Source organism: Phaethon aethereus (genome assembly GCF_964289735.1).
Source record: "Phaethon aethereus genome assembly, chromosome: 18".
NCBI lineage: Eukaryota > Metazoa > Chordata > Aves > Phaethontiformes > Phaethontidae > Phaethon > Phaethon aethereus.
The window spans coordinates 9,784,747-9,907,617 of NC_138594.1; the positions used below are offsets into that span (position 1 = coordinate 9,784,747).

Below are 122,871 nucleotides of genomic sequence, written 5' to 3' on the forward strand. Positions count from 1 at the left end.
ATCTTACCAAACTCACCTCTCCCCTGTGTATAACACAGTACAAGCATTCACAAGTTCTCTTTGGAATGCCAGATCACAGTTCCAGGCAAAGATATGATATAGACCCCATATATTCTCCTTCAGAGACTAGGAAAAAACAGAAGGAAGCCTCAGCAAGCAGACGGAGTACAGAGAGAAGGGGAGGAAGCTGTGGTCTCACATATCCAATCTAAAAGCTGCAAACATCCCTGCTTCCTATAACATCCTCTGTACTGCCACAGCCCAGAAAAGCCCACAATCTGGGTGCTTTTACACAAGCTCGTTTAGAGAGGACATCTTTCAATTAGCATCTGGTGGTCAAAGTGTAGATGCAGGTAGATACAGCCAGAGAATGGGCCATCTAGTTTGACCATCCCCATTTGGCTCCAGGCTCTTCAAAATCTTATTTTCTCAATCTAGCAAAGTTCAGACAGATACATCAAAAGCAGAGTTCTTCCAGAGCTCTCAGCCCTGGCAGCATTCCTAGTTGCAGATGCATTGTGCTGGATTTACAGCAAGTAGTGCCACAAGCCTCAGGAATATAATAGTTTATGTCTGTTAATGATCTAACTCAGTTTATTACACAGACCCTGACATTTTAAATTAAATTACACTCATAAAGTAAAGAAGCATACAAGAAACCCTGACGAACCATAACTTTAAGTGAGACCAATCAAAGTAATCCTTGTACCAAGCAGTAACACTGTCATTTGACTGCATGTTCACTGACTAGTATAATTTATTCTCCAAGTCAGGATTTCTGTTCAATCCTTGCAATGAGCTCAGTAGGTCAAAACTGGAAAATACTACATTGCATTTGAAGAGCTGAGTGCTGCTTCTGTGCTTGAGAGTTAAAGCAATGTTGAGACGTTCATACTTTATAATCTAATATTCCCATTTGTCTCTACTTGAACGACACTGGAAATACAGGCTCTGCACATCACTAGTGGCAAGACGCATACACCCACTTGTATGTCATTCTCGGCTTCCCACTAATGTTTACTGGAGAATATTTTGATTTATTTAAATAGATGCCCTACAAAACACCCACCTCACCAGAACAGAGATGATACTGTGGCAGGCTTTGACTTTGCACATCTTTATCAGTTACCCCCAAAGCCTGCGTTATCTTAATTTTGGAAAGCTACTCTGCTTGTTGCTTCTTCATTTGAACTGTATTTAATAACAACATACATTTTGACCTTCTATAGCATACACTGCCCACGAGTGAAAATCAGGTCTCACACAACTCTTCCGAGATGGAGATCTTTTCAGGATTCCAGTGAAAAGAGTCCACAGAAATGAAAAGATACGTCCTATATGCACAAAGCTACGTGGCATAATGAGGAACTGATCAGAGAACAACTAATTCTCCTGCTTTAAACTTAATCCTAAGTATCCATTTCAAGGCAGCAAATGTTCTCCCGTCACAAGCGGACAAGGAACAGAAAGCGTCTGATAGCAATCCTTCTCAAGCTTTGAAGCAGCCCATGGAACTGCAAACAAGGCAAGAAATCCCTTCTTAAAGAGTTTTCTTAAATGGCTTCTGAGATCAGGTCATCTGATCTACCCTGACGTGGGCTCCTCTCCACTTCCTCCTTGCTGGCTTACATTCTGCTTTGCATTCTTGCATCTACACTGTCCCAAACTTACCTCACCAGCTAAATTCTGCATTTCTTAAGAAGCACAGAAACTTTCAACAGACCAGTCTGAGATCAAGGGACCAGGGAATCCTTCCATGATATGCTGAAATCACAGAGGTTAATGTCAAATTGTAACCTTAGCTAAGCATGAGGAACAGATGCGACAAAGCCTTCTCTCCCAAGGAAACTTGCTTTCCATCCAACAAAACAGGAGAAACACACTCTGCACTGTTGTACATCTGGAAATCCATTTCTGGCATGACTATTTCAATCAGCTTCAGTACGCGTGGTATGATGCATATGGCAGAGAGATTTCCCCTATCAAAGAAGCATCCTAGCAGCCCAATGTAAATGATACTAAGGAGATTAAAACAGAAATATATCTACAGACTATTTCTTACTTGAAACAGTTAACCAATGTATCTGAGAAACTTGCAAGCTCCATTTTTCTTTTGAAACGCTAATAAAACCATCTCTCACACTTTACAGATTACACCCCATTTGTCCTCACTACTCCAAATTACATTGTCAGATTTCAGTTAAATTTAGGCAGAGACAGGATGCCAACACCATATTATGTGTGCCACCAAACATGCTGTAAGCACACAAACACCTACCTGTAAACAAGCACATGATTTCTATAAACATACATACACATACAAATTCACTTTATAAACAGAGGCAGACTACACCTCAATCTTTCAGTGTGCATAGAGGTCCAACACTTACACCACTGGCAATTTCTAGATATGCTCAAACTTGAAGTCAATCTTGGGCATGCTTTGACCCCTGAATTTTTGGGCCTAAGACAGATCTGAACTTGCACAGAAAGGTTTCACAGATATCTCCTCAGTCTCCAAATCAGACCTTATATTTGAAAGAACCAGTTTATCAACAGTAGCCAGCAAAATAATTACAGCACTTTTATATAAACACAAATTACAAGCCTTTGGAACAAAATTGTTTGCTATTCATTATTTTTGTAAGTGAATTTAATAATACCAAAAATCAGGAGAGACCTACCATAGCTAATAAAAATCAGTCTAAGGAGACAATATAAAATTCATTAGGTCTTTGTCTCCACCTACTGTATGGAGGAATAATACTCATAACTCCTTGAGGGATACAGAAAAAGATACTGAATACCCTTCTCGTTATAAAAACCCAACATCTATTCCATATAGATCACAGTACTTCAGCCTTTACCAATTAAAACAACTGCTGTTAAAAACCTAACCCTGAGAGACAATCACAATGGCTTCTAGAATAGAAGAGATCATTAGCCCATAATTATTGCAAAGTGGCAACTGTTATGGTTTTATGGTACACTCTTCCTTTATAATAAAAAGGTTTTGAAATACATAAATTATTTTCAACAGTTTCTTGTAAGTGTAACAGATGATTTGGAAGCTTCCTGAACAGGAATGAAAATTAAAAGACTTCATGATATTTACCTCAATTTTTTTTAATGACCAACAATTATAGTAAAAAAAAAAAAAAACCAAACAAAACAGTAGGATTGCAATCTAAACCTGCATAGGCCTGTGAACACTCTCAGGTGTAAAGGCAAAAAGAATTAAACAAAACACTCTTAATTAAAAGTGTCAAATCTGTCAAAAGAAAATTATAGAGAAGTCTGATCTATGGTTGCTATACTTTGCACTTTCTAATTTCACAAAACAAAATGCAAGTTATGAGTTTTTCCTAAACATAGCCTTTTCCTGCTATTTTAGCACATCTGACCAGTTTATTTCTTTCCTACCTGTCACTAAACTAAATTTCTCTACAATCAGAAGGTAAAATAAAGCTTTTCATTGCTATGGACTTGGGAAACTGGTGCCAAACTCTGCTTGAACAGAAACCAGGGGAGCCCCAGGAGTCCATTATAAACTTGATTGAAATTGTCAGGCTGATGGCAGAGAAGCAGCCAACCTGCACAGCAAGGGGGCACAGATGTACCCCAGGCAATTTGATGTTTTTATTTATTCAAACTACATGATGTTTCCAATCCTCAGAATGTGTTCAGGCAGCAGATTCAAAAGTGCCAGAAAACGGAACTTTGAAACACACTAGCATTGGCAAACAAGCTCTTCCAGAAATGTGCCGTGGATGTACCCAAACATGTACTTGTAAAGGTGCATAGAGGAATCATTTTGTTCTCACAAAGAACTATCTTGACTGTATGTTGCAGATCTGTGAGGGCTTTCAGCTATTTTCAAAACTGTTTGTAGGATTTAAATAACCAGTTCCCTGTATATTTAGTATGAAAAAGAGGATATGGATAGTGTGGCAGTTTCAAATTTTAATCCCTTTCTTCTTTGTGTACAAAATTATATTGATTGTTCTTACTCCAACTCAAGAGCATGCAAAGGGGATAAAGGTTCTTACAGAGCAGATGTACCTAAGGATATCAAAGGCTTAAAAGAACCATCTTCCATTCAGCTTCTCATAAATATCAGGAAGGTTGGTATAGTAACCACCTATACATTTCATCTGAAATAAACAAGTAGTTTCATGTCAGGGGTAGGAGATTTTATATACATACCCAAGCTGCAACAAAAGTCAGAGTCAGTATTACCTCATCACTTGTTTTTCATCTTCACTTCAGGAAGCCTTCAGGAACTTCTAGAGCCAGCACAAATCAATGATGGATCTGGCCAGGAGTGGCACATCAGAGACCCACACCCTCCTCCTCTGTGGATGCAGCAGGCTGAAAGGCATCATTGCACATCATTGCACACCCCTCCAGCAGGACCAGCCTAGCCCACATCAGACAGGATAGTGAGGAGGGGAATAGGGAATCATATCACCAGGAATGCCATGGCTTGGCCAGATGTGCAACTCACAACTAACAACTGAATGCCTTCACGTATCCTGTCAGATTGTTTTCCTGAAGGAAAAAGCTTTGCAGCTCTAAAGCAAACAGGCTTCATTCAGCAAATACTTTCCCTCTGTTAGTTATTTACACAGACACAAATGTACATGTTAAAAATAGTTTTAAACTGTACGCAGAAGTTCTGCATTGGATGAAAAAAGGTTTGATAATATGCAGAAAATATATGGCCACAAGAAAATAGTCATCTTTGCATAATAACTCTAGAGGGCACGATAGGAAATGCCTAAACACACATTCTTTTTGTGCTCAATATAAAGGGAACAATCCCCAACAAAAGTAAGCAGTGTCAGAAGCACTTGATCTTTGACTTTTGCTGGGCAGATGTGCTGGTGGTGCAGGCCAGATGCAAAAATCCCTTGGTTTTATTTCCTCTGCTTCACTCTGTGTTGTTTTTATAACCTTGCTAATATTATAATTTATTGAGCTCAGTAAGGGAAGCTGCATAGGAATTGTCTAGCAGGATCTCACCACGGGGCTTATGTCCACCCCTTCACATTACAAGTAACACGTTGTATTTTCCAACAGACTCATGAGCATTTTGCAGCAATCAGCCGCCACGGCAATGGTGGCAGCACCTGCAGCTTCAGAGACAATGAGCGCTAATGGAACAATAATGGCATATCTTGACCATAAAAGTCATTCCTCCTTAAGCTTTTCATTTCCTAGTCAAGGCGTACTTGCCAGCAGAAATATTCAGAAGTGCAAGACCAACTTCAAGAACAAGTGGGCATAAGCCACTCATACAAACACAAGCGTGTGACTACGCATTCTCTTAATAGCACACATGAGACCCACAGTAGTATCTGTTAGAGCTCTACCCACATTCAGTGCATCACTGTGAATCATCCTTGTCCTCCCAGCCAAGGGATGGTCACCTCTGTCCTATAGTACAGAAATGAAGAATATGATTTAATAAGATTTAATTCAAAGACGTTGTGAAATAAAAGCATGTGTTTTGGAAACAGCTATATTTCCAGCTTTTCCAATTCCTCATGGCAACAAGTTTCACCAACTAATGCATGCAAATTAAAAGCACTTTTGGAAGTTCTATTTGATTATACTGAAAGAATGGGAAAAAAGGAATTCTTTGAAGTGAAATGCACTGCAGTCTTGGAACTAAGGAAGCTTTGGTAACCATAGCAACATTGTAATTTTCATTATAAATTTTAATAGATATTTAATTTGGCAAATCACAGACTGGCATTCAAGCCATTTTTTTCCAGCAGACCCATGCTTTTTAATACATGAAGCTCTTCATGTTTACTAGCAGTGGCCTCTGAAGCGCTCTACGACATAGCTACCTTCCAAATATAATTTTCATATCAGCCTTGACAAAGAAAATTTGCTAAGTGGTTTCTACTTCTGCTGTTATTGTCCTTGACAACTTTTTTTAACCCAAGTGTTTGCAAATGTTCATTTTTTTAGAAGACAGAACAGGCAATGTTCTTGTAGTGACTAACTCACAAGTTGTTAAGGGTAGCTGAAATACTTTGTCTTCCAAATCCTGTTCAATATACAAGTTATTTTAAAAGTATGTAGCTGTATGGATAGAAGATTAATGAATAAAGCTGGCCCTGAGCTATGGTAGAATGTTATATCAGAATTAAATCCACCTGCAAAAGGCTTTCTGAAATTCTCTGCTGAAGATAAGACTGCTAAGCAAGAAAAAACATGCTATTTATTACAAGGAATTTGATGAAGCACTTCAGTAGTAGAGTAAGTTTCCACACCTAAGAATAAACTGCATTCCTCTGCTGTATACTGAAGACTGTAAAAAGCTTGAAAATAAGCAACTATTTCACAAATCCAGAACTTTCTCATAATTACGACAACTCTTAAACATGACAGACTCTTCATTAAAAAACACATCTCTGTTAGATCTTAAGTGTGTAATAACTTAAAAATCCAGAGTCAAAAATATCAGCAGTGAAAATATAAAGTCAGAAGGAATTTGCAATATGTCACATTATCACAGTTCTGGACTATCAAGGTATGCCAACACTGTCATGATTCATAGGATTTTGTTGTAGAGTACTGATTTTCTAGTAGAGTACTAGTTCAGGCTACCCTGCTTCTGGGTGGGACCATGGAGATGAGAGGTCTGGCACACACATATATCATGTCCTCTCATTCAGTATGCCCTCTATGGACCACCTGAAGTACAAGTTAAATCACATGCAGTCTTGCTCAACAGAAAAAAAAAAAAAAGGATACCATTTAACACTAGTGCAAATACCATATTTCGCCAGATAATATCAGAGAGCCCTCCTGTAAAATTCGACAATTGCTACAGTATCAGTTTTGTGCTAGTAAACAGGCAACAAAAAGGATGAGAAAATATGGGAGGGAATCTCTTAAACAGTAGCATTAAAAACACAGTCAATGAAAGTGTTAATGAAAACAGAAATTAGTCTAATTAAGTCATCCCTACAGCATCTGATGGCAAAGCACATTGGTATACTTGTCATTTTACCAAACCAACAAGATAGTTAAAACTACTGAGCTCTTAAAAAAAAAAAACTCTAAATGTCATCCTAGATGTAATGACAGAATAAAGATAAAATGAATGCTAAATCTTCAATCATACTTATTTTTTTAAAGCAAAGAATCTATCTAGCCACAAGTACCTATTCCTAGATTGCAGTCCCTACGAAGAGATGCAATGAGATCCCTTGGGTGGAAATTTGGAATAGCCATGAATAAAGAAACTTCTTTGTTATTATTAGAACATGGAGGATATTTGATAAGACATAGAGAAAACAGCTGTTGCCTACATCATTAAAATAGCATTGAACAGTCAAACAGAACCTGCATGGATTAATCATGGGAAGAAGTGCTAAAAATAAATATCCCTCTCACATCAGTGTCATGTTTAAGGTAACATAGCAAGTAGAGCAAAAAAAGGGTGCAAGGTACTCTAAACTAGAGAAGGGAAAGCTCTCAGCTGAATTCGGTGAGGCTTCAATTAAAAAGGAAGTAATCAAGTCAAACTTTAAGCACGCTCAGTTGTAAAAATGAGCACAGTTACTGCACACTCTGTGTTCTCCCATATTTACCTCATTTCAGCCTCCTCTCACTCTCACTGTTGATATAATCCTCAAGTCGTTACACAAGGTGGATGCTGCCACAACAGAGAACATATTTCATCTTTTCTTTAAGCTAGCACCCATTGCTGGGTCTTTGTACTATAGGTGGAAACAAAAACTAAATTTAACTCCAGGCAGAAGCAGCCACTAAGTACAAAAAAAGACAACAAAGGAAAAGAATCCTTTCAAAATGGAAAGTTCAAGCATAAAATTAAACACAAACCATAGAGATAAGTCCTGAAACCAGAAAAATCCTATTGCCAAGCCTTGACAATGGAATTATGGTGGAAAGGTAGCATTAAAGACTTGGCAATATCCAATACCAAGGTAAGTTGAAAAGGAATAACTAAGCCAAACTTGAAAGGATACGTAGCAAAAGAGATTGTTTCCCAAGTACCTGGAATCTCAATTATGGAACAGTTAAGTCCATTAGCAGGACACTGAACTTAGCCCTTTTGTTTACAGGCAGTCAGGATCACATGGGCTGGGTGTTACGAATTTCCCCTGTCCTAGAATACCGAACAGCCACACCGCTACATGCTGGCAAAACGTCCACACCTACCCCCTTTTCAGATGGAACCTAATTAAATGACAGTAACATAACCTGTAAGTGACGAAGATGTGGCTAATTAAGAAGTCGATACATCCGTTAATCAGAGTTACACATTGTGGAGGGATGGAAGGTGCCTTGTGCAGCCAGCATACAGGAGAAGGGCTTCCCCTCACTGCAGTGTTAGATGCCACTTTTAGGCAGTCACCCCTTTGCACAACAGAAGCCCTTCTGCAGTTAACGGGATAGATGATGAAACTCCTCGTTCTTTTGTCTGAGAATTTTCCTCTGTACGTAATTAGAAGCACGATCAAAGTTAGCATTCAAAATTGCAGGCAGGAACCAGACACACAAAGTATTCCTATAGGGCTACAATGCACTTTGTAGACCACATAAAAAAGCCTGTCCTTAAACCAAATCCCAGATCTGTCTGAAGAACAGTTTGCCCACTTCTCTCCAACAGACCAAATTAAATCTAATCCACCTACTAACACAAGTGCAGATAACAGAACTAAATGTAGTTCTTATCTAGTAGACAGGCAGTCTCTGCCTGAGAAACATTTCTCTAAGTGGCTTTATCTATAATGTCTGACCAACCCCACTGAAAAGACCAGACTTCTGGCAAACTACAAGCTGCAGAGTTAGAGGCCCAATCAAACAAATCAAGTACGAATGATGCAGAAATGCTAGAACTAACCAAAACAGAAGGCAAAAGGTTTTTTTTCTTTCTTTTGGTCTTTTCTTTCAGACCAAGAAAACAATGGCCTGTTTGGAGAATATGGAACTGAAGGTATTGATAAACCTAACACTGAGAACAAGGGTGATCTGGTATTCTAGCAAATCCAGTAGTGACAGCAGACAGGAAAATGATGATGGCATCTCAATTAGCACTGTGGCTATTTACAGGCTCCACCTTTGTGAAATCTTAATTTCAGATTAACACTTGTCCTGCTTCAGGTTGTGATATAACAAGCTAACCATAGTTGAAACAAAATTTGCAGACTTCCCTTAAATGTTCTTCTCCTGTACTAAGGAGAATGCAGCAACTGAGATTCCTGTACCAGACCTGTTGCCCCCTATGGCTTGCATACAGGGACAAGGGCTTGTTCCAGCAGATCAACATTCTGGGTACTATTTTGTACAACATTCCATGTGTTTATACTTAATTACTAAACCTGTATTTATAGCTTTAATTCGTCTGTGAAGTAAGAGCTTACAACATGTGTTAAACCAACACAGGAGAAGCATTTCTTCTGCCACAAGAATTCCTTGGCTGTCTGCTGGAGGACGGAGGGTTATGCTATATGACCAAAGTGATCCCTATCTATGACACATAGCCATTAAAAGTTTAAAATAGTAACTATATTAATTTCCCCCTACACCCTTCCCCTTCTCCCTAGGGAAGCTTAAGAGGGGTTCCAGATTGCAATGGAGTATCAGATAGTTTTTCTATCAGACCCAGTATCTTTTGGTAAAATGCAGTAAATACTGCAGCTGGAACCAAGCAGAAGAATCTAACAGGCCTGCACAGCATAAAATCTAGACATTCCTTGTTATCCTTCTCTACAGATACTTTATTTTCACAAAAGATGTTATTTGGAGCAGATGCAGTTCCTAAGATTTCTAATATTGTCCACTTAAAGGTATATCAAATCCAGACCAAAACACATAACATACTTCTCTCCTGACAAAAAGGGTGCTTTTGGAGCCACTCAGTTCATTCCTATCCCCAGAAGTCCCCAATTCCTCGCACAGAATCCACCTGAGACACCACCAGCTCAGTATTCATTCATGCAAAACACTTCAATACGAATTGGCTTCAAACTGCACTGGCTTTTAGCGGCTGCGTATCTGGGATAGAAATTAATTCAGATCTAGCACTGAACAAGGTTCTAGTCTGTCACTACTCCCCCTAAGAGTTACTAAGACAATCTCTAACATATTATTTTGATTTTTTGCCTATGCTTCTGTTGGAACTACCAGCTGTTCCTCTGGCCTCGCTATTCCAATTCTATCACACTGCTGTCACCAACACTGTGAAGACCTGCTCAGCTAAAATACTTTTTCTTACTATCTGGAACTCCAGTTACGTAAGAGGAGGTTGTACTCTCTGCTGAGGCATGTAGGTCCTGTTTAATCACACTGTCACACCTATTTACTTCCCCAGAAGCATTTGAGCATGTAACGTGTACAGCAGGAGACAGTTACACAATTTCCAGCCAAATGTAGCCAGCCAGTTCCATACTATAATGGTGCACATTTACTCGCAAACCCATGAGGTGTCTGGACAAAGACTACAGATTAAATGATACTTTTTCTGTGATCAAATGATTTAAAAAGGACAAAATATTTTTCTAGTAACTGAAGGAACTCCTCAGAGAGACTGCGGAAGTTCTGGAGTATTCCTGAGGTAGACATAGAAATACTAAATAACTTGCTTAATGTTGGAACAAGAGTGTGCAATATCTACACTGATTAAAATTGCAAAGCAGCCCAATGAGAACTTGGTGTTCTCTGGTACTCTAGGTCTCACAGAAAACATGTTGCTCAATGTAAATTTTACTAAGGACCAATAGTTCAAAAAGAACTGAGCAGAATTAACTGGTATTTCCCTTTGAGATAAATAAATAAACTGAGACCTCAGGCTCATAAACAAATGCAAACAACTTGTATATACAACTCAGTCTTATAATCCTGCATCATACAATGAAAATTTTTTCCAGGTTTAAATGCAGAAATTACAGGCAGATCAGAAAAGGCTTGATTAAAGTAATTCAGGCCAGAGTATCAAGACTTGCTGAATTATAAAAAATTATCTTTCCTAGGCTGATTTCAGCTACATGTCCTGAAACTAGCTATCCTCAAGGAGGGGAGGGGACATGGCACGATGATGGTGGGGACGACGGACACCAAACCAAACCCAAAAAAACCTGCAAAGAAACAACTATAAACATTGACACACATTCATGTTTTTCGCTCCGTGAAGGTCAATGGAGTTACAATGAATGTAAAGAAAGGCCATTATATTAATAACTAAAATCTACAGCAATAATGAAATACTGAACGTGAGCTTTAGCTCAGAGGTGACACAGGCATTGCATAGGGAGATATACAGAGACAGAGCTTCTACTCAGGTAATGAGCTGCAACAGCTTAATACCAGCTGAGGATCTATTCCAAATGCTTAAAGGAAGCTGCTTCCATCACGAAAACCAATTATTAGGGTTGTGTGCTCTGCAGCTTTTTTTTAGTAGGTTACAGTTTCTTCTGCCAAGCTAGGAAGCTATGCTATGAGCAGCTGGTACTCCCAGGACTAACAGCTCCACCACAATTTTATCCTCTGATAGTCAAGCCTCTGATGCCTACGTTTGCAATACAGAACCACAGAGGGTAAGTATGGCAAGTTTCTTCCCCGTGCCTACAGAGACTTACCCACTAGCTTCACCAAATGACCTTTGTTACAATGGGATTTACACTGGTGTCCTTGGAAGCAGCAGATGGTCAGGATGAGCTGCTGCCATCAGCATTTTTCCTTTAGTCTGTGAAATTATTCACAGCCCCCCTCAACAGTGGAGGCGTTTTCTCAGCTTAAGAGCAAAAGCACACTAGTTAAAAGATGGGGCAAAACAACAAGTCAAGAAGTAGTGTCTTTAAAAGACACTAAAATGGGTTGGATTTTGTGGTTATATAAGAGTAAAAACCACTCTCTCAATCTGATGTATGAATTAAATGCTGTACCTTATCATCAGGAAATATGAACACACTTCCTTCAGTTATTTCCTCTTGCAAATCATTCCCTGTAGGTCTCAAAGGAAACAACAGATGAACCCAAAACAAGTTTTTATTTCTTTGCTGGCCTGTTCAAAGAAAATGCAACACTCTGGTTTGTTTTTATAAAACACCTCACTGTTTTGACAAAATTTCTTGCTCAGAGCATTTGAAGTACTTTACAAACAGGCTGGTATCATTATCTCTACCTGTAGAATGAGGAAATGAGAAGAAAAGCAAGGGCATCTTCAGAGTTGTACCCAGGTCTCCTTCTGAGTCATTGTATTATGCCACACTGCTAAGCCTCCCCCACAATATAAACCCAGCAAGCATATTAACCTGTGGTAGAGCCTTCTGTCCATTGAGTGGTATCTTATACTGTAGGTATAGAGGGAGAAAAACTTGTTAGAGATGTATGCGTATTCAACTGAGAAGTCTTTGACACTTCTGATAAATTTTCCAACTGATTTATGTACTGCCAATGTGTTTCTCATATGTGTAAAATATTTACAATCTTGGTCCTGTAATGGGACTCTTTTCCCTCCAATAATTTGAGCGGGCTGAAGGGTTGACACTCTTGGCTTGAATTGTTGGCTCATGTGTTACTTATGTTGTTTTTAATTGCAACATATTCTTGCCTGGAATGACATGCTTGTGTCAACACAAAACAGGCTCAGTGCAAGATTCACAATGGAATTTGAAACACTCTGTAGTGCAGAAACATTGGAATCCATGAGCTTGGTTTCAAATCCTTCCAGAGAGATGCTTTCTGAGAAGTCTGCATCTGGTTTTCTAATCCCACTCAAGTTTGAGAGTATTCAGATCAAGCTTTACATTAAGCCCCTTCCCTAACAAGCAGGGCCAAGACAAACGAAGTTACATTTGCCAACATATCCCTAGAGAGCACAATGTATCTCTGCTGTAAAATCCTCCTGCCATTTTTTGCAAAGCTGGTAGGGATGGTGTCAGTTTTAACCTTAAAGGGAAACTGAAAACAAATCTTTTAAGTTTACAACCATTTAAAATACAAACAGCTTGGCAAGGCAGCCATTCAAGACAATTTCTCCTCAAATAACAAGACAGTCAAGGCTGACTGCAATTAAAGGTACAGGCTGAAAAAATAAATTTGATTTACAGAGTGCATAGAAAATGGCTTGAAGACTTTGGTACTGAGGGAATTTTGGAACCATACAAGAAGAAAACCATCCTAAACTATGTTATAAAGACTTCTTGGTTATCCTTTTAAAACAATTCTAAAAAAAGGTGGGTTTGCTTCCACAGAATTCTGTTAGTTTCATCTTTATTAAATACAGTGGGACATCTCCCATAAGCATAGTAAAAAACTATATTAAGCCCGAAGTCAAGTGATGTTCTTTTCTCAGCCATGGGAGAAATTTTTCAGTCCAGTAAGTGCAACTTCAGAGTGAAATAAAAAAAAAAAAATTAGAAACTAATCAAGGCCATGAATCAGTCTCACTGGGGAACAACAGGGTTATGCAGAACACGGATCTAAATTGCTGTCAACGTTAGAAATCCAGCCCGGGGATCTGACACTTGCTGATGAAAGTTGGTGCCAGACGAGAACAGGCTGCGCAGGGTACACAATTGTTTGCTGCCCTCTGCAGGGTCGCATTCAGCATTGCCATCCACAGCTGAAGCCTGGGAAGTGATAAATAGGCTCACAAAATAGTTTGTGCTTTTTCAGAGGAACTTTTACAATTTCCTGGGGTATTGTTACTTCAACAGTAATCTGTATTCCATTTATATTTATTAATATTGCGTTTATAAATGCAAATCAACAATGTTACTCCAGTTGATGAGTCAGTTATAGTTACTGCTCATAGTTTCATTCCTGTTTTCTCAGTCAGAGAAAGAAGCCACTTACATATCCAAAACTGATAAGCTGGACATAGTCAGTTCTCACTTCTATTCCACAGAATCAAATACATGTTCTAACTAATGCAGGACTCGGAGCAGCACTTTCTCTCTGATACACAGCAGTCCAGAGAACAAAAAAAGCACCCCAATGCCTTAGAGAGCACAGCTAGGGCTTTCTTGCCGTGCTGGGAAGGGAGTCTGTTAGACTGTGTATGTATGCGTTCTGGCAGCATGCCAAAGTTAAGTTTTGATGGAAATACTAATCCCTAGATCACTCTATCACATAGAAATAAAAGAACAGGCCCTCTTTCTTGCAACCTCACCACCAGGTTTCTACTCTTACTTCGATTGCTTGCTAGGTACCGAGATGTAACCAGGAACCGAAAGGTACCATTAGAAGAGACTCTTGTCCTCCTCTGCTCTCAAGGAAAAGATTAAGCAAGTATCACAGTGTCATGCGCTTCCTCCTTCCAGACTACTGCGTAAATTATTTCAGTTTCATACAGTGGATGATTAAAAAAAAGTCTTCCAGTAGTAACTGTTAACTCCTTGCCTGAAAATACACAAACATGGGTACTGTGCTCCAGTATCACTCAGTCAAAGTGTGACACAGACATCAAAAAGTTCTTGAGAAATGAGTGATTAATGAGTGTTAGTAGATTATTTTTACTCAAGGGACCAGAGGATTCGATCCACTTATATACTTCGTTAGAGAACATTTCCTTTGACTCCAAAGCAAAGATAAGGATATGGTTCTTGTTCCAGCTATTCTCTTAGAGATTTTACAGAGGTGTTTTGTGTTCCCATTTCATTTGCCACAACACAAACTACAATAAAACAAACCTACCAGCAGTATCAGGAACCTTAATTCACTACTGTTTGCAGGACACACAAATTATATAGTACAAGACACTATATAAGCATAGATATTTTCTTCATCATTACACATCTGGTGTCACATGAGAATGTTATAAAGACAACTGTGAGACTGGGGGATAATATGCCCATATACAAGAAGGTCTGATGTGGAGAAACCTTTGCTGGGAGGCAGTCTTAAGCACCCAGCATTCCTACTAGATGCAGGAGGCCCTAGTATATGTCCACATGTGAATTTGCAAAATGTGTATCACATTTATAATTCCTTCATACTGAAACACATAAAAATAAAACCAAAATGACTCATTCTCTATTTGTCATGGCTGCTTTTGTCAAACACCAGCATTAGATATGGAATCACAAACTGCAACATAGTAATACAACAGAGAAGTTGTTGGAAGGAGGAAGAGTTTTTAAAGCTATCCGAACCAATTTGACAATATCAAATGAAGAGGAAAGAAAACTACAAGTTACATCGACACACAAGGATCAGCCTGTCAAAACTGGCAAAGCTTGGCAAACAAGCTGAAGTTTATAAATTAAACACTTCCTCTCAAGCAATTCATTAGCAACACAACATAGGTCTATATAATACAAACAAAGAGTCCAGAAATGCACTGACACCTTAGAGCTAGCACCTGCACTCTTGTTTCCAGAGGTCAAGCATGGTCCATTTATAAACAGCTCAGAAGGAGCCTAAGCAAAACTTCGGAGATGGTGCAGCATTCCAGCCTTATGCAGAACTCTGCAAGCAAGCCAAAGGGCTTGACATGACTCAATCGGTGAAGAACATAATCCAACTCAGAAACCAAACTTAGTTCTGACCAGGGTCAACCTCATTCATCAGCGTCATCAAACTGGCCAGTCTCAGTCATTCTAACGGGTGGCGTAAAAGCAAGGCAAGCTGCATGGTGACAGCCTGGGTTGTAAAACGAATCCTCTCGCCACGAGTATGAGGCCAAAAGATTATTTTCCTGAAAGCTTCCACAGTGGAAATCACCAGCATCTAAAGAAGATCAAAGAAAATATTTAAACCATCTGAGATACTTAGAAAAACTAGTGGTATAATGTAGATTATTTTGCAGGTCTACAGCATCTTCCAGTTAAGTATTTCAATTTGATCTGCCAGCACTCATGAATTAGACCGACAAACAAAGAAAACAGAAAGCTGAATTTGGCAACATCTTCATTTTAAAGGAGGTTCTTGCCACCAAGACAAAACAGTTTTCCAAAACCCTCAATGATATACCTGGGTTCAGAACATCTGACACCAGTCTTACAATGCATGCAGTTCTTCTACATTCTCTCTAGGCATAAAAGGCTCATGAAACCATCACTTTTATTTCCCCTCCCCCTCCCCACTGCCTCCATAACCACATCCCAATTAGGCACCCTCCAAACCCTTTAAGAACTGGGTCACTGGACAGAATGGAAAGGTAGGGTCCTGTAAAAGCTAGCTCTGAACATTTCTACTAGGCTAGAATTAAGCCTAATAAGCCTGTTATTTAACCAATCTAGCACAAAAATAGGGCAAAGTCCTTTAACAGAAGCAAAAGATTGCTAGCCAGCAGACACTGAAAGGACTGAGCAAATTAAAAGCCCAGAGTACAGGGCAGCAGAGAACCCCAACACAGTGCATCCACATGTCAGCCTTGCTGTAGCACTGCCAAACAAGCCTTCAAAGCAAGCATTTTTAAAACATTTTTTAAAAGCCATAAAATGACCGACCAAGCATGTTTTTTTATCTGTAGCAGTTAACTCAGACACTTGTACTCAATATCCTTCACAAGCACCTGAATCCCATAACAACAGCTTCCTTAGTTTGTGGGGATTTGAAGAGCATAAGCTACAGATAGGAATGAGTTAGTTAAATAAAGGAAAAGAACTTGTGACAGTGCCATTAAAAAAAAAAAAAATGCAAAACACTCCATAATGAGCAGATGAGAAATTAAAAGGAAAGCCCAGGATGGAAGAGAGGGAAACATCTAAAAAGGAAACAATCTTTTTCTCAGATTACCCAGTGTGAAAAGCCACTACAGTATTTCCTTTTTAAAATCAGAATTATTTTATAGGAAGTCTGCAAAAACTTTCCAACTTCCTTCTGTTATCAAACAATGGAACTTGAATATAACAGCCATTTATGGAAGTAAAGTAAACAGAGAATTGATATTTTCTAAGCCAAGAAAGGAGTGTTTGTATTAATAACAAAAGATACACATTAATGAGATGAAAATGGCAATGGTACTATTCTGTGTCAACAAAGACACAGCAGGTCACCACTGCTGGCTAAACTCCATTCACTTGTTCTATCCGAACACACAGCCAGGGAAATGGAAGATTGAGACTCTCGGTTCAACACATGAGTTACCATAAACCAGTTTAAAAACTGGAGAATTAATACAATGCTAAGGACATGCATGAAACTGCTTGTATCCACTACCACCTTTGTCCATGGGACTGATCATACGCACAACCATTTAAGAGGATCAAGCTTCAAAAAGCCAACCAACCAACAAAAAAACCCACAACCAAAAACCCTTACCCCAGACACACCAAAAAAACCTCTACAGAAAAAGCAAAAACCAACCATATTCAGGACAGAGACTGAGCGCTTGTACTGCTCCCCTCCAAAGAACTCCATGCTCTAGAGGGACATTACAATGTACAGTCTGGATGAATTTTCTTGGAGAAAAAGAGGAACTCCATTTTCACAAAAAAGTTATATTTCTGCTGTCGAGAATAACAAAGATACACTACCGAGTCCTAGTTTCTGCAGAGAAACTTAATACACGCATTCAATTCCTCTCCCCACTATTCCACTCTCTAAGAATTGAAGTGCTTAAGCAAGAGTTTCGTGTGAACTTCACAACACTGCCTTTAAATCCTACATTTGACAACAAAATTATGCATTACAAATCCATGAAGTCAACCTACAACAACAAAAATTGCTTCCCAAAATAGAACATGGAGTTATTTAAACACATTCTCATGCAAAGCACCTACCTCCAATCACATACTATCGAAAAGTCAAATGAAGCAGAAGTAAATCTGTACTCACCATAAGGATTACATTCAGAGTCCTCCAATTCTTTATCCCAGTCTTCCACCTCGTACACAGAAGCATTCTGCAGCTCTGGAAAAGTTATAGCCTCAGGCATACTGGAGACTTTACCACCCATGTCTTCCAGGTCAGGATGTATGTGAACACAGTCAACAGGAGAGCCACTGACATCATTTTCATTGTGAGAGATATCAGAGAATCCACTTTCTTCAGACTCGCTATCAAGAACATTTGGAATATTCTTCAGCAAACATTCTAAAACCAATAGAAAGAGACAACAGAGATACTTAGGAATTAAACAGGAACAATTAAATGCTTAGCATGCAATAATTCAGACAGGTATACAAACGCACTTCGTGACTACTAATCTTATAATATATGCAATTTCTTACATATGTAACATCACTAGAGTGCTGCTTCAGGTTTCAGATGCTTGGGAACATCAGACACAGGCTTGCATCACAACACTAGCCCAACTCAGGATTTTCAACAAGCTCTTGTTGGAAAATAACTCTTTAAACTAGGACAAAGGACCCAGCAGTCTTGTTTCACCACATTCACCTGTTGGTATTTTTAAAAATAGGTATGTTGAAAAAACACAGCTCTAGTTTAAAAAAAAAAATGTAGCATTGATTAATTACTCTTGCACCTCGGCATACACAAATACCTACACAGAAATAATTCAGTGCAGTAACTGAAGAGGCATATCCCATGCATCACCAAAGAGTTTAAGTATTATTTCCTCACGGAGAGCGTGAGTTGTATTACTCACTGTCTGCTTTGTTTTGTCCCAATATTTTAGGCTTACCTTTTCTGGGCTTCCAGGTCATAGTTTCTCTCTCATTAGGAAGCTGCTCCTCCTCAAAGCTTGCAGACTCAATGGCAGCTGCCATCACCTACAAAACAGTTTTAAAGAATCCAGTAGCACTTTTCACTGATCCCTCCAGTAAGTCTCATGCAACTTCTACTGCATTTGAGTGTTTCTGAGCCCTTGAGCATGACCTGTTTGTTTGTTCCCTTGATGAATCAGAGGTTTTAAACCAGACAAGCTTTCACTTCAGAAAGCAAATCTGCTGAGGGATGGCTCATCCTGCTGCTGCCATCAGCCACACCAGGCAGCAGCCAACACAGAACTGCCAGTCTCTTCAGTCACACCCATAATCCTGCTGCCATGCTGAGTTTTGGGAACAGGTCCCAAAACCGACCCAAAACACACCCGTTTGGGAACAGTAGCAGACTGTGAAAGCTGCAGAGGTAACTGAAGACACGAGGAGTGGAATGAGTACAAGCACTAAAGACTATTAACCAACGACCTTGTGGGAACCGACATACCAAGGAGATGGGACAGGGCCAGACCCACCAGCAGCCCTGAGGGGCTGGGAAAAGATGGTGGATGCACACTTGGAGAATGGAAGGTAACACCTCAACTGGTTTCGTGGTCCCCAGGAGAGGAAAGAAAGAGTGAGTTATCCCCACTACTTCCACTACCACAAAGATGAACTCGCTGAAGGACAGCCCATGGCGGCGGGTGCGGGAAGCCGGGCCTGCAGGTGCTCCAAGAGCCGAGCCTGGGACGCCTGCGGCCGGGAGGGGCCTGACAGGGGCCGCGACCAGCGAACAAGGGCAGAGCGCCGCATACTTCGGGCAAGCCCGCGCCGGCGGGCCCCACCGCCTCCGCTGCCTGCTCGACCTCCGCTCCCCGCCCCGCAGGAGCCCACCACACCTGCCGAGGCGGCGGTGCCACCAGCCGCGCCATGCCGGCCGGCGTTGAGGGAGGGTCCGCGCGCGGCGCCGCCGTGAGGAGACGTCCGCCTGCCCACCCGCCTTCCCGCCCTGCCGGAGCCGCTCGTCCCCTCAGCAGCGGCGCCTGCGGCCGAGGCACGCAGCGGCCGCGGGCAGCGTCGGGCGGGCGGTCTGCGAGGGTAGGGCGGCGGAGGTGGCCGTGCCTGGGCCCCCGCGCACCGAGGAGCTCGGTGCGACACCGGTCAGGAAAGCGGGTGGAAACGACGCGCCGCGGGAGCCCCCGGCAGCAGAACGACGACGGCCTCTCCCGCCTCAGCCTCGGCGCGTGCCCGCAGCCCCTTCCACCTCTCCCGCCGCAGCCGCGCGCAGGGCCCGCCGCCGCCGCCTGCGGCTTCCGAACACGTAGCGTGTGGCTTCTGCCGCTACTGCGGGACGCTGCCCGGTGAAATACGGACGTGAGAGCTGCAAGAAAACAGCTTTCCACGCAAAAAGCTGCAAATAAGACCTCAATGCCTCGCCAGGCTCTGTGGCTTTTGAATCTTGCCGAAAGAGAAGCATCTCCTTTAGGCCCCGTGCTAGCAGCATGCTCAGAGAAAGCGTTAAGAGATGGGGAGCACCTGTGCGGAGCAGATCTGGTACGTGCTTCATGAACAGCATCAGCTGAATGTGCTGGAACAGGAAACACCTGTCACTCAAAGGTGCTGCAAGTAGTGACACAATTGGCAGTTTTGCAAGGAACCAGAACAGGTAAAGGAAATGGGCCCATTTTCAGAAATGGTGGAGTTACCAGCTTTGCAGGACTTAAAAAACAAAACAAATAAAATCCCCCAAACCCAAACTTTGCACTTAAAAGCTTTTTGTTGTGCAACTGAAGAAGCAAGTCAAGCAATTCAGGGGAGGGAGCAACATAAAAAAACGGGGAGAAAGCATGATGCCAGACCCTGAGAGCTGAGAACGAGCAAGGAGATGGAAGATGGTGTGGCTACAAGCTTGGGAAGGATGAAGCAGGACATACTTCAGATGCCACAGAAGTAGCAATCTCAGAGGCTGTTGCTCCAAACCTTGTTTCCACCTAGTCAAAAGTTACTGGAATTCAGAGCTGGAGTTTCTACTTATTTGAAAAATCTTAAAAGAGCCATTTCTCTGTATTGTCATTATTGCACTGTTCCATCACTGGGAAATTACATAAACTATTGCTGCATGTTCCTATACTTTCCCTAGGCATGCTCTACTGGTCCGAGGATAGAGTTTACGCTGATTTATTTGGTTTGACATGGGAAAAATGTGGCTCTGCAAAAAGCTAAGGACAGCGCTGTCTCAAAAACCCATTACCCATTTTTCAGGCATTGTAGACAGACAGTTGAAGCGTGACAGTAGAAAGTTCTGGTCTACATCAGGGACAGTTGTAACATCTCAACTCCCCTCCACATTTCATAGTTACTCTCAGAATTCCACCTCAGGATGCAAATACTAAGGTTACAGAGGTTGTTTTTGAAAAGAGGATTACAGATGACTTCAAGGTTAGGAAGCAACAATAAATGCCATAATTTTACAGATTGTTTCTCCAGTGTTGCACTTTTAGTTATTCAACTTAGTAACTCCCACAGGTGTACTTTCCATAGGTTTGGGGTTTTTTTGCATTGATGTGCTGTAATATTAGCTTTCCAGAGCGCAAAAGCTGATGCGTTATGACTATTCCATTTGAGTATTTAGGCAGGAGGAAGTTTGCTCTCAGAAGCCTGAACGAGGAACACCCTCAGAGCGCCCTTTGCTTTCTCCTCTAACTGCGCACTTGAACTTGCCACTGGCAGAAGCAAATGCGGCAGATGACTGTTTTTCCACATATGCAAGGCTGTAAAGGTACACTTTAATATGATTCAGGCACATATTAACCTTTGTACAAAGAAGTTAAAAAAATCTGCACTGTCATGTTGTAACTATTTATAGTTTTTCATAAATGTCCAGTTTGCAATAAAGTGTATTTGGAAACAAAGTCTTCCACCAGGTCTCCCTGCAACATCTTCATAGCTCGCCAGTGAATGCTCCCACAGTTTTCTGGTTTGCCTTGGGGATGACTTAGCTCCTCTTTGACATAATCCAGCCAGAGATCTTTAAAAGAAAAATAGAAGTTCTGGTTAGGTTTTGATTGGATATTACTTAAACAAAACGTACCAAACCTAACCTAGAAACACTCTTTTTGCAAGTGTCCTTGATGCTAACGCGATGAGGTTTACTTTGTGAAACTACAACCCCCTGCCCCTTGAGGACCAGAAGCCTGGGTTCTACTCCCCGCTAGAATAGTGATGTCTTAAGAAATACTGAAGCAATAATTGAGCTGTTTACTTTCTGAAAAGGAAAATGCAAAAATCTTGATTATGAAAACATAGCTCCATACTGTTTGCAAATCCGAATTAAAGGTGATATGCATCTCTCATGCCAGCCAGTGTCAAAACCTTATTTGCTAGTAGTTCTGCTGAAGCCATCCCACTGTGAACGACCCTGGACTAAAAGTGAAGGGTCACTGCAGAGTGTCACGCACTTAATGGCACAGAAGAAATAAGCTCCACTCTGCATGACAGCAATCACAAGGGCAGAACAAACAGCTACCTTTTGAAACGCATGAAAATAAGAAAGGCAGCACTGAATGAATGCATGAATAAATAAATAAATAAATGAAATTCCTGTACCAGAATCTGTTGAACCAAACTCTCTCAAGGCACGTTCATAGTATTCTCTCAGATGAAGCATTTTGCAGGATTCCTAACAAAGAAAGGTATTAAAAGGCCATTTATTTTGTACAGAAGTGAATCTGCAGCTTGATTAAATTCTTACAAAGAAAGAGTCATGGTAATTACATGCACACACGCACACTGCCAAAGATTAGTTACCATGGAACTTGGTTTTGTGTTACATGCTATGAATCAAATTCAGAAGACAAATATGAACTGATCACAAACTAATGACACTACTCATAAGCTGTTTCCTATTTAAATCCAAAGTTAGAAGTGTATTTTACAAATACAACGCACTAATTGGATATTCAAGAACTTACTTGCTCCTTTTCTATTTGGATCATCTTCCTGAAGAAGTCAAGTGAAAATGGACGATTTTCACACAGGCTGAAGTAAAAACATAAGTAATTTTAGGCTTCAAGCCTTTTAACATATGCCCTAGAACAATCAGATTTGAAGGTTTTATTTGTCACCTGGTGAAGACTCTCTTAGCTTTCTTATAACCACCACTTCTGTAAGTCCAGTCAAGATACTTCTCCTTCATAGTCACAGATTCAGCAGGAGTTATGGCATGTAAGGATCTCTGCAAGTTTGGGGGGGGGACGGGGACGGGGACAGGGGGATGGGGACGGGGACAGCAGGACAACAAAACAGAACAAACCCATATAAGCTACGATTAAAAGGCAACAAAGGAAAAGAAACCAAGTAGTACCTTCTCCCTAATTAGGCATCTGACATAAAGCAGATCTCAAGCTATTATTGCCTTAAGCTATTTAGGGAATTTACAGTGAGATTAAAGTCCCAGTTTTCTTCTTGAGTTTTCTGTAACAAGGCTGATGTTTTCACAGAGATTGGAAAATTCTCTTTTCCATGTTCAGATAGACATCTGAAAATAGAGCAGAAATTCTAGACCACAAAGTAAAAGAAGAGTCCATCATTGGTTGTGCTTACAAACATCTATATGTCTTAGAAGCATGGGGACAACATGTGTGCTTATGAGCCTATGTCCAACTGATTTTTGGTAACATACAGAGTTTTACCTGAAGTTCTTTGATATCAACACATCTATGAAGAAACTGCAGTATAAAGCATTTGTTACATGTTCCATCCACACACATTGTTCCCGTTTATTTACACTGTCATAAAAAGTAGGTTTCTAAGTACCTGGTAGAGAGCTTCTGTGTCTTCCTTGCTGCTTGTGCCTTCACTCCATTCTACCCAGAGGGTCCATAATGGCAAAGTGCCCTACAAGGTAAGCCGATAAATCAAATTATTGAAATACAGTGACTGATTTACAGAAACAGACAGCAACACATCCACCAGGTTCTGTATTACAGCTGCTGTAAAAAATGTCCTTTAGACATAGCTCTTGGACAACTTTGGACTGCACACTGAAATCACTTCTTCACTTACAGGACAAATACCACTTAGCTGGACAGCTGCAACACATGTTGCCAGGGATGAGACACAAGTTCTTCTGCATCACCACAGTACAAAGGTAACGTCCGAGAATAGCAAGGAGGAAAGAAACAATCACCTTCTTGTTTCCTCTCAGTAAGAGAGCACATAGCTAATTCAAGGCTTGAAATACTACACACACAAACAATATATCAGCACAGTGAAGAACAGGAAATTAAGACACAAAGAATACCAGCTGACTGCTAGAAGAGTATGCAAAATGTCACCTATGCGCATTCAGACTTTAAAACTGTGAATATGAAGTGAATTTGCAATTCCCTAATGCTGCTGAATGCAATGTGCATGTGAAATGTCAAGTTCTTATTTTTTACCTTAAAAATAGTTAGGGTCTTTGAATGCCTTGTAAAGGAAAAAAACAAACAAAACAAAAACCACACAACTCAAGTATCAGAGGTTTCCTGTCAAGACTAATGCGGGCAAAGTCCGTAAAATCAGCACAGACCTTAGATTTGAGGTGCTTAACGGCTTCTTCAAAACATTGGGTCACATCATCACTCTTCAGTTGGATCAGCACCTGCAGCCTCATCTGCCACGTTTCCACTGACAAGTTGAAGCGCTTAGTTGCAGCTTCTGCCACCTCTGTTACCTTCTCAAAGAGGTTAGACTCCAGTAATAGTTGAAGCTAAAACCCAGCAGATACAGCTAATTACCACAAGAGAGCTGTAATACCTTGTTAAAAAGCAAGGCCTTGAACACAATATTGCCCAGATTTCCATCTACTCAAAATGGTAGAGACAGGCATGCAAGCAATGCAGGACAGTCTCACAACCTATTTTTCTGTGTCTCTTACCCACTGCTTATAGAGAGCTTCTGGCAGCAAACTGGGCTCATGGGCTTTGTTGAACACACTCAGTGCCCTCTCCAGCCTCTAGAACCAACAGAGGAAAAAAAAAGTATAGAAAAAAAAGCTTTATTCCTGCATATACCAGATCCCAGCATTGGGTCGCAGCCCAGTGGATCAGTGTATCAACATGTCACTGAAATTCAGTAAGAGTTACAGATCCAGTGCTTTCGGTCCCTGCATACATTCAAAGATAAAGGGGAAATTTGAGCATTTGAATTGCATCTCCTCCTTAAGGAGCAGAACAACAACATAGCAATGTTCTTTTACTATATTAAAAGGGAACCAAACTGCACAGGAAGATTAGTTAATTCACTGAGTCATATCCAAGCACAGATGCATAATTAAGGTGCCCACGTGTCAGCACCAAATTTTGATTAGACTTATTTCCAAGAATCATTTTAATTCATCCTTTTCTTTGAACAAGCACAGGTCTGCAGGACTGTCAGCAAATATTAACAAGTTTGCACTCTTAACTGTCATCCAAAGATGTCACTGTACTTGACTGATGAGGCCGGTTGATGGCCAAGTTATTCATGTTCAGGAAGGCTACATGTGAGTCTGACAGTAAAAGTGATTCCCTCAGATGGAGACTAATTTTTAATGATGGCCACAGTTAATTATTTCTGATAAAATGCTAAAATATATTTGCTTCTTGTCTGATGGATTACAGAAGTCAGTAAAAATAGGCATGATTTGTTACTATGATTTCCTAGCAAGCTTTTACCTTTTTCTTTAATTCTTCACTGTTGGTTTTCCTGTTATATCTCTCTAAGCAAAAGGTGATGTAGCATTTCCACATATCCTCTGTAGAATCAAAGGCATAATATCACACTTTATAGAATCACAAGAGTAAGCACAAATATTTGTCTATAAGGAATACAGAGAATCCAAGCACTCAGTGTTAATGCCAACTATGTTTTAAAAAGCTGTATTATAAAAGAGGCCCTACATTTATAACACTAACATTTAAAAATGGCTTTGCAGTATAAGATGCAGACAGTAGCTCTTTTTCTAAAGAGCACCAAGCTCTTCGTTCAGCTGAAGCTTCAGCACATGCTGTCACAATGGATGTTCAGTGTACAGTTGCCTGTAGTTTTCAATGGGCCTGCAAGAGTCAGGACACTCACAGGCAGTTTAGAATATCCTTCTTTATCTGCCTGACTTTAGGGCCAGAAAAATGATCAGAGGGATGGAACACCTCTCCTATGAGGACAGGCTGAGAGAGTTGGGGTTGTTCAGCCTGGACCATTAAAGATCCCTTCCAACCCAAAGATCCTATGACTTCAAAGGCTATATAAGCAGGAAGTTTGAGACCACTCCACAGATAGAACCTTGGTAGCTTCCCTCTTCTGAAAGTAAGGACAATGCCCAATGTTGAAGTTGGATAGCCACTCCACTGGCAACTCAAAAACATTGCTCACACACAGCTAACCAGCAATACACTTGAGTTCTACAGGTTTTATTTATTTAGGAAATTTCCTCTATTCACAACTCCCAAACCTCTATTCATCTATGGGCTTCTATTCTCCTCATTGGTTAAGTCACATTAATTAAAAGCAAACAAGCAACAAAAACCACTTTCAGTTAAGCAACTCCTTTGAGAGTATAAATGCATTGGAAAATAACCCAAATAACACATACAATAGATCCCCAAAAGGTAGTATCTAAAACCTGCTTGCCTTCTCTTATGGATGGTAGAGCCTGACAACACCTACTTCAAAACTTTCACAGTATACAGTATGCTGAAGTACCAGGAAAAAAAAGTTAAAATTAAGGTAGAACATTTCACCTGTTGGGACTGCTCTCACAGCCTCCTCAAAGACTGCACAGCATCGTTCCTCTCTCTGTGTCATTTCAGATACTTTCATCTGTTTTGTGATGTGTTCTGTGGACTGCAGGGACCCCAGCTCCAGCTCATGACGGGCCATGTAGTCCCATGTAAGAGGATCATCAGCATACTTGGTCTGCAAACTAAACATACCATGTCTGTAATACCACTCAACCCTCATTCTTCTTTTGCAGGTATGTTTAAAAGCATTGTTATATTGGTGTAGAAATGTACTTAATTTCTAAGTAACCAAATGCCAGAGAAAAAACATTTTACCCTTCCACAAGAGAAAGACAAAATATTAGCCTATTATGTTTTTTTACTTAATATGGATATTCTCCAGTAATGGCATGAACTAGACAGGAAGCTTTCAATAGAGATGTTTCTTTCGAGAGAGGAACAACTAAAGATGCAAAAGAACCACAAAGTACACTAGGAAAATCCACAGTTTCTGCAGTTAATTTACAGAAACTAAGCACAGTAATTATTCAGTGACAAAATTCTTCTTAGCAGCTTCTCAAAGCCTTTTCTCAAGTTAGAGACAAGTATTCTTTTCTTGCTTGCCTCATATTTTGTTTTTCTTAAAGGATTTCCCACAGGCCTTAACATTTTATTTTTAGAGGAACAGCCTTTAGCTGTTAACCTGTCAACTCACTATAAATTAGAGAAGTTACGAGAACATGTTTCTTAAAAAGAAAAAGTAAAAAAGAGAAACCACAAAGCCACACCTCACCTTTCAAGAATTTCTTTTTGCAAATCTTGGGTAAAATCAAAGAGCTTTGCAATAGAAAGCACAGCCAGATGGAACTCAACACCTACATTTCAAGAGGAGGGGGGGGGGAAAAAAAAAATCAAGTGGTGTATTGCATCCACTGCACACTTTGCATTTCTCTCTCTTTGCAAGCTTTTGTCAAGACACAGATAACATTTAAGTGCCTAGGCAGATACCCTTTTCTTTTCTATAAATCTGTTTTCCAGCTGTATGATAAGTCATGTTAGGATGCTGACTGCCTGACAATATTCATCACAACTTCATGTTATCCAGTTACCAAAAAAAAAGAAAAAAAAAAAGAAAACAAAAAAAAGAAAAAAAGAGAGGCAAGACATTCCAGACTCCAAAGTGATAAACTAGTCCTATCCTGACATGCTTAGAGATCCTTCCAGCTTGGTTCCACTTGCAAGTTTAATCAGCATCTTCTCTACTTCTACTTCTCTACCATTTGACTCTGCCATGAAAACACAGAAGGCACAACACTTGGGACAGACCTCTCCAAAGCTGCACACCGTATACGTCAATGAATTATATCCATCCATCTTGTATCTCCACAACTTATCTTGGAGAATACCAAGTGACAGGACTTGACATAATTAGTTCATTGCAAATTCCTATCAGCCATCACTCACCTTCTTATTTTTAGGTGCTTACAAATCATTTGCATGCCTATTTATTCCACTATTTCTCCAGGAATTTAAAACTTTTCCTGTAATTTCCTCTAATGTCCTTTTTCCCCACTACTTTACGACATTTTTATTATATTTTGCCCATTGTCCTCCAAAATATCTCCATCTATCGTGGTTTCTCAAAGATATGCTACTACTTTGCAGTTATTTTACCCAATTGTCTCAATAAAACGCGTGAATTTTACCAAGCCTCGTTAATCTAACCTGTTTTGTTATTAGTCTGAATTCTAGTCACTAGTGGTAGCTGCTTAGTTGTGATCTAATGTTCAGTAAACAAAAAAGCAAAAAAGATGTGTAATTCTGAACTGTCCTCCCTTTATTTTTTTAAACAAGCTAGTTTTGACACTGTAAGCCCAGCACCTATGCTGCTTCAGCCCAAAAGCTGCTGTACCGGAAGAGGTGTCAACCTGCAGAACAGTTATGAAATCAGAACTGTCAGCACTATTAATTTATACTTTGGCATTATCCAGGGTCTACTGAAGAAATGGTATATTTGAAAATATATCTTAGTGTGTACACTGGAACAAAGTTTCTCTCTGTTACCTACTGGAGAGCTGAGTTAAAGGTGACAATTTTCCTATTAAGTAACTACAAGAAATGTTAAATCACCTTTAATTTTTTGAGCAGCATCCCTGTAGATTATGCGAGCCATTTCCCCATTGAGAATCTCTTCAGCATAATTGAATTCCCCCTGCAACATCAAGCATAACATCACTGAAAAAAATCGCTTCCCTTTCTCAGCTACCATTTTTGCAAACATGCAAAAAACTTACAAAGAAATAAGAGATAGTAAGTTTAATTACTCCTTTCCAGACATTACTATTAAGTTTCAAACTGGGGAGATGTAACAAAAGACTTTACAATTGTAAAGAAAAATCAATGTATGAGGTATTTGAGCTGAGCATCAGCAAACACTTAAAAAGCTTAACACAGGCACAGGACATGAACAAAAACTTTCTCTAAGCTATTCTCAAACAAACCGTTAATACAGATTCCTTAAAACTATGCATTCAAATGTGTGATATGCAAACAGACAATAGCTCTTAAGTAAGTTTAGCTGACCTACCAAGTCCATCTTTGCTTGTTCAAACTCTTTCTTTTCCTTCCTCTGTTTTTCAGCATGCATCAGCTCCATTCTGAAATACTGCAAGAGAAAGAATAAAATTAAATGACTGTGGAGGTGGGGTAAATCATAAAACATCTAAATCCACAGACATGGTAAAACAAGCTCTGAGGAGCTACTAATCAGGACTTTGCAAACATCCCACAGATGTCTGAGAGCCTTGGTTTTTAAAGGTTTGTGCATATAGCTATCTGCCCTACATACTTACTCAGAAATTTCCCACATGTAGAAATTACCACATTCTAGTCATTCTTTAAGCCTTAACTTGCCCTCAAAGAAAAGCATGTTCCCTAGAAAAGGCTAGGGATGCCAGATTTAATCCAGAGAACTATGTCCTAGCAGAGCATACAGTACTTTAAAGGGAATTCTAACACATGTAACAGTGTAAAATCCTCACTCTGCGTACATAAATACAGGATTTGCTAAACAATTGATGAATACCACCAGTAAAAGGTACTTTTTTTTTTTTTTTTAAGATCTTTTTGACAACGTTTCCCTACTGATGGCAAAACAAGTTTTCTGAAACCAATCTGAGAAATATGCTGGACTGATCTGCCCTGATTGATGAAGTAATTGGTCGTAGAAGAAAACCAGGAACTCACTTCTTGATAAAGTTTTGGGCACTCTGGATGGAAGCGCAAAGCACGAAGGAACAAGTGCCTAGCACTTTCTGATGAGAGTTGTGTCTCCATTTCCCATTTTGCTGCCATAATCCACAGTGCTGCAACATATGATACAAATAAATTCATTTTAAGGCAAAGGAAGTGGTTGGTCATGAGAACCCATTTTGAGGCTACTCTCCAGAACACGCAGGTTGTTTGACATACCCAGCCCAATGTAATCCATGAGCTCAGCAATGGAATAAGACTGATTATCTCCCATGTAAAACCGAGGTAAAGGATGTATCTACGCAGTTAAGCAGATCCAGAAAGTTTAACTTGGTATAGCTACAGATCCAACGACAAAGATGTCTTCAAAAGCCAAAAAGCAGCCATGAGTATTCAACATCTCCTGTCTCTGAAACGTCTACCTAGTCCCCAGTCTACCTAGGAAATGGTCATTCAGACCATGGGGACTCCTACCTCACATCACCTTTTAATTGCTCAGCACAATCCCTGTCAGAGGCCCGCTCTCTAAAGGAGCAGCAAGGCAAAGAAAAGAGCAGGAACTTTTACCCCCAACAGCTTTAACTGAGATCTATCAAAACTTACATCAACACTATACAATATATACCGAGTCATTTATGCAGCACTCGCCATTGTTTTACTGACCTGGTTTATTGGGATGAATGGCCAACATGGAAGAAAACACCTTACTAAGCTGATGTTTTGCATTCTGTAAAAAAAATTTTTGTTGTAACCGCTCTAGTATCAAGCTGAACCACCAGCACGAAAGTTTTGTTATGAAAGGTTACAAGTTGTAATGCAATTGTATTGGAAAAGACATTTCTCTGCCACTTTATCTTCAGTAGAAAGTTTCTCTTACTTCTTGAATATTGACCAACTTTCAAATGTTACCAGACCAGATTAGCGTAATTAACTCAAACGTTTCTGAACTACACAGCTAACATAAATGTTGCCTAAGTTACAAACCCATAGTCTCACTGACCACTTCTGAGGTAAAGACTGCATTTTTCTTTGACCACTTGCATTACTACGACAAGGTCACTTTCTTCAGTACAGAAGGCTAGTGACTGAATGCTAACATGAAGACTTGCACAGGGAAGTTTAGCCACTGTAAGAAATGTTTGGAACAAAATCACAATTCACAGACAGGTGATCCATTCATTCCAGTGAAGGTATAACCAATATTACGATTCTCCCAAACCAAATGGTACCCAGATTCAATGCAATCAGCCTCACCTTTGCCACCTGCAAGCATCAAATTTCATACTAATTTGTTCCAAGTCAAATTCTACACTTACATACATCAGCGAAAATCCCAGGCAGCTACAATAATATTATCAAAATTATTTCAGTATTACAGCATGTGGCAGTAAAGTCTGTACCCTTGTCTTGTAATTCAAGTTCCAGATGCCTGATTAAACACTAATCCAGTATCTCAAATCAGGTAAGATTAGCATTGTGAAAACTCACCCATTGCTTGCAAAAAGCAACATGTGAAAGCCAAAGCTGGATGTCTTCCTGTTGGAAATGCAAGGGGGAGAGAATCACCCTTAGAATAAGGCGAACACAAAATCACTTGCACATCGACAAGCAAACAATATGCTCTTGGTACAACAACTCAGCATGCAGAGAGAAGGGACTTTGAATCTCAAATTCCTTTTCTTTTTCCCCCCCGGATCTTCAAATTTCTGCAAACTATCTGAGAAAAGCTAACCCTCCCATCTCAAGATCCTTTCCTTGCAGCCTCTCCAATAAAATCTATGTTACACTGAATTCACTAGAGAGCTCACTGTAATGGTTCCTGAGGCACCTCACTTAGGTTTTATCATTAGATAAATTAGACAACCTTTTCCTAAAGCAGCTGAAAGTTCTTTTCATTCTGTTCCTAGTCCTTGCAAGCAGACAGACCAAACTCGCACTGCATTACATGGCTCTATACAGCTGAGGACTAATGACTGAGAAAGGACATAATATTGTTTGTGTACAAAAAACAAATGATACAAATGATCTACTTCTAGGCTACTGCTAACTAGTAAGACCAAATGTCCACTTAGTTTTTCTACTATGTTCTTCTGTATTATTGCAAATATTTGGTGGCAATGTTATCTAGCTAATTTTACATACCTAAAGGGCATTTTTCAACCTATCAGTATAAACAAACAAACTTACTTTCCATTTTCCTGTAGCACGGTTGAAGAGGCTATGGACTCTATGTAGAATAGAGTTCTCAATTTCATCCTTCTTATACGAATATCCAATGCGCTAGGAGGAAAAAAGAAGTATTAATTTTATTGCAATAGAAAATTTGACATAAAATATTTTGCACTCGAAATAACTGACAAACTTACGGCTCTTCTTTTCTTGATCAGTTCCAGCAGGTTAATTTCATACTGAAAGAGGAAGAAAAAAAAACATTTAAAAGCAAATGAGGAGACACATAACAGTAAGCGAAAAAAATACCAATCAAGTTTTTTTACAGCTAATCAAGTGGACAATAAAAATTACATCCAGAAAAATGTAAGCAACAATTTTCCGGCCAGACCACTACATTTCTAAGGCTGACTGAAAGTAAGCTTGAGTATTTGTATTGCACATATTTCAGACTTGAGCTGTTACCACCCCACATATTCCTAGAATGCACAAGTCAAACTTCTAACACGACAAAAAATTAATTGCACTTAACTACAATTTGCACAGCACATCAGGGAACTGGAGTCTATGCATCTCTGGAGAGAGAAGAAACTAGCGGAAGAAGTCACAGCAAGAAAGAAGACTCTCTCGTCCCAAACTCAGGCACCAACTCCTGGCTATGTTTCATGCTTTGGTGTGTCTTAACAGCGTGTGCCGATAAAACACGAGCAAACACTACGGCCAGGTGAGGGAAGGCCTCAAGAAGCAGGTCTACGTGGTATACTTTCCTACGTGGGTCACTACAAACTTCTAACTGAGCTGGATCTGCAACGTAAGTTAACACGCTCTGCTCATCAGCAAAGCCTACCTGAATATAGTTAATAAAATCCTCCTTCCGAAGCGCTCTCCGCTGTATTTTGTACTCCAGCGCCGAAGCCTTCCTCAGGACGGCCCTGCGGGAAGGGGAAATCAGCGACCGGGGAAAGCCCGGCCGCGCTGCGTGCGCTCGCTGCCCCTCGCCGGGCACCCGGTCCCGGCCCCGCTGCCACCCCGGCCCCCGCCCGGCTCACCTGATCTCCCTACGCGTGAACAGCCCGACCCGCTCCAGCTGCTCTAGCTCGGGAACGCGGTCCTCCAGCCGCTGCTCGATGCGCTCCGCCATGGCGCCTGCACCCGACGGGTCTCACGCGTGCGCCCGACCCGGCCCCACTTCCGGCCGCGCCGCTCTGCCCCGCCCGCCGCCTTCCGGGACGGCGCCGCTCTGTCGCCCCCTGCCGGTCCCGCCGGCAAACGGCAAAAACGCGGCAAGGGGAACCCGCGACGCCAAGGCACGACGGGTAGAAGCGCCCGGTGATCGCTCAAACTGGAAACCGGTTCCAAACGTAATGGCGCTGGGGTGGGGAGAGTCCCGGGAGCGGGGAAGAGGAACTTTAACGTTTCAAGAACCGTAAAAATTTTGGGTGCTCTCACATGGCATCTGCTGCAGCCACAGGCAGCACAGAGCATCTGCCCAGGCTGGGGCGAGGGGCCTCCAGCCCGAACCGCCACGAGCACGTTGCCTTCAGGTGGGACTCCTCACGGGAGAAATGGCTCTTCTCTCCCACAGGGCACCTTTCTTCTGAGAAAATTAACTATAAAACCAGGTTTTTATATTACCGTAACTGCCTCCTGGAGGAAAAGGCAGGAGCTGTTTCTCTGAAAAAGCACAGGGCGACGAGGCAGTGGCGTAAGGGCAAGAGGCCCTTCGTATATAATTATTTGTATTCTTTACATATTCTTCGTATATAATAGCCAAAAAAAAGCTGTGGGTGAGCTTTCCCTTTTATTATACTATAACAGCTTGAAAAGTGTTGCCAAGCACAGAATGAGAACCTGAGCGACTGAAATCTGTTAAAAAGGCACATTAAGACAAAACACTTTACAAGAACTGTGAAGAACAGTGGTCATTTTTTTCACCTGCTATGACTTGGATTCATGGTGGTTTTTCTAAATATTGGGCGCCAACTGTAAAAAAAAAAAAAAAAAAGTCTTACTGGGAGAGGTTTAGCAACTTTTCACTCAGACAGGAGATAGTGACACTGTTTTCCAAGAAGTGATCAAACAGGAAAGCTACCAGGAAATGGGGAGGCACCATCTAGTCACACGACCAAGACCTATGAGCTACTGAGTTCAGAGCTTGGTAGCTGAGGCAGCTCTGAATTGCAGCTCTCTCGTGTGAAGGGACCACTTGCCCACCTCGCAAAGACAACAGCAACTCCTGACGTACACTGTCCACCCTGGCAGCTCCTGTGTCCTACGCTGAACTGCCCCAGGCTAAGGTTCTGCATATTTCAGTGCTATCAATTCACCTTTATATACTCAAAATATTCACAATGGAATGGGCAAAATACAGCAGCTACCCCAGAGCAGCTGAGCCATCCCTGCAGCGGAAGGAAGAACTTCCCAGAGCAAGGGCCACCGGAGGGGCAGAGCGGGGATCGGCACAGCCATCCCAGCACAAGCCATCCCCACTTGTGAGGCAAAGCCTTCAATCTCTTGGGTGAGATTTCAGTGTGTTCACCTCCCACTGAGTTCAGCTTTCAGTAATCCTTCTCAAAGTGGTGCTGTAAGAATATTGTTCATGATCATCAGTAACACATTAATTATATAGAGTTTGACTTCTTTTGAGATGCACCAGTTCAAACTGATTATCATGTAAGTCCACAGACTTCACTAAAATGATACTTAAGGAGGACTACACTGGGCATGAAAAACAGTATTACCATACTGCAAGAATGTGATTGGAATTACTACACTTGATTGCTTAACTTCATTTATTTTGACATTTCTGGATCTGACTGCATAATTTTATACTATAAAAGCATTCTGTATTTGGAGCATATCTGTCATCATGCACTTAGATCACAAGATGTAAATGAGAACACCACATGCAGCATAGGTGTTCAAAGCTTAAAAGGTAGATGTCAGTCATTACCTGGAAACCTCCAGGAAATTCTATTCCTATCTTCTTGCTCTCCTCATTCTTTAAACACTAAGCTCTTCTTTGGCTGAAAAACACCAGTAATTGTGAGAGACACAAACATAAACAACAGTCTTTTGAAACTTTATGGTTGATCATTCCGTCAGTCTGAAATACTGTTTTGTGATCAAACTACAGTGTTCTGTCACCTGCAGTCAGTTAGGAACTTTGAAACTCAAAACCAACCATCAAGCAATCCATGACTGGTTTAAGGTAGATGACAGAGAAGTGTGTGTACCCTAAGGGGCAACAGGAATCTCCACCTTGAATTGTGCCTCCAGAATTCAGTCATATGCACATATTTACCAACAGGTCTTTGACATATGTGAGAGTTATTCACATAGTATCCACATACCAATAACAATGTGTGTCCAACAATGCCTCTTAGGGCATTAAATCCCTTGTTAGCTCTTGTCAAAGCACCACAGTATCATCTGATAGAAGTGTACAGGCATAGCACAAACCACTCTGCAGGACCCATCACTGTGGGACTTGAAGAAAGAATGGTGTGCACCAAAACAATAGACTCCCCAAGTTTCTAGTTTAGGGGCCTAGTATTTCCCACTCAAAAACACACGCAGAGTGAGTAACAATAAGATTTAAAATACTGAACTAGTTGATGACCTTACAGGATTATTTACAAATAAGATAGATCACAGACTGATTGAAAACATTTTCTGCTCCTTCAGATATCCTTTCTCTCCTGTAAATGGAAAACGTGCAAAAATAAAAACGCCTTTCCTTTTCTACCCCCAGCAAAACAATCCTTAGAACAATTAACATAACGAACTGTCAAAAGTGTTCAAACCAAAGTGACAAATGCAGTGAGTGGCAGGCAAGCCCAGCCCGACCCACCAGAACACTGCATGCTGGATTTGTCATGCAAATCAAAATGGAACCTGACATGCTCTTTGTTCATTTTCCTTTCAGAAAATCTACTTTAAATGCCTCCCATGTGCCTTGTTTTGGAAGCTGACATTCCAAATGCATCAGTGCAAATTAAGGGAGGGATCCATTACCAATAAAGACGTTGTGATACAGCGAGTTTCAACAAATCTTATTGGGAAGACTGGAGATACAACTGCTGCAGCTTGCACCTGTAGGGTCACTCAATTTGCTGCTGCTGTTTCTTTTATGAAGTCTCTTTAGAAAAATTCCATCAGTAGGTCCTTGCAGGAGAAATTCTGGCAAGCTGTCACAGCTTAATATTTATAGATTATAATCTGCAAGCAGTGAATTGTGAATTAGGAATACTAACAGTGTTTTTACTTTAAGTCTTGTCAATATTAAAATGCATGAAGGCTAATGTGCATAAGGCCAATATTTAAATTATAAATGGATGTAAATAGATCTTACTTATATCTGCTATTTTACTACCTGAATGCATAAACAACTAGAGCTTTTTAGAATATGCCACCAGATGCAAAGTATTTTACAGTTAACTTATACTATATGAAGATGCCTTTTAAACAATGAGAGTGATTTCTGACCTCATGAAACTTCCACTGACTTCAGCTGAGCCAGTGGGACACGTTTTTAACAAAGCCCTTAAAGCATTTGCTGAGAATGTGGGGCTTTGGTTTAAAAATACATGAACACTTCTGTTAATAAAGCAGCTTGGAATTTACTCACAAAAATAGACTAACCCAAAGTTTGGACTATATTAAGTTCCCTAGTTTTGTAATTAAAACAATTTACATGCAATTTGGTTTCACCGCTGCTAAAACCAGCAGTCAATCTGCATAAACAGTGGTTTCATCACTGCAGTTCCACTCTAAGCCTCCAGAAATTTATATTTAAGACTATGCAATTGGTCACTTGGACTGCTCCATACCTACTTTAATATTGGTACATGTCCCTGTCCTACACAAACGTTTTTTGTTCCATTCAAGACAAATGCTTGAATTTTTTATGCAATGCTTTACTCATGCAGCTTGTTGGTCCTTACCCTGCAGCATTAGATCTGAATGTGTCCTAGAACTTCACTCACTCACCTCTTCTTGAACTATTACTGGTTAAAAAAAAATAAAAATTAATTCAATGCCTTAACAGAACTGACATTAGAACATTATCTGATATTTACTCTTATGTATAATCTCTTAAAAAGGCAAGAACTGGACTTTCTTCTCTGCATTGGTTCTGAACTTGAATTTTTATGAATCAGATTGTTCTTCCTACTCATTTTGAGGCATTCTATATATTCTATAGTTGCCCCAAGATCAGAACATCTATACACAGGGAATTTTCAGTGAAGGGGAATGATGCCTCTGGAATTGTTTCCTTTCCAATTCACATCTGGTACTCAGTACAATATCCATCTGTTTATTCAGGGTCTCCAGGGGCTTGTACAGTAGTGGCTATAAGTATGCCTTTTAATTTGATTTTGTCATTGGGCTGATTCGTAAGTTGTTCACAGTCTGTCTAAATGCAGCAGGGCAGTTGTAACTAGTCAGTCATCATATTCTAGTTGCCAATTCATAATCCAGTGGAATGCCAGTCGCATTTCAACATTTTAAAACTGTATCAGTCATCTCCTACATACTCAAAAATTGTCAACACTATGAAATGTATTGCTTAATTAACTTTAATTTAATATTATTTCTTGCATGTACATTTGTACTTAGGATTGTCACCAGAGCTCTCTAGAGCAGAGTCGTGCTAATCTTAATTTACTCCACTGACCTCACTCACCTACTACTGAAGAGTAGGTGAAATTGTGCCATGGCCTTATGTGACCTGGCTATATCATAAATAACAAGGCAGGTAAAGACAGAACTTCCTCAGAGCAAAGCCTCCTATCTTTTAAATGAAAAGACGTCAGTACCAGCTCCAATTAAACTGGCATGCGAAAGAGCATAAATTATGCCACATATGGATTCATTTCTCCTTGCAAAAAGTGGGATTAGGATTGGTCACAATTTGCGTCCTGCTATGTTTCTCGCCTCCTTCTGTGGAGATGTGTCTAGTGTGGTGAAAGTAATTTAACCACAGTCATGGCAACAACGAGTAAAACTACTTCTGGAGTATGGATAATTCAGATTATAGTGTGCAGAATCACAGTCTTGTGATTGCCTTCTGAAGCAACCTCTAGCATATAAAAACACAGATAACATGTTAACTTTGGCATGAAACATTTAGATAAGCTCTCCCATGTGTGAATTTTGTATACCTGTGCTAACTGGAAAACTTTAGAAAACAGTTTCTGCCCCAATCTTATTTAATTTATTGCTGATGACAAAATTCAAATTTCTCACCTTACTAACCTGTACTCAGTTTAGCCACAAAAGAACAAACTGACCCCTGTTAAAACTTATCCCTTACTCAAAGCTGAAGTTTTTAACTCATTAATTTGAGATTTCATTTTACTATCTATTGACATATTCTTTGATCCTCCTATGTTTTTCTTTTTGATTGATTGATGCTTTTATTCTTGCACTGTCAACAGACCTTTTGGTGCAAAACTTCTATTTACATCTGTATCTGACTTAATTCTCACATCTTCCCAGCAGTTTCTCTTTGATCTCTGCATTTCTAAATTTAACCATTAAGTTTACATCAAAAGTTTTTCAGTCACAGTATCTTTCACAGTTTCCAGGACTCAGTAAGAATACAATACCTGAAAGTTCACTTAGAATTATTTTTTTATAGTTTTGCAGTAAGTACTACACATGCTGGATCTCTGAAATTACAGTATGAACTAGCATGATTCCTGTTCAATTTCCATGTATTAAGCATTTAAACATCAAGATTTGGCATGGATTTTTTCTGTGTATTTTATTTTAATCATATATTAAACATATTGTAGTGTGGGGGGTTTTTGTTTATCATATCCAGGAGGTCTACAGATGTTCTGTAAAAAAGGCAAACAACTCTGGATTAAAATATTGAAAGTCTACAATTTTCTTTTCTGAAGCTCAAGTTTAAGAAGGGGGCTCATGACAAAGATCCACAGTTTCTCTGGGGACAAAAGGGACAAAAACTTTTATACAGTTCACCTCGGGCACCTTCAATTTTTCGAACAATTACAAATTTGATTAAGACATTAAAAATTAAGGTCACAGACCAATGAGTAAGCCAGATAAGGTCTGAGTGCTGTATGAGCTCAACTGAGAAACGACCGTTCTCCTTCTGCACAGAGAGTCCATGAGTCCTTTTCCTACCTATGGAGTCTTCAGTGATACATGGAATTTGTTCAGGTTTTAACAAAGGTGAATAACACTACCTTGTTTCCTTTCAGCAGACACTTCAGTTTGCTTTTGATCCAATCTTATATGAATAAAGATCTTGGTTTAGACTTTGTCTTTAAAATTAAGTGGCTGTTATCCTGAACTTACTGTTTTTACATTATAAACCTTTTTTTTAGTTCATTGTATGAGATGTATTTTTCTGTAATGAATGCTTTTACTGTTAGTACATTTCTGGGCTTACAGTTAAATCATCTTAAGAGACATCCTACCTTTCTAGAGAAAATGAATATATTTGGCTTAGGCTTTTCATAATGCTCTTGAAACAATTCTGGTATTTTTAGTCCGCTATCTAAACACTAAAGACTAGTGCTAAAAAGCCACCAAGCAAAAATAAATCATTAACTGCAAATCAGGAAATAAATTTCACTGTAGAAGCATCATGAAAAATACATTACAACATCACTAAGAGAACTCCAAGAAACAACTCGTGAGCACACATTTCCACTAAGCAATAATGACTAACAATTATCTCTTATTGTTCACCATGTGAATACAGAAGATACGTGACTCAGTGGTGCAAAACATACTGTGCATTCACTTTCCACTCTCTACAGTAACTCAAGACATATAAGCAACCTGCTTGCTGAAAGCAGTGCATTAAGATTCCCTGAGGGCCAAGTTCCTTGAGTACTGTGCTCCTGGAATATATTTGAGCAGCTCTGTACAAAAGCAGTCCCCAGCCAAACACATGAATGAGAATCACAAGTGGCTGCTCTGTCAATCTTCCACACATACTGCATTCATAGCTATAAATCAGAATACTTGGTATTGCTGTCAGATCTTAGCTCTTCCCCTTGCCATGCTTCAGTACAGTTGTCCCCTTTACGGTAAAGTTTATTTTCTCTTTTCTTAGTTCCCTGCTTATAAAAACAGGGCAGCACTACACATTAACATGCAGAAAAGCAAACTGAAACTGAGAGCTACCACCCCAACAGCAATATGATCCTGCCATCCTAAATATACCCAATACTCCGCCTACCCACTCTCCTGCTGTTACCAGAAAGCTGTAGCTACTCCCTTTCTCCAGCTGCAATATTATGTGGCCTCTATTTACAATAGACTGGGAAAACACAAAGTGGGAGTTGACTTTTGCTTTCCAAGTAGGTAGGGAAGAGTAGCTTATCTAATAATTTCCATGGCCTGTTGCTGCTGGTCAACATTGAATCTGGCTGAAAATAAAGAATATAAACTGAAAGAATTAATTAATAGCTATTACAGATGAAATTAACTAAGCATCTAGTGAAGTTTATTCGTGTAAGTGAAAGAAAGGGATGCCACTGAAATGGATCTGTGTTTAGAGTACAGCTGTGGAACACACACCTTCCCATCTATGCATGAAATATTTTTGCCTCTAATCTGCAGCATTTGTGCATTCTCACTTCTCTCATGGAAAACCTAGGTTTGGTGGGCTGGATAGAGAGTGGGAAGGAGAACCTGGAAGCATGAAAACAGAAGCAAAGTTTGGATGTAACCACAGAAGTGGAGAGCGTAAGGTTTCTTCCATGCTGGATGCCCTTGAAACCCACTGAATGTGCTCATTAGCTTGAGGACAAAATAAAGAAATGCAGCTACCCAGAACACTCGCTGTGGATTTGTTATTCTCAGCAACACCCTGAACAGCAAACTTCACTTCCTCACCCATGTGATATAATAGCACTCCCTAATAAATACTGACACTGGGTTTCATGATGGCCTGAATCTGTAAGCAATTTTTAAAAAAAGGTTGACCAAAAGTTTATATTCAGCTAGTAAGCACTACTTTTTTATTCCAAAGTTATATTTAAAATTAAGTTCTCAGAAGATAAGCTAGATCTGTAGTAGTATTTAGTAAGTTACTAACAATCTACATAGACAGACCCACATTTAAAGATGTTGAGGAAAACAGTATAATTATACTGATGGAACTTTCATTTAGACTGACATCCAAGTATACAGGTATTTATTTCCACTTTAAAAACAGATTTACTTTGTAAATATTCCTGTGCTGAGATATAGTAATCTGGAGTACTGGAAGCTGGAAATTAAGTAGTGCAGCTATAGGGGTACTACAGGCAATCAATAAAAGAATCTAAGTATGAAATGGAGAAAAAAAATTCATAAAGTGGTCTAAAATATGCATTCATTTTTGCATACATATCTGAAGAGGTAAAAATCACTGCAGTTTAGCCTTTCAAGATGACAGGAATGCTGGGTACATACAGGCTGCAAAAAGCCTTAGGAAAAAGAGATTTAGAAGTAGCATATGCTTTCAATTTGCAGGAAACAAATCTGATCTTTTGGATATCAAATGCAAATCCCACTAACAGTACATGAAAACAAGAATGGATTGGCCATCTCAAGGCCTAAAATCTGACATATCATAAAAACACCTCTGCCAACTATTTCTGCTTTCGCTAGCAGGAATTTGTTCCAACAGCAACCCTGGTTTGCAAATGGTTGTTTTTTCCATTTATCATATTAAGTTTCTTAAACTGCTCTTTTTTGCATTATATTAGGATATCTTCTATATTTATAGCAAAAAAAAATACACTACTTGTCATCATCTTTTACTTTTTTAATTTTATGAGTTGATATTGATTTCAGTAAGGTACACCATATTTCACTTGTCTTTTTTAGACTACTTTATTAGAAAACATATTTTCACTGAGTTTGCAGATACCCTGTCATTTGCTAAATATGGCCAACTTCTTTCTGTTACCTGATATGTACAAATATACAAGAAATTATGAAAAATTAATTATTTTTAATGAATACATCTGTAAAATCTATAGAGGTCTATATTACCAGGCAGGTCAAGGACACAACAGTCTAACACCACAGTTCATTTCTTCTGAGGAAACCATTATGATGTCCATCTTTCTAAAAGGAATATTTATTTGCTAGCTTCTAGCTGTGCTGTAAATAAAAGTTACTTGCTATGTTATGCCCTGGACTCTTTCTAGCCATCCATCCTATGAAGCCCCAAATATGACATTTCAGAGTTGTTGAGGCTCTTTCAGTTGAACTTATCTCAACAGCACTCTACGCTTTTAAAGTACATATGAACAGCCCACAGCAGCAGATCTAAACAACTTAAAAAATGAAGAGTCTGTCTACAAACTGAAGAAAACAGGCTCAAGCTACTGAAGCTCTACTATTTGGCAGACAGTCCTATCCTTCGAGGAGGCTCATTAGGCACACATTTTGTGTTGCGCGTCCTGTCCCACTCAAGGCTAGAGTCTCATCCTTAGTTCCTCTGCTCACAAGCAGATACGACTCCAATGCCAGAGATTAATTGCCTAATTATCTTTCTTACTCTTGCTTGGAAAGTTGCCCTCTGGCTCCTCCTCCTGGTTTTGAGATTTAGAAGGATGAGCCACCAGAAGCAGCAGAGGCTTATAAACAGTAGGGAGGAAACAGGAATAGATTTTAGGCAATAAACAACTTCCAAGGACAAAACTGCAGTTATACAACATTTAGGAGTCTTTCTCAAACATACTGCAATATTTGTTACCTTTTGTCACTTGGCATGGGGTACCGCTGTCCTCGAGATCAATCTATGATCACCTAAAGATGCTCTTCATTTTGTGTACTGTTACTGTCTAGTCTGATTTCAGAAGACTGGCAAATACCCATCAGGGCATCAGAAGGCTCACCAGAAGTCCCCTGGTATTAAGAGTGAAGGAGCTACATGTAAGGTCCTCAGAAATGTACGGTGCATCAAACATTGCTGCTGCCAGTAAGTAAGTAAAGATATACTCAGCAACAACAAATGAGCGGCTGTAGAGAAATTTAGTAGCAAATAGAAGATCAAGAAACTGGAATACTAAGCAGAGACAACTACAATAAGCAGGATAAAATGTGTAACAGTATTTTAGAAATACCACGTTTTGTTTGGAGGAGAGAAAAATAGAATGTAAGTAAAATGGTGACAAAGATGAATTTCTAAAAATGTATGAAAATCAAGGTTGAAACAAATTACAGAAAGGTCTGCATGGAAAACATCAATGTCTGATCAAAATGGAAGGAAAGAAAGAGGAGTAATTAAGAAAAAAAAAGCATCAGGGAAGAAAAGATCTTTCCAAAACAAACATGAAAGGTAAGTGGTGCAGCAGAAAAAGCAAAAAGAGGGGAGGTAACCGAAAAAAAAAAATTAACATTTCAGATATTAAATAAGAATAAATATTTAGGAACTGTAAAAAAAACCAACACCAAACAAATTGGAGAGGGAACGAGTAGCCAATAGAGACTTATTTATCTGAATGTGTGTGGGGTGTGTATACATACATTTTCTTAAAACTTAATAAGGTTAAAAACAGACAATCGAGACTTCACATTAGAATCCCCCCTCTGTTGATAATGTAAGGCACATTTACAGCAAGGCTGACTTTGATATATGGTTTTCTTCTTAACATTGATCAAGTTCATTTTCCTTAACACTAGGAATTAGAAGATAAACCAGCGTGGTACAACACCAGCATCACAGTTGTATCTGGTATCAAAATTCAAGGCTGTATTTCACATGTGGACCATTTTTACCTTACCTTGTACTCTTGAAAAGTTTCGCAAAAGAAGGCAAATAGAACGGGATGGCTGTCAAAGCCTTTTATGTATTGAGCTTGCCGCACCACTGATAAGAACTTGATTAAATAAAGCTGGTGCTGAATTTTCCCATTGCACAGTTGGACTCTATTACATTTTATCACATAACTTGAGGCTGTCCAAGAGCTTGCCCTGAAGGCCTGATCCTGAGCAAGTGCTTGGCCATATACAGGCAGCGGTCAGGACTCTCAAGGCAGCCACAGCGGCACAGTTTTTATTTCCCCGAGGACTCCGTGGGTCCTCATTAAGCAGAGAAGTGTGGGAATAAAACCAGAGAGAACCATTTTACCTCAGACTTCAAGTCCCCCTGCATCTACGGGCAATTTCGTGTGGTGTCCTCTGAGGAAAGGTCGTGGTTAATTAAGGTTAAAACAACGGGATACCAGCAGGACGTCATGTCCGACCCAGTATAACCATCTTTACCACAAAACCGACACCGATTTATACCCAAACTTCTATTTCGACTGATTCGGCTCTCTCAACGATCGAGCCCCAGCGGGCAGCGGAACGGCCCCGCGGCGGCGGCGGCGCCGCGCAGGGGTCGTCTTCCCTCAGGCGAGAGGGGCACCATCTACCTGTGCGGCCGCGGAGGCACCGGGACGAACTGCGGGAAGAGGCACAGAAAGCCCTGGGCAGCAGGCAGCCCGGCAGGGGCGGGCAGAGCAGCGGAGAAAGGGTGCGAGGGCAGAGGCCGGGGGAGCGGCCCCGGCGAGGGGCGGCCCCCAGGCAGCAGGCGGAGGCGGCCCGCTCTACCCAGCATGCCCTGCGCCGGAGGGCGAGCGGCCCTTTCCCGCGAATTCAGTTCAAAGGAGGGGGAGGGGAGAAGCGCCAAGCGGCGAAGCGCACCGACCAACCAAACTCTTCCAGAACCATCCGTGCGTCACGCGGGGGCGGGTCCCACGCCAGCCAATGCGGCGGTGCGGCGCCATCTTCGGAGCCAATGGGCGAGTGGGGGAGGCGGGCGCGTCGTGGTCGTCGGGTTCGGCTGGTCGTAGCGCTGAGGAGAGCGGAGCGGAGGAGACTTAGAGGAGTTGGAGCTCGGCGCTTCCCCTCCCCCCTCCTCACCCCACCCGCCCCAGTCGCCCCCTCCCTCCCCGCTCGGTCTCCGTCCTGCCGGGGCCCTCTCGGGGGCCAGGCCCATGGCTCCTCAGAAGCACGGTGGCGGTGCGGGGCCCAGCTCGGGCTCCGCTAGTGGCGGCGCCGCCGGAGGAGGAGGAGGAGGAGGTGGCGGCGGAGGCGGCGGCGGCGGCGGCGGGGGGTTCGGGGGCTCCGCCGCGGCGGCGACTCCCGGCGGCAAATCCGGTGGTGCCGCGGGTGGCGGCGGCGGCGGAGGAAGCGGTTACTCGGGCGGTTCCTCGGCCTCCTCAGCGGCGGCGGCAGCGGCGGCGGCGCTGCCCCCCGTGAAGAAACCGAAGATGGAGCAGATCCAGGCCGACCACGAGCTCTTTCTTCAGGCCTTCGAGAGTGAGTACCGGGCCGGGGGAGGAAGTGGGGGGCCCGAGCCGGCGGGACCGGCCGGGGCCGCCGCAGAAAGGGCGGGAGGAGGAGGAGGGGAAAGCTGTGGAGAGTAGGGGCTTCCGGGGGTAAACATGGTCGGGGGAGGGAGGGAGCTGGGACCGGAGAGGAGGGCGAAGGGGAGCGGAGCTGGGGGAGGAAGGGGGCTGCGCCGGGGAGGCGGGGGCCCGGCGGGTCTCGGGCGGAAGCCGGTGTGCGGGCAGGCTGGCGAGAGGCTCCCAGGGCCGGGGCCCGGTGGGTGGAGGGCGGGGGTGCGTGTCTGCTCGCAGCCGATGAACTTGGTTTCTCAGTAGTAGCTCCCATCAGGCTTTTGGGTGGCTGGTTCCTTTCCCTCCGCTAACAGCCCTCGGAGGCACTGGGGAGTCGGGAGCGAGGAGGCTCTCCCCTCTTTGGCGGCTGCCGTTTGAGCCTCTTTAAGGGGCAGGATGTGATTAAGACTTCACTGTACTTGGTTTTTCTTTGTCTGGCAATAATTGTCCCTTAGTTGCGATTTCGTATTGGAAGTTGACCTTTGTGACCCATGCATCAGCCTGTGGCAGCTCCAGATAAGAGGAGAATCCCCTTGGATGCACCAGAAAGTTGTTTATATAAATCTGATTCAGAAGCACAGTGTAGCAATAAACTTACTTGTATCAAAAGATTTATGTGAAGTTGCTAGGATTTGAAGGGAAATTTTAATGCTCTGCTGAACACATGGTCCGGTTCTGGGATTGGTACTGTCACTGCTCGCGTTCATTTGCTATAGGTGGTGACAGAGTTTGAGAAAGTGTTGGAGTTTTTGGTGGTGTGTCAAATGCTTAATAATGCGGGGTTCTTTGAACCTTAGCCCTGTTAACAAAGCTATATGTTCAGTAAATACTGTACTGCAAATAGGTCAAGTGGCAAACAAGTTTTAAGAGGTTTGCTCAGTGTCAGTGGTCAGTGTCTGAGGTGGGGGAAAAAGTTCTTTTGCCCATGCCTCAGTCTGTCAGACAAGGGAAGCATTAGAGCTGTGCAGGTAGTGAACAGGAGTAAGTTACAGTGGACATGTATCACAGCACATTAACTCTATAGCGTGAATATTATGGGAAAACTGCAGTAAGTAAATATTGGATTAAAAAATCCGAACACATATAGTATTGAATCACATTCTTTCTGAATGCTTTTGTCCCTTTTCAAGGTCATATGCTAGAAAAAGATAAAGATTTATTTTAAGCTTTTATTGAGTAACATGTACTTGTGAAACACATGTCTGTCTGCAGGTTGAAAAGTGTGTTTTAGAATTTTTCTACTTGGGAAAACCAAAGTTGAAGCTTCAGTGCACTGTCTTTAAATTAAATTGCACCCTTGCGAATGTAATTTAATGTTTTCATACCTTGCTAAATTACAATTATGTCATGGGGTTTTTTGAGACTAAAAACCCCAGGATGTTTCTTTAAAAGTTGTGAATACTCTGTATTTTCACTTCCTAGCAAAGTGCATGTTTCTCAATTTCTTTCTTTTCTCTCTTTTATCTTGATTTGAAAAATACAGATTTTTATTATATGATAATTTGCGTTAAGCAAGATTTTACTGCTTTTCATCAGGATTCTAAAAGGCAACACTGGGATCACGTCAAGATTTCCTTCTCTAATAATACTATTTCTCTCTAATAATAGATTCTTTGGGGCCTTATATTCATAAGTGTAGAAGTAAGGCTGAATCATATCTTTAAAAAGGGATGAAGGATATAAAATACTCTCCTTTTTCACTTCTTATCACAGAATTCCATAAATTACAACAATGTTTAGAGCTACTTGAAATAAATGTTTTGTAGTCATATGAAAATAAAATTTTATATTTCTTAAAAAATAAATAGTTGTTTGTTTTCTTTTTGTGGGAAATGGAGGCAATGTTAGCAGCCTTAGCATGGGCATCAAGTCATTCTCCATTCTCTGTCTTTTCCGCTACTCTTAATGTGTTTTATCAAGTAATTTCCAAGTTTCTTGTTGATGTTACCTAATGAAGCTGGCTTTTATTTCAGTTTAAAAAGGATGTATTTCAGCTTAGACTGGAGTTCTTGTTACATACAATCTGATCCAGGCAAAAACCTTTTTTGTCCTGATACAACTGAATTGGTTAAAACTAATCTGAAGGGCCTCTTTTCTGTAGGCAAGTCTTGCTCTTTTGAACTTTGGTTATTACACCTATTTCAAATGATGCTACCCTTTCATGTCAGTATTGCGTATGGCTGTATTATCCTCCCTCCGTGTGCACTTTGAAACACTGGTTTCTTTAGTAGCTGCTTTACTAGAATCAAAATTTTTCTGATCCTATGAATGTAAGAGGTTTTGGAAATGAATTTCCTATCTTAGAATGATCCATATGCATCATAGTCAACTGACAGTCCCTCTTCTTGTTTTGGTACCTTGTGCAAGTGACCTTGGTACTTTCCAGAAGGATAAAACAAGCAGAGACCAAATTGTCCAACTACGTAAATTTAGTATAATATTTCAGTGTTGTTTCAGATATGTTCATTAACTTCATGAAGAAAACTGACCTACTCAACAATAGGTTGTAATATGTTGAGATGTTTTTTCTGCCCTTTTATGTTGTAAGCCTGTAAGAACCGTATTTCGTGGAAAAGCAAGAGCAGTCATAGTTAAGTTGTGACTACCGATTTATGGTAGCTTAAACAAGAAGTTGCTTTGTGTTATACAGTAGGTGGAGTAACCTTTGACTTTTTAACTGGGAGTTATTTGGACATCATGATGCTTCACTTAAATGATGACTTTTGTGATAATTCTTTAAAAAAATCAACATGCTAAATTAGATACTTTTTATTGCTATAAGGATATCTTTCTGGAGTTATAAGGTATGTTGGATAACACATGTTTCTTTTTCTTAGAACCAACACAGATATACAGATTTCTACGTACCCGGAATCTAATAGCAGTGAGTAATTGGTCTTTATCACTCCTTTACTTTACACTTGTGGAAAACTTTTAATTAAAGCATAACCTTTTCTTTGTTTTTTCCCTGCAGCCAATATTTTTGCACAGAACTCTCACTTACATGTCCCACAGAAACTCCCGAACAAATATCAAAAGGTAAAATTGTTTTTTGAAAAATAATCCTAAAATGTTAACGAAGTAACAGAAGTCCAAAGGGTGGACTTCTCTTTTCCGGAGGTGTGTAAAACATGACCTTTTGTTTTTGAAGAACTTAAAAAGTGCATGCATCACTTTACAGTTTATTTTTGAGACCGAAGAACTTTTCTGCAGTGTTATGGGGGTGTATGACTTCATGCTTGTGACTTCTCTTGATGTTGGGAGTACTCAAATGTGCATAACTATCATCAGAATCCTAACTAATTCTCCCATGTTTGTTTTCTGTTTGGGGAGAGAACTTCTTAAAAAACAAACAAAACTGTGTAACGTCTCAGCTTTTGTAATCAATGGTGCTTGATTATAATCATATGAAACATTTTAGTTTAAACTGTAACCTAACTGCTTAAACTGTAACCTAACCTAAAAAAACCTAAACACAAAACTATTGGTTTTGTTAATTAGTGTTGGAAGGATCCAGTAATTATTTCTGTAATCATTTTAAAAGCTAAAAAATGAAGGAGGTCAGTTTATAGCATTTTACAAAAAATCCGGCAAACACTTTAAAAGGTTGCTTTGAACTGGGTACATCTGAGAAATGGGCTTCAGTTTTGGCGTTGCAAGAGTCATTCCTATCGTGAGGTGCTACAGCTGCATGTCAATAGACTTTAAAATATATAAATACTGTAGAGGGAAAAGTGCAGTGTGCATTATTTATGAGCAGAATCAGAGTCCTTTCAGTTACTTTTCCCTCACTGAAAAATCATTTGTTACACTTTGGATTTTTTTGTAGCCTGAACGTACTTTTTTAAAATAATTTAACACTAAAGTTCTTATCACTTCAGAACAGTTGCTGTGGTACTGAAATAGTTAATCATGAACACTTAACGGGATTTTATTGCTATTCCTTATGCAGACAATTCTAATTTAAACTATATTTGTATGTCAGGAGGGTAATATTTGAATGAGCTGTTGAGCACTAGAATTTGCACGTTTTTATTTAAATTAAAGAAGCTATATTTGGCATTCTTGGATATTGTTTAATGTTCTTGTAAACAATTAAAAACAATTTAAAAAATTAAAGCTACTAGCTTTAATGCTACACTATAACTTTTTCTTAGAGCTGAACCTGTAACATGCAACTTCAGGTACTTAGGTCGTGATCAGATTTTATTTTTTTTAAACCCTGAAGTTGCTGCTTGCTTTTTTTTGCAAAAGTTACCAAAGTTAATTGTGTTGCTTATTTTAAAATAAGGCAGCGCCAAATTTTGAGAAAAAATGTTCAGGGTATTTTGTCTTTTTTTAAACTAGAATTGTGCAACAGGAAGTTCTTGCTTATAACTTATATTAACTTATAGTTGATTGAAATGCATATGTTCTTTTACCTGAATCTATTTCTTTGGATATCTGCTGTAGTTGCTGGGAAACTAGGAATGGTACTTTGCATGTACATTGTGTTGTCCACTGTTCCAAATTCCAGTTAAAATTCAGCTGCACAAGTAATGCTTAGTTTCTCCTTGAAACACTAATTTTTACTAGTTCCCTAACACTTTGTTTGGGAACTGTGGTTTTAGTTTGGTAGTGTTCTAATAACAGACAGATCAATAGCCATTTCACTCACTAATTTTCTGACAATACTGACTTATTGAAATCATTCTGGTAATTAGGTCTAGGAAGATTAAGTAAAACATTTCAGTATGTTTTCCTTATAAAGACGCAATAATGCAACAGAAGTGATCTAGCATAGTTGAGGGGAAAAAAAAACAGAAAGCAATTGCGAAGTGCATTCTTCTCTCCTGGGTCCCCCCGCTCCCACCTTTCCATGCTCTGTCAGTATTGTGGTTCTCTTTCAGCCTAGTTAAAACCACAAAGGTAGTAGTTTAAAGGTAGTATGGACTATTTAGATGTGGTGGCAAAGCTGAGAGATGGTGGCAAAACAGTCTCAGCTGAACTTCCAGAGGAGGTTAGCAGGATAGTTATCTGCCGCTCTGTGCTGGTAAACGCTTTCAAACATGCACAATACCTTAATTGCCATTTTTCATTCAATGGAAATAGTTAAGGTATGTGATCCTATTATTCTGGTGAAAAAGGGTCTTTAAAAGAGGGAAAATATCCAAACTAGAGTAGAAGATCTTCCTGAGGCTTGTATTAGGAAAAATATAGGTACCTGGCTTCAGGCTAGTGAAAATGTTAGTAGTTTGCTTTGCAATGAAGTATCTTTTGGAAATGCATCATTGTTAGCCTGCTTATGTGGACCATGACTATATATGTTTATTTATTTATTTATTTATTCTCCTAGAACCTTTTAATTCTGCCATTTTAAAATAGCTGATCATTGTTTTGGTTGCTATTTCAGTAAACAGTATGATATGTAAAATATAAAGAAGTTATGTCCAAACTGTATAGAAACCTATCACAATAGTAATTATAGTTCCACATCTTTTATCTCTAGCTCTACGGTAGTCTGAGAAAAATGCCAGACAAATTTATCACTTGGAGGTAGGGAAGTAAAACTGCATTTTTACCAAGAAATTATCCATTGATATTGGTCTGTATGTTTAATACTGAGAGAGTGTTTATAAAGACTAGAATGCTTAGAGTATAGAGAAATGTTGATAGGGAATAAGTTAATGGGCATGTGTCAACCTGGTCTAAAAAAGTATTGAAGCTGCTGCTTACCATTGGAGAGGTAATAATGCTGGGTCAAGTGATACCTGACAGAGAATTGAAATGGGCTTTACGCCTGTGGGTCTGTCTTCTGGTGTTACTATATTATTAGACCAAATGATGGTGTTGGACAGAAGTTACTAACTGTTAATAAAAGATGCTTCCCATACAGTATTTGGATAAAGGAATAATTTATTTGTTATTTATTTGTTGGCTGAGTAATGGCATGCTATAATGTGATTTTTAATACTTTGTTAATTACTACTCTGTTTGACTGGAATAAGAGTGGATGGAGAAAGGAATGTGCAAGATGGACATACTTGTAGCACAAGTATATGCTATCTTGAAAAGCCTGTGTTAGGGATGGTTGTTAGTAAAACTTAATTTTGGCTGTTATGCATGGGAACATGGTAACATAAAAACAGTAATTAAATTTAAAGGGATTTCTGTATTTTTATGGTCTTACAAATGAATGTCAAAGGCAACAATTTTGATTTAATGGGTTTTTTGGTTGCTATTTTTATTTTTTTCTGAAAGATTTTTAGGAGGACTCTTGTTTTAACCAAGCTGAGTTTGACATTAGGAGAGGTGTCATTGTTCTTTCTGGATCAGTAATGCTTACAAATATTAAATGCAAGCTGTGTCAGATATTGGTATATTTTATGAAAGATAGTTAAACTTTCCCCCATTCCTGAACCATGTTTGTCTCTCAGCTGGTTTCTGGCTCATATTCTGATCATGACATAACTTTGCTCTAGAGCTGTTTTAAGCAATGCTTTAGTCTGAAGAAAGCCTTGTAAAGATAAGTGTTCTACTTGCTGTTCCGCAAGAACAGTGGCTGATTTTTATGAGCTTGGGCAGAGGGCATGCAGAGATGTTTTTTACCTTAGAATCTCAAACTTTTAACAAATTCCTCTCTTCTTAACATCTCTTGCTTTAAAGCTGAGCATTGCAATGTTCACTTTAATAATCCTACATTTTAGCATAGGTGAGTCAGTTCTTGAATCGGCCATCTGTGTGAACCTTAGGCTGAGTAGAACTTTGAAGCGGTGATTGTTTACTATACAAATCATAATTACTTTTCTCCTTGTTACCTGGCTGCAGCCTTGTACTTTTGTAGTGTTATTATTTAGCCACCATGTGATTTGTAACTAAGTCATTCAGATGCATTACATGCTGAATGTAGACAATGTATGACATCAGTGTTTCTTCAGTCAGGATATTTGTGTAGACGATGCTTCCCACTTCCTTGATGCTTCCCACTTTCCCAGAGCACATTGTTGTTCCCCCACAAGAAATCCAGTATTTGGCAACAGCCTATGTTCTTATTATTTCTTTTTTCTAAGGTATAATGTAAAAGAAGGATGCCCTCATGTCTCTTGCATTGTCACACTAGTCTAGTGCAATTTTGTTGGCATCTAGGTCCAAGCATTAATTTTCCTTCAAACAGAAGTTGAAAGACTGTTCTGGAAACTGTTGAATAACTTCTGTTGATGAGTGAACTTCATTTAGAAATAAACATTTGTCATGGTTTAGCCCCAGCCAGCAGTTAAGCATCACGCAGCCGCTTGCACGCTCCCCCCTCCTCCAGTGGGATGGGGGAGAGAATCAGGAAAAACTTGTGGGTTGAGATAAAAACCGTTTAATAGGACAGCAAGAGAGAAGGAAAAAACAATGATAACGATAATAATACTGACAAAGGAATGTGCAAGAACAAGTGATGCCCAATACAGCAATTGCTCATCACCCAGTGACGGATAGCTCGTCCCCGAGCCGCAATTCCTGCCCTCTGGCTAACTCCAGTTTATGTACTGGGCATGACATTATATGGTAGGGCATATCTCTTTGGTCAGTCTGGCACAGCTGTCCTGGCTGTGCCCCCTCCCAGCTTCTTGTGCACCTCCTCACTGGCAGGGCATGAGAATCAGAAAAGTCCTTGACTTAGTATAAGCACTGTAACTGCTTAGCCACAACTAAAATTTCAGTGTGTTATTAACATCATTCTCATACCAACTCCAAAGCACAGCACTATACTAGCTATCGGGAAGAAAAAAACCAACTCCATCCCAGCTGAAACCAGGACAACATTAAATTATATGTATGGTAGAACAGGCTGAACATACAAGCATAAACAGACTGATGTCAGAATTATGGAGAGAAATGATTTGAAGTGATTATTCTCTAGGACACTGTTATCATTGGTTGTAGTCATCCCGTCTGTTTCCTGTGAGTGTGCTCGAGAAGTAGCTTCAGAATTCATTGTTCTTCGTATTGTGTCTATTTAATATTACTTTGAGGAGAAAGGAGGGTTTTTAATTAGGTTTTTAACTGTTTTGTCAGATAAGGTTTTAAGTGTTTTTACTATTTTAATCTTGATCATAATAATGAATGACTGAAGAGTGGACATGTAACTTCCTAGTAGGTTTAAGTGTCACTAAAACGGGAAGATTTTCTCTGACCAAAGCTGAAATGTGTTTAGACATGTTCATTGCAAGGTTTGAGTATGGTGCCGTTAAATGACACCATATACTTATACTTATGCACAGTACTTCAGACTTCTGAAAGGTCTGTTTTTAATTTTTTGTATTATTTTGATATGGCTTGAGAAGCTGTATTGCAGTTGTGTCCCTACAACACAGGTGTTCTTCTAGGCCTAAAAAGGTATAAAAAGGGTGCTTTCTGAACAGAAGGCTAAAATTATGTACATAGACAGTTTTCAATTGAAAATCAAGTCAATGTTTAGGCTGAATACATTTTCTTGTTATATATTATGGGAATAGCGGCTATATGAAGCTATTTTTTCTGCTTTTTTTTCACAGGAAAACCTTCAAAGTAGATGACATGTTATCAAAAGTAGAGAAAATGAAGGGAGAACAAGAATCTCACAGGTACTGCCCTGCATATATATATTTGTGTGTGTATGTACAAATTAGCATGTGCTAAATCAAAAGTCTTTTTGATTGATAAAATTAAAGTAATAAAGAGAAATTATTAGAAGCAAGGTAGTTACTTTTTGAAATGTTGCTTCCAAAAATCTTAAAATGCGTGTATGTGTGCTGGTCGCTTAAAAACTTGGAGAAGAGCAGTATTAGGATAAGCTTTCAATATTTGTCCTGCTGTTTCTTGAAATGTGTGTAGAATCCTCAAATAGGTATTTGCCTTAACTTTTTTTTCTTAAGACTGTCAGTTGTGTCAGCAACTAATCTGTGTGTGCTGCAATAAAAAAAAAGGCAGATTTGGGAAAATACAATGAAGTTCTACTATTTGGGGTTCTTATGGCTGTATACTTGCTATTTTTAACCTTAAGTTCATAGTTATGTAAAAAGAAAAAAGAACAAACACTAAAACAAAATCCCCTGAAACTTTTAACAGTATTTAAAATATCTTACCCATCTTAAGCCATAACTGGGTAACTAGTTATAAAATGTTTTCATTAAAGGTTGTAAAACTTACAATTTTCCCTTCTAATTTTCTCGTGAGAAGTATTGCTTGGTCTGAGATTTTTCTTGTGGTCTGACATGGTTCTTATGTTGAATCTTTGCATGGTTCTATCTGGGTAACAGTGTTCCCTCTTTAACAAATAGATTATTTCAAGTCTTAATTCCATATGGAATTGTCACTGGGGGCGATGTTACTCTGTGAATTCTAATTGTGAAGTAGTAATTACCTTTATACTGGTGTACCTATTGGTTTTGTCATGTTAAATTTTTTCACACAAGAGTTTATTCTAAATTATGTAACACAATTGTTGGATAAAACTGTATTTTATCAGGTCTTACTATTCTGCTTCAGAAAAAAATAATGAACTCTTGCTGAATTTGCCATATCATATTGGGCAAAAGTGAAAGTTCATCAGCAATGTGAAACTTGGGACATTTCGGTTCATTTTCATTTTAGTTTGTCTCTGTAATGATGGCAAAAAGAAGGTATAGCAAACCAGTCTAGTGTTTTCTGACGAGTTTCCTAGTGCTGAAATAAAATGGTATGAAAAGCTTATTTACTGAGAGATGATGTAGCATACAATGTGTTTGTGATATTTGAGTGTGATAGATTATGACCATAACTCTTTAAAATTTTTATTATTTATGTATAAATTAAACACCTAAGCTTTTTGTGAAAGTATATATGATGGAAATTAACCAATCCATTGTAAGTTTTCCAGAATAATTTAGTTCTAACTTATACAATTGAGTCAGAAATCCATTTTAATCCTGCAGGTTGGCTTTGTGTTCTTTTTTGGTAGAAAGACTGTAGATAATTCTCTAAAACCCTTCTATTTAATGTAATGATAGATCATGAAATGCAAAGCATTTTGTAAATTTTAAACCAAAACCAGACGTCTTAAAGACTAGCCTAAGTTGCTGGAATGTGTGAAGACCTGTGGAGATGTTGGGATTTTTGTGGTGTTTGCTTGGGTTTTAACCAGCTGTTCTTTTACCATAGTGTTTGCAAATTATTAGATTACTTCAGAGCCAATGATGCTAGATACAATTTAGTCTGAAACAAACTTATAAATTTTGTGTTCTAAGAGGTTTTATAAGATTTACTGTATATTACTTTTCTTGATTATCTTTTGCTCCATATATTGTGGATACTTGCTAGGTAAATAGTCTCTTTTTAAGGATAAGGATTATGTTGAAACAAAATAGGATATTGATTTGTATGTGTTGGTTTTTGTGCTTTCAAAACTATCAAAAAATTTACTTTAGATTTGGTCTGGAAAAGTAACATGGATGAGTGATGCAAGTTGGTATAGATGCAGTCTTTTGAATGCCCAAGCTGTTGGGCACTTTCACGAATCATCTCAGTGCTCCCAAGAGTGTTTGTGTTCAAAAATAGGCATTGAATGTCAGGTTGTGTCTTCATGAGAAGTCAGTGAAGGTGCTCAAAATTGTATCTGGTATGCTAGTGTAACAGATGATATTTTGTTCAATAGTATGTACTTCAGAAATACTAAGTGGTTTTGAGACCCATTTTGAATCTAGGTTTATGAATACTTGCTTTAAGCTGAAATGTATTCCGAATTTAACAATTTGAAATAAAATGGGTCTACAGTCTACAGAATAGTCTAGGCTATGAGCTGCCGTGCTGTGAAACAAAACAGTTGCAATTATTATTTTGATTGCATATGTTATGGATATATGGACTTGATGTAACTGATAATCTTTATTTCTAAGGCTGCAGCTTCCCCATTGTAAAGATTCTGCTTACCAAACTTAAAATATTTGTTGAAAAAAGGAAGAAAATTATATCAAGTGCACAGTTCAGGGTGAAGGTCTAGAAAATTTCCACCAAAACTCATCTCTGTTGCTGATGAATGACTAGGAAATGTGTTTGCTTGCCTGTGAAAGCAAGATCTCATTTCTTCAGACAGTGCCTTTCTGCTGTAGTGTTTAAACATCCACTTCGTGTTTTTTTAATATGTCAAGTCATAGAATACAGAGAGAATCAGTCTGTAAAGAGAAATCTGGTCTACAACTTTGCATCAATTGCATCTGCTGTATCCAGGCAGTTTCCAGTTAGATGCACTGCTTCACTATAGTTCTGCCGCTTGTGTAGGCCTGTCCTGAACATCAGTGAATAGAGTCACTGTTGTAAGAAGAAAATACTTACTTGTTCTAACACTTCCTTTATTTTTTTCTGTTTAGCTTGTCTGCTCATTTGCAACTTACGTTTACTGGGTTCTTCCATAAAAATGGTATGTTTGCCAATTCTTTCATTATACTTTTATGTGTATAGCAGCTTTGAAATTAGTAGATCTGCGAGGGGAATATTTGAATATTTTGAATCTCTGCTGTTTGGATGCAGATTTTAACTTATTTAAGATCAGACTGTCCCATTAGTTAACAGTCCTTTTAATACAGTTTTAAATACTTTTAGCGTAATTGTAATGTTAGGCAGATAAGCCTTCTGGGGTTTTAGTCAAAACAGTGATTTTGAGAAATACTTCAAGTTATCATTCAAACTGAAATAGACCTTGAGGAGTTCCTGAAGAAAGTGATTTTATAGGAGTGTGTCTTTAGGGTATTTGAAGTAGCTTTAAAAAAACCTTCATCATTCAAATAGTTACAAGATTCAGTGTTTTTTAATTTAAAGGTGTGAGAAAAAATTTTATCAGGTAGAGCCTAGAAATGAGGCAAAGGCCATGTCAGCGATTATAAAAGCAATGGAAATCATGTTTTAGTTACTTGCAGTCATCCTGTTGTGTCTTTTGTGCGCATCAGGCTTTACCTCTCAAAATTGGAATATTTGACTTCCCAGACCAGAATGAATGGTTCTCTTCCTTTAATGAAAGCAGAAGTGACATGCTTTGTGCTGTATAGGCATGAGTAAATTTACTGTCTTTTTACTTCCCTGAAAAAATTAGCTAAATATTATTTATTGATATTATATTATTAATTTATCCATTAATACAAAGCGGTGTTTCTAATTTCTCGGTTAAAAATATTCTGAATGGCATCCTAGTCTTTGGATGTAAAAGCTAATACAATTAATGTAACAGGTTTTGTACTTTTTTCTGGAAGTTATGTTCCGCAAAGTATCTTATGCTTAACCAGATCTATTCAGTACGATTTTTGAAAGTTAAAATTGCAAATGTCTAGGTTTCAGAATCACTTCTTTCTTAAACTGTAATATCATTCTGAGAAAATTCTTCAAAACTGTATATTAGGAACATTCTGTTTCTGGAACTTCAGAATACTGTTGGTTGCAGTGGATAGTATTCATCTTGCTTCTACTCTGGGGAACTTCATGCTGTATGTTGCTTTCATTATTTAAGCTGGGAAGCCACAAGAGACTTTTTGGGCAGCTAGCGATAAGAATAGAGAAGTATAGCATAAAGGTAGAGGAAAGGGTATGCTGAAGTATCTTAAATTCAGAGATGTAACTTCAAAATCTGATCCTTCCAGGACAGTATGTACTAGTAAACCTCACATACGGAATTTAAAATACCTAGTGGATAGGATAGTTGTTCCATAGACGTTGCTGACAGACCTTCCTTTTCTTACTGCTTTTCAATTACAGTGTGGTCTTACATAGACACGGGCTGTAGTAGATTTTTCAAGATGTTAATATATTTGATGACTATCTCTGTTTTGAATGTTTAGATTACATGACTCTGCTGTTAACTATAAAAATCTTTCACTTCAAGAGAGCACTGCATATAGTGAGAGCCTGATGGTCATTTGTACCATAGAAAAGGATATCACTAACATAAGTAATGTATGCTATAGTGAATAATAAAAATAGAAAATATTTAAATTAATGAAGCTGGCACAATTATTATGCTTATTTGTCTGGTTAGAAATTATGTTAGAAACTCTTGAAACTGAGAGTGTGGTAGAGTTTTTGTTGGGTCGTGTCCCCCCGAGTTTCTGTATTTGCTAAGAAGATTTCTAATATGTCTCATGTTTACAATTTAAAAAAAAATCCATTTGTTTCATTAAACTGCTGGTGTCTCTGGATGAGTTACCAGAACTCTCTCTCAATTGCAACACAGTAAGCTTGTTCAATGTCGATATAGTGTCAGGAGGAAAGCTAGTGAAGAGACATGGGTTATGTTGTCTTTACTATGCTAAAGCTTTGCTCTTTATATCATATAAGCATAACAAAATATTTCATTGGACGTCAGATTCTTTGTGACATGGACTAAGGTGAAGCCAATTGTGCTTTTTACCACAATATTTGTAAGATTTTAAAAGAGCAGAAATTACTAATAGATTCTTTCAGTTTTGGCTGGTCACTGTTTTTCAGAATTTCTTCCCCAAACCGTTTTTTAACCAGGCAGTTTTATCTTTCTATTCTTTTTCCATATGAGGGCACATTTCCAGATTAATATAGAGTCACATGATTAAAGGTTCTCTTACTGAACAGTGAAATTTATTTTGTAAGGCAGTTCTTAATTGGCATTGCTGATCATACTGTTGGTAGTAGCTATCTTGAAGATTCTAGGCTCTAGGAAATTTATAGTGTAGAGACTGTGAAGCCAAGTCTTATTTTCTAAGACTTTTTTTCAGGTTCTTCCAAGAGTCCTTTAAAAGCTATTCTGCATATACTTAGCTTTGCATAATCTTTAAGGTTGGTTGGTTTTGGGTGTTTTTTGTTGTTTTGTTTGTTTGTTTTTGGGGTTTTTTTAAGTTTTGTTTTGTTTTCCTATCTGATAGCATGTGGATCTTAAGTTTTGATGCAAACCAAAGTCTTAAGTTTGCAAGCTGTAAAAAAAAAAAAAAAATATTATAGGTAATTATTTGACTCATTTGTAATTAGTGTATTCTGACTTTCCTTAAATCTAGCTGTATCTTTTTCTCTGCTATAAAAAGGTTTTGGCAATGCTAAAGCTATAAACACTGGACATCAACTATGCTTTTTAATCTTACAGTATGAGAATAGTTAGGTAGGATATGTTCTCAAGTGGGAATTTACAGGAAGTTTGAGTAGAATAGAAACTTAGAATTTGACTAGTGGTCTTTGTGCCTGGAGGTACTTATGGTTAAAAAGTAATTACAGGTGGATTTACACCATTGAATAGATCTTCACTTTTTCAGAACTTAAAATATTTTTCTGTTTAGATAAGCCATCACAAAACTCAGAGAATGAACAAAATTCTGTAACCCTGGAAGTACTGCTTGTGAAAGTTTGCCACAAGAAAAGAAAGGTAAAAATTATTTGACAAAGAATTAATATATATTAAGGCAAAATGTTTACCTTATTCTGGAACGTCTATCTAACATTGCCATACAACAAGGTAATGGTGAAATGATGCTTCTGTTGAGATTAATTTAGTCTTTAAATATAAGACCTAATCTATTCAGGTTGTTTTCTATTGACTAGGTAAAGGATTCTTAAGCAGCAAATATATATATATGAATTTTGCTCTGCTTTGTGAGAAATAACTGGAATATTAAAAAAAAAACTTCAGCTTTGTTCATCAAATTTAGCTTGCTTGTAAGTCAGGTTCGCTCATTGTGCATTTCAGCAACCTCTATTTTTACTTAAATTTTTTTGTATCACATCATTAAACAATTAATTATGTTGTGATGTCCAGAGGCTTAAGTAAACTAGGCAATCACAAAATCATAAAATAGTCTATGCCTTTTAGAGTTTAGAAATAAAAAGAACAAACTGTAATTGTTTTGAATTCCCCAGTAATCTGCCAAGTCTTGTCTCATTTCTTGCTTTTTCTGTACTTGGGTTTTTTACATTGAACATCTTGGTCATTGCAGATTTTAGCTACTATGAATCATAAACAATTTTCATATATTTTTTTAATTTACTTACTGTTTTAGCTATGTTTGTTTCACTCCAGTTGGCAAATTATCTTCACAGCTATGGGAATATGGGAGGCTCAGTAATGCATGCTGTAATTTTTAACCAAAAAGGGAAAGATTTGCACTCAGAACTTTTTATATTTTCCTGAAGAATGTTAAGCTGTTTTAACATGTTTTTAAGAGTTAATCATGTTTCTAGCCAATTTTGTAACTTGCTATAGAATGGAAAAATGTGATTAAAGCATATGGAGGTGCTGATGGTTATTTGAAATGTTTTGCTGCAAGTTTCATACTTAGGCTATCTTGCCTTGTTTTTCCAATACTACACAGTGTTCAATGATCTATTTGAGAGATACTGAATATAATAAATCCTAGGTAAGTGGTTCTTTATCTCCCAGATAGCACAAAGTGCACTTTGTAATATTGGAAGGAGAAGACAGGAAGCCCTTGAAATATATATATAACCAAAACATTCAATTTCTTTAGGTAAACAGAATTAAATTAGTATTAATGACTGTTCTACAATCTCTCCGAATGCCTCATGTTAGTGTTAATTTAATTACTTTGAGAACGATGGCTGCTGGCAGAAGTGGCTATAAAATGCTTGTTTTATTTACATTTTCAAATATCAGTTTTTACATCTAAAACCTGGGGTTGTTATTCCAGATTTTTTATTTACATCTGTTACAAGGCTTATTTTCAAAAAGATGGCAGGCAAGTACAATTCATAAATGATACAAATTTTAAAGCTTAATGTCTTTACTTTGTATTCTAAAAACCTAAACGTTAGCTTTCTTGTTTTCCTACAGGATGTCAGTTGTCCCATAAGACAGGTTCCTACAGGTAAAAAGCAGGTGCCTTTAAACCCAGACCTCAGCCAAATAAAACCAGGCAACTTCCCATCACTTGCAGTTTCCAGCAATGAGTTTGAACCAAGCAACAGCCATATGGTGAAGTCTTACTCATTGTTGTTCAGAGTAACTCGCCCAGGAAGAAGAGAGTTTAATGGACTGATCAATGGTGAAACTAATGAAAACATCGGTAACTTCAGTCTTTAAATATGCTTTTACAAGGATTATCTTGTAGGCACATGTGCAGTTGTCTTGATCTGTAGCATAGGTCATGGTCTGAGAAGGGCCAGTAATAGATGAGTGAATTTACTTTCTTCTCGGTCTTTTTCAAGAAGGGGCTAAAATACAGTTGGTAGCTAGAAACTATTCTATTTTTGTGTGAATTTAACACCAGTTTTTACTAATGTGTGATGGTGAAGGTGTGAGGCAATAGTGTTGGGGGTGAATAATGTAAGAGTGCCCTGTGGTCACTGTGACGATCATTAAACCTCCAGGAACACTGGTCACTACTGACTCAGCTGTAGGTGCTATAATGGTCTCTCATCAAACCTAAGTGACTAGCCGATAAAGAAAATACCTTAATAACAAATTTTTAAAAGCTATTTTCTTAATCATTCATGTAATGGTAAATCACATATGTTACAGCCTTGAAAAGTGGATGTAGAATGAAAAATTCTCTTTCTCACTATGTTATAGCTACAAGAGGAAGAAGGTCAAATCCCAAATTCTTTATGCTGACAAACTATAAATATATGTGAGCATATCTAAAATATGATTACTGTTAAGCTAAGTGCTCCTTCCATTGCCATTGAGTTGTTTATTAAATACTATGTCCTTTTCTGTTGTATGACACATCTGACATAATCAACAGCCGGTTATATTTTAGAATTGCATAGAAGCTGCTCGATCTTTTGAATTTGTGCTTATATAATAACGGAATACCGTATTTCTTATGTACAGATGTCAATGAGGAACTTCCAGCTAGACGAAAAAGAAACTCTTCAAATCGCGAAGATGGGGAAAAGACATTTGTAGCCCAAATGACTGTATTTGATAAAAACAGGTAATATTATCCAAAATAAATACTGTTCCTGTTAATCGCTAGGAATTTGTTTAATATTAAACTTAAATCTGTTCTTTATTTTCGGTGTTATCTGCTTTTTTAGTTGGTAGTTACAGTAAGAGCTCAGGCTTGTTGTCTTTTAAAAAAAAAGTCTGCAGGTTTCATCATGCACATTTTATACTTTGACCTGTTCAGTGGCAACTGTAAAGAATTCCTTTTTATGAACTTCAGTGTTGTCCTGCTAATATGTATCAGTTTGTTCTTTGTCAGTTTTTTGACAGATGTAAATTCTGTCAGTGACAGCATAATTAAAAAGTAAAACAAACAAGTCTGAAATATGCTTACTGCTTACATTCTATTTGGTGGCATAATTTTCTCCATGCCCAGACTCTTGCTGATGGAGTCACAGATCTTAGTCTGCAGATCTAATTGGCATCAATTCATTTATTTTGAATAACGATGCTGTAGCTTATGATCTGTTGTCAAGAATTCAGTGCCACTGCTTCAGGAAGTAACTTTTCAAAAGGAAAAATAGAGAATCTTGGGAAAATGAGCTTGTATCGTAAATTGATACTACTTGCTGATTTGTGCTGATATCTTTAAAACATACGTGTCCATGAAACATTTTCCTGTGACTATACCTTTGAATCACAGATTTTTCTTTTTTGTTTCTCCTGCGCTGTTCAGCAAGTGACAACAAAATAAAACTATTTAAGTATGAATCAGAATTTCTCAAGCCTCACTGAACAGAGTCCTACATAGGAGGAAGCAGGGCGAGATAGGGAGGAAAGTGAAATTGGTCAGCTGAGATGATCCAAAGCTGACCTGAATGAAGTAAAAGCTGGAGAGTTAAAGTGTAGGCCTTGACTTATTGGTAGACTTGTTTGAAAGTTTGCCGTTAAAATTTTCTGACCTCAGCCAACATAGTCTGAGAAATACTTTTTTGTGTTCTTACCCAATTGGCTGTTTTGTTCAGACATTTTTGATTTGTCTTGCATGTGCACTTGACAGTCTTCTCTCTTGGACAGAAAAAAAATGTAGCATATTGGTTAACATGTTTGAATTACCCATTCTAGTCTATGTAAAGCATTTTTTGTTTGCTTTTTCAGGCTGTCGTGCTTTAAACTTACTATGTTGAAGTCCTCTTAAGGTTACATCTGAAATGGCTCTGATACAAAGATAGGATTCTTTAGTTTTGGAGGCCTGATAAGAGGTCATATTGGTTTGCTAGAACAGGGTAGTTTATTAATAAAGCAGGAATAAATAAAAGAGGTGATTTGGAGGGGCCTTCATTCATTTTGGTTTCTGTGTCTTCACAGGAAGATTCCCATCATGTACTCATTTTCTATTAACAATAGCTTTCTTGCATCTCTTGGAATTGCTTGGATGTGGGGTTTTGTGTTAATGTTTGGCATTAGGCAGCTTTTTGTTGTGGATGGTGTTTACCTAAGATTCACACTTAGTTGCCAAATAAGTTTGGCTGAAAATCTGCCTTTAGTTTCATGGAGACTTAATTACTGTGAAATACAGGCTACATTTTAAAAAGCAAACAATAAAAATTAGCTGCTCTACTCGTAATACATGCTTTGTCTTGACAGGCGCTTGCAACTTCTGGATGGGGAATATGAAGTGGCCATGCAGGAAATGGAAGAGTGTCCCATTAGCAAGAAAAGAGCAACATGGGAAACAATACTTGATGGGAAGGTATGGATTGTTTTAGTAGCTGAAAGACCTGTCTTCACTTTTAAATGGTCTGGATTAAGGTGGAACACAATTCAAAGTGCAGTCACTGGTTGTTCCTGATTAATTGAAAAATAGATTAAATTGAACAAGAAACAGTATTTCTCTTTCAGGATTGCATGGACACAAGTTTTAATTTAGCACGTGGTTTAGGAAAGCTTTGGCTACACTAGATCGTTAATACAAGCAGATGTTAACTACTGTAGGTATGACAACTGTCTCAATGACTTCTGAATTTCTGTCTTATAGAATCAGGCAAACTAAATGTTTGTTACTGTAATAAATTCAAATTGGACAAATCAAGAGGAACAAACTGTAGAAGTAGAATATTTTGGGGGAAGAAAGAGGAACCCAGAGCTTTCATAGGTGTGACCTTACATGCATGCTTTAAGAGAATGCTGATGAAATTTAGTGATGAAAGGAAGAGGGTGTGTCAGTGTAGGACAAAGTGTTGTGCAGAGAGAAATTGTTGACTGAGGTGAATCAACACTCGGTGATACAGTGAATGCAGGTGATTGTATGCACTTACATAGTCACATGCTCCTGTGTCCTGGGAGAGCATCAGTTGTAAGTGACTGAGGAGAAGAATATAAAAATTCTAGATGGTTGCAAACTAGTTGAGTCAAACGTGATTATATAGTTAGGAAAAAAGCAGAGATGATCCAAAGTGTATAGTAAAAATATAGTTATAAGCTCTGTTGTCCTGTTCAGCCTTTATTCTGGAATACTACTTCTGATTTTTTTAAATTGTTTTCCAGAAATTAAAACTGAAAAAGCTAGAAACAGCTTTTAGGAACATCACAGGAGGAGATCCTCTACATGTAAATGTATACACACACACACACACACACACACACACACACAAAACTTACTGTAACTTTATCAGACTGAGACAGGGACATGGTTGCTTTCCTTTGTGAGAATGTAAGAGAGGTTTTCCATGCTGGAGGCGCTACCCCAAAGAGAAGAGAAATGAGTCATGGCCAATGTATTTATTACACAGGTCTGATATGCACATTGTCATTGGTTTTCTGTCTTTGCAATAGCATTTCTGTAAACTAATGAGGCCTGAATATAATAAAGAGGTTTTAAGATGGAATTCTTTAATCTCATGGATAAATTTAGGGTATGATACTTGATAAGTGTTTGGACTTGACTCAGGTCTCTTCTATTTTTTTGTTACTATGATCTGGATAAGTGAGTGGAATATAAGAACATATCCAGAGGAGATTACAATGGCATCACTACAGCAGTCAGTGGTGCATTTTTTAAAGCTTGTGTATTAATATACAATACTGGACTGCAGGATTAGGAGTAGGTGTGAGCAGAAAGAGAAGTACACTGGCAGCAGGCTGGTGGGTAAGTGCTGTTCCCTTTCTAGTCAGGGCCTATGCTGTTTACCATTTAGTGCTTCACAAATATCAGTATGTGTGCCACAGTATGTGCATGAAGTGGTTGCTCAGTAATGTGCAGGAAACTTTATAGTCATCTTTTTCAGCTTTTTTTTTAGTATGTATAAATGTGTATGCTTATGTTGAAAACAGAAGGACTTCAGATGCTTAGAAAATCACATCTGCCCCCATTCTGTGAATATTTTGTCATGATTGTTTTTATACATTGGAAGAAGCTAATTCTGCTGTTTTATTTTTATTCCCCTCCACCCCCCAGAGACTGCCTCCATTTGAAACATTTTCTCAGGGACCTACACTTCAGTTTACTCTTCGTTGGACAGGAGACACCAATGATAAGTCTACAGCTCCTATAGCTAAACCTCTTGCAACACGAAATTCTGAAAGCCTCCCTCAAGAAAACAAGCCCAATTCTGTTAAACCTACTCAGACTATAGGTAAGCAAACTTAAGCAAAACAATCATCTGCTTAGCACTTCTGTGCTTCAAGGTTCCTGCCTCCCTGGTGCAAGTGCTTCAGGTACTCTTAAACATGAAAAAGAAAAAATGAATGGGTTTTGTTGTATCCCATACTTTGTATGTTTTTTTTAAGGTGAGTTTAAAAGCTAAAAATCAAGTGGAGTATTTGAAGTCCAGACAATATTGAAGTGATTATATACAGTGCTTATAAATCCTGGTGTGAAATAAATCAGGGGGCAAATCTGTGAATGGGACTTCTAGGATTGTCTGTTTTGCTGTACTTATTTTAATTACTGTTCTATAAGTATTTTAATTTATACTATTAATAAGTTCCTTTTTTATGCCTTGTAGTGGAAATAGTTTTTAAATTTTTAAATTAAATGTATCAGGTGATACATGTACCTCTTGCAAAACGCAGCTACTACTGTGAAATGTGACAGAAACTTTCTAAAATATTATACATTGTATAGAACATTTGTGGTGCAAAGGTTCTTTCAGAATGCTTATGAACAGGCACTAATCTCCCTGATACATAGTTCGATGTCTAGGCATGGTCCCATGATGGAAGCGCAGTACGTATTTTTTTATTATTTGGCTGCATTTTCTGCATATTCACACAAGTTAACAAAGACTTCTGCTTGGGCCTAAAGTTTTTTCTGCTTTTATTCATTTTGGGCAGTCTAACGTTTGTCTAGAGAGAATGCAGGTTTATAGTTAGTACTGATTAAAAAAATTATGTGTAGGTAATAAAAAACCAGCAAGTCTGCAAACTACTACTACAGTGTAAGGTAAGTCTGTATTTGTTTATATGTAAATTAATCTGTATGTATTATTGACCTAGTTTCTCCCTAGTCATTCATTAATGTTTAGACCATTGTAATTTAAAACTAAATGCTTTTTAAGTCCAGAATTTTTCAATTATCTGAAATGCAGAAGGAAACAAAACTGGTTACATGTTAGTTCCTGTACCTTCTTTCCAGAAGTTTATGCGTTGTCAAACTTCGTAATCAGTTTTTGAACTGTTGTATTGTAAGTTTAAATATATATCACATTAAAAGCAGTAGTAGATAGACTATGTAAAATTGGATTGTTTAACCTTGCTTGATGGAAACATTTTTTTAGTAGTATACAATTATTTTGGTTTTACTTCCTTTGCTTGGTTTGTATTTAGTGTAGTAAGGCTACAGTGTCATTCAAAATTTAATGTAATTACCATTGTAATCTGATCCACCATTATGGAGATTACATAATGTCAAAAACATTAATGCAGTCTGCTAATATTTACTGCAAATCTACAGTTACAGCTTTTTGTTACCTTAATATATCCCATTATATATTTAAACATGTTAGTTCAAGAGCTATTTGAAATGTCTAGAAACTGCTTATTCTGCTGTTACTAAAAAGCTTGTCTTGTGAAGCTGCTGAATATAAAACTATATTTATCCTACACTTACATAGGTGATTTTAAGCACTATTTCAGAAAAACTTTGTAAAATGTCCTAGGTGTATGTTAAAAAACAGGTATGTGTTCCAGATCAATTTCTTTATGGAAAGTCTTCCAGGAATATTTCCCTTTACATAAGGTTAGCTAATCAGTATCGGTGCTGGGTCTTACCTTGAAAATTTCAATGGATTTATAAGGTTTGACCCTTAAAAATTTTCAAAGAATCTGTGATAGCACGCTTCTAATTAATGCATGATGTAAAAACATTAACAGAAACATACTTGCTGTGGGATGTTTTGCGAAAGACTGTAGTATTAAGGTAGGTGTTTAGATATGAAAAACACCCCCAGGATTTTTTCTCCAAGAGTTGTTTAGATGTTCTTGCAAAATACTGGGATAGGTGCTGGGGTGGGGGTAACTGAATTGTATACTGCAGTCCAGTTAACTGAACACTTCACAAGGTGAAGCTACAGGAAGTAGCATGTTATTTGATTATAATTACATCAAGGCATTAAGCTTAATGTATTTATATTTTTAAATAGAAATTTGTTATTAACTTAGTCCAGTTGCTTAATTGCAATTTTGTTAGTATGTTTCTAAAAACATGTTTCTTCCTTGCTGTCTCCGAGCTTAGCTCAGAAAAGCTACTACTGAACTACTTTTTGAGACTAGATAGAAAAGGCACCTTTGACGGACCATTGTGTCGTTGTCTTTTTTTTAATAGCGGTTTCCTGTCTCAGGGTCATATTTAATCTGAAACTCCCCTTTGATTCCTGCATGGCAGTGGGAGCTGGCCTAGATACTATCTTTCTTTTGTCTCACTCACAGTTGTTCATAACTTTGGCTTGGAATATTGTGTTGGAAGGTAGAGGCCCAGGGACAGCTGGAAAACTTAAATTGTATAGAAGGCAACGGGCTGTTCCTGTTGTTTAAACACTGATGAACATACCTAGACTCTTGGCTGCGACCCTATTCACTTCAGGGTGATCAGTTTTCCCAAGCTTATAACTAGATTGGGACTGTGTGATTAAGGAAACTTCTAGGTCCCAATTCTATAATACTACTATAATATTACTTCTGTAAGTAATTATCTGGAGTGCAGTGGTTCCGTCCCCAGGCTTAATCTTTGGGGTATGTAGCCAGGCACTGTGAGGAGTTGCCTTGCTTAGAGTTTTGGAGTTCATCTGTGGTAGTGCATCAGAGAATTTGTGCAAAATGGTGTTTCAGTTTGGTTTTGTGTTGTAACTGTGAGGTTTTGGAGCTGTAGTAGTGATAGCTGGGAAATTATTATTATTGAAAAAAAAAATGCTTTTCTAAATGTGCTTTTTGTGGAGTTGGATAGCTCGTCTCTAGTAAGATTTTCTAAGAGTAGCAATTATTTTCATGGCTTTACAGCTTTAGTGTGTAGTAATGGAAAAGTTAGAGCAGGAAGAATTTTACCCCCACCTGTGCAGAAGCCACTGTCTAGAACGATCCCTAACATCCTCAGCCAACCTACAGACGTCTTTGGAAAGAGTACAAGAACATTTAAGTAAAACTGATTCCTCTCGTCTGAACTGAGTATTTTACCTGAGTTAGGGATTGCAGACAGGTAGGTTTCTTAAATCAGGATGAATGGCTGATACTTAAAGCACCCAAACATGAAGTAATTTCCAGTAGAGGAAAGGCAGCAGAAGCAGGGAAATACTTGAACTTTCACTGTAAAAGTTACTCTGTTTTCTCCTTACTTCCTCATACCAGGCCTCCTTGTATTTTAGAGTTTCTTGGAGACCTATATTGTAATTTGTTAGGCAGGTTTTATGCTCAGACTTGCAAAAGAAATGATGGTATGTTGACTAACCCTTAGAAGGTGTGTACTAGTTTACTACATAATAAATACAGAGGCAATAGGGATGTGGTAAGGCTGCATTGCTAATGTACTGATAGTACCCATTTTTTTTTCTTGCATCAGAGAAGCTAAGTATTCCAGTAAATTGGTAAACTTACAGCAAGAGCTACCTTCCAAAATAGTACAGCAGACTTAATACAGGAATATATTGTAGCGCTATGCACAGCATTGTAGGGTATTTATGTTGGTAATGCTGTTTTCAGTCTCTGAATACCAAGAAAGGAGGAGAGTGAAAATAGTAGGAAAATTCTATCAAGTTAGAGGTTCTGATAGTAAAAGAAAGAGATGCAGTGCATCTTTCCCAAGGATATATGAATTTGGTGTTGTCTTTTTACTTTGGCATGTTTCCCAAGGCACACCAGTGGAATAAGGACATCAAAGAGTTTCTAAATGTGGCGGCTTAAGCTTTGCTGTAATTACAGAGTGCTCAAAGTAACTGAGCCATGGAATTCTAATTTCTCTGATGTGGTGCAGGCTGAAGTGTCAGGCTTCCTCTCTTTTTCATACAGAAAGGATGAAATTTCCCTTGTTCTCCAAAATATTAAATATTAAATAAGTGCATCTTCTTTCCTTATGTCAGTAGAGCTGAGACTTGTTTGCCATCTTTTTCACCATTCAGAAGCAAGTAGGTGTCATTGTTTGGTTTCTCCTGGAGGTAGATTTGTAAACCTGCTATATGTGGGGTTTCCTGTTAACTGTATGGAATCAAATAATCTTACTGAGATTAAAATTATGGAAAAGGCTCAAAGGCAACTGAGCAGTGCCATTACACACACAAGCAGTAGGTGTTTGAGGGATAAGAGTTAAGGGTTAAAGTTTTACCTAAATATTTTGTGTGTTATTTGCATTTCATTCTGTTGTGTGACTTGGGAAACTTCTGAGATTGAACTTAAGCAATGTATTTGCAATGCAGCCATCCAAAAGCAGTGTTTCTTTTTTATTTCCCAGACATACCTTTTAGCTATACCTAACGAATTCTCTGTTTCTTTAAATGGAGTAAGAAAAATGTTGCTTTCTACCTGACCATTCTTAAGTTTTCTGAAGGGTTCTCCAAAACTGGAGGTATATCTGGTGCTTAGAAGGGGTGCGTTTGCTTGTAGATTTGTAAAGGAAGCTGAGCATCAAGACTTCCTTTTTGCCAATAGGAGCTACTTATGTCAAAGTACACTAGAGTAGCCTGTTGCCTTCAGCAGCAGTGTGCCCTTCTCAGAGGTTCCATACTTGGGTAGGAAACGTCTTTTTTTCCCCTTCACCAAAGAAATGTATATCTATAAATGTTTGTTTCAGCTGTGAAAGAATCCTTGCCAACAGACCTTCAAACAAGGAGAGAGAGAGATGTTTTGAATGAACCTCGTCAAAAGTTGCGAATATTTTACCAGGTATTGAAAATAAGCATTAGAGGGGAAAAAGAAGAATGTAAATATTGTATGGAATTTAAATATTTACTTCTGAGTTGGGTGGAATTTTCCGTTTACCTTTTTAGTGGATGCTTTTAAGTGTTCTCAGATTGACATACTAAGAGCCATTCCACATATTTCTTCTTAGAGGAAGTATTTTAGAAAACAAATCTTCCTGGGGGCATGTTTGACGTTCCAAAATACAAAGGACATCTCTTGTTAGACATCTGGAGGGGTACAGGTGGTCTCCCCCTGGGGAAAAAGTTCTTGAAATGTCAGTGTTTCAGTACACTGAGCTGATGTAGTGTTCCCAAGAACTTACTGTTACTGCAGAGGTTTCCTGAAATCATGTCCAACTTTGGTTTTGGGGTTTGGGAGGTTAATAAATGAAAAGCATTTGATGCTAATACTACCTATTCCTTTGTTTACCTCAGTTCCTTTACAACAACAACACAAGACAGCAGACTGAAGCCCGAGATGACTTGCATTGCCCATGGTGCACACTGAACTGTCGGAAACTGTATAGTTTACTCAAACATCTTAAACTTTGCCACAGCAGATTTATCTTTAATTATGTTGTGAGTAACTTTTTGTAGTTCAGCACTATGAAACACCATACAGTCTGTCACAGATGTTATATATGCAGTGATTCTCTTGCTAGCCTGTTAGGTTGTAGGACTGTATGTACAGGTTAAATGCAGCTTCCTTTGAACGTTATGTGAATGTTTGCATGTTACATGGGGGAAAAACCAGAATTGTGGGGGTTTTAGTATCTATATTTTGAATAACGCTGATCACTAGAGGATGAATTCTGACTATAGCTGCTGCTTTCACGTTAATGTATTATTTTTGTGTAACGTAGAAAAGCAATGTAATCTACATTAGGTTGGAAGTCTTTTGAAGCTTTAGGAAACTTAGAAATGTTCTAATTTCTAGAGTGCTTGTTAGCGATCTTTTGCTTAATTTTCCTTAATTTTATAATTAGTTTTATTCTGAGTGGCTTTATGTAAAACAGCAAAATGGTACAGAGCAAGGAAGCTTTAGGTATAATTTGTTTCTAGAGGTTAAAAATTGTGTGTTGTAGAAGGAAACTAGAGCTATGTCAGGTTATTGATAGAGTGATATTTAAGGTATCCAGAATTGAAAAGGTTACTTGTTAAAACCTCCTGATGTATTGCTGTTGCTGTTTGCTAAGTATATTTGCAATTATCTGTTTCAGTATCATCCAAAAGGTGCTAGGATAGACGTATCTATCAATGAGTGCTATGATGGCTCCTATGCAGGAAATCCCCAGGATATCCATCGTCAACCTGGATTTGCCTTCAGTCGCAATGGACCAGTCAAAAGAACTCCTATCACACACATACTTGTTTGCAGGTAGGGAGGTGGAAATCAAGGTCTGTCTGTATTTTGTGTAATATAGCATATGGACTGGATTTGTGAAACCTAGTGATCTGTAAATCTGTAGGTGCACACAAACAGTGTTAAATTTCACTATCATTGAAGTACAACATTTCACTATCATTGATGTATAGTGTTTTATGACTAAACAAAATGTTAGTGAAGGATGGCAACTTCACCTGCGATTTTTCTACATCTTTTCAGTTGAGGTATCTATTCATAATGACATAACTTTAACTGCTTTATCGTAAAACTTTTCTTCCCCAAAAGGTGGAGTGTGGGTTGGAGCAGGGTATTGGGGTTTTAATGGGGTTTATTTCATCGCTGGTGACTTCCACTTCCTGACCTGCCCGCCCCCCCCCCCAACTTTTGCACGCTGGCGCTTAAAAGAACAATTTGTATTAATCAATTACAGCTCTTAGTATTTGCGTGTTTGATATGATCCTTGAAAGCAGTTACTTTTTTTGCCTTCTGCTAGGCCAAAGCGTACGAAAGCAAGTATGTCAGAATTTCTTGAATCTGAAGATGGAGAAGTAGAACAGCAGCGAACATACAGCAGTGGGCACAATCGGCTGTATTTCCACAGTGACACGTGTTTACCTCTCCGTCCACAAGAAATGGAAGTAGACAGTGAGGATGAAAAGGATCCTGAATGGCTACGGGAGAAAACCATTACTGTAATTATTCCATTTATACAAAATTATTTTAAATGGATTGTGGTTTTTATAAGATGGTCTGCAGTTGTTGTAAGGAACAAATGGGCCATGTATTGTGAAAATGATACATTTACTTTAAGAGTAAGTAGAGAATTTTGTCATGCTGGGATACTAATGATAGAAATTCATGGAATCAAAGTTTGTATTTTCAAGTATGTCTTTAGTTGCAAAGCTGGATCAGTCCATATGGGTCCTCACAAGTTTTCATTGTTTGTGGCTGGTTTTTTTCTTTCAAAGAGGAGATGCTGGTAACACAGGAGTACACCATGGGGGTGTGTGTGTACATAATACAGAAGTAATTTATCATCACAAGTCTCTACATGATATGACTTTTTTCTGACCTTTTTGACTGCAGTGTCTGAATTTTCAGCAGTAGTTATTTCTGTGATGTATAGGTGGCATAAGTTGAATTTTAGGTGTGCTTTCACTACTTGTCAGCAGACATGCAGTTCTGATGTGTGTGTGTGTTTTTTCTGTCCTTTCTCCCAATCTTTTATCTCTTCAGCAAATTGAAGAATTTTCTGATGTTAACGAAGGAGAGAAAGAAGTTATGAAATTATGGAATCTTCATGTTATGAAGCACGGGTATGTTATTGTAAAGTTAGTTTTGATCAAATAAATTATGGTATAGATTGGGTTGACCATTTTGCATTGAAAGTCACTAAGCACTTAAAATTCAGCTAGCTCAGTTGTTCAGAAAAGGATCGTTAAAGGATAATTTGAATAAAAGCTTTTGACTGTTTAAGTTTTTAAGAAAATGTTTTTGTGCTTAGTCGCCCTAATGCTTTGAAAAGAAAAAACATTGCAGATGTTGAGACTATGTAATAGGTTTATCAATAGGTTTATCATAGGCTGCCATGTTGTAGGGTATCTTTTTGTTTTTGAAAATGTTCTACTTGCATAATGATGGCTTTCTAATTTGACAGGTTTATTGCTGACAATCAAATGAATCATGCCTGTATGCTGTTTGTTGAAAATTACGGACAAAAAATAATTAAGAAGAACTTGTGTCGAAACTTTATGCTACATCTGGTCAGCATGCATGACTTTAACCTCATCAGCATAATGTCAATAGACAAAGCTGTTGCCAGGCTCCGAGAGATGCAGCAGAAGTTAGAGAAAGGAGAATCAGTCTCCCCAACGGATGAGGAATCTTCTGAGGAACAAAGTGGGACAACAAATGGATATAGTGAAAATAATATGAGAGAGAGAATTTCAGAAATGGATAGCATCTCAGGTGTCACAAAACAGAGCAAGAAACAAAAGCTCTGAAGTCAAAAGTCAAATGCCATTCAACGGACAAGCATTGAAGTGACATTCTAGGGTGCATGAGCTCTATAAAGAATTACACACACAAATACAGAAATTCCAAACAGGCACTGCTGGATGGAAATAAATGATTTCAACAAGGATATTGTTTTAACAGGGTTTCTATTCAGTTAATTATGCAAGTACTACATGTATATCGGTTTTGGTGATGTAATGACAATATTCTAAGAGTTTGAGCATGAAGAGCAATATGAAAATCTTTTTGTAATTTTAGTAATTAGTGTCTTAAGAACTTTATGGAATTTGCATAATTTAAGTATATGTAAAACCGTTTTTATATTAACATTTTTGCATCTGTATCTGGCTGTTTTTCCTACCATGAAGTTGTGAAACATTGGGGAAAGGGGATTGGGATACAGTTTCTGCTTTTCTTATTTAGAAATTCTCCAGTTAGCTTTTTGTGAAAATAACGTCTCACTATTTAAAGTTTAACCTTGATCCTTGTATTTGAAATCATTTATCAATTGATCATAAATTACAAATTAATTTTTTTTACACTAAAATTCTCAAAGTTGGCAAACTTAGCACTTCCTTTGTCTTGTGCCTGTTTGGAAAGATCTTGGCTTTTCATGTTACAGACGCAGTGAAGTACCACCTTGGCTTTTTGAGGTTACCAGCAGTTTGGTTTTCGTGGATAATTCTGATGTATTGATCACCCAGTGTACCATTTTAAACTTGAACGTTAGCTCCTTTATATTTTTATTACACATTTACACAGCTACACAAACTATTTGATGTAAACCCTTTTTACTGGGGTTCCACGTCATAGTGTGCCATGCTAAAGCCGAGAGTCTATAGTCAGTATGTAGGCATTACGTCGATTAACTTCTTTGGAAGTTTATGCCTGCTGTTTTGCCTGAGTACAGACTGCAAGTCCAGGCCATAGGTTTAGCTTTGGCTTTCGAGATGCCACTCTTGAGGGAAAAATGCACTGTAAAATTGGACCAGAAAATGTGTTGCACTTCTTATGCAAGTATTCTGTGATGTATTGTATTCAATACAGATACTAAGATGCTGACTAAACTATATTTGAGCAGTTTTGCACTGCTGTTAACACATTTTATGCATACGTTTACAGATTTTTTCCAATGGAAAGTGGTTTCACTACTGGTACAGTATCAGCACCGAAGGGTTTATTCCAGCAAGCACTGTGGTTGAGTGACATCACCTCAATTTTTTATTATCCTTAAAATATTGCATTTTTCATATTCTTTATTTATAAAGGAACAATGCTGCTGTAAATACAGGTATTTTTAATTTTTTATTTCATTCCATCACCATGAAATGCAGTTCCCTATTTGTTTAAGGGGTATATAAGCTTTCTAATGGTGTCTTCAGAAATTTATAAATTGTAAATACTGATTTTGATGGTCCTTAAGATGTGTTTAACTGTGAGACTATTTAACTAATGGTGTGGATGTGATTTGTCATCCAGTATTAAGTTCTTAGTCACTGATTTTGTGTACAAAATAGGAAAGAGGGAAACTGCAGCTTTCATTACAAACTTCTTGAATTTGCCAGCTCTTCTGAGTTTCAGCAAACTCTAATTATGCCTCTGGATAGTACATCAAGCATTTCTCTCTGGCTTTAATTTGCTAAAGCTGTGCACATATGTAAAAAAATAGATTATTTTAGGGGAGATGTAGTTCTAGAATTATTGCTTATGTCATTTCTTAAGCAGTTATGCTCTTAATGCTTAAAAGAAGGCTAGCATTGTTTGCACAAAAAGTTGGTGATCCCCCCAAAAATAGTAATGAAATTACTTCTGTCCAGTAAACTTTGTATGTCATGTCAATTTATAATAAAAGCTGAAAAAATCCCTTTGTTTTCTATTTATAAAGATGCCTTTTCTATATGTACCTTTTGATAGATTTTGAAGATATCATGTAAGCTGGTTAAAAAGAATTTGAATGGTACAGTAGATGTAAAAACAAAACTCCAAACAGAAACAAAAAACCAAAACAAATTCAGTTGTTTAAATGAACCGTTGTTTTTACATTAAATGTTTTATTTGAAATGGGCTTTTGTATATAAAGTTCAGTAATATAAAATCTGCCATGATGGTTGTCCACTCATTTTGTGTGCATGCAGAAAGGCCACAAGCAGCACCTTGTATAAATTTTCTCTTCTGCATGTCTTTTAAAATTTGGGTACATGTTCTTCCTTTGCCAGATTGTTAAAAAGGTAGCTAAGCTTCTGTCCCATCTTTCTGTTATATTTAAGATGTCTCCATAAATTACCAGGGTTTTAGCCAGATTATAAAAACTTGTTCTCCTTCCTTGGGGGTGGAACTGAATGCCTGGGATGTATCTGTAAGTTGTATATTACTGTTTAGAACTGTAACTTTGAAAATGAAACATCACTTCTGATGTGTCAGTTATAAAAAATAAGGCTTGTGAGTTTTTTTACATGTGAATGGTTGATGTCTCAAACAGATTTTACGAGATACTAGATTTATTTGGAGCAAAGTTTAAAATGGTATCAGTTTACAGTCGTGCTTCCCTGGGACTGTAGACGATGGATACTCCAGGTATTACAGAACAAAACAAGTACGGAATTGGCACTGCGTGGCCAAACTGTTCAATAGTAGACACTGAAAACCTTTTTCCATGTTAAAAATAATTCAGATACTGAAATACAGGAGATGACAGCTAGATTCTGTAAACCTGACTTGAGGCTGCAGTTGTCCGGTATGCTTTTGTCTCTAAAAAGGGCAAGGTTCTTCTAGTATGTTCATGGCAGGCTTTTACGATGTTTTGTATTTGGTGATCATCTTAACACAACAGGTCTGTGAACCCCAAGTTGGAACATAACGTATGACTTGAATATTTAACTCAGTGCATTAAATACTATATTCAAAATTATTAGATGAGTTTAAGTTGTTAACCTTAAGTGCATGTTGTTTGGACCATGTCTGGAATGTCCTTGATTTGGGGGGGGGGGAGGTAAAGATTCACTGCCTGGAATGAAGCAGTTGCAAATAATTTGGACTGTCCTGACTGCTTCACCAAAACAAAACCCTCAAATCATACAACTCACCCCAAAACAGCAATTTGATTTTTACCTTCAAGAATGCAGGAGCCATTCTGTGAGGACAATTTTGATAATATTGTTCAAAGTTAAGTATTTCTTAATTCACAGAACAGTTCGGTGCCATCATCAACCACTGCTTGAATGAGGGTGTTCCTGTTGGACGAGATCCTGGTTACAAATCTGATACTGTGTGGTTCCACAACTGAGAAAACAAGAGCTTTGATGTAGGTAAGCCTTCCTTCCACGACTCTCGTATCTGCTGTTCTTAAGTTGCTTGATTTGAGACTGAAGAGGCACTCTTTGGGAGGAATACTCAGCATCTTATCGTGAAGAAAGTTCTCTATATGAATGGTGTATTTATCAGAGAAACCTATGAAGTCAGCAGCCTTCCTGGTTTCACAACTTATTTTTCCTTTAAAAGACACCAAAGAAATGTTAACAGGCTGAAGGTAAAGCAGGACTAAGGGAATAAAGTCAAGCTGTGTGCTAGTTCACTGTGGACTTTATTTGAAGGGGTTTAACTGCCTCTGCTTCTTGCTCAGTAATGGTGGCCAAAACCTACTATTAAGAGTTGCACCATTTAATGCACTGGTAAGGAGATGGGATCAGTAAAATGGAGATGAATTGGCTGTGATGGAATAAAGGGGAGAAGTTCTTAAAGATGGCTGCAGTGCTACAGACTACATTTTCTTATGTTCTTGTTAGAATGCAGTTTTATGCCCCAATAAATGATTTACTAGACCATACACAGTTGAGGGATAAAACTTTATTTAAAAAAAATTCAAATTTCACTCGACACATAACTCTTAGTTGAGGTAAGTGGATGTACTAGCTTAAGAAAACAACTTTCACGATTGGTTTTCATAAGCAGTTGCTACTCTGCTTGCAAGGCTCCAAGAATTACAGGTGAAAAACTGTAAAGGAAGTGTCAAGTTTTTCTATTTAGCTGAACTCTGGAAGAACAGAATTTCAACTTTCTTAATTCAAGCCTCTCCTGATTCTTTGCATACTTTGTTACTTTAGTACTCAGGTCTCTGGCCCTGAGCCTCTTCACCCCTCCCAGGTTTAAACGGTGCAGCTCTAAGAGGTGGCTAAACAGTACCTAATTTGCAATTTGGATAGCTAGGCTTATGCTAAGTTTAAAAAAAAAAAACCACAACACACCACCAAAAACTACCCTGACATTGGTGAGCTGCACTTGTTCAACATACAGCTAAAGACTGAAGTCAGAAAAACTATTTCTTCTCTTGCCCTTCTTGGCTCTCAAGAGGAGCTGGAGGGGCCTCTGCTGGCCCTTCACAATCATCTTAAGCTGCTCTGTATGTGTATTTGGAAACAACTGACACAGCATTACCATATGTGGAAGTACCTGAATGCTAGGCTTAAGCTTTATTTTCTAATATGCAAGTAGATGCCCTGCAGAAACTATAGACTGACTAGCCCCTCCAAACGCAGATGTGGTACCATGGGTACCTCAGAAGTGTAGATACTCACAATTTATTTTCCATATAGTAAAAGTACTGAGATACATTTAGTACCTGATGCCTGAAGTGTGTAAGTAAAATTACCAGCACTACTTAGCAAAGCAAGATGCAAGTCAGCTACTAGCTGGAGTGCCAGCCTGACCCTCTCTAAACAGGACTGATAGTGCTTGACCATCTACTGAACCTTCTTGCCTATAGGAAAAGAACCATACTTAACAAGTATTGAAAATACTCTTCACAGGATAATTCACTGAAAGTACGAGATAAGCTTGTATTCTTGCACCCAATAGTTAAGCTTGAAAAACTGAGAATACTGCAGGCTTTTTGTTGCTAACACTGGATAATCTTCCCTGCAGGTGTCCAGTCTTCCTCACTTCATGTCCTGCAGTAAATTCTAATCTAGCTCTGCCATGTGCAAGTTCTTTGCACCCATGTAAATCTACTCACAACTTTTTCTTGTAAATGGTATAAATATCAACTACCATTCTCCTCTTCTGAGAAGATTCATGTACCCTTATTACAGATCCTTGGGGGGAAAAAAGCAGGCACCATGACTAATCTTTTTGTACTGATTTTGTATTAATCCACTGTAAATTAGGCTTTTTAAGCTAGCGTAGAGGGCTCATGTAGCATGTTGACACTGAAGGAAAAAGGGCAGAATGATTGTCTAGGTTTTACAAAAATACTGCTATTCTAACATGCTAGAATATATTTTTTTTTATTTGAACCTGAGGTAAGAAGGTCCCTTTTAAGGCCCTCAGTTAAGGCCCTCATTGAGCATTACTTTAAAATATTCTTTAAATCCAGTAGTATTCCTTTTGACCAGGAATAGGCTGTACTTAAGCTTGCTCTAAATCTTAGTTGCTCCTTAGGGGAAATAGTGTAACTTCATGTAACTTCTTAATTCACAGTCAATTCATAATAATTTCTTATCCCATCCTACTCCATGGAAGAGAACACTAAATCACCACCACCTGGTCCATTTTGACTGCCACAGGCTCAATCTGTGCCAGCAGGGTCTGCCTTAAGCCCACACCCAAAGCCCATCACTGCTGTGGATCTCCAGCAGCAGTCCCAGCTTGCTTGGGTGGCTGAGTCTATCCCAGCACTTGGACCATAAACCTGCACTATTGCACGTGAATGCCAGGTGTTCCCAAGTCTGGGACTGCTGGGAATCCCGCATGTCGGAACAGCGCTGCCGTTGGCTCCGGCCAACAGGAAGAAGGTTGTCTCTAAGACTTAGAAGGGCTCTGTGAGGGATCCTGGCTGCCATTTGCATGTCCTGCTGAAGTACTAAATCACTAGGACTTGCTCTGACAGAGGCTACGGGGTAAACTATAACTAGGGAAGACAGAGCAGATAAGGATAGCCATCCTACTCTAGGTATTGGTCTAGTTTGAGGCAAGCATCTGCATTAAGTTGATGTAAGCATCACCGTGCAACTACTCTAAAAAATATATTCCAAGTGACAACACAGAAAACAGTTCAAGAAATATCTGGAAATAAGGCACTTACATAACAGACATCAACAGACTGGCTACATGTTTAAACAGACATTATGGCTCAGACATCCTTGCTCTGGAGGAATGAACAGTACCATGCAGGGAATAAATGGCTGTTGCATGCAGAACCCACTATCCGTTCATACTATTAAGGCAGCATTGTGTACAAGGAAGCATAGCAGGACAGTGCTGCTCTAAATATACCACTCATAAAAGAGCAATGTAAATAAAACTTTGGTCCATTACCACCCACCCTAAACATTTACAGGCTTATTTCACAGAACAGCAGCATTAAGCAAAGTTAATTCTACAAAACCACACGTACCCTGAGACTAGAGTACAATGAAATACTGACAAAAATCAAGTCTGGAGGAGAAAAGGGAAAGGTCTTATGGACTGTTTAAATTAATTTGCCTCTGCAAATGCCTGTGTCTTACGTTTTCCAGAGTAACAAATCCCATGTTTCACAATTATTTTTTGAAATCAATCCAGTAGGAATTATAATATTGTGGAGTTCAAGTAGTATAAAGACAGTTTTTAACAGATTGTTGATGTCAAACAGCTGGAAACACAGGTTTTAACATTACACTTTATATAAAGGACAAAAATCCCTTCACTTGCTGCTAAAACACCAAAACTTTCCAGCCTGGGTATGAAAATGAACATCCAAAATACAAAGAGACACAGCATTGATCAAGTACCCAGTCAAAGACCACTTCTCTGTTGTTGGAGCTAATGGTTACTCTAAGCTTGAAGCTTCCTCCCTCGCTGCTGGAAGGGCCTAACTGCACAACTTCCATGTCAAAGGTCACAGTGGATCCAGAAGTAACAGCAGGCAGTTGGTTTGTCATCTCTTTTCCATTTACAAATACTGCCCCTGAAACAGTCAACATACCAAACATTATTTCTCACTTTCTGTAAATACTAACATGCAATACTATGTCTCCCTACTTTTCTGCAGGCAAATAGCAATGGAAAGCAACCCTGCCACGTTCCTTCTTATGACATCAAACAGGTTACAATAACCGCAAGGAGAAAAAGGAGACCTGTGATCTCACCAAAGATTTTAGCTGCACAAACAATGTGTACATAAGAGGTAGATGAAGTTGCTCATATGTGATCCAGGGATATAAAGAAGCAGAGGTTTTGGGAAAGAAAAACAAACAAACAAAGGATCACATTCTTCAGTTACGTGATTCAGACTCACCATTTGTGCTAATGCATACAGCTTTATCCCGCTGCAAAGAATCATAGCCGTTCTGCTGTTCCACACACACTCCTAGGCTGTCTTTTCTGTCTGGCTGTCCCACGGTTTCAATTCTACTGAGCAAAAAGTTAAGTCAAACCCTGAAGCTTTAAATGAAAACATACAATTAATCCCAAACAGCAATACCCTGCCATACCAGACCTCTGTACTGTGCTCCAGGGCTTTCAGCAAATTCATCCAACCGTTTGGGGAGATCCCTGTTGAATGACCAGAAGTCCTACCAGCTTTCCCAACAGTTCCACTGAGCAATGCTCTTAACTATTAATCTGGACAAAATATTAATCTGCTTCCTGCAAACTTTCATCGCTATGTAATAAAATTCTCCACTGTTGAAACTTGGAGTTTTCTGAAATTATCTCCAGTCATCTGAAACAACAAGTATGTGCAAAACTACAAACCACAATCATCTATACCAGATTACTGGTCACCATTGTGTATCATGGCAAGACAGCAGCAGTTTCAGCAAGTATTTAAGCATGGGGGGGTTTTGAGTCCTGCTATATTCTGCTGTGAAGGGGTGAGGGCAGAAGGTTGATGTGTTTTGGTGATGGCAGGTTGTGGGTTTGGGGGGGCGTGTGAGTTTTTATTAAGCAAAAAACAAAACAAACAAAATCAGTTTGGTGCAAATGGGTATTAAAAACAAAGCCTAGAAGGGCATTTACAAGTCTGGCTTCTGCTCAGCTGCATTTAGGATTTTAGTCCTGGGAATGAATCTCTGAAGAAAAAGCAAACAAGTTGTGCAAACGACCTGGGACACAGTTCCCTTTGGGCCCTAGCAGCTGAGTGGGGCTGCACAGTTCGTACACTGAGGAGCTCTTCTGTATTTGAGTCCTTTCGCTTGTACTGCAACCTCCCAAAGGTGCTAAATCATAGAGAGCACCTGAGTGACTCGGGGAAACTCAGGTGGTCTTTTCTAGAATGTAAAACTGGCAATTTTCATTACAGTTTGAGAAGAAGTTTGATACATGGTTGTTGCCAAACAACAGAAAAACTTCAGCAGAAGCTTTTAAGAACAGGAAATTAAATTGGGCAGTAGACTGGCACACAATGGGTTAACTCTTTCAAGACAAACAGGGAAGATAAAATTGGAACCATGTTTTACTTTTGCATTCCATTAGGTTTTTCAGTCCCCTGGGAACATCACTAAGATAGCAAAAGCCTTGCACTGTAAAGCAAAGGGAAAAAAAAAAATCCAGGAAGTACAGTACAGAGCATCCCTGCACAATCTCCTAAGCTTTGTTTTACCAGGCCTATTTTTCCTATTGTATTAACAAAGTTATTCTGCAGCCCCTACAATCCCTGGAACAAAATTTTAAGAAGCTCACAGAATATGTGGTAGGAACAATGCTCAGTGGGACACTGTTCAAATCCCTTCTCGCCACGTCTCATGCCTCTGTCACTGCAGCATACAGACACTGAACCAGTTCAACCACCACCAGTTTCCATTTGCCTCAGAGCACAGAGAAGTAAATCTGTGGGTGATCACATGCGCTTCCTTTGTATTGGCTGTCAGCAGAGTTGTGGTGGGCTCCTGACAAAGTCAGCATGATCTTCATTCGGCACCTGCTGGATGGTCCCAAATCACCAGCCTGGCCAGACTGACTGGGGCTCCCCCCCACAAGCAAAAGCTGTAGAGGCAGCTGCAGAGCAAGTCACTGCGGAGAAACGTTCCCTTTCCTAAGGGCAGCTCCCTGAAGGCTGCGAAGAAACGGGATGAGTGGTCACTTAGTGATGTTTTCCTACAACTTGTCCAAACGCCTCACCTCAGAGGGTAACTAAAGCAGTCTATCTTTAAAAAGCAGAGACAAAGCATTGTGTTCATCACAGCTTCACTTTTCACTGATGAGGTATGCCTGTGTCCTGAACGCACAAGAATACAAAGCTGCTTCACAAACATCTGTAATGTGAACCTCACTTATTTGTTTTGCTCAGCAAGCCACATACCCCCTTGTGAATACACTTCTGTTTCAACAGATGGAGAAAGCCAAGCGCCAAGTACTACATCTCCCTGCTCAGGAAAATCTCACATACTTTCAAAGCAGCAGCTACTCTTGGACCTTGGAAGAGGAACACAACCCATTTTTGAGACTCTCTTCAATCTCAGGTTTTCTGTCATTACAGTTCTTGTGGACATGTGCTTGTTAGTGCTCTGCCATCCTGAAACAATCTCCTCTTGGAGAGGAGTCCACGTTACCAAAATGTAAAGCAAAAGATTTTCATGTGTTACCAATAAAAAAAGATAAAAGGCATTGGCCTGAAAGAGAACCAAGGGAAACCTCAAAGTTCTGCCTTCAATTTCACAGGCATTTCTGAGCCAAGAGATGTTAAATCTAGCAACAGATTTTAAACAAAAGCTTTAGATCTTTTTATCCCGTCTCAGATAGGGCAACTGAACACATCCTCATACTACAACCACCTAAAGTTAAGATAAGTCATTATCAGGAAGGGAGAAAAGAAACACCATGGAATAAGCTACAAAAACATCATTAACAACCGCCCTAAAATTGCCTTTGGGGGTTGCCTACTCTACAACTAGTCTTATTTAACCAGAAAAAGATGGAATAAAGCTTCAGAGTCTCTGAGATCTGTAATTACAACTGACATACCCACAAGGACGTTCCTCATACGTCAGTAGTCCCACCCCGAGATGTAGAAAAGCTTGAATGTCACAAGATCCCTTCTCCACTCAAGAGTTTCTAATGCCAGCTTCAAGTAGTAGTCTGATCACCACTAATTATCCCAGATGTTAAAGACATCGGTGCCAGACTGTCATCCTGACCTGTCCCAGCAGCACATACAATGTTTTCACATCCAAAGTCACCAAAGCATGTGGATAGTCTAGGAAGGAAAAAGCCCACTGACCCAAGGTTAAAAAGAATCTATGTCGAGCCTCCATTGCCTTCTGACCAGCCAGTAACAGCTGCTGCAAAACTTGAGTAAGTTCAGTGTTCCACAGATTTGCTCAGCATGGGCTGTATTTAACACACACACCCCCCACCAGGGTTCACACTTGTCTCTGTTTTAGATAGATGCAGGTCCTACAAAAACATCAGGTGTTTTCCTAAAGAGCCAGGACACAGAAGAAAAGAGAAGGAAGTTCAGATTTCACACAGACACACTACCTTGACTGGGGCTGAGCTGATGTAAAACTCAAACATGCATCATGACTCGGGTTTATGTACAATTCAGATGTAACAGACTAGAGAAGGAAGTTTTGTTCACAGGAGATGCACCAGACAACAGCTATCCAGAAAGTACTTGCCTGAACGTTAATGTTTGCCCACAGAAATAAGTAGGCGCTTTGGAGTAGAGCACACCGCAAGACTGAGAATCATTTCGAAGTGCTATGTTTCTTCGACTGCTCAGGCTGTAACCCTCCAAACCAGTTGTCCATTCTTCAAAGGAAAAAAAAAAAGCAGCGTGAACCTCAACCAGACCAGCTACTGTCTGTGCAAAGTAAGGTCAGTCGCAACATCCACTCAGTTCACCTCATATGAAGCTTAAGCTATGTTAAGAACAGGGGCTGGTTTTGACTTCTCCTGATGGACAGATTTCTTTTTCAAATCATTTGCAATTACAAAAAATACTTCCCAGCTCACACGGTTCACCAGAATGTCACTCTGCTGTGATCCCTGTGAAGTCACATTGTAAGCAAAGGAAAACCTTCATGATCCACTGCCCTTAAAATTTTTCAAGTGAAGAGAAAATTTAGTTTTTTCTCTCTCCAAGATTAGAGCTTGTTATATGAGTGTAGGTCATCAAACAATGCTTAGGTAGAAGTGAGGGACAAGGAAAAAAAATGCCTCGCTTCAGACTGCTTTCCACGGCTGAGCAGTGAGTTACCTGCTGGAAAGGCTCACTAACTATCACTTACACTATGAAGCAAAGAATAAATGCTAGGCTGAAAGGCTAGTTCATCATACGTTACACACGTACATCACAGCTAAGGTCAACCCATCATCATACAAAAACCAGCTCCGTAAGTCATTCAGCTATAGTCTTTCAGGAGTGCTGCACTGATGACATGGGCTTAAGATGAAAATGAACAGCAGCGAAACAGTACCATGGGGAACTAGCGTGGTACAGCCAATCTGAGGAACACTCCATGGACTCCACTCTTGCCGTCCGTCTCCTCGGGCACAGACTCTGAACTGGTAATCAACATGAGGATCAATATGCAGCACTATGAACTCTGTCTCCGAGCCGACATACACATCTTCAAAGTGACTGGCAGTACTCTTACGATATTGCAGTCTGTAATCTTGTGGTATGAAGTCATCATCCACCTAGAAAACATTTATTATATTAATCAAGGGGCCTCCCTCTTTTTTTCCTTTCACCTCTGAAGTGGCACATACTAGGGTAGTACTGCAGGCTGTCAAAGGTGATTCAGAGACACAAGGTATTAAAGAGCTGAAAGCATGCCTTACAGGAAATAGTATCAGTGTCTGCACCAACTAACACAAAAAGCAATATAAGAATGATTTGGTCACAGTTTAAAAGTATCTATAGGAGAAGAAACATTTAACAGAAGGCTTTTCAATCTAGCAGAGGTATAACAAGATCCTTCAGCCAAAAGCTGAAGGCAAATTTGCAGAAGAAATTCCGTGCCAATTTTTAACCGCAAGAGAAACTCACTATTATCCTTCATACACTGTTCCAAGGAACAACTTCCAATTCTTTGATATCTCTAAGTCAAGAAGTGTTTTTTTCTATACCCCCCTCCCCCCCCCAAAAAGACTCCACCATCCCTCAAGCATGACCAAATTCAGGGAACTCCTCTATAGCACAGAAAATCAGATCACATGTGATAACAGCGCCTATGGTTTTATTCTGTATCCTTTACAAGGTGAGGATGGCTGGCCAATGGCTGGCTGTTGCTAGAACAATGGAAGCTTGTTTAAGGCTCCAAGGAACATAGAGCTGTCCAACAACAACAAAACCACATCAGAGCACAGCAGTGATTTACTCAAAAATAATTCTTGTGTATTGAAGGCAAAGGCTACTTGACTAGCTAATGCTAATATTAAAATATTTTCTCTTTCTATCCACTGCAAGTCTCTAAGAACACAAACATGTTTAGGTGTAAAAGTGTAACAGAACAGGTTCAGCTTCATCCTGGGTTTGCCACAGCATCTTCAAAGGGAACAAAAGCATCACCCCAGCAATGAAGTTCAGTCTCACTGAGAGCGTTTAGCTGTTGTTGTCATACAAACCACTCTGTTCCACAGCACTAACCGCTACCTGCAACTCACCTCTGTCAGAGGCACACACACCAGGATTTCTTGGTCTTGTTTGTACAACAGCATCACAGATAGATTACACTCTACTATTTATTTGTTTAGTGGGAAGAGTATGTGAAGGAGGTGTTTCCTGCTTGTCCAATACCTGGCACTTGCTTAAGCAAGTGTTGTTTAAGCACGGGAAGCAGGGGTAGCAGTGTTTTCAGCTGCCCCACCTGACTTTTACACACGCAGGGAAGGAGATTGTGAGGAAAAGGTACATTAGTGTGTCGGCCCTTTCTACCGGCAGATGGGAGCAGGTAGAGTCCAACAGCAAGCGTTTAACACGCAAGTGTCACTGCCAGGCAGACACAAACCCCAGTGCCACACACATCACTACCATTACCTTGCTTTTAAATGAGCCCACTACCATGAAAGTCTCCTCTAAAGTTTCTGACTACACACTGGAGTGGACTATTCCTTTGAAGGCTGAAGAGAATCCAGAATTAAAGCGTTTTTTTCAGTTTCTTTCAAGAAAACTGAAGTTTGAATGATTTTCACCCAGGGTATTTTACCTACCTTACACCATCGGACTAAAATACCCCCAGGCTTCTCAACGAATTCCTCTAGCTGTACAGGTGGGCGAGATGCCACAGTTCCATGTCTGAATATTTGATTTTTCAATATAGTAAGAAGGCAGTCATCCAACTGGGCAGATAAACAAGGCACGTCAACCAAAGAGGGCACTTCTGGTAAGCTGAGAAAGGAAAGTTTGCTGTAATGAAAGGGGCCAGCTTCTACAAATTGATATTTTGTCCGTACACTTGAATCTGTGCAGATTTGCAAAGAGAGAACAGCTGCAGAAACTGGCATGTGCATTTCAAACTTCAAAGACTCAGAAAACATTGCGTTTCAGCCCTAACCAGACTGTCTGTTTCTCAGTAAATACTCTGAAACACAGGCTGTTCCACAAGGAGTGGTTTCATCATTCACAAATAAACAGCTTGCAGTTCTACAGAACATAAGGAGGTTGAAAACTACTCCATACTGTGACAATGAAAGTCTATGAAACAAACAGGACAGTGACACCTCAAATGAATCTTCTAAGGCAATGGAGTGGAAGGCTTTTGTTTCAAAGGAGAAAAGATCTCTTGTACAGGAAGGGGACATGTGCCACTGCCTCAGATCACCTCAGTGTGTCAGTATCTTACCTATCTAGCTGTATATGTAAAGCTTTTTTTGTAAAGCTGCAAAGTTTCTCATTCTGTTGTCCCACATCTCCATGGACTGCACTCTCTCCTGGAATCAAATGGTAAAAATATTCCTCATGAGAAAACGTCCAAGAAAGGCATTCTTTGCTTCAAAGAAGAACCAGTTCTGACATGAACAACCAATTAAACATGAAGCATTCTCAGCACTTTTGCTAGACTCTTAGCTAGAAAATACAATTATAGTTAACAATATGAAGCCTATTTAGCAACTTTTGAAGCTCTCAAAGCTTCCTGTAGATACACCTGTAACAGATACAATAATTTGCCTCAGCTCTCAGACAGTAGCAGAACTGGGGTCAGATGCCAGATGTCAGGTTTATTAATCCCTTCCTCCACCTGCTTTAAAGGAAAAAAAAAAAAAAGGCAAAGCACCTTCACTGAGCAGAAAATAAAAAAGCAGGAGCTTAAAAGCAAAAAATAAATGTCAACCATTGTTCTCTTTGCTACAATCTAAATGGTAACTATTGTCATAATGAAGGAAATAATCCTTGCATTAAAGTGTGGAGATAAATAGAAATATTTCAATAAGCTTTCCATATAAAGTAGCATCCCACACTTCAGCTTAGAGAGACATATGCTCCATTCTCCTATCTGATGACTTTATGGTAATTTACAACTTAAGCAAGCTCAGTCCTTTTCCAAATGGAAGATTACAAACATTACAAATCCCTAAAGAAAAGCACACGTCATAATTGGCAGCAGGAGATTTAATAACCATGGAGGCTTAACTCCTTTCTGACTCAGATGCAATGTCTGCTCACTTTGACGACATGACTTAGCAATGCTTCTGCTGCTACAGCGGGAATGGTGACCCATGGGATAGGAAGCGCACAGCTAGTCAGGTTCTCATGAGATCTGACAGAAACTCATCTAAAACACAGGCAATCTCTGCCACCACCCTGTGATTCAGCAACTTGAGACTTAAAACAAAAACAAGGTGACTACCAGCTGTGCCAGAGGTTGCGGTGCTCGAAAAAAAACCCAACAAATTAATCCTTAAATATTGTCAGTACTCCTGTGAGCAGGAGGCATACAGCTACCAAGCCAGCATGTTGTTTAAGCACAAAGCTCACGTCTGAGTGGAAGCTGATAGATTTCCTACCCATGGGAGACTGCTCAATGCACTTTAGTTCACAAAACTGACATCATGTTGAAAGAAAGTTAAAGTTGAGACACAAGAACAATGCAAGGAAACTGCCAACATACTCATAGCTCAGACATGCTCCCAGTAGGTTCTCCAGTGGGGGGAACACAGTCAAGAGTGACATTCCTTTCTAGCTAGGTATTGAGCATCAGTAGGATAACAAACTGGCCCTTACAGTAATATTCCACATGTCCATTTTGGTCTGTCTCATCCTCAGACTTTTTGGAGAAATGTTTCCCATACAGTGGCCATTTCATTCCTCACATCCCCATCAGTGAACATAATCACACTTAGCAGGAAAAATAATCTGTTTACTTCAGCTGCTATTCCACTAAGACACAACTAACTTTCTTCAATCAACAGAGACGTTTTGTTACTATGGTACTGAAGATGTGTTTTATTTCTTTCTAGCGTGGAGGGGTGAAGGACACCTCTGCAGTGAGATATTTCCAAGGTAGGTACTTCCCGCCCTTATGGAGAGGCTACACGGATACATCTACACCCTAGGATTGGAGTGAAATATTTCAATATGGATTTGTAGGAGAGAATATTGATCAGCTCTTCACTACATCTACCCAACTTTAACCTTTTCTTAACATTCAGCTTGAGAGAAGTCCAAAATGAGACAAATCTGCTAATGACAACAGTCCTCAAGAGAAGACACCCTGGAGGGTAGAGCCAAGACTCAGTATCAGGTCCTGCCTTACCTTCCCGGAGCAGATCATCAGCTGTACTGACTCCGTGCTCTATTAGCTTCTGGCATTCATCCAAGGGTTTGATGCTCTCTTGTTCTATAGCATCCACTTCCTGCAGCAGTGACATCAGTCGCTCATCCAACAGCTTCTTTAGGGTCCCTTTTAAATCATTAAAATGTTGCTCAAGTACATCTCTGGTCAATGTTGCACTTTCTCTGATCTAAATTCAGGTAACAGGAAAGAAGAATTCAGGATAAAGGCAAAGGCCATACACACCTTTTGTTTTTCTGAACCACCTCATTTGCATCTGCTGGTGAAAAGTTGAGTGTGAAGTCAGCTTTTAATAAAAAGGACCACTGGCAGGTAACAAACCAGTGTAGTCATTTTTAGTACATGTACAGTAGGGAAGGAGGCAAAAAAATTATCCTGGACAAGGGGAAGAGCATATTAACTAAGCCAAACACCAATTGTGTTACATGTACCTCAATCAAAGGATTTTTTTGGTCAGAAAAGTCTGAATGCTTTGTAGGTCTTTCCCCTGCCCTCCCTCAGAACTACTGTAATCCTGTTCAAAAAAACACTCTGCCAGCATATACAAGTAATGCTCACTGGAAAGAAAAAAAAGATATCAGGCTTTTAGAAGACTGTCTAGAAGCACTTTTCCAGGCCCTATCACTTCACTGGATTTTTTTAAATTCTTGTAAAGCTGCTTTCTTTTTCTTTTTTTTTTTTTTCCTCCAAACAGCCACCTTTGATTTGTCTGTGCTCCAGGGTTACAGGGCAGGGTGAACAGCAAGTCTGTTTTGATTCTGGAAGGACTAGACCACAGAAGGTTCTACAAGTGCTTATTAAAATGTTTGCAAACTTTCTGAATCTGACTTTTAGGGAAGAAAACACATTTGAACACCCCTGAGCTAAAGATGCAAAAGTCAGAAGTAAACACCTCCTTATGAACAACTTTTCTATGTCACACACAGAAGGAAATGCTGCAACATGCACACAGCCTTACACGTAATTTCTAGTTCTTTAGAAGTACAGACAACCAACACAGGAAGTTCTCTAGTTAGGTAAAATAAATTTCCTCTTCAAGTAATATTCATGAAGCTCTGCAGCTGCCACACAGCTCAGTTTCCCTTCTCTTGTTCTTTCAATGCTTGAGGAAAAAAGGAAGTATTTTGCTTCTTGAAGGGGTGGGGCGGAGGAAGACAGAACAGTCACTTCTCTAAGTCCATTACCTCCGTTACATGCAGATACAAATTCAGCAATCAGCCTCAGAATTACAGATACCACTAGGTACGTAGAAGAGGAAATGCAAGTCCCTAAACATAGAGAGCTGCATGAAGTTTGTTGAAAATCATGTCTCATTGGTCCAAAACAAAAGGATGCAACGGAAGTGATCTAAAGTGCTTTCCCTATGATATCAGCCCACCAGTCCCCAAATAATAAAGCTTCTGCTATCTGAACCCGTCTAAGACATTCAGCACTTCTGGACACAGGGAATTCTTGGACATATGTTGCATGGCTGATTCTTTGTGGACAAAATAGTGTATGGTGCTGAAGATGGAAAGACAGAAAACAGACACATGCACACAAGCAAAGAAATTCCCCCAGAGAGGAAAAGGAGAGAAAGGCAAGCTAACTAAGCACACACAGCCACTGCAAAAAGGCCAGCTGGTTCCCTCTCGATGCATGTTGAGTTATCAGGCAACACTCTGAGATGGCAAGGTTTGGATTAAAGATGGCCATGAACAATTCATTTTAAGTAGCTTGTGGTTTTGAAGATGACTAATTTAATGTATAGTGATCGCCCACATTTACTCAGTAGCAGGACACTAACCTAGCAGATTTATAGCAGATTTCTATGCTAATGGGATCTGCTTCAGGGCACCACAGAAACATTTTGTGAATTTGGTTTTGCTTTTTTTTTTTATTTATCCCTTGCAGAGTTGAATCAAAGGTAGCGAGGCATTGGTTCTAGTCTGCAAAAACTAAAGTGCTTAAAGGATATCTTAGCAGAGAAGCCAGTCCTTCAGTGGCTCTCCGCAATCTCCCTACCCACATTTGCCTATCTTGTGCATCTTCGGCATGGAGTGGGTGGTTTACTAATCCCGATGAAAACTCTCCTCTGGCTCCAGTGCACAGCTGCAGAAAAACCAGCCAACCTGGAATGCTGGCAACACTTATACATGACCCACAGAGTACGTGACCCACGGAGTTTGGTGCATGGGGACAGCAGAGTTCAGGACAGCATCCAAACCAGAGCATAACTCGCCTAGGCAGGTATATTAGGTGTGCAGGGAAGAAGACAGGCGTCACACTCCCTACAAAATAAGCCTCACAAAACGTAGTTCCTTTAGACATCTTTATTCTTGCCTAGGCAACCTCCCACCATCCCCGAAAACCAGGCTGAGGTCAGTAACAGACTTCAGCGCGCATCCCTCCCTCCCCGATACCTTCTACACACCCATTCCCTCTCCGGCACCTAGAGAGGCAACACGCAGGTTTCACTGGAGCGCGGAGAGAAGCCGGGAGGCCACCACCGCCGCCAGCCGCTCCCAGTCCTGGATTCCCTCCGCCCTCCCCAGGCTCTAACCGGTTGCTCCGCGCGCCCCGCGGACCGGAGCTCTGTGGCGAAGCACAGCTCCGGCCGAGGCGCGCAAGACCCAACGCTACCGCGGCCCCGGAGGCGGCTCGCTAGCGATCACCGCCCCGCGACACCCTGCAGGACGGGAGCTGCGGAAGACAGCGGAGCCCCGGGCTCCTCCCGGCCACTCGTCCCCTCCCGGTGAGCGCCTCCGGAGAGCCCCGCCGCCACGCCAGCCAGGGCAGCCCCGTCCCGCCGTGCCACCCCACCTGCTTGCGCGCCTGCTGTAGCCCCCGCAGCCGCTGCTCCAGCTCCCGCCGGTAGCTCCGCGCCGCCTCGATGCTCTCCCGAGCCTCCTGCAAGAGGAGCCGCGCCTCGGCCTCGGCCTCCATGGGCAGCCGCGGCGGCGAGGCACCCGGCGGGGCGGGGCGGCGGGCGGGCGAGCCTCGCCCCCGGAAGGGCCCCACATCCGGGCGCCGTGCCCCGCGGGGCGGAGCGGGAAGCGCGGCAGGAGACGGCCCTGCGGTGGGGCGGGGGGCCACGGGGCGGGGCACCGGCCGTCAAAGCGGTGGCGCGCGGAGGGCAACGTTAGCGGGGATGAGCAGAGCATGTACTGCCAGAGAGCCCCAGACTGCTCCCGCGCGCTGCGAGGCGTTGCCGGTCGCGCGAAGTTTTGGCCCCTGTCACGTCCTGTGCCCCACCCGTATGACGTCATCAGCCCCGCCCCACTTCGCACGGCGGCGCGAAAACCCGACCGATCGCGGCGAAGCGGGGGGGAACGACGACGACGATGGGCGTGGCTCCTCCGGCACGTGACTAAGCCTGCGGGGGAAGGGGCGGGGTGAGCTGCCGCTGTCCCGCGCCACGTGATGGTGGAAGGCGGCCGGCTGTTGGCAGCGCGAGTGGGTCACGTGGGGCGCTGTGGCGCCGCCCCCTTCCGCGCGGAGGTCCGAATCTTGTCCCGCGCGCGCTTTTCTGCCCGCCTGGCGCTCGCTCCTGTCAGGCGGCGGCGGCGGCGGCTATCGGGCGGGCGGACGGGCGGACCGCGGTGGGGCCGCTCCATGGCGATATCGCGCGCCTCCCCCCGCGGCTGAGGGTTCCACTCCCCGCCAGCGCCCGGGGCATGGTGGGCAGGGTCGCCGTGGCCGCGGCGGCCGCCTCCCTCCCTGAAAAAGACGGCGACGCTCAGGTGAGGACGCTGAGGGGGGCCGGGGCGCCGCGCTGTGAGGGCGGAGAGGGGGTTGGCGGCGGGCTTGGGGGTGCAGCGGGACGGCCTGGGCGGGGGAAGCGGAGGACGCCCCTTTGTCGTGTGCGGTTGGCGGAGTGCGGCTGGTGCAGCAGGACCGGCGTGAACCGCCGCCTGGGCGCTGCGGGGCGGCTGCCAGCCCGGTGCCCGGCGCTCGGGAGGGCCGCGCAGCCCGCGGGCCAAGCTGTCATGAAATGCCTTTTGGGGCACCTTAGCGGAGCCCCCGGTAGCTTCGAGGGGCAGGGTTTTCAGTTTCAGATGATGCGATTTCGGAAGAGTTCAGTTCTTAATAAGCTAGGAGAGTTGTAAATGCTTGTGAGCCACCTTTGTCGGAGTTTTACAAATACATTCTCTTTTATGGTTTGAATTATGAGATATGGATTCTCTCGTATTCATTTTCTTTAAGTATTTTAAAGGGTATAGTTTCTTAAGATACGTTAGATGTTTATGGTAGGCTCATACATCTCGATGTTGGAATTCTCTTAAATGCTCTACAAGTGCTCTGGCAAGGTAACTAAGATAGATCATCTGAACCGAAATAGACTTTCTGAACCCCAGTATTATGAAATCTCTGCAGAACTGTTCTGAAGACTTTGTGGTCACTTTCAGTTTTGGCAGTCTCAAATCTACATGGGATTTTTATCTTTTTCAAGCGGCAGAATTTTTATTTCAAGCTTAAATGGCTTTTGAAAACACAGATAAAGTTGATGTGCACACAGTCTTAGCACATTGACATGTGCTTTTTTTATCCTCTGAAAAAGCACTAGTGTCACTAATAAATAATGCAGACACTGTACTGCTTTGTGTTACCATACTAAGTCATCTTAAGGTTTTAAAAGCTAAGATTGATGTTGACATTTTTTTTACAGCCATGCAAGAAACGTCGAGAGGAAGATACTTCTGTAAAAACAATCACAAGATATTTCTCACCATTAGCAAAACCAGTGGATAAAGTGTTGTCACCACCAAAACCCAACAATATATTGGATTATTTTAAAAAGACATCTGTGACTGAGAAAGCTACATTACCAGTTGTAGCTGGAGAAAATCAAATACCATTGGATGCTGATGACAAAGACAGTAAGTCACCTTTTAAACCACCTTTAAAGCGGAAGAGGAAAGGGAAGACAGTTAATTTAAATAATAAGCTAAGAGAGATGAAGGAATCTGAGAATGAACATGAAATAGAAATTAGTAGTGATGACAGCAGAGAAACAACAGGACTGAAACAAGACAGTAATGATTTTATTGCTACTTGTACTTTAGTTGACCAAAAATGTGCAAAAGAATTAGCAGAAGAGAATGTGCAAAGAGAGAACTTGTCAAATGCTGTCATCTACAGAAAAAATGCAAAGAAAGTTGGTTCTGAAATAAATGGAACAAAAAGTAGGATAAGAAAATCAAGGAAAAGGAAGCACAAAATAAATACAGATTTGTCCGAAAGTTTTTCATCTGAAAACCAGCTGAATGAAAAGCAGAAAAAGGAAACTGAAGATAAGAAAAAGATGGTATCTCCTACAATAGCAGAGTGTAACGCTACTATTAGTGACTCCAGTTTTGACGTTCATATGGGTGATAAGACATCACAGGTAAATAACAGTATAATAACGGTGTCATTTGAGGACTTCTTGAAGAGTCAGGGAGAAAATAATGTAGATCGTGTTGAAGAAGACACAAAGCCAACAACGGACAATTCTGCTACAGCAAATGAAACGGACAAAAGTGATAGTGTTAGTGACCCAGAAAAGTGTGAGGAATCTCAACAGCTACCACTTAGAACAGTAACTGTCCTTGCACAAGTTCATTCCATTCCCCCAAAATTATCTCCATTACATAAGGAGCAAAAAGGCTCTAGGAAAATAGCTTCAATTTTTTGGAAGCAGAAAGGATGTGTAGGGGAAAAAGAAAGTAGCCCACCTCTCTTGGACAGTGAACAAACTGAACAGGTTACTCAGAAAAGAAAATCTAATGTGGTTATTGAGGAAGAAGAATTGGAGTTAGCTGTACTAGAGACTGCAGGGTCAGATTCTCTGAAGCCAAAATGTACTCTGGAAGAAAGGCATCAGTTTATGAAGGCGTTTAGACAACCAACAGCTGATGTAATAAAAAGTGGAGTTAAAAAGGCACCTGGAAAACAAAAGCAAGCCATTGGAAAGTCTTCAAAAGAAAGAGAAGGACCTGAAGATGACATTGCTTCAAATAAAGGATTAGAAAGTGGAGTACCAGAAGATTATGTGGACAAATACACACATTCTTGTTCTGAAACCAACAGAACTAAAACCAAAAGACCTAAAAAGCTTCAGAAAAAAGGAAACAGAAGAAGGAAGGCTTCAGAAACTACGGAAACCAATGTCTCAAATACTAACAATTACAATGAAAATGAGCATTCAGGAGCTAATGTTCTTACTAAGGAAAACACTCTAGAAGTAGGAATTTCATCAAGTCCAAAAGTGAATGACTTAAGGAGGAGTTTAAGGCAGAAGAAAATCAAAACATCAAAAAATGTTACACCTAAAAAAGACAGGATTAGAAATACTTTTTCTGAAGAGGAAATAAATGGCTGTCCTTTACAGACTTCTACACCAAAAGCAAACAAGCGATCCTCGAAGAAAAGTAATGTGTATAAAGCCGAGGTGATTACTGTGCCCTTTGATGGAAACAGCCCAATAAGGTAAACATTTTAGAGTACATTCTACCTTCTTGCACTTTGTTTTCCTGCAAGTATTTTAAGAGTAAGACATAATTATAAATTGATTGGAATGCATGCCAAAGCTGCATGAATACTGATCATGTTGGACAGTAACACAGAACAACCAAGGCTGACTCTATAAATGTGCTTGCACTAAAGATATTTTAAAAAAAAAACAACAAAAAAAACCCACAACCAACTTCCAACTGGGGGGTTGCTTTGCAGCACTGTATTTTTAAATGCTTTTGAAAATGAGATTAACATTTTTCTTTATTAAAAAGTAGTAATTTCACAATACTTTTTTTCCCTAATTAGAATGAAGTTTACACGTATCAATGCGACTACAAAATCAAATAAAGCTGAAGCAATGAAAAATGAAGAGTTTAACTCCAATAATATAAAGGTAATTTATCTAACAGTTTGTGTTTCATTATTTTGTCATTTACTGTATGCATATAATTGTGTCAATATTCACTATTGTCTAATAGTCTAATGTAATACAATGGGAGAGTTCTCAGATCCCCTCTGGAAAGAGACTATTGCAGTGATTTACGGTAGAATTTGAGGTAGTTCCTTGTACAGTTATTGTACCTTAGATTTTAAAATAGGTTTTGTTAGTGTAAATCTTGTTTTCATAACATAACAGAAAAATCCAATAAAGTAGTATGCTCATGTTCTGCATATTCTCAGGATGGGACACAGTGTTTGGGCGTAGCAGAACAGCTTATGCTTAAGAATGTCACTGCCCATATTTCATTTGTTCTGTGGACAAATTGGAGGATCCCCTTGTAGGACACTCAGTCCCTTTTGAAAAGTATTTAATTCTCCTTGGTTTGCTCCTCCTTTCCATTCTTTTGTTTTCTTTTTGATACAAGTAAAATTTTATTAAAATCATACACTTTTGTGAATGTGAAAAATTATATTAATATGTTAAATACTTACCAAATGTATTGCTATTAATTGCTAGATATTTTGGTTCTTTTGTTCTTTGTTTACAGATAAGCTCTACTTCTAAAAATATATCTAAAGCGAAACAGCTGATTGAAAAAGCAAAGGCTATACGGCATAATAGATCAAAGGTTAATGAAGACTTACTAACTCCCGTGAGGCGCTCATCTCGACAGCAAGCTCTTGCTGAAAAGAAAAAATTACAAGACAGTGAGGTAAGCCTGTATACTTGGCAGGGGGGAATTTATGTTTTTGTGATTCCTTTAAGCAACATAAACGTTTCTTATCTTGCAAACATTTTCTTTTAAAGAATCAAATAGATATCTGTGCAATGGTATGGTAAATATCAAGTAGTAAAGTAACTGCCAGGCATAGACTGGAAAGCTCATTCTAATGCAGATCTGTAAAATGCAGCAGATGACCACACTTTAAAAATGACTGTTTCTCTTTCCTGCGGGACAGCAAGGTGTCTGTGTCAAATGTGTATGTTTTACACATCTAAATTTGGAAGACAGTAATTCTGGCCTTTGTTTATATATTGGACATCTTATTCTATATACTATTTCTGTATAGACAACAGTAATAAAAGTATTGTATGCTCTCAAAATTATATTTGCTGACTTCTAAGCTCTCTAGCAGTTTCTTCAATTTTCTCAGTACTGATCACTAAATTGAACTGTTAATGAAGGAGGAAAAGTCGTGTTTCCTTTCTTATTTTATTTGCTTTCCCTCTAGGAATCAGTAGTAATTTTAGATTCAAGCCTGAGTAATGCCACTACTACAGTGCAGAATGTGAAGCAAAAGAATCTTCGGAGCTTAAATGATGTTTTGGGGAAAAAGTCTAGAAACTTGAAGGTTGCAAAGAACTCAAATGGTAATTGGGTTTTACAGAATGTGTTAAATTTTTATTACAGTTATTGACTATTACAACTTTTATTTTATAAAGCTGCCTTTGCAGTACTTTTGTCTTCTGATTTTGTTATATAATATGATCTAATATATACCTTTATTTTGTAATGCAGAGGTTGTTTACATGTGTTTTGATTTTTCTTCTTTCAGGGAAAACTGTTTCTTTGAAAAATGCCAATAGTATACCATGTTTTGTTGTCTTCTAAGTTAAGGGTTTTGGTTTTTTACTGTTACAGAAAATGATGTCTATAGTGATGAAATAACTAGAAATAAAACTATAATGAATGTCGCTAAAATACTCAGCTTTTCTTTCTTAAGGAAAAGGAGGTTCCCTAATGTTATTAAATGGAACATGTAGATAGTGAACAGAGAAGCAAGGTTAGAATCCTATATGAGTGCTAAAGTAATCATGATTTTTCCCCCCCCCCCCCTTTTTAAAGGAAAACTGGGGTATCCACCTTCCTTCCTAGGCAGAAATGCTCAAAACTCTGCAGGTGAACCAATTGTGATCTTTGATGAAAGCAGGTCAGTTTTCAATACTGCAGTTGCTTAAGAATCAAAATATATTTCAAGAATACTTTAACGTTCTCTCATTTTACAAGTTCAAATACACTTACTGAAATATGATATAAATGTTCATGGGGGGTTTTTTGATCAATATGTTAATCTGCTTGCAAAATTTTGGTGGGTTTTTTTGAGAGTTGTTTCCTCAACCATTGTTGAGCCGTTTTAGATGGCTGAAAATGTAATTGATGACTGATTAAATAGAAATCCTAAACTGCATATAAAAATACAAAACCAAGGAGGATTGTTAAAATTAAAATCTCTTAACACAAAATTTAAAGTTAAATGTAAAATTACTACATTTAAATTAATTTTATCTGTTCTCCCAGACTTTCTAACTCATGTGTAGATCTGAATGTGATTAAATTCTGTTGTAAGCCTTGCATAGCTGGTAGTTCTAATGATTTTTCTTTTCCATTTCTATTTTCATTAAAGTCAAGATGCATCTGAAAATTCTCAAGATGATGATCAGTTCAGAGCAAAACGTGAATTCTTGATGAGTGGGTTGCCAGAGTCACTGAAAAGACAGATTGCAAAGAAAGCAGCAGCAATGGAAGCGTACTCTCTTGCAAGTTCATGTTTTAAGACTGTTGTCCATGTACAGCAGAAGGATGACTGTAAGCATTTGTTCAGCCATTGTGTAGATGTATATAATAATTCCTAGTGAATCTGTGCAGAAAGGAAAAAAAAAAAAAACCTTGAATAACAGAACTAACTGTTACGACTGGAATAACTGGTAGTTCCGTCTTGTTTTGTGTCGCAGTAAGAAAACAAAAGCTTCCAGTGAGATGTTTTTGAATACACAATTTACAAATTAAATTGATGCTAAAGTAATGTGTACATTTCTGGTTGAGGATGCAAATTTTTAAAATATTTAGTCTTTCAAGTTACAATTTGGAGAATAAAGATCATGTTGGATTGATTGGGGCAGAAACCATTTCCTTCTGACAAAGGCAAAATATTTGTCCAAAGAGAAGAGAACAGCCCATTTCTTTCCACTAAGTGAGGGAGCATGCTACAATGTTCTTATGAAAGGGCATGACGGAAAAGCAGAAGGTAGAATAGCACTTAAGAGAGTTTATATTGCAAACCAACCAATAAACAAACAAAATCCTTGGTGAGCATCTGTAGAGACCTGGTGAGGGCACAGCTTCTTATTCAGAGCAAGCAGAGCCCAGGAGCAACTTACTGGAGAAAGGTTGTATGCAAAAATGTGCAATTTTCTTCTCCTTGTGGGAGGTGGAATTAATAAAGATTAAAAGTTGATGCAGTGTAAGTTAAATAAAATTGGCTTTGACATGATAAAGCTGTAGTTAAAAAAGCACGTTTTGTCTGTGACTATCTCTTTGGTTAACAAAAGTTTCCTCTTGTTTTGTTTTTGGTGGGGATTCTTTTGTAGGTTACCCAATGTGGAAATTGAAATCACCATCGTGTTCTCTATTAACTAAGCTGAGGAAACTGAATACCGACATCACTAACATCACAAAAATCACTCTCTCACTTGGTGAATTTTCCACTGTGAATTCAAAACTACGTGGAAACTGTTCTTCACCTGTGGTTAGTACTTTAAAATGGGGGCTTGTGTTACAGGAAAATTGAAAAGACAATTGAAATTTTTTTGTTATTCGTTAGGTCTTCTGTTGTTTTAAAAATCCTGTAGTTTGAATCCATATCTGTCCTGGATTTGTTTTTTGTTGTGTGTGATCTACCCTTTCTGCATCATTATATTAGACAATTCTCAAGGCTTTCTGTTAATCTCTGGATTTAACAAGACAGCTACTAATTTAAATTATGCAAAACCATCATTGTTATTCTGTGTAATGTTTTTGAGTAATAATTGTGTGTGTGTGTTTACAGCTTTCTGGCCACCGACCAGTTTTTCCCAATATATTCAGGAAAGATTTACTAGATGAGATCATGTCTTCTAATTCTCAATTTCCTGTGAGAAAATACTTCTACAAGTTTCTGAAAAAACAAACAGAACGATTGGTTTTTGAAGACAGTATACAAGGTTAGTAATCTACATAGGCAAAAATAAACACACACTCACACTCTCTCTGGCATAAAAAGGTAACTTGGAATTTCCAGAAAGGTTTCAGTGAAGGAATACTGTTGTTGGAAATAAATTGGTCCTCACAATTTAGGTCATTTTACCAAATTCTTCAAATATGAATTAAACAAATGTATAGTTGTAATGGACATAACTTGAAATTTTAAAAGGATGTAAATTTTTTTTTTTCTTAGAAAGCAGAGATGGCACTACAAATTCTGAGGTAAATAAGAAACATTCTGACAATTGGAAGGAAACTAAGAGGAAAAGGAAAGAAACAGAAGACCACAAATCAAAAAGAAGAAAACAAATTGAGGGTACAGAGACTGAAATAAAATCCAGAGTTTGCAGTAACCTTGTTTCTCATATATCTGAAGAAAAACAAGCAGAGATGGGACAAGTAACACATTTGGGAAAAAACAAGACCATGAAACCAGGTATTATCACAGAAGACACTGAATATTTATCAGAGCCAGATGCATTTTCAGGTAACTCTGCATTTCCTGTCTGATTTTAATTCTCTCTGCATTGAGGAAATATATATATGGTGTATGTCAGCTTTCCACTGTGATGCAAAAAGTGTATCTCATCAATATTCTACTAAACTTCATCAACTCTTTTGCATGAAGAATTATTTTAAAATGGATAATAATTTTTCTGTAGGTGTTGAAAAAGAAGACATGCTCTGGACAGAAAAATATCAGCCTCAAGATTCCAGTGAACTTGTAGGGAACAAGAAAGAAATTGAAAGGCTACACAGGTCAGAAGTGGGAGCATGGATCCATTCTCAATATAACTCAAAACACCCTATTACTTGATTATGCTCAAAAAGTGGAGTCAGTTATTTTACACTATGCTTGAATAACCTTACAGGATGTATGTCTGTGGCCTTTGTTTTGATTTACTTCCAAAAAGTTACAGAAGCAAATTGTCAGTTGGTGTGAATATCTTTTGGTCATAGTTTCTTCTACAGTAATACATTGGTAGCTTGTATGGTATGGTACAAAACAAAACCACACATGAAATGCTACATTAGGCTGTGGAATAGAATGAAATACTTAAGTAACTAAGGCCTCATAATTTTAATTATTTTTTGTCAGGTCATTTAAGCTTACACACTATGAATGAGAGATAGCAACTTACCAGTCTTTGTTCTATACTTCCCTACAAGCATGCCTGATCCTGAACTTGATGCACTGCCTCTGCTATCAACTAATACAACAGAGAATGAAGAAGATTCTTTTTTTAGAAAAGAATCAAACAAACCCTGAAATATTTTCTTTTTATCTGAAAGGACTTGATAAATTTCTGAGAGGGATAGTAAGTGGCTAATGTCCCCTAGCTTTATGTTCTCTTCCATCTGAATGTGGTTTGCTTTATTCAGCAGTAATTTTCAATTTTTGTTCTGTTGCTTCCTTTTATAGTTGGTTAAAAGAATGGAAAAAAAGAGCCGATTGGGAGGAAAAAAGAAATCAGAAAGGGGAAAAGGAAGACAAAGAGCATCAAGGTGCTGATAGAATTAAAAATAATATATATAGCTTCTCATTGTTAAATTTGGCATGAAAATTACATGAATTGACAATGATTTCAACACTTCTTTCTTTCATTTAAATAATTCTACAGATTCTTCGGACAGCCTTGACTTTAAAGATAATAAATCTGATATTGAGGAAGAGACTAGCCTTTGCAATACAGTTCTGATAACTGGCCCACCGGGAGTGGGGAAAACTGCTGCAGTATATGCTTGTGCTCAGGAGCTTGGTTTTAAGGTTTGTGGAGTCCCTCCCTCAGTGCCATTTTTCTTATTTGTAACTAGTGATATGAAAGCATTCATAATACAAGATGTCTACAGTTTTTTTTAATATATATAAATTAAATACCATTGCAGATATTTGAAGTCAATGCCTCTTGCCAGCGTAGTGGTAGACAGATACTGTCTCAACTAAAAGAAGCTACTCAGTCTCATCAGGTGGACAAAAAAGGCATTAATGCACATAAACCTTGCTTTTTTAACAGTTGTAGCAGTGCCAAGTCACCAAGTAAGTTTCACAATTGTATCTGGGTTTTTTGTTTGGTTGGTATTTTTGGTTTGGGTGTTTTTGTGGGGTTTTTTGGCTGATTGGGTTGGGTTTGTTTGGTTTGTTGGGGTTTTTTTAGGAAATTAGTTCCCAAAACAATTTTTAGACATTAGTTGTTTAAAAAAAGATAGCAAATTTCAGTTTATCTGGCCATAATAATAAGAAATGCTCAGTTGCTTAACCCAACTACATACCAAATCAAATAATGCCTTTCTCAAAATGACTGACTCTTGATTATCTTAAGTTATTTCTGTAATGGCACAGTAAGTGCTATGGCACTTGACTAGAAAGTTGAACAGAACGCATTCCCTGTAACAGGAGAAAAGTAAAATAAGCAGAAGTCAGCACAGTAAACCTGTCCTGTACTATACACAAAACTGGGATTTGCTCTAATTTCGCCTAAGAAATGACAGTTTGAGATTACATTTCCAGCTTAATGTAAAATATATCTTGCAGAAAAAATGTATTCCCCAAAGAAAGTTGTCTCACCAAGAAAACCTCCACTGTCACCAAAAGGAGCAGGATTAAAACGAAGCTTGCCCCCTAAAACACTTGCAAACTATTTCAAAATTTCTTCCAAACACAAAGGTAACAATGGAGCAGTAGCATCTCAAGAAAAAAATAAAGGTAGGTATCACTATTTAATAATTAGTTACCTTTGGAGATGGAAGTGCTACACTGTACTACCGTGTATGTGGGGCTGTGTGGAGAAAAGAGTGGAGCACACTTACTACACTCCAACTGCCAGCAAGAATTACTTAATGCATCTCGGATACACTGAACTACATAGGAAGTAGTCATTATTCTGTATTACAGGAGAGTTAACTAGGGTACAAACTATATGAAGTTGGGTAGGCTTTCCTTAGTTGTTTGGGTTTGGGGGAGGGGGGCGGGGGCAGGAGTTAGAGCATTTAGGTAAGAGAAGAGAATTAAAATCTGTCTCTAGAAAAACACACCGTTATATTACCTCAGTGCCTGTATCGGGTTGTGGAATGGTTCATTGTGCTAGGTGGTGTGTATATGTATATATCAAAATTACTGCTGCAGAATTAAGAGGTTCTGTAAAGCCAGTAAATGTTTGATTACGGACTGAGGATTTTAATACATAGAAAGGCACACTGAAATCTTTTGACTCTCTCAATATTGGAAGGTATATTTCCAAATGTTTCATGCGATCTGGAAGTCTTAAAGACAGGTTTTTAAAAAGCAAATAACATTTGGACAACCAGTATTTTTGCACAGACAGTACAGAGGAATGCATGAGCAAAGTGCTGGATAGAATTGGGGCAATCAAGTCTAGTCCTTTTTTCTTTTCAGGCAATCTTATTGCATTGTCTTGAAGGACTTATCTACTCCATGCGTCTCAGACATCATAGGTCACTAACAGGTTAGGTGCAGAATTAATTCTACAAATAGACAGACCTTTATCAAACAGTGCTGAATTCCCAGCAAATTTGTTGCAATTTTTTTAAAACAAGAAACATCAGAAAAGGATGTAGGTCAGCCTTCTAAGTTTTTGTGTCGGTGTAGGTTTTCTGAAGTGCTTTATATATGGGGTGTTTTTGAAACCAGTGTCTAGAATGCATATTAAATAGTTTCAGTCCTCCTTTCCTTCCTGCTCAATTCTTCACCCATCTGCAGGAAATACTCAGAATTCACTTGAAGAAAAGAAAGATGCTCAAATTAAGACAATAAACAAAGAAATAGAAGGAGGAGAACACAACAGAAAAAGTGCAACATCTCTCATTCTTTTTGAAGAGGTAAAATTCACGTGAAATACACTGATGTGAGCAATATGTCCTTTCATTATGTTTAAAGAATTTAACTTTTTCCCCCTTCCTTCCTGAGACTTCTAGGTAGGTTCAAATGTGAGGATCATCAACTTCTTAAAAATTAATTCAGTGTTTAATCACTTCATCCTCATGAGTACTTTTTAAACCATAGATCGTTATTTTAAAAGATAAAGACATTGTCATCTATCAACAGTTGTTCACTGTTGGAACAGTTTGCAGGATTCTGCTAGTTTAATTCCTTTAATTATGTCAAAAGTGTTAAGTTTATAATTTTACAGTAGTTACATGCATTGAGACACTTTAAAAGTCACCATTAACATCCCAGCAATAATTACAATATCTAAGACCTTATTAAGTTCTTTTCTTTAACCTCTTGCCCCAAAATGTCTTTGAGTCTTAAACTAAGAACAGAAAATTGCAGCCAAGAATGTAATTTTAAGTAAATAAAGGAGGTATAGCAATGTTGCTAACAGTGGGTTGTCCTACAGATCACTGGTGCAAGTCTATTAAAAAGAAAAAAAAAACAACCAAATTTCAAAAGCCGCCTGGACGTGGTTCTGGGCAACTTGCTCTAGGTGACCCAACCTGAGCAGGGATGTGGACATTTTGATCTCCAGAGGTCCCTTCCAACTTCAACCAGTCTGATTTTGTAATCGTCAGCACAGAAGACTGATCAAAGTGCTGTGTGCTAAAAAGTGAGCTTCACCTGAAGCATGTATGCCGTCATTGCCCATGCATGTTCAAGAAATCTGTATTAACGTTAAGTCTTACTCATTAACAGTATGACTGCATTCACAGCTTGTTGCTATTGTTAAAGCTATTGATACTTTGCACTTTATTTGTTTTCTATAGGTAGATATAATATTTGATGAAGATGCAGGATTTCTAAGTGCAATAAAGACCTTCATGGCAACTGCAAAAAGACCTGTAATTCTTACTACCAATGGTGAGTAGTGTTTGTTACAGTAATCAGACCTCACAAGCAGAAGAGTCTCTCTTAATAAGATGGTTTAAATGGTGATTGTTGAATACAGCTCCTAAATGTAAAATTAAATGAGTGGAGACTGTAAAGCGAGTATTTTAGTATTTGGATAAAGATAGTGTCTGCTTTAACGAGTAAAGAGAATAATTAGCTTTGAATGTAATGTTGTGACAGTTCACTGATACCTCTTTATATAGATCCAACATTCAGACTAATGTTTGATGGCTATTTTGAAGAGATCAACTTTAGAACCCCTTCCTTGGTAAGTCTGTTTGGAAATGCAAATACATCCTAAGCAAGTAATTGTCAGCTAATTTAAGTTCAAAATTTAAATGTTGGTGTAGGTTTATATTTATCCGATGTAATAAATCTATTTCATTGGAAGACTGTTTTTTGGGGGTTTTATGCAAGGATGTGTAGGATGTATTTATGTTTACATTCAGAATTTTTTTCACTTGCATGGAAGATTTATTATCTTAACCATTTAGTATTTCAGAGAATTATAATAAGAACATCACTTTATCACTTAATTTCGTTTTTAGGAAATAACTACTAGTTTTGATCTGAAGGATGACTATGCCAGTATTGGTTCATTCATTAAGAGTATAGTAACTATTCCAGAAATATTATGGGTTATTCCTTTAATGTAAACACTAGTATTCTGTATAACAAAGAGTTCTATTGGCAGCTGTGTATTGTATGTAAAACCTAAATAAATGAGAATCAAAAGGAAATAACTTTTGAGAAGAAGAATTTTTTTAATGTGAAATTGAAAATCTTTTGGACTACCAGACAATTGCAGAATTAAAAGAAAGAAAGAAAAACCTTTAAAAGGAATGTAGTTCACTGGTGATGAGAAGCAAAGTGTATGTGGTTTCGGGAACATAGGCAGAATATGTGTGTTTTGTTTGTTTTTAATGAGCTGAATTTCTAAATTTAACTTAAGTCTCTGATGTGGACTGTTTATATTTGGTACAGTATTCTGCTTTTCTATAGAGTTTTTAATGTAACTGTAATCTGCTTTAATAAACTAATCCTCTGTATTAAAAGGAAAAATGTATTGCAAGCATAAATAGAATAATTTGCTTCTGTGTGACTTATTGCAGTCTGATTGGGAAGAGTCGTTTTCAGTGGTATTTGTCTAACTTTTGTTTAGATAAATGCTGCTAGCTATCTTCAAGTGCTGTGTCTGGCTGAGAATCTACGAACAGATGTAAAAGACTTAGCTGCTCTGTTAACCACAAATAACTGTGATATCAGACAAAGTGTGCTCTACTTACAATTTTGGGTTAGAAGTGGAGGTGGATGCTTAAAGGACAAATGTTTGGCACAAGATGGTAGGTTGATTTAATTTAATTTAAAAAAAATCTCTATCTTAACATGAATTTGATTAAATCAAACTATTCTTTGATATGTAGGAATAGATGGTAACTATCTATAAGACTCCTAAACATTTGGGTAGGGTTTTAAGGCTGGGTTTTTTTGGCTACTTCAAAGCCTTGTATGTATACATTAAGGGACTAAAAGTTTGATTTTTTGATTTTTTTTTTTTTAATTGTACCTGTTTATTACTCATCGTTATGGTACTTAATTATCTCCCTTTCCTCTTCTGAGTAGCAAAACTGGGCAAAGTAGGGAGCCAGTAGTAGTCTCCCTTCAACTCAGAGTTTGCAGTTCTTTATCCATTTAAGCTGAGTTGTAGGTAATTCACCTAGAAGATGCAGAACTGAAAAAGGAGAAAAATTGGACAGCTAGCAAGCAGGCAGCAAGGGTAAGAACTTGGTCCCAAAGGATACAGGAAGAGTATCCTCAACAGGTGTGGGCGTCTGAGACAGCGTGTGAGGGAGCGACAGAGACTAGTGGGCCTTAGAAGGAAAAAGAGACTATTTCAAATTCGTTATTTGCAAAGGAGGGAGAGTGGGCAGAGTGGTAACACTTAAAGAAACAAAATTGGGATGATGAATGGGGATGGGGATGACTAATTTCAGTTGGTATATTCATTCAGAACTGCAGCAAAAGGTGACAGTTACAGTATCTGCTATAAAAGGAACGGAGGCGAAGAGGGGAAAAATCAATTTCATGATGCAATTTGTTTCTTTTTGAGTAAAGCATGTTATCTTTGTGCAGAAGGAGATGAGACAAATAAAGCGGATCACTTAATTCATTCTGAAAAGACTACAGATTCCAAGATTGATTTTTCTCAAGCTGATGCACATCTTCAAGAGTTTCCAAAATGTGATACAGGCTGTGTAGAGACATTGCTTGGCCTTAAGAATATCCTATTGCCTTCAGAAGATTTGTTTACATTTCTTAAGGTATTTTTGTAGTTTACTAGCTAATAGGTTTTAATGATTGCCAGATAATTGAGTGTAATCATCACTATGAATGGCATCTTAGAAGCAAATCTCTTTGAAATTGTTTGTTGTACAAATTAGGCGATTCTGTTGTTATTAAGCAAAATCAGAACTGGGGCAGAACTGCAAGCAAAACAGTCCACTGCCTCATAAACACAAAGCCAGGAATATGAGAATTTCTGTAATAACATTTTTACATTTAAAAAAAAAAATTTAATGTATTAATACATTTTTCACAATGATTATTTTACAGCATAAAATCACAACCATGGAGGAATGGAATAAATTGATGCAGCTTCTCACAGAATTCCAGATGAAGAAAGTGGACTTTATATATAGTAATCTTGAACTTATTCTTCCCTTACCAGTACAAGTTCTTTCAAAGCAATCTGAAGCCTCTAACTCAATACTTGAAAGGTCTACCATAGTTTGTTTGAAAAACAGATCTACTAACAGTTATTGCCCTAGGAAGAAGTCTAAAAAGACAAAGAACCAGAAAAGGCTTGATATATTGGATGATAGTGATTTATTTGATACTGGACTGAACTATTCAGCTGAATTCATAACTTTGCCATTGGACAGTCCCACATCATGTGCTGAAGTGAATAAAGAGGAATCAAAATTGTTGATGAATAAAGAAGAAAAAGAAATTAAAACAAAAACCTCAGCAAATAAGAAAATGTCTGCTCTTGGTTTTCAGTGTCTCAATTCACTGACAGAATTTGTGGAGAACATGTCTTTCTTGGATTGCTGTGTAAACACTAACACCAAGGAACCACTGGAGTTCTCTAAAGATGAAGGATTTAATTGGACAAATGGCAAAATCAAAAATGGTCTTTGTGATGAATTCAGTATAGAAAATACTGATTGGTGGAGTTCCCAGATCTGTAGTGAAATAAAGGCAGCTATTGAAGCACTCAGTTTTAATAAATGTTATGTTAATATTTCACAAAACTTGGAATCCTCTTTGAGTACCAGTAAAACACCTGAAAGCGATCCACTGGCAGGACTTACTTTGCATATTTCAAATACAAGAAATTATGTAACCTTCAGTCAGTCAGCTGATTCAAGGTAAGACTATGCTTTCTGGAATATATATATATTTCTGGAATATAATGCAGTTATTTGTCAAGAAAAGCATTTCACAGGGTATAGGACTGTTTCAGATATTACGTATACACATACCAATATGAGTGTTGTCAGTATGTCTCAAAACACTGGAATACATTGTTCACTTTGCTTGTATAAGCTTAAATTAACTGCTTGGCAGTCTCTGCAAAAAGTGACTTTTCTTGTTTGAATAGCGTGACTATAATGTTGTTCAGAAATGGTAGCCTTAATCTAGTCTATTTACTTTAAAAACGAATAGACAAACACCACCACCATCTGCAGAAGAATAACAAAAAAATAAAGGAATGGCTTTTTCAAGACAGTCAAATGGACTGAAATAGATTCTGCAAGTACTAGACATGCAGATTTTTCATCCAATGCCTGGTTGTATTGAGTCTGTATTAAATGCATAGCAGAGTTCAGAGCAAAGTTTTATTGCAATTTTCTTGTAGTAACTTAATGCTAATGGCCTTTAATATATCATAAAAGATCAAAGAATACATGGCTGCTAGCAAGTGTGGATATGAAAGACTGATTTTGACATAAACAAGTCATTGTATGTGGAATTGGCATAATGGGTGAATAAAACCTATTCAAGTGTCTGAATAGGAAAATAGGCTAGACTCTTATTTCTGTAAGTTAGTACCCAGAGGAGCAATGTCAAAATGGATCTAACCATCTAACTTGTGACCAAGTTTGGCCAGTGTATCATGAGTTGTATATTGGATCTAGTATTGACATTCTGGCAAGTATCAATCACATGATGCTTTTTATTTTTGAAGACCACAGATGCTTTTGGTTACATTGACGAATGTACTAAACCTCACATAACTAGATTGTAAAGACCTCCCAGCTTAGACTCCACAGTTCAGCTGAGAGCATGGGCCAAGCAAACTATTGTCCCTCCTGTTTCTGTCTCTGAGGACAGCTTTGTGGTGCTGTGTAAGCAGCACACGATCAGAAGCTGCAGGCAGCTAATCAATTGGGCTGCCATTTTGAACATCAGTATGTTTTAACAGTTTTAAACCAGTGCATTTGATCTTAAAGGAACAAAATAGGGTCTGCACATTCTTGACTAAGAAACAATAAAGCTTCATTCTCCATTTTAGCATTCACAAAAAAGCACAGAAGAGGCTGGCAGTCATCAGAAATGTATTTTCCAGAAGTCCTTTAAACCTGGGTAATAAGCAAGCCAGCATACTTGAATACCTCCCCTCTCTTCGCACTATCTGTAGGTCTGAGAAGCTTAAAGAGCAAGGGAAGACTAAAAGAAGGTAAGTTTTGTTTTTCCTAAATCTTGCAACGTTTCAATATACAAGGTAGTTAAGAATTTTAATAAAATGTTTTGTCAAATAACTCTAGACAAGAAAGGTGAACGTTTGCCTCTCCAAATAATAAAAGTGTTGCCTTGTATTTGGAAATAACTTTGTCCCCTTATAGTATTATTTTTACTTTTCTTTTTATAGGTTCTTGCATTATCTTGAAGGGATTCATCTTGAAATACCCAGACAAATGATAAATGGTCTGTCTTTGGACTTCCCTTAAAATTACTAAGACCGGAAATACTTTGTGCCTAATGGTGGTATTCTCACCATAGTTTGATTTTTACAACATTATTTTATTGTATATTCAGAGCCATTTGTATATTAAATTTCTATAAGTATTTAAAATAATGTATATATCTATTGCCATGATATTGATCTCCACAGATGAAATGTGGGTTGGTTTGGTGCTTGTCCAGTATGTGCATTTATAATATTAAATGCACAAACTAATCAATGGGGACTGCTTCATGTTGTCTGTCTCTGTAATTGTGTATCACATAGCAGGAAGTCCTTTTGTATTGACCAACTGCCACAACTTCCACAGCAAAGTTGCCTTTTTTCCCTGGAGAAACTGTTTTATTAAAATAAGCTTGTTTCTTTCTGCATTTGCAGTTAAGTGTTTAACTTGGGGTGGGAGGGGGCAGGGAGAGGATGTGACAAGTCTTCTAAAGTGTAAATGACTAAAAACAACTCTTCACAGTAATGACTGGGTAACAAAGTCTTTACAAAGCACTATGCCTCAATGTACATTATTTGTATACACTCATTTCATTCCATTATTTACAGGTGTCAGATCTGCATGTTAATCTCCTAAAAAGGTAGAGAAATTACTACTGTAGCTCAAGATGGACTTGGACATGAGGCAAGATTTTGTAAATAATAATCATTCCAGTGTTACTTTGGTTTCAGTAATATTTAACTACTTCTAGTCTTGTATATTGTGTTCTATTTTTATACTTCATTTTGTATTTGACAAGACTTCAGCCTGATTATTTGTGATTGAATCTGTTTTTATATAATAAATTTGTGAGACTTTGCTACAATTCTGAATAATTCTGTTGTATGAAAAGTAAGGCTCATAAACCTTAATGTTTTCAGTCCGTAAAGATGATGTTTAAGGCTTTTTTTTTAACTGGAAATACTTCAACCATGTACTCTTCTGCCTTTATATTGCAGTTGGACTGTTCCTTTTCCCCAAACTGAGTCAGACTGGTGCCATGCAGTGGTACTCCACTTACCTCAATGTTTCTGTAATAATGAGGAAGGCCATTTTCTAGTACATTCTGTTCTCATCTTACATTTTTCGTGTCTTAAAGTTGTTCAGGAATGAGAAATATTTATGAAAACAGTAAATTATTTTAAGCTTCTGCATTGTGGATAATAATCCTTATAGCTTACTATTTCAGTAGCCCAGAATCATCAAATAAGAATTTAAAAAAGTGGTGGCTCTTAAAATCTTAATGGGTTGTATTGTTGTGTCAGTGGTCTAAGCAACCCTTGTACATTTTTGTAAAAATAAATACATTTTTTAAAGTTTTTAAACTAAAAAAGTAGAAGTGTATCTGTTCACTGCTTTATAAAGGCAATGTCAATCTAACTAGACTACAGTGGGGACTTACATAAATTGGAAACAGGGCCTATAAAGTATTATTATTTTAGGATATTCATGGGTAATTCAAAAGACAAAGTAGAAAGCAATGGGAGACACCTTTACCTCCTTTTGAAGTCAGCTCTCTGGTTCTAATAATTGCCTTAAGAATTTTTTTATAGAATCTACAGGCTATGATGTCCAAAAGGAGTCCAAATGGTAAGGTGGAATTGAAGTATTTCACTTCTTGATTGTGGAATTACCACATAAAAACAACTCAAGCTAGTTTGAGCAAAATGATAATCTACTTGTGATGATTTATTTGAACTCTGATAAACTAGCAACTTTGCATTTTTATGCATCAAGTATGAGCAGCTGTTGTATGCTAGAATAAAGAACGCCTCTATGAGGTATGGGCTGGTCTTGAGGAAAAGAGAGCTGGGGCTGGTTTTGATTAACTCCGCTTAAAAGGAAATGCTTCACAAGATCCATTCCAGTACTGCGGAAGTCTCCTACCTTTGATTCAAAATGTTTTCCTGCAATAGTTTGGGCCCTGCTTAGCAGAAAACACCTTTTCTTCCAAAACATAAAAATCGGCTTCAGGCATTTTGGGAATGACTGAAGATACCTGGAAAGAAAAAAGACAAAACCCATGTATGCGATCTACCTAAACAAAGAATTCAGTGAAACCAAAAGTGAAAAAAACCCTGGAGTTTCACAATGGCTCTGCACCCCATTTAAGCAGTAGTTATTACTAGCTGTACAATCATTTAAAAACAAAAAAAGACAAGCAAGTTGTTCTTGTTGAGATCTCAGTTAAGTTTCAAGCATTTCTCTCTTTTACTGTCATTCCAATATTGCTCTCTAGAATGTAAATGCAAGTAATACAAAAAAAAGCAGTTAAGCCTTAGGCATGTTCTTGCAAGCATATGCTGTGTTAATACTAATGCAGAGTAGAAGGATGGAAGGATGGCCGAGGAGGACATGTCCTTTAAGTTGAAGCTCAGCCATCGTGAGTATGACACTAAGAAAAATCATGGGGCTTCTGACCAATGCTGGGTTTTTTTGGTGGTGGTTTATAGGTTGTCTTGAATATAAGTAACCATTTTGCAAATGTCATACAGATTATCCTTTTTTGTTTTACAGGATTTGTGAAAAATTAAAAATTGCAAAAAAAATACAAAATTAATTACAAAAATTAAGTTAGCAAAAGAGCTTCAATGTATGGCTTGCAAGAAAATTACCTCTGGGGAAAACTAAATCCATGTTTACATTCCAGTATACAACAGTTCTTAACGGGTTAAGTGCTGAAAAGAGATTTTTATGTAGGTAGTTGAAAAACTCAACTTTTCAGATATTTGCTGTTTACTTCATGAGTTTATTTTTAAATTTTAAAAAATTATTTTAAAACAAATAAAAGGCACAATGCTCTTTAGTGCCTAAGAAGATGAAAAATTTAAATGTGTCAGTACTTTCAACGGGTAGTACATCTCTAGTATAGTATTTACACATCTGCAAAATAAGTAACTACACAATGTTTTTACAAGATCATGCATAAACTTTACTAAAGAATTGCATGTTATAGTGCACTCTAGTAACACAAGCTAACTATGCAAATTAAGTTTAACTGGAAACTAGTAAAATAAAAAATACTTGAATACCTCTTAATCTTTAATTAACCTTCTTGAAAATTCTTCCCTCATCTGAAATTTTTCTCTTTTGTCTTTTTCTTTCCTTAGATAAACTGAGTATTAAAGTCACATACTTTTCGACAGGGGCTTCATCTTGAAGGAGGGACATTTTCAATAGGATTTGCAAATCCTGAAATGCTCAGTTTTCCCTGCGTTGAGTGATGCCGCTGGGGCCCCTGGGTGCCCCACTGCTCCTGCTCCAGTGGCCTGTGGAGCCCTCGCAGGGTGACAGAGCTCCGCTGAGGAACACGTAACTCGCCTGCTGTCTGGTGTATTGACGCTTGGGTCGATGACTGGTGATTGGATGCCGTTCTGTTAGGCAGCAGGCTTTCAAAAATTTTTTTTTTTACACAAACCTGAGCTGGAGTTGCGGCCAACCTGTAGGTGCGTGGCTGAGCCCTCCTCCTGGACACAGGACATGCAGTAATGAATTTTCAGAGCAGAAACCTGTAACTCGTTGGCGAAGGCCTACCCCAGCTCCGTGCAGCGCCGTGCAGAGACTTATCTCGTTGTAACAAGCGGTGGGACCGGGCTGCTGCAGAGCCCGGCCGTTACTGACTCGCCTCCCGCGGTATCGGGGACAGGGACGAGCGCGTTCTCGCCAGGCAGGCCTTTCCCGGCGCCGCCGCGGCTCTCGGCTCTAGGCGCGGGGCCGGGGCCGCGCCTCCGGGGCAGCCGCCGCCGGGCGGCGGCCTGAGGGGCGGCCGAGCAAGGGCGGGAGGGGACGGGGCGCCCCGCCGCGCCGGGCCGCGCTCCAGTTCCTCATTTTCCTCCCGGGGCTGAGCCTCCCGCAGAGCTCCACGCCGAGCGCCGAGCACCGGCCGGCGATGATGGACCGCGACCGTAACAAGACGCTGCTGCTGGACCTGCAGCGGGCCGCGGGGACCGGGAACGGCCGCTGCGCCGACTGTGGCGAGCCAGGTAAGGGGGTTCCGCCCGGCAGCGCCCCCGCCCCGCTCCCCTCGGCCCCGCGGGGGGCGTTTTTGACAAGAAAGTGGGGGTGAGTGAGGGGCCTGCCGGGCCAGGCGCCTGTCCACCCCCGGCCAGCCCCCCGGGATGCCGCGCTCTGCTTCCCTCAGTTCCTGCAAGCGAGGCCCGTCGTCACCTCTCACTCCGTGTACTGGAGAGGCGGGAGCGGGCGGTTCCCCGGGGCGGGCAGCGCCCCACTGTCCCGCTCTCGGAGGTGGCCGTTCAGGTGGGCGGTGCGGGGCTGCCGGGCTCCAGGCAGTCAGGACATGGCTGTCCTCGGGCTGGCTGGTCTGGAGCGCTGGTGGGGAGCCCCACGGGGCGAGAGAGAACAGCGTGGGACAGGAAGTGGCCTCAGCGCACCAGCAGCTTCCCCAGAGTTATTTGTGGACAGTGCACAAGGCCGAAGGAGGAGAGTGCGTGCGGTGGTTTTCCAGCTCGGGGGGCCGGGGCGGGGGATGTCTCTGCACTGGGGTTGGTGTGGAGGAAGGCACCAAAGATCCTGCTGGAAAGCCTGCACCGGGCTAGCAGCCTGTGCTCCTTCAAGGTGGGAGTCACCCTCACCGAAGCGAGCAGTCAATCGGTAGCCTACAGCAGCTGGAAGACAACAAGTAGCTTCTGTTTGATGTAATAAGGGAGAAGTGGGGGACGACGTGGTGAAAGTGGCGGTCCAGGGAAACGGGCTTGCCAGCGCACTCAGAACGCCTCTAAGTGTCGACCTGTCCAGGCCGCTTCAGGGAATGCAGCAGCAGGCAAGAGCAAGAGCTTCCATGGGCAGTGGACATGAGTCCTCACCCTGGGTGGTTGTATTCTGTGTGCTCTCGGTAGTGCTCGCTGGCCGCAACATCCTTCCATTGTTAATTCAGCAACAGCAGCTTTCCATGCAGAACTAATAATTAGCTGAGCTTTTACATCACCACTCAGCTGCCTGCACAGTCACATTAATTTTTAAACAAATAATTTGTGAAAGAGCCTACAAATGCAGGGGCCGCATTCTTCATTGGGGAAGGCAAGTGCTGTTCCTCTGAACACAGTGAAGTGACAGCCATAAACAATGGGGTGGAATTTGATGTATTATGTGTGACGCCTGGGCTGTGCATCAGATGTGCTTTTTCACCCTTGCTGGTGGCTGTGCCTTTTCCCATATATTAGTTCATTCTTTGTGTTTGTATCTAGATCCAGAGTGGGCTTCTTACAAACTTGGAATATTCATTTGTTTGAATTGCTCTGGAATCCATCGCAACCTTCCTCAAATCAGCAGGGTCAAATCCCTTCGGCTTGACTTCTGGGAGAACGATCTTATAGAGGTACAGAGGAAAAAGCAGTAATTCACTTACTTTTCTCCATATTTTGTCATAACCTTCTCTGCCTCGTAATCCCTGTGTCGTCCACCATGGACAGAGGAACAAAGCCACACGGAGCCAAGTTAACTCCGTGGGTAACTGTAGGTTTTGTTTTTTTTATGAGCTACTGATCTATCACTGAAAGGTGACCATGTTTCTAACAGCCTGCAGTGTATATTTTTTTATAGCATACAGTAACTTCTCACTGTGGTTTAGAAGCCCACAGATATTTCCAGAGATTATGTTCTATTCGGTAATTGACATACCCTTCTTAAATATTGGTTCAGCCTCTCATCTTTCAATTGAGTTGTGTTAATAATATAATCACAGTTAATGTCCAGCAGGAGATGAAGCTATAGGGAGATCATAAACAAATAATTTTTCTCCTCATTTTCTTTTTTTCTTTTAATCAACAACCACAATCTTGCATTCCTTCCCATCTGGTTCAGAACTGTAAATACTGAAAAAGGCTCAGCCACCTAAAAGTGCAAACTGTAGTGCCAAAGGGAATTTATAAACGTATGTAGAGATGCACTGAGACTTATGGCAAGACTAAGCAGAAAATGCAGCGCTCCCTTTGATAAAAGTTTCATTTTATGTTCATGACATGGTATAGATTTCCTAGTTGCACACCTAACTGTAACTTCTTCTGTATTTCAGTTTATGAAGAAACACGGGAATCTCTGTGCCAAAGCTAAATACGAGGCAAAAGTCCCTCCCTACTATTACATCCCCCAGTCCTGTGATTGCTTGTAAGTTGATGGTGTATTCACTGCTGCAGACCTTTACAGCTATTGAACTACTTCCTCCTCCTACAGGTCTTTTTGGTTGGATGGTGAAAATAGAGTAGAGGCAGATCAGCTTTATCCATGTTTTCCTCTTTCAGGGTTTTAAGAGAGCAATGGATTAGAGCTAAATATGAGCGTGAGGAATTTGTTGCCACCCGAGTCTGCCAAGATCCTTGTTCTGCAGGTAAAAGTTAGGATTGTCAGGGAAAAGGTGTTAGCCTTAAGGCCAACAGCACAGTGTTCTGTTTGCAACTTTGAAGATCTTTAAGGTTGTCTTGTCATATTTGAACTGTTGGATGTGCAGGCCTTGCTTTAAGTCTAACTTTGAGAAGAAGCTCCTAAGAAAAGGCACTTAGACAAGTGCAAGGGTGTATTCAGATCTTACAGTTCTCTAGTTCTCCACTGATTTTTTCATATGAGGTGAAAATTCTCAGATGGCGAAGAGACTTGAAACTCTGTGCCACATCACCATTTAGATAAACAGTCCTGCTATAGTGCTGCCCTTCTCTGACACTTATCTTGGTCCAATCTGCAGGTAGTCGTGAAGGATTCCTCTGGAAGCGTGGGCGGGAAAGCAGACAGTTCCAGAAGAGGCGATTTCTTCTATCAGCAAGGGAAGGGGTGATGAAGTACTACACCAAAGAAGTGAGTTCCTCATCCATTGGCCATAGGTAGCTGGTCAACATCCATCCTCAGACTCTGCCCTTCATGGGCGAAAACCAGCCTTGTCTCTAGTTTTGCAGCCAGGCCAGCTCGTGTTTGGAGGAGCCCAGATGTTTCCCCATTAACATATGTGGTATCTTAGGCAACTGCTCTTTTGGATTTAGCCCTTTTCCTCATCCCTTATCTTAACCCTGCAGCCTCCTTTTGCTTAGTGAACAAAGGAAATGGACACTGGCAGTTGAATAGCAATATGAAGAAGAGATCTGTTAGCAGCTGTTACCTCTTACATTACCAAAATATCCTCTCATCAAACTGCTGCAGCGTCATCCTCAACGTCTCCCTTCTGTGGGAGAGTGCAGCTAATTGTTCTCTAACTATGAGGCTGGAGATGGAACCCATCCCTTGCAATTCAGACACATGCCTCTTCAAATAGAGACCAAGCATTTGTCAAGGAAAAGGGGTCACTCTTTGTAAGTGATTTTATGTAGCATGTAATTAAGGCTTTATATGTCAGGTATATCTAATATTAAGATATTTTAGGATGTCTGCTTTCTCTTCAGTAGGGATCTAGTTCTCATACAGCTCATCTGTCTTCCATTACCTTCCCTGAGAGCACTTTAATACCGTGATGCTTTTCATTTTACAGTCCAGAGGTCCAAAAGCCATTATCAGCATTGAGAATCTGAATGCCATGTTCCAGACAGAGAAAATCCAACATGCTCATGGGCTGCAGATCACATACAACACAGATGGTCAAACAAGGAACCTTTTTGTCTATCATGAAAGTGGAAAGGTGAATACCATGGAGATTTTGGAATAAGCAAGATGCTTAGATATTGGATCTATATTTTGGAAGAGTTACCCTGTTTCTGCAGGATCTCGTTTTATTTGAAGTCACTATGACTTGTAGAATATGGAAAGTTGCAGAATTTGACACAAATAACTAAGATCTTGCTCCTGTTCTGTTGGGCATATATTCAGCTTCACACCCTGAATAATCTTAAGGCTTCAGTGGGGCACATAGGTAAATCTCTGTAAGATAACTGTCTAATGGTTTTATACTATTCTGTGGTTATATTCTTTGAAGCCTTCTTGACATGTATAGAAAATATTGTTGTTCTGCATTATTTCCAACCAAACAATGATAATTTTAAGATGTCTACATGGTTTTTTTAGATTCTGTTTCTTCTCTTGCCATAGTTCTCAAGTCTTTCCATGTAAAAAGGTTTTTGAAAAATCCATGACTGAATCAACTGAAAAAGCCTGTGTACACAGACTTGGGTGACTGTCCATGCTGAGAACATCTGGGACCTCCCTGGAGGGGCAGACTTAAATTATTTTGGAGGCTCAATGTTTTTCAGGTGTCTGGGACAAGTCACTGACTCTCTCTGCCCCTTGGGGAGAAAGTACATCTTTGCAAAGAGGTCACAAGGAAGGAGAAGAGCATTTTGGAGAAACAGCATTCTTACTCCTTGTTATTCTTGTCTTTATGTTTGTATTTGCCATTTTCCCTAGGAGATTGTTGACTGGTTCAATGCCATTCGTGCAGCACGTTACCATTATCTCAGAACAACCTTCTCAGCTGTTCCTGAGCCTGAGGTGAGAAGTGAACAGGGCTTGAAGCACTCTATGCAAACATAGCATGGGAAAACATTTTCTGACTTCTTCTGCCAGAGTCACGTACTCAAACAGGAGCATATGGGTCATGGGAATGGACAGAAGAGGTAGAAGGAAAGGCCATGCTGGATAACATGCAAAAATGTAGTCAACATTTAAGGTCTAAAAGTCTCCATGTGGTTCTTACAAAGTGTAATCTTTCAAAAACATTATGTTCCTTCTTATTTCAGACTTGCCTTTACTGAGCAGGCAAAAAAACGCCAGACCCCAAATGCCAAAATTGGTGGTGATTAGCTTTGACAGAAACAGAACAGAAAAGCAAGAATGAATGAGACAGACTTTTTTTTTTTGTGTGTTCTCCTAGCTCATACCCAGGATCACAAGAAATTATGTCAAAGAAGGCTATATGGAGAAAACAGGACCAAAAGTAAGTGCATACTTGGCAGTACACAAACAGGATTATTCCAGATGGAAAATATTTGATAATTCTACGATATTTACTAGTAAACAATTTGTTGAGTGGCTATATGCTTCCTTGGTTGATAAAAGACATTATATTCAGGCCTGTTGTGTTCTTTGGGATCATTTTTTTATTTTGTATGGAAAATAAGACTGGGAAGAAGAATCCTCCTTGAAGAGTAAGAAAGATGGATTAGCTGGCAGTGGACGTGCAAAGTCCTGTTACGCAACACTGAATGGCTTGCTGTATCTGCTAATTGCAGCTCTAGAACTGCAGCTCCTGCTAGAACAGAACATCACATGCTGACTCCCCTACTTCCTTGTTTCTCTTAAAGTCAGTAGCACATAAGTCACATCTGCTTATAGCAGCAAAGTACGATTGAGCAAATTCTCCTCAGTGAAGCCTATGGTTTGGTTTGTGTTTTGTGGCAAAGTATTTTGGGCCACTACTCCTTGGAAAAGGAGAGAATAGATTTCAGGCTCTGATGAAGGAGGAGATAAAGATCTGAGGTCTTGTTTGAACATTGCCACTTCTTGCCTTGCTCTCCCCTGAGTGAACCATGAGCCAAAGTCCCATTAAAAAGTTCAGTGGTGAAATGCTGATATTGAATATGATGGGGTTTTGGCCCAGCTCAGTGCTAGTGTCCCAGTACATCTTCCTGCAGGTACTTGCACAGAGAATACTCACAGCTACAAGCATGAAAGATTGTGTGTTTTTCTCCTGAGGCCTAAATTCTGCTAAAACTGGAGTGAGCCCTAGAAGAGGACCCTTAAGTTCAGCACAGAGCAATGCATAGCTGAGGGAATTTTCAGATGAGTGTAGTTGATGGAATTAGTACTTTTCAAAAACCTACCATTTGTCCGTCCTACCACTGTGCATCCCACAATGCTAGGGACAACCCCCCAAACCAAAACGCTGAAATTGATTGCCCACTGTCCATTGTAGCCACTGTCCCAGGGATCATTCTCTGCAGTGCTTTCCATTTTTCCAAATTTTTCCATTAATTTTTCCAAATTAATCCATTTGCTGCAACTTCCTTAATCCTGGTAATTTGATCACTGGTAGAACCAAACTTCCCTGCCTTCCCTGAAGGATTGTCACTGAATGCAAATCTCTGGCGTGAACCCAAGGAGAAGGGAGCTGAGGGCTGCACATAGCAGTGACTCACCCGTTACCAGTTAGGGGGATTAGTGAAACTGAACTCAAGCTCTGAGTCATTTAAACAGTCCAGGGATCTGCCTTGAATAGGCCAAGCTCCCCTTTGGGATTTGGTCTTTAAAGAACTTCTACCATCTCCTTGCAGCAGAAGGAGGCCTTTAAGGTGCGCTGGTTTTGCCTGGATTCCCAAGAAAGGAACCTGATGTACTTCAAAAATCCACTGGTAAGAGGAGTGTTCCTCGCTATTCCACAAGCCCCTTCATAAAGTTGGGTGGGGAGGAAGGGTCTGTTCTCATCCAGCTCTTCAATGGCTGCGCAAGACTGAATCAGGCTCAGTCTCACGAGCTCATCTCTCTTGTCAATGGATCTCTTTGAAACTGAGCTGTTGGGCAACTCTGGCTCTTAACAGTGGCTGTGAGGAAGACCTAAGTCTTTTAACAGTAGCTGCTACTGCCTGTAGCGGCACTCTGTCCCAGCCCTATTGCCATTCTGCCTGTAACCTTAGGCAAGATGAGCCATATACCAATAACAGAGGCTTGGTAGCCCCAATATCCTGCTTCCTAGCACTGCTCTACCCACAAGAATATCCTTCCTTGCTCCTTCTGAACACCCAGCAACCAGCTCTCTAAGGGTGGGTCGCTACCTCCTCGGGTGTCTGCTGGGGCTGCGCTGTCCACTGGCTAATGGCTGTCTTCTGCTTCCTTCTTTCTAGGATGCATTCGCACAGGGCCAGGTTTTTATTGGAAGGATGGATGAAGGATATGAAGTACGAGCTGGCTTGCCCCAGGGAGTCCGGGTGAAGAAGAGGAAACCAGCGATCACTGTGGTCACGCCAATGAGACAGTTTGTGTTTATATGTGAGAACGATAGGGAACAGAGAGAGTGGATAGATGCCTTAAATGGAGTCATTGCCCAGCCTTTGACTGGTTAAGACTAGCACTGAGTTCTAGTGAACTGCATTTCCTGGGCTCTGTTCAGCACTGGTCTGTGGCCTCTTCCTGTTGGCAAGGATGGTGCTTAAGGCCCTGCAGTGACTATAGTACAAAGGGCTTCTTCCTTCAATAGCCCCAGGCATAGCAAGGGTGACAACAGAGAAATGAGTAAGAGGCAGTGCAGATATTCAGAAATTATCTGTGCTCCTGCAGAACCTTGCTTGAAGTGCCTTCTCTCTTCCTACCCTTCTCTGCTTTTAAGCAGAAGAGGCCTTCCTAGCCTGACGTAGGGATGGATCATCCAGTGTTGTCTTATGGAAAAAAAAACACAGTCAATGGAGAAAGTCTGACCTCAGAAGGGCTGGCATGCATTTCCTTGAGGAATCCTGCAGGTGCTGTTATATCAGATCCTCCTTTTCTTGCCTTGGTCTGATGTCAGAAGGACTCCTGTACATGCTGAAAGATGTACTAGACAATCCAACCAGTGGCATATATCCTGCCAGTGAATGGGGTCATCTGTTACATGAGTACATAGGAACAGTGACCAAGAGGCAAAGATGTTGTCACCTATCAGGAAGACGCGGGGTGTCCTGTTGGATAGATCTAAGATACCAATTCACGCTGGAGTCACTGGATGTCCTTCTCAGGGAGGAGCAGAGTCAGGCAGCTACACTCCACCTGGCTGCAGCTCCTGTCCGGATAGGGACATGGTTGTTTTCAACAGAGTGGGTTTAATGTCTTTTACAGTGTTACATTTCTGGCACAGTGAAAAATAAAAGTCAAGTTTGAATTGTGGAGGATACTGTAATGGAATCACTCTAATGACAAATACTCCTAGCTCCTTGCTTTCAACAGTCTCTGCTGTTTGGCTTTTATGAGTGGCAAATCCAACATGTGAAGACCAAATTTTTCCAAAGCAACCCCACATAGTGGCCCATGAGTACAGGATGAATGTACAATGATCTGTCTCGCCTCCTAAAAAACAGCTGAAGCTTAATGAGCTTGATTAGTCTGAGCATTGAAAGGCAGAAACTAGTTTTAAAAGTGTTACCTTCAGTGACTTGCCTGAAGACACTTGATGAATGAGGACCAGCACTGGAAGTGGAGGGTGAGCACCTCCTGATCAGGTACCACTTACATCCATTCTGTGCAGGAATTGGTGAAGATTTGCATTGGCTGATACGGTGTACTGAGTATTTTCTTGCCTCAAGACCAAGTCTGAGATTTTGTTCTACCAAGCAGCCAGTCATTCAGATATTTAATTCTTCTTTTCAGATAACCTTAGTTTGGAAACCAAGAGGAAGTCTTGCAGACTTTCTGGTGAGGCTTCCACCTTTTGCTGACAATTGCCAGCCAGTCTAAGATACCCAGAATAGTTCTCTTCTTCTGCAGAAATGAGGAAGTGCCAATACATGCAGGGATTAGTGAGATTAAATTTTTTTTTTTGGTCCCCACAACGGTGCAGAAGAATTGTTTGAGTTGGATCATCATCCTGCCTGTCTCAGCCAGCTCATAACCATCCAACTCTGAGCAATCTGCAGCAGTTTTCTTGCTGATAGACTCCCATGAACTTCCCTGTGTTCCCACTCTCTCACCCCACGCAACCTGATTCATTCTA

The 122,871-nt window shown here is 39.4% G+C and overlaps 5 protein-coding genes across 5 annotated transcripts; 3 read left to right on the forward strand and 2 right to left on the reverse strand.

The window, feature by feature from the left end:
* Positions 1-21,405: 21,405 nt before the first annotated feature.
* Positions 21,406-32,903, reverse strand: UTP6 (UTP6 small subunit processome component; the record flags this gene model as incomplete). Its single annotated transcript, XM_082008139.1, has 19 exons — positions 21,406-21,627; positions 22,206-22,278; positions 22,571-22,637; positions 22,724-22,833; positions 23,415-23,495; positions 24,172-24,351; positions 24,520-24,597; positions 25,298-25,377; positions 26,363-26,544; positions 27,135-27,216; positions 28,472-28,553; positions 28,929-29,006; positions 29,588-29,706; positions 30,257-30,320; positions 31,082-31,129; positions 31,781-31,873; positions 31,960-32,001; positions 32,610-32,694; positions 32,812-32,903. The coding sequence occupies 19 exons, from the start codon at positions 32,901-32,903 to the stop codon at positions 21,470-21,472; spliced, it is 1,794 nt and encodes a 597-aa protein (XP_081864265.1). The 3' UTR covers positions 21,406-21,469.
* Positions 32,904-44,727: 11,824 nt separating this feature from the next.
* Positions 44,728-73,838, forward strand: SUZ12 (SUZ12 polycomb repressive complex 2 subunit; the record flags this gene model as incomplete). Its single annotated transcript, XM_082008208.1, has 16 exons — positions 44,728-45,052; positions 47,970-48,016; positions 48,107-48,171; positions 53,655-53,723; positions 56,484-56,533; positions 59,403-59,488; positions 60,911-61,142; positions 61,913-62,015; positions 63,614-63,719; positions 65,424-65,601; positions 70,242-70,333; positions 70,786-70,929; positions 71,571-71,728; positions 72,231-72,429; positions 72,974-73,053; positions 73,395-73,838. The coding sequence occupies 16 exons, from the start codon at positions 44,728-44,730 to the stop codon at positions 73,738-73,740; spliced, it is 2,280 nt and encodes a 759-aa protein (XP_081864334.1). The 3' UTR covers positions 73,741-73,838.
* A 6,601-nt stretch (positions 73,839-80,439) lies between these two features.
* CRLF3 (cytokine receptor like factor 3) lies at positions 80,440-92,391 on the reverse strand (the record flags this gene model as incomplete). Its single annotated transcript, XM_082008017.1, has 8 exons — positions 80,440-80,693; positions 81,024-81,136; positions 84,346-84,478; positions 85,147-85,369; positions 86,885-87,062; positions 87,517-87,604; positions 89,428-89,635; positions 92,269-92,391. The coding sequence occupies 8 exons, from the start codon at positions 92,389-92,391 to the stop codon at positions 80,440-80,442; spliced, it is 1,320 nt and encodes a 439-aa protein (XP_081864143.1).
* A 731-nt stretch (positions 92,392-93,122) lies between these two features.
* ATAD5 (ATPase family AAA domain containing 5) lies at positions 93,123-110,267 on the forward strand (the record flags this gene model as incomplete). Its single annotated transcript, XM_082008061.1, has 23 exons — positions 93,123-93,188; positions 94,115-95,916; positions 96,250-96,337; positions 96,933-97,097; positions 97,618-97,756; positions 98,232-98,316; positions 98,791-98,972; positions 99,755-99,912; positions 100,213-100,370; positions 100,604-100,893; positions 101,069-101,165; positions 101,830-101,912; positions 102,029-102,174; positions 102,294-102,444; positions 102,940-103,110; positions 104,125-104,243; positions 105,129-105,222; positions 105,456-105,520; positions 106,415-106,595; positions 107,386-107,573; positions 107,866-108,683; positions 109,832-109,996; positions 110,189-110,267. The coding sequence occupies 23 exons, from the start codon at positions 93,123-93,125 to the stop codon at positions 110,265-110,267; spliced, it is 5,490 nt and encodes a 1,829-aa protein (XP_081864187.1).
* Positions 110,268-114,153: 3,886 nt separating this feature from the next.
* Positions 114,154-121,252, forward strand: ADAP2 (ArfGAP with dual PH domains 2; the record flags this gene model as incomplete). Its single annotated transcript, XM_082008131.1, has 10 exons — positions 114,154-114,247; positions 115,469-115,599; positions 116,296-116,387; positions 116,522-116,607; positions 116,959-117,068; positions 117,733-117,879; positions 118,602-118,685; positions 119,068-119,130; positions 120,467-120,544; positions 121,034-121,252. The coding sequence occupies 10 exons, from the start codon at positions 114,154-114,156 to the stop codon at positions 121,250-121,252; spliced, it is 1,104 nt and encodes a 367-aa protein (XP_081864257.1).
* Positions 121,253-122,871: the final 1,619 nt, after the last annotated feature.